This window comes from Cnephaeus nilssonii, assembly GCF_951640355.1.
Source record: "Cnephaeus nilssonii genome assembly, chromosome: 7".
Lineage (NCBI taxonomy): Eukaryota > Metazoa > Chordata > Mammalia > Chiroptera > Vespertilionidae > Cnephaeus > Cnephaeus nilssonii.
The window spans coordinates 35,034,075-35,178,253 of record NC_137078.1 but is presented as its reverse complement, the minus strand read 5'-3'; the positions used below and the strand labels follow the sequence as shown (position 1 = coordinate 35,178,253).

The window sequence follows — 144,179 nt, the reverse complement described above, 5'->3', positions numbered from 1 at the left end:
CATTATGTATTAGGACAGGAGACAAAAGGGGGACAGCCTCTTTGTTTGTCAAGAAATAGATCTAATGATTCAAGAAGTTCAACAACATATGTTGCAAGAATTCTATAAAGGCAAGTGTTAGAAAGACAAGTCCACCCCATCTTTCTTGGGAACTCATAAATTTGCCCAGAATATGCACAGAACATCCTGAACTGTAGGTAAATCTCAACTTTAAAACATCATTCTCTTTCTAACTGGAAATATATGGTTGGACCTAAAGCACTTGATAGTTTCTGATCATCACTGGCAACTACTGTCACTGAAAATTCGGTTGTAGTAAGTTGACCTAGACAATGTTTTAATAATGCACTCTATGAAGCTAAGAGAAAATGCAAAATTCCCTTTGTTACTTTAGGTCAGTGGTCAGCAAACTCATTAGTCAATAGAGCCAAATATCCACTTACAACGATTGAAATTTCTTTTGAGAGCCAAATTTTTTAAACTTAAACTTCTTCTAACGCCACTTCTTCAAAATAGACTCGCCCAGACCGTGGTATTTTGTGGAAGAGCCACACTCAAGGGGCCAAAGAGCCGCATGTGGCTCGCGAGCCGCAGTTTGCCGACCACGGCTTTAGGTAATCACATCTTCATTCAAAAGAATTTTCTCATTAGAGGATCTCAAAATAGTCTCAAAACACAGACTACAGAAGGGGAAATGTGAGTGTAGGTGTTTTCACACACGTGCTAGAAATCCCAACCCCGTTCATGCTGATAGTTGGAAATATACTATGATGATAGTGCCTTTATTTGTGTACTTGGGACTTCAATATGGTATTGTCCTCTGACCCCGCTTCTCTACGAACCAGGAAATAAGATTGCCCTTTGAGAGCCAAACAGTAAGGTCAGCATCAGAGAGAAGCAAAGTCACTTGAAGGAGAGCCCCAACTAGCAGTGTAAAGGCCCGCTAGCAATGCAGGGAAGGTGGGTCATATGTAAAGGAAGAATGTGTCTCCTAGAACAGCAGCTAGTCAGCCCTGGAAGCCTGGAAAAGAAGAGAATCAGTTACATGTGCCGATGGCACAAGCAAAGGACCTTGAAGGCAAAGGGTTTGGGGCTGGATCCCAAAGTGATGAAATGGTGCATTTGACTTCAATGCCCTTCTATTTTCTTCCTTCCTTCCTTCCTTCCTTCCTTCCTTCCTTCCTTCCTTCCTTCCTTCCTTCCTTCCTTCCTTCCTTTCTTTCTTTCTTCCTTTTTACTTATTTAAACTATTTTAGGGCCCCTCTTCCTCTATTTCCTCCCATTAGCTAATACTATATTATCTTGTATCTTCTAAGAAAAACTCCACAACGTTTTCAGAGGCCATAGGAAGCCATGGAAAGGAATCTTGCCCTATAGAGGGCATAGTTCTGGAACATAATCACTGATTCTTAAGTTAATTATAAATGTTCATCATATATGCTCAAACATAAGATGAGGATTTTTCCCTAAAGAAGTTATGCCTTGGTCTCGTGAGGCTGCTCTCTCGATTTCTTTATTGTGAATAGTCAAGTGCTGCTTGGGGAAGATCCATCCAGGTGAAAGGGGATCTAACTCAACAATCAGAGTCACTGGACTCCACTGGCAAATGGGTCTGTAATGTGAAAATAGACTCAGAGGGCGGAGGCCAGTTGAATCCTAAACGTTGAGCTTCATTTGCCAGATGGAATCATCAGTCTATGTTAGTTTGATTTCACTGACCATTCAAGTCATCTAACACTTCTTGCTCTAATTCCATAACCCTCTCTCTGCTCTGCAAGCAATTTTCTGATCACAACTCATGAGTCCGCCTGCAAGAAAATGCTGTGCTCATCATGTAGACTTTTGAGCATTTTGGTCCCTATGATAGTTACTTGTCATTGTCAATGAATACCCTGGCATATTGCTTTTACCCTTCAGTCTCACAACTTGGCTAATGAGTCTCTACTTCCAAAAATGGTTCTGCTCAACATTCAGAGTCTGCAGGGCTACAGGCCAGCCCAGCCCATGGACCGTCTATAGAGGTAGTGATAGCCAGACATCAAGGCTTTCCAGCAGATGGATAGTGGATCTTGCTCATCAAGAAAACTTTTTGACTTGTTGGGTGAGTGAAAGAGAGCTCTTTTTTTTTTCTTTCTATTGTCATATGATGGCTATTTTCCATTTCAAATGGCAAGCTTTCAATCTTCATCTCTGCACAGTTCTAGGTTGCTTCTCTTTTGTGTGCCAAGAATAATTTTGGAGGCAACAAGCTTATTAGTTCTTATTAGCAATTCCTAAACAAGAAATCACAGTACCCTCCACATGAAGTGTGCATAACCGCTGAGCTGATGGAAGCTGTGTCCTCAAATCTGAAAACAAGGACTGGGCCAGTAAGGCTGGCAATGAATATTTCCTCCTTTTTTTGGGATGTAAAGCTTCCTCCTCAAGCTCCTCAGGGCATTTGTGTCTTGGCAGGCTCTCATGTACACATACATACATGCCTACTAGTACATGTATATGCTACTGAAATAGAGCTTTGTCGTTTTCTTTGTTGACAACTCTATTCTAGACATATTAAGTTAGCTTTCTCTAACCAAGGGAGGCTAGGTTAGAATATGAATTTTCAATAAAAACTGAAAACACCAGGAGCACTGCCTACACAAGAGCTTGGGAAATGAGAAAGCCTTCCTGGCAGTTCTCAGGGCAAGAAGGTCTGGCCATCTGTAACAGCAGATTGCGTGGGCAACCCTGAAGGACTGCTTCCGACTCTGCAACATGCTCGTGTGGCGATCGTGAGCCTGTTCTTCTCTTGCATAACTTGTTGCCGTGGTTGCAATTAAGTAATTGTGCAATTACTGGGTTCATGTCTACAAGTTCTTAGAAGGCAGGGACTGTGTCTGGCTTTTTCCCCCTGCAAAAACTCAGCCCCTACTATAGTGTCTTGACATGGAAGATATTTAGTAAATATTAGATGAATGGATAATATACCACCCAAGGGACTATGTCCTTCACCTTTGAACCACTAATGCCTAGCAGAGTGCCTGGCATAGCAGGAAGTTAGGTATCAGCTGAGGAAGGAAAGAAAGAAGGAAGGAAAGGAAAGGAAGGAGGGAAGGAAGGAAGGAAGGAAGGAAGGAAGGAAGGAAGGAAGGAAGGAAGGAAGGAAGGAGGAGTCATCACCATCCTATGAACTTAGTGTGATTGAACTTGAGGTTTTCTGATTGATATCATCAAAGGGAGAATCTCCTTCTGTTGGCAAAGGTATGAAAAAATAAACAGAATGCCATCTAATTTAATTTGAGCTACAAAGGAAGTGACTAACGAGACATTTCTGTATTGGGGTGGGAGGAGGATGCTCCAAGTGCTACCTGGATGTGGTTTTAGTTACTTTAGTGACTGTTACAGTCTCGGGAGAATAATCTCCTCTTAATAAGGACAGTTACTTAGATTTATTACTCCTTTGTGGCCTTGTTAAAGATCTAAGAAGGATCTTATTTAAATGAAAAGAACAATAGGAGCTTTTTAACAGAGAGCAAGGTTTAATTAAAACTTGAGCATCAGATTGGTGCCTCTGTGGTTGGATAGAAAAACTGGGTTAAAAAAAGAAAAAGGAGTAAATAAACAATGGCACCTATTTTACCTACTCTTGGGGGGAAAAGACAATTTTGAATGAAAAGCCTCAAAAGGCTGTGTGTATTCAGGTTACACAAAACATCCTTTTTCTGAGGGTGGCCTTTTGGAATCAGTCCTCCTTCTTGGTTTAATGAAATACGATAATGAGCTCAATTACCTGCCGGGGTGCCCAATCCAAGTGCCAGGCTGGGATGACCGATGGAATCACTGCGATAATACGCAGTGGTATTTACAAAGTACTTTATAATGTTCCCAGCGAGGAACCGGGCCCAGAGCCCTCCCAAAGAAATGCATTGTCCCAGCGAGCCCATCCCACAAGCAGGAGTTCAGGGTTCTTCCTGCTTGAGAAATAGTAGCAAGAGCTGTTTGGAAACTCCAAAAGCTCTGGCCCTGGGGAAATGTCATTAAAAAGAACTCATATTCTATGAACCCCCCAAACAAAAATATAGAATGAAACAAAACAAGTGTGATAGCCCATCAGATGAGGGGCCCTGCGGCAGACAGACGGCTTGTAGGCCGTCTGACACAGCTGATGTTTCCGTGTTGGCTGTGCATATAAATGCAGCTGTCTGCTGGTAGCAGCATTATTCTGCTCTAAATAAATAACCAACAGCAGTCATTTAGATGCATTTTGGGTGACGAAGGCACATGGGATCTCATGTCATCTAAGGCAGAGTATTTCCACATTAAATTATATTATTGAAAACAACGAAGGAGTAAGCACAGGGTGCGGTGGGGGAGGGGTTATTTCTCGGCTTATGGGGTATGTTCTGATTTTATGTCACCCTGGTGGTCAACAAATGTCATACCAAGAACAGATGAGCACTAAATGAATCTCTTCTTGTGATGATTATAACAAGACTGTAAAATGGAAAACAGTAAATATAACTCATCCTTATTAAGACTCTCCGGTATTTGTTTCCAGCCTGAGCTCCTAACAAGAGAGTAAACAATACTTGGTCTCTTGTGATTGCTAATTAAAATGCAATAAATTATGGAATCAATTTAAATTCTGGATCAGCTCTACAGTGGGTTCAACAACCTCCTAAATTTTATTTTCCTCTTGGGGTCTCTTTTCCAGAACCTTCAGGTGGGGGTGTCTCTGTGTACATGGCCTCTCTTTTGTTTGATTTTTAATTGCTCTGGTGGCTTCTTTTGGGAAATACGGTTAATAGCAGGGAAATTCTAAGATCTTGGTGTATGTTTTCTCTGCCTCTGAGTTACCACCCTGCTTTTGGCTTGTTGTTTGGACCAGGATAAGATTTGGGGTTGCTGCCCAAAGACATTCAGTGGGAGGGGCCATGGCAAGGCACCTGGCACAGCCCAATAGCTCGGGTTCCCCACAGTCTTGTCTGGGCCCAGAAAGAACAATGGGGTCTAGGTGGAAAGTATCCTTTATGTCCAGAATGCATAAAGACAAAGTGTTTGTCAGTGAGGCCCAGCAGGAGAGAGACTCTTGCCTCTTGAGAGAGGAATATATAGATATAGGTATAGAGATGTAGATAGAGTTATAGGTATAGTACAGTTATATAGATGTATCCTAACTGAGAAGTATTTCCACATTAAATTATATTATTGAAAATAATGAAGGAGTGGGAGGAACCAAGATGGCGGCAAAGTTAAACAACTAAACTGCCGCCTCGCACAACAATTTCAAAACTACAACTAAAAGACAAAACGTCTACCACCCAGAACCACGGGAAAGCTGGCTGAGTGGAAGATTTACAACTAAGAAGGAAAGAGAAGGGAGCACAAACGCTGAAAAGCTGAGGTACGGAGGCGCGTGAATCAGGCTGGTGGTGGGCGACTGGGCGCACGGCTTTTTTTCAACCCACAGGGAGACAAGCTCCCGATCACTCTGAAATCCAGTTTCTGGGGACACGTGGGGGACCCAGATGCCTACGGGGAGAAGCTGGACTCTCGGCCATCGGGCCGGAAAGTGAGAGTGACTTTTTTGCAGAGGTGCGCCCAGCAATCATTGTTTACTGCGCTGGGGCGCGGGACGCAGGGACTTGGAAATGCGGAAAGGCAGAGACGGCTGACGGCAGCCATCACTGTTTGCCATGCCCTAGCCTAGTGACGCCCTGAGACCCCCGCCCTGCTCTGAGACCCTGTCCCACCCTGAGACACCGCTCCGCACATTCTACAAACCCGCCCAGGCTCCACACAGTGGCTTTTACATATAAATGGCCTGTTCTGTGGAAGCTTAATCAAATAAACTGCAGCTCCAGTCAGACTGCTCCAAAACCGCCAAAGCCCAAGCAAAAAGGAGAAAACTGTAGTTCTTGTGGTAGCTTCTGCTGGGTGGCCTCAGACAGTAGCTGACCTGCACCCCATTGGAGATCCAGACACTAGTGTATCTAGTGGTCGGTGTGAGACGACACCAGATTTCAACCACTCTCATAAGAGACACATTCAAGAGGCAGACTCAGTGAGCACCAAAGCCCTACTGGAACAAGTCCTGCCCCATAAACGTGTCTCCAGCACAGCAATTCTTCCATTATAGACACAGCAGGTCCTCACAGCCAATTGGCCTGGAGGTGAATTCCTCCCAGTGATACCAACAACAATCAAGACTTAACTACAACAAGGCTGTACACACAGTCCACAAAGGGGTGCACCAAGAGTGTCCACCTCAGGTAACTGGGAGGCTGACCTGTTGAACCAATAGGACACCTAGTACACAAAGCTACCCTACCAACTCAGGGAAGCAGCGAAAATGAGGAGACAAGGAAACAGATCACAAATGAAAGAAATGGAGGAGAACAAACAAATGGACATAGAGTTCAAAACCACGGTTATAAGGTTTTTCAAGAATTTCATGGAAAAGGCCGATAAATTTAATGAGACCCTCAAAGATATGAAAAAGGACCAACTAGAAATTAAACATACACTGACTGAAATAAAAAATATTATACAGAGACTCAACAGCAGACTAGAGGAACACAAGAATCAAGTCAAAGATTTGGAATACAAAGAGGCAAAGGACACTCCTCCAGAGAAGCAAGAAGAGAAGAGAATTAAGAAAGTTGAAGATAGTGTAAGAAGCCTCTGGGACAACTTCAAGCGTACCAACATCAGAATTATGGGGGTGCCAGAAGAAGAGAGAATGCAAGACACTGAAAACCTATTTGAAGAAATAATACTGAAAACTTCCCCCAACTAGTGAAAGAAATAGACTTACAAGTCCAGGAAGTGCACAGAACCCCAAACAAAAGGAATCCAAAGAGGACCACACCAAGACACATCATAATTAAAATGCTAAGGGCAAAAGACAAAGAGAGAATATTAATAGCAGCAAGAGAAAAACAATTAGTTACCTACAAGGGAGCACCCATATGATTATCAGCTGATTTCTCAACAGAAACTATGAAGGCCAGATGGGAGTGGCAAGAAATATTCAAAGTGATGAATAGCAAGAACCTACAACCAAGACTACTCTACCCAGCAAAGTTATCATTCAGAATTGAGGGGCAGATAAAGAGCTTCACAGATAAGAAAAAGCTAAAGGAGTTCATCACCACCAAACCAGTATTATATGAAATTCTGAAAGGTATTCTTTAAAAAGAGGAAGAAGAAGAAAAAGGTAAAGATAAAAATTATGAACAACAAATACATATCTATCAACAAGTGAATCTAAAAGTCAAGTAAATTAAAAATCTGAGGAACAGAATAAACTGATGAACATAATAGAATCAGGGGCATAGAATGGGAGTGGAGTGATAATTCTCAGGGGGAAAGGGGTGTCTGTGTGGGGGGTATGGGAAGAGACTGGACAAAAATCATACACCTATGGATGAGGACAGCGCGGGGGAGGTAAGAGCAGAGGGGGGGTGGGAACTGGTTGGAGGGGAGATATGGGGGGAAAAAAGGAGAAACAATTGTAATAATCTGAACAATAAAGATTTATTAAATTAAAAAAAAGAAAATAATGAAGGAGTGAGGATATATAAAGTTATATATATAATATACCTATACCTATATCTATATATTCCTCTCTATATCTATCTATAGTTATATAGATAGTTACATATAATACTAGAGTCCCGGTGCACAAAATTTGTGCACTGGATGGGGGGAGGGGGTTCCTCACCCGGCCTGTGCCCTCTCACAGTCTGAGACCCCTCGGGGGATGTCTGGGACCCCTCGCTCCTTACTGCCTGCCTGTAGTGGAGGTAGGAGAGGCTCCTGCCACCACCGCTGCGCTTGCCAACTGTGAGCCCGGCTTCTGGCTGAGCAGCGCTCCCCCTGTGGGAGTGCACGGACCACCAGGGGACAGCTCCTGCATTGAGCATCTGCCCTCTGGTGGTCAGTGTGCGTCATAGCAACTGGTTGTTCCACCGGTCGTTTCACCATTTGGATGATTTGCATATTAGGGTTTTATTATATAGGATGTAGTTATAACATAATATATAATATGATATATTGTGTTACTATATAGTATATTGTAATTAATAATTATTAGCAATATTTACTAATGTTAACATATATTATCCTACCTAATAAAAGAGTAATATGCAAATTGACCATACCTTCGCTACACCCACAAGCCATGCCCACCAGCCACACCCACCAGCCAATCAGAGCGAGTATGCAAACAAACCCAACCAAGATGGCTACAGCCACAGAGAACAGGAGGGAGGCTTGGGTTTCCCTGGCAACGAGGAAGCCAAGCTTTCTGCAGGCCCTTGGGCCTAAGCCTCCACTCAAGGCTACAAAGTTTCAATTATAGAAGGTAAACAAATCCAAACAGAAATGGCGCCAGGCACGGAGCTGGAGAGAGCAGACTAGGGTTGCCCCCAGCAACTGAGGAAGCCAAGCTTTCCACCTGCCCTGGCCGGCCTAGGCCTCCACTCCAGGCTACAAAGTTTCAATTATAGAAGGTGAATTAACCCCAACAGAAATGGCTGCCCCCACACCATGGAGCAAGCAGAAGGCTTGGCTCCGCTCCAGGCTACAAAGTTTCAATTGTAGAAGGTAAATAAATTCCAGATACCAGGGCCTCCGCTTGGGTCGCCAGGGGGCGTGGCTGGCCTGCAAACCACCACAGGCCCCTTGCTCAGGCCATCCCATGCCCCAAGGGAACCCCAATCCTGATCCAGGACACCCTTCAGGGCAAACCAGCTGGCCCCCACCCCTGCACCAGGCCTCTATTCTATCTAATAAAAGAGTAATATGCAGATTGACCATCACTCCAACACACAATATGGCTGCCCCCATGTGGTCAAAGATCCTGCCCCCATGTGGACACAAGATGGCCACCACAAGATGGCCAGCAGGGGAGGGCAGTTGGGAGGCACCAGGCCTGCAAGGGAGGGCAGTTGAGAGGGACCAGGCCTGCAAGGGAGGGCAGTTGGAGGTGATCAACCCTGCAGGGGAGGGCAGTTAGGGGTGACCAGGCCGGCAGAGGAGGGAAGTTGGGGGCAAACAGGCTGGCAGGGGAGCAGTTAGGCATCAATCAGGCTGGCAACAGAGTGGTTAGGGAGTGATCACGCTGGCAGGCAGAAGCGGTTAGGGGCGATCAGGAAGGCAGGCAGGCGAGCAGTTGGGAGCCAGCAGTCCTGGATTGTGAGTTGGACATCCCTCAAGGGGTCCCAGATTGGAGAGGGTGCAGGCTAGGCTGAGGGACACCCCCCTCCGTGCACGAATTTCATGCACCGGGCCTCTAGTATAATATATAACTATATCTATTTATACCTATATTTATATCTATATATGTAGTTTGGTTTTGAGGGTATTTTAAATCTAGGAGAGTCTGCAAGAAAGAAAATATTCTAAGAAAGATCCCTCTGGGAAAAGCTCATTGCTTAGACCAGTGTGGCAGTGGCTCTTTCAAACTGCCAGAGAGAAGACAGGAACAACTAACCCAGACACTGGGCAGGGTTGCCCTTGGAAGGCTTTGCTGCCTGCTGCTGATTTGCATCGGTGAGGGGCAGGTGAAGTGTGAAGAGGAGTATGTGTGTGTCCCAGCCAGAGTACAGCTTAACTAGCATTGCCCTCTAAGGGGAGCCTGAAATGCAGTTCCGGGTAATAGGACAATTTATATCAGAGCAGATGCACAACCCGTCTGCTCGTTCTTTGTGTAGGATATGCCCAGTTCTTTTCTGCTTCCTTCAGAAAAACATCAGCAGTGCCCTAATCGGTTTGGCTCAGTGGATAGAGTGTCGGCCTGCAGACTCAAGGGTCGCAGGTTCAATTCTGGTCAAGGGCATGTACCTTGGTTGCGGGCACATCCCCAGTAGGGAGTGTACAGGATTGATGTTTCTCTCTCATCAATGTTTCTAACTCTCTATCCCTCTCCCTTCCTCTCTGTAAAAAAATCAATAAAATATATTTTAAAGAAAGAAGAAAAAAAGAAAGAAAAACATCAGCAGTTTCATCTCTTGCTACCTGAGAAACAAGCTTGGCATAGCAACCAACAAGCCACCTTCCCAGCTGTTACTCAGCTGTAACTCAACTGTAACTCAGGAGAATTAACTTCTATCCCATTCAGTACTTAATAATTTCTTGTTGGTTGGTTGAGGGGCAAAGGACATTTTCACCTTATAGATGTGCCATATGATCTCTTTAAAAGTCACCAGGATGTAGGGACATACATATAGACTTTAGAGTAAGATAGAGTTGGGTTTAAACCTCTATTTTGTCTCTTATTAATTGCATATCCTTCAGCAAGTTGTTTCACTTATATATAAAACTAGAGGCCCAGTGCATGAAAATTCATGCACTGGAGGGGGAGTCTCTCAGCCTGGCCTGCCTCCTCTCACAGTCTGGGATCCCTCAGGGGCAGGAGGCGACCCGGTGATCAGGGGAAGGTGACACCCCATCACACCTCTGCTGCTGCCACTGCTGGCAGTGCAAGCCTCGGCTGGCCCTGGTTACCTGAGCCTCGGGCAGCCCTGGGCAGCAGGGCAGCCACCATCCAAGGCTTACCTGTGCCTTGGGCTGGCCCTGGGTTGCCAGGGGGCTGAGGGGGCTGGAGGATTCTGGAGGCAGGCTCACAGAGTGGCCGGGCCCACCCCCAGGCCATGTGCCTGCTGCCCCAGCAGGGCTGAGGGGACTGGGCACCGCCATCTTTGAGGGTGTGGCAGTCAATTAGCATATTCCCTCCTTGTTGGCTGTGGGCACTGCCATCTTTCTGAAGGCATGACAGTCAATTAGCATATTCCATCTTTATTAGATAGGATGGGCTTAATAGTGGCTACCTAATGAGGGCTATTATAGAGATTAAACAAGCTCTTGTATATAAAATGCCTGCAACATTTAGTAGACAATAAATGTTGGTTAAAACAATTTAAACTTTGTTTATCTCTATTTTGTTAACTTTTGTTATATCCATTTTCTTTTTATATATTTAAAAACCTGTAATTTTAACCTGCTCTCATGCCTATTCCTCAGGTTATTTTCTTTATTTTTTAATTTTTTTATTGTTTAAAGTATTACATGTAGTAGTACATATATCTCCTTTTTTTTCTCATTGACCTTCCCCCAGCCTCCCCTACCCCCTGTTGCGTGCCCTCATCCCCCCCCCCCCCCCCCCCCCCCGCCCAGTGTCTTGTGTCCATGTGCTTATATGCCTGCATACAAGTCCTTTGGTTGATCTCTTTCACCCCCTCCCCAATACTCCCCTGCCTTCCCGCTGTAATTTAACAGTCTGTTCGGTGCTTTACTGTCTCTGTATCTATCTTTGGGTTCATCAGGTTATAATGTTCTTTATTTTCCATAAATGAGTGAGATCATGTGGTATTTTTCTTTCATTGCCTGGTTTATTTCACTTAACATAATGGTCTCCAGGTCCATCCATGCTGCTGCAAATGGTAAGAATTAGGTTATTTTCTTAAAGGAACAGCATAATGATTTAAACAGCAAATGATGATTTTTCTTTTCTGGAACACACACACACACACACACACACACACACACCATGTGCATATACACGTAGAGGCAGATAGGTGACTTTTCTTCAACGTGCCTCAAGCGTTGGATTGTCATAGTAATTAAGAAGGGGACCTGGTTCACTTAAGAAAGCACTGATGCAGTTAATGCGCGGTGCATCATGGGAGATGTAGTCCTCCCTGATCTTTAAAAAACACGCTCTGAACTGAAGAGCCCAGAAGAAGCGGGGTGTAGGCCCAATTGCCTGCTGGTGAGGACGACCAAATTCTGTGCGCTTATGTTGGAAGAAAATTTAAAAACCAGAACCCAGCAATTGCTTGCTTTCATCCAACTCGATGGCAGCTGCTAATGAACATTTACTGGCGATTAGTTTCATTCTGCCCTGGAACCTCTGGCAGGAAGACTGTTGGCAGAGCTGCAACCAATAACTAGAAAAGACCGCATCTCTAGAGAGAATAACCAGACCACGACAGGGGTTTCTTCTCTCTGTCCCAATCGCCCTTGTATTTTTATCTCACAGCGCCCTGTGCAATGAGCCTTTCTGTTGGTGCTCATTCGTGGGTGGGGAGTAAATCAAACACCCTTTCCCATTTCTCTCTTCTGTTCGGAGTTTATTTTTGCATTTGGTATTGCTCAAAGACAGGCGGGGTTCTGGAGGGCCAGTGCCAAGCCGGTCAGCAAGAGGAGCCCAGACAAACCCGGGCTGGAGAAAGGCTGGGGAGAGACCACTGTCCCCAGGGAGAAGGTCCCCAGAAAAATTGTGTTGGAAAATAAAAGGCCTAGGAGAGGACAAGAGAACCCTTTTATCACAGAAGGCTACCAATCTTACAGTTAAAGGAGGGATTCTTTTAAAACAGCCTACAAAGAAGAAAGACAGCTGGCAGATTCTCTTTAAAACTTCAAAATAAGGAATGCAAAACCGTGGTTTTAATTTTTTTGAATTTATTACTTTATTTTACTTGGTTTTATTAAATTTATTGGGGTGACACTGCTTAATAAGATTATATGTTTCAAGTGTCAATTCTATACAACATCGTCTGCATATTGCATTGTATACTCACCACCCAAAGTCAAGTCTCCTTCCATCACCAGGTATTTGACCCCCTTTACCCTCTTCAACACCCCCCCCCCTTTCCCCTCTGTGACCACCAAACTAAAACACTGGCTTTTAAAAGTCCGGCTTCAGGTATGACTGGTTAGGGGGTCCATACAAGGGAAAGGAAATAGAAATAAAGACGTCGGGGAAATGTGATGGTTTAGGAAGACGAGCTCCGTCCAGGCACACATTGGGTAGACCCGTAAATCCTAAACGCGTCTCTACTTCCAGGGATTTGAAGAAGGCGGAGCGCAGTGGCTGCGTGAAGAAGGACCCGCCCCACGCGCGGCTGTTTCCAAAGCTGCGCGAGTGAAAGAGGGGCCCCAGCTCAGAACAGAGCCTGTGGGGACCCCCGCTGTCAACCTCACACCGGTCCAGCCGGGAAACAGCCCCGACGGGAGGCTGACGTGGAAGGAAGGAAACCAGCACAGCCTCGCGCCCGAGGCTGAAAAGAAGGAGGAGAGGAGCCCTGGGACCTGGTGGGGGGAGTTCCCTGCCACGACCTCCCATGCGCATGCGCACATTCTCAGCCACGCTGATGCCTGGGGCCTGAGGCTTGGGACTTGGGGACCAACGCATCCAGCCGGTCACCTCGTGCCACTTATCCCTGTTTATGCCTTTTTCTGAACTCAAAGATCTTTCTTCATCCCTGCACACTCCATGCAATTCAGTTCGGTATGTCACATTTCGGACCCCATCTCCCACCTTTCCTTTTCTCCTGAAACGCTTCCTCTGCGCTGTCTGGAATTCATGATCAGCCATCAACAAATCCCTGTCCCCTTCGCCTGTTCTCTGAACGCTCCCTTCTTCTTGTTCACACTTGCTTTTCTGAGGACAGTGCTTCTCCTGTGGCGCTTATAGTAGTGCCCACCCCCTTCCCACCCCAGTCCATTGATCCATTCCCCCTTTCCCTGTCCATCAACCCCTCACATCCTCTTTCCCCAACATAAATTCATGGTCAATTATTATAATTACTTCCAAATTTACATCTCAAGCCCGGACTTCTCTTCTGAGCTAGAGTCAGTTGCCTAGTTGACATCTCCACCTGGATGTCTAATGGGCTTCTCAAACTCTAGCTGGTCCAAAATCAAGCTTATGTTCTTTCCCATCCTGCAGTCTCCTCTGTGTTAGTGAATGGTGGCCCTTTCTTCTATTTGCTCAGGTCAAAACACTTGTTGCATCTTTAGGACTCTCCTCACCCCTCAATATTGCAATTTATTGGAGATATACTAGTAAGTGCAATATAACATTGTGTGTGTTAAGGTTGTGCAGCATGATGATTTGATGCATGTATAGATTGTGAAATGATTGCCACAATAATGTCAGTTAACACATCTATCACCTCACACAGATACCATTTTTCTGTGTGTGATGACAATGTTTAATATTTACTCTCTTAGCAACTTTGAGGTGTAGAATAAATAGTGCTGTTAACATAGCACCATGCTGTACATTAGGTTTCCAGAACTTAATTCATCTTATAACTAGAAGTTTGTATCCTTTGACTGCCTCCCTCCATTTCCCCGCAAGTCTCACACCTGACAACCACCAGCCTAACCAGCCTACTCTGTTTCTATGAGTTTGTTTTTTTTGTGTATGTTTTTTGTTTTGTTTTGTGTGTTTTTTTAAGATTCCACATACAAGTGAGGTCATATAGTATTTGTCTTTGTCTGACTTAACTTCACTTAGCATAACGTCCTCAAGTTCCATCCATGTTGTTGCAAATGGCAGGATTTCTTTCTCTCTCATGGCTGAATAAAATCCTATTGTGTATAAAAACATACCATTTTTAAAAAATCTTCTCATCTGTCCATGGACACTTAGGTTATTTCCATGTCTCGGCTATCTATCTATCTATCTATATATATATATATATATATATATATATATATATATATAAGCCTAAGTGACTGTTTGACTGGTAGCTATGATGCACACTGACCACCAGGAGGCAGATACTCAACGCACAGGCATGGAAACATGAAACAGACTGATGAATCTCAGAGGGAAGGGGAGAGAGGAAAGGGAGGAAAGAGATTAACCAAAGATCTTATACACATACTAGAGGCCTAGTGCATGGATTTGTGCACCGGTGGGGTCCCTCAGTCTGGCCTGTGGGATCGGTCCAAAACTCATAGTCTGACATCCCCCAATGGGTCCCGGATTGCGAGAAGGTGCAGGCCAGGCTGAGGGACCCCACTGGTGCATGAATCCATGCACCAGGCCTCTAGTTGTGAATAATGCTTCAATGAACATGGGAGTACATATATCTCTTCAAAGTAGTGATTTCATTTCCTTCAGATATATACCCAGAAGTGGGATTGCTGGATCATATGGTAGTTCTGTTTTTAATTTCTTAAGGAAACTCCATACTGTTTCTTATAGTGGCTGTACCAAGTTACATACCACCAATAGTGCACAACAGTCCCTTTTTCTCCACATCCTCATCTACACTTCTCTCTTGCTTTCTTGATGATAGTGATTCTAATAGTTGTGAGGTGATATCTCATTGTGGTTTTGATTTTTATTTTCCTGATGATTAGGGATGTTGAGTACATTTTCATGTACCAGTTGTCCATTTGTATGTCTTCTTTGGACAAATATCTAGTGAAGTTCTTTAGGTCTTTTCTTTCTTTCAGATCTCATAAACTGTCAACAATCCTGTTGGTTCTACTTTAAAACTTTATCCTTGGTTTGACCACATTTCACCATCACATCCTGGTCTGGCCACCATCATCTCTTACCTGGATTCCGTAGTAGCCTCCTAATTGTTATTTCTTTCTCTCCTTCAGCCCATTGCCTGCACAGCAGCCAGCGTGACCCTGCTAAAACTAAGACACACCAGGTCACCCCTCAGCTGAAACCCTCCTATGACATCACACAGAGGAAAGCCAAGTCCTATCTAAGCCCTACAAGATCTACCTGGTCTGTGTTCCAGCTCAGTCTCTGACCTCATCTCCTGCTCTTCCTCCTGCACCCTGCTCCAGCCACAGTGGCCTCTGAGCTCTTCCTCAAGGTACCAGGAATGAGCTTCTACCTCAGGGTTTTGCACTTGCCATTCCTTCCTATGTTCAGACCATCTCAAAGGGGCCCTGCCCTGGCCAGCCAGCCCCTCTAAAACCCATTCCAGACTCTCTATTCCCCTTTTCCTATTTTTATCACTGCCCAACATACTAATCCTATATAATAAAGGTAGAATATGCAAATTGACCATCACTCAGTGACAAAGATGGAGGCGCCTACAGCCCATAGGAGGGAATATGCAAATTGACGTGACAAAGATGGTGGCAGCTGAGCCGGGACGCTTGCGTCATCGCCATGGTGACGACACAGGCATTCTGCCCTGCCCTTGCCGCTCCGTGCCTCTGGCAGCATGCCTGTGCAGGCATGGAGCAGTTGGGGCAGGGCGGGACGCCTGCTATGAGGGGGGGGAGGGGGCGGGGGATGGAGGGAGCTACAGGAGGGCAGCAGGGCTGGAGCAAAGGCGAATGGTGGCGGCCAGAATGAAGGGAAGGAAGTGCTGGAGGGAAGCCAGTGCTGGCAGCCAGGGGAAGGAAGGCCTATTCTTGTATGAACCAGGCCTGTAGTCTTTTATATACTGTGATTGCTTTATTTTATCCTATTTCTTGTCTGCTTCCTTCTACTCCAAGAAGGCATAGACTTTTGTCTCTGCTGTTCACTACTGAGTTCCCACTGCCCCACATAGTGCTTGGCACACAGCCGTTTAATAAATAGGTGAATACTGCAGGCTGTGGAAGTGGATCGTTGGTGAGAGCACAGAGGAAGGAAGTGGGATTGGAATGCAGATGTGATGGAACTGGGCTTTGGAGGAAAAGAAGATGTGGGAGGAAAACAGCTCCTTGAGAACAGAGTCTGCCTTATTGTCATCAAACTTCCTCAGCATCAGGCACACAGCCATGCCTCCAGCAGCCACTCAGAAATACACCGAACTAATGAACACACTTTCTTCAGATTGGAGAATCTGAAAAAGGGTTAAGGCAAAACCAATCTGATTTTTTTTTTATTTCAAAATCCTCCTGTCACCTCAGAGCACCCCAAAGTCTGTCAAATGGGCTGTCCACTTGCTCAGTTACCTTTTTCTTTGCTATTTAAATAAAAACACCTCAAGTCTCATGGGTCAAAAACTATGGGATGTCTAGTGACCTCCCCAAAGGATCTCAGTGAATCCCAGGGGCCTGTGTTCTCAGAGTTACCCTCTCACTAACTTCCCAGGCCTGCTAAGTCTCCATTAGATGTGTATCAGAATCATCTTGGGCTGCTCCCCTCTCTCATCTGGGGAGACCACAACCCCCCACACCCTAATAATACAGAGTAGTGTCTGCAGCAGACTCATCCTAAAATTAGGAGCTATACAACTCTACAACACATCAAACAATTAAGCTGAAAATTGTTCTTTGGCTCCCCAGTGCCCCAGACGTCTCACTGCCCCACTTTCCCCTCAGGCTACACACAGGTGGCCCCCAGCAGTCGCTCACCTCCCTGGGCTAGCAGAGAGTTCCCTGAAAACCCTCACCTGCAGTGACAGGGCCATGGAGACTAGGTCTCAGATGCTGCTCTCCATTTCAGTGAACTATGTGTGATTTAGATTTTAGAAACATGGTTTGGGATTATCTCAAATGTTTTATGAACACAAGTTCCGGCTTGCAAATAGTTACAAAAAAATTGCTTCCTTCTCAACCTAAGTGTGTTGTGGGAAATTAAGATCAATTTAAATGAGTCTCACCTTACCCAAGAGCTAATCATTCAGATCACCAGCCCCACTCAAACCCTAAGTTAATCAGCCATTGTGATTTAGGAGAGGAAATAAGAGGCCAGGCATTGGAGTGGGGGAGGTGTGGAGGGGTGCTCCAGCTATTTGCATTTACGAAGCAATGGGGTGTGGGAAGGAATTAAGGCTACAGAAAATCTGCCTTACACCTCACCTTGGGATACTCTTTTCAGGCATCAAGTTGCACATTACCACTTGTTCCTAAAAGCAGGCTTTAGTTGAGTGGAACTAGCTAGCCTCTCAGCCTGCCTCTGGAGGCTCAGGAGCCCACAGAACAGCACACGAGCTGCCTACAAATCCACAACAACCATCCTGCTTTGAATTGCCTGAGGCAGTGGTTCTCAGAGGGTGTTCCTCAGACCCGCAATATCAGCATCAGTGTCAGCGTCACCAGGGAACCCCTCAGACCTGAGAATTGTTCCGTCCCACCCCAAGCCTACTGAATCAAAAACTCTGGGAGTGGGGCTCAGGAACCTGTGTTTTCACAAGACTTTCAGGTGATGCTGATGCAGCCTCAAGTCTGAGAAGCACCTGCTGACTCCCCCTCCCCCCAGGCCTTCCTGAAGTTAACGTTGGGTATTCTGTATGGCTTTACAGTATACAATGTCAGGCCTCCAAATCTGGGGAAATCTGCTCAATCATTTCCATGTAATAAAAAATGAACAATTATATTTATAGAGCTAGATGAACAAAAAAGGCACAGAGAGGATGCTGTTGTCTTAAATCGAGAGGCACAGCAATGGTCTGCCCACATCTTCAGGGGCTAAGTGCTGGCAAGGTCAGCCTGCTAGTAGTCAGAAATAGACACAGTAAAAGAGGCCCCTGAACAGTTCAATTGTTGATGGCAAGTAACATCAGTGGGCTTGATCTGGCATCTAGAAGGGTTCAGGAACCTGGACAAGGCGCTGTGCGTAAATTAATCAAGAGTCCAGAGACGAAACATAATTTTGGAAGGCATTATGGGGAGTCAGAGAAGACTTAGCTAAAGGAACTAAGTTCCCCTTGTCTCAGGACCCCTTGCTTTTTATTAACACAATTTGTCCTAAGGCACATCGAAGGCCAGGGTTTGGTACATAATCCATTGTCAGATTGGGGAAAATTGCCTTCGGCTGTTCAGGTGTTTGGCCAGTAGGAGGCAATAACATATAGATTAAGATGCCCTTAGCTGTCTGGCAGCAAGCAATCATTTTATGCATCCTTTTCAGGTTTGGGGAAATGCCCTCAGCCATTCCCAGATGATTCAGCCCTGCAGACATGCTGGAATTGGCTTCCGGCAGGCAAGGATGGCACCAGGTGTGTATTACTTACTGCTGAGGTCAGACCGGACCTTGGTTCAGCAACCTCAGTACTTGAGTTCTGGCTAAGAAAGAATTCAGAGCCAAGACCCAAACTATATGAGAAAGTCTATTTAGAAAGTCACAGAGGTAGAAGAACTGAGCTGCAGAAGAAATGGGCTCAGGGAACAAGTTACAGAGGCAAAGGAAGGGCCCTTGGAGGTTAGGAGAAAGAGAGAGGTGGGGTCCGCTCCCTAGAGAGAGCTGCACTGGGTCCTCAGTCTTGAGAGTATTTATCTGGAGGTCTCAGGAGAAGATCCCAATAGAATATTCATCAGCTTTCCAGGTGTGTCCTGACCAGGTCCTGGTCTCCACAGATTGGTGCCAGGGCACGGGGCCTTTGGTCAATGCAGCTGGTCCTGAGGTCAGCTGTGGTGTTGCTTGTCTGGTTTAGCTGCATTTCTGGACCTGGAGCTGAAACACCACTAAGGCCTAGTTGTATTTGATGCAGGTCAGAACCTCACTGTCCTGGGCTTAATGCTTAAGGGCTATTCTCTGGCTCCCTTGTTCATTCCCCCTCTGAGGGGGTCGAACCCGCATAACTAGCAGCCTGCCAAGGGAGAAGAGGTCAGGAGAGGGTCCTAACTTTATGACCAGTGATATGCTAGGGAGGAAAGATCACCCTTGGGTCAAGGTCCCATCCTACAATTGTCTATTGTTAGGTACCCAGGGCCACTATCAGCCCTGGTGACCTTCAGTATCTGGCCCATCGTCCTCACTCTGCTCATGTCTATCTATCTAACTGCCTACCACACAATGAGGTGTCACCGAACCCCTTTTAGGTGTGCTCTGCAGGAGCCCAACAAACTGTGCCAGATTCTGCTAGTGTTCCTTCATTTCACAATAACCCGAGAACAGGTATTTCTCCTCCATGTTATCAATGAGAAAACTGTGGACATTCATTGTTCCAGTTCACACAGGTAGTACACGGTGGAGCTAAATTTTACCCCAGATGTTGGACTCCAAAACCCCTGCCCTCACCTGCAAAATCCTGCCCCCTCCAATTAGAAGCGGTGAGTGGGATTTGAAGGGAAGGACACGGTGAGCAGGAGGAAATGCTAAAGCGAGGAGGGGCCCTGAAGCCACAGCCAGAGCCATACGCTGCTCAGTAGCTCCACCAGCCACTACAGGGTGGTAACTGGTAATAAGAATTCATTTCCACAAAGAAAAAGTTAGTATATGTTCACTCAAATCCAAAAGGTAAGGAGGTATGCAAATATTAAAAGGGCTAAAATGCAATATAGTTACATTAAATGGGTAAACACAAAATATCATTTATTTGCTTTTATGGAAAACAATTTATTTGCTGATAACAATTGATTTTATGGAAAACAATCCACTTACCGGTAACAATTGGTTTAGCTAGATAAATGAGGTATTACCGCTGTATACTTTGTTCAAGTGCATGGTGAGTTTTTCGAAGAATGGGTTTAGTGCTAAATTCTGGACAGATGAAGAGTGTAGCCATTCCTTATTCCACCCCATGAACTCTAGCTCTGATGGAGGCAGGCAGCTCAAAGCATGTCTTCTGCAGCCTGGGCAGCCAGCATCCTCCCAGGAATACACTGTCAACTAGAAAATTTACCCAAAGTCAAGCAAATGTTCCCACTTTGTTATTACTCTTATTGTTTTAATAAGCGTCTTCAGCAAACTCACCAATCTCATCATCCTGAAAAAAAAAATCTATTCTTTCCCCTTGGTAATAAGGGAATAACTTATTAAAATAATGCCTTACAACACATATAATGATGCAATGATAGGCAACACGCGGACTGGTGATTAATTAGTCCTGGGCCTCCTGCCTGTTCCTAATAGGTTTATTAGTTTTGCCCTTGCAAGGTGGGGTTCTGGTGCTCCCCACGAAACACCAGGGAAGCCGACAGCATTCCTATTCTGAGGATGGAAGCAACATTAATTATTCCTTTGAATCCGATTGGGTGAAGTGGGACTTTTTTCTTCCCTTCCCCAAACACAACAGGGAGAATTATTTCCTAATAAAATTTCCACTAGGCCAGACAGTGTTGATGGAACATAATTTTTAGTATGCAGTGGGCTGGAATCTGACAGATATTGGCAGAGTGGGTGCCCCTGTTTTAAAAAGCTGGATGTGGCTGACAGTAATCTCACGGCTTCCTTATGTCTATTATAGTCAGTGCAAGGTTAGACAGATCCATTCCCACCAGCACAAAACAGCAACCTTCCAAAATGTATGTCAGCGGCGTATTTACAGCCAAATCCGGAAGGAGCGTGTACTTCTTATGCTGCTCCCATTAATGAGACAAATGTCAGCATCCATGAGCTATTTTTTTGTTCCTGCTTATCAAATCTTTCAAAAAATTGATAACTAGTCTTTATAGATTGTGAAAGTCAGATATAACTCTGAATGTATTGCTTTACTGGACCCCTTGGGGTAAACTTATCACCTGGAAACCATTTTACATGGACGATTTGACTTTCATGTGGAGTGTCATAATGCACCCTAGATGGAAATCGAAAATAAAATATCTGGACTGCAACCTTCCTCTTGGTGGAATTTATGATTCCCTCAGCACAATAATTTTGAAAATTGTATCCCTTAAGCTACAAGACTTGATATATTATTAACTGCTTGAATTGAAGAAGCTTTCCAATAGGCTTACGTGCCATCTAGAGGCACGGATTAATTTCTATGGAACTGCAAGCTTACCGCAAACTGTTTTTTCAGCGATCTAAACTACCGGCTTCATCTTCTTTCTAGGACAGTGTCCGCTTCGTCTCTGGCAGCTCCTGGATGCGCTGCTCTTAGCAAAGCTCTTCCGGAAGGCGATGGCCATTGATCCACTAGAGAATTGGCCGTGTTCAGTCAATCACACCCCGGAGAGACGGGCATCCTCTGGGGGCTCTTATTTTTCCATTTCTTGTGGCATTTTCTGTTTTAATCTTACTCTGGCCGAACTGAACGGGTCTGCAGAGAGAATGCTGGTCGGAGGGAGTCTGGAGGGCATTGTTTTCATGAAGTTAGAGATCAGCTTTTAAAAAAATTTTTTTTTTTAATTTTATTTGAGGGGTTTGTGCTGCCAGAGGGAAACTCTGTTCAACTGTCCTCTGCTGCCTTCACCCTTCTTCCCTCATCACAGACACTGTGCCCTGAAAATCAGCAACAACTCACTGTCCCAAGGCAGAGAGGGCCAGAAATTGTTCCGCAGACCTCATTCCAATAAGACGCTTTCCCCCTTCATCCATGTCAAAATTGAGCTGGGAATACATTTACTTCAATGTTTTGCAGTTGATTCTGTCTATAGTAAAGACATTGCTAACCGTCCTGATATAGGGACAGCTTCCATAGCCCTATTTCCAAGGACACAAGAGTCCAGAGCTTGAGAGCGCAGGCAACAGAATCCAATGCCCCTGGGACCCCGGGTCCTGGGAACGGGTGGGAGTGTTTGCGTTGGGCCACTCCACAAGAACACCTGACAGTCCCTGACATTTCACAGCTCATGTACGAAAGAAATAGAGGTTTTCCTCGAGTTGACAACAACCCTAGAACTTTACGTGACATTACCTGTAGCAAGTTGTGGAGATGAAGTAAATTTCTTAAAGCTATCATTAATAAAAACCACATTTTTATCAACCACAGTAAAGGACAGACTGCAGAGGCAGTCAGTTGTAGAGAAAGCTGTAACAGAGGTGTGGAGCCAGTTAGTCAAACTATGTTAGTTTGGTGTGTTTTTTGAGGGTTTGTAATTGCTGTGATTTAAAAAAAAAAAAATTATAATGTATTGGGATTTTTTTTCTCAATCTAAATAAATGGCCACTTTGTACCCAATTTTGTATTCTTTTTCTTAAAGAGAACCCTCCAAAGTGTATGTGCTTCAGGCCTCACAACACCCGGTGCACCGCTGGGCAGTTCAGTCATCCTTCTCTCATCCTGGGGTTCCAAACTTTGGATAATATAATCCTCTTCTTTGTGTGTAACTTGATCAATTACCAGGACTAAGCTTTTAGAATTTATCGTTTTAAAATCTTTACTAAACCTTACGTATCATATGTATCTCCATAACGTACTGAATATATCAGCAAATAGATTCTTGTTACAAGTTCTCTAAAGGCTCTTAAATTAAACATGTATATTTGTGGTGAATTTCTAAGTTTTCTTTTTTCCTTCTAGCTATTAAGTTATTTACTAGTCATCTTTAATGATCTCTTTCAAAAATATGTTGAGAATTAGATACCTGACTTATTGAAATAACTCAAGGGTCTAATGCTGAGTAAAGTCTGTTACTTAAAGGAACACAAGGTACTCTTTTTGTTCAAGAAAATCTAAAGTGATCACTTAAGTGACCATCACTTACAGGAAAACCTTCCCCCTGAGGGGTCTGAAGGCTGGCTGGGGAGGTGAAGGTAGTGCTATATACTCCTGTGGCCTTCCCGCAGCCAAATACAACAAGCAGTTTCCACTTTGGGGAAGGAACCAACAATACTCTGATGCAGGGCCCAAACTCGGGGCGGGTTTCAGAGGAAGCGCCTAGCCCGCCCTGCAGGCAGGGAGGGGACACCTGCCAGGAGGCAGCGCGGGCTGCCAGGGGCCGTCTCTCGCCAGCTGAGACGTGCATGGTGCTTGCCGCAGGCCAGGGGGTAAGCCGGGCACTTGGCAAACCTGTGAGAATGTCTGAGCTGCGGCAATTTCCGCCTCATCTTTTACCCGGACGGTTAGAAAACTTCTTAGAATATGGAAACCGGAGCTTCCCGGGGCCCTTTAAGAGAAGACGGGCCCTGCAGTGGACAGACTGAAACTGAGGAGGTGCCCGGGCCTTGTCCCCAGGAGGCTCCTGGGGGGACACATCCCCCTTTGTTAGCGGATAGAAAAGCAAGTTTGGCTGTCACAGAGCCTATGCATTTGTAGAGCATTTAGCTTATTGACCTAAATGTTCTCATGTTTAGAGGGGGGAAAAAAGAAACTTAATTAATTCACAATAAAAAAAAAATCCTTCATTTCAGAGGAGATAAAACTTAGATAACCCAAACAGAATTGAATGTGTGATACGATGCAGTCATCAGCAGGCAGCCGCCTTAAAAATTACACTATCTGACCTTAATATGTGTGAATCTATCAGGATTCCATTGTCGACATGTATATTTTTCAATATTCTCCTCCCAGCTGAAATCATGTCATTTATATGCAAATGACCACATCTTCAGCAGCTGCTGCTCCTCCGAGGCAGCCCAGGGACTTATTTGCACTTAATAAAGCCTCATAAATAGGTTTTGCCTCTAAACGGGTGGGGGCAGGAATCCGCCGGTAGCCTTTTGCAGCCACAAGCTGCTTGTTGTTTTGAAAGCGAGCAGCCACCTCTAACAGCACGGTTCTCAGTTGCCGGAGAAACAGGTCCTCACACCCAGCCAGCTCTCCCCGTCCCTCCCGAGAAAACAGACGCTCCCGCCCGTCCCCACGGCGCCTTCCTCCCCTCGCCGCGGGGGGCGCTGTCCAGCCTCCGGCCGGCTCGGACTGCCCCGCCCCGCCCGCCCAGGGCTGCTCTGAGCAGAGCCTCTGGCCACGTGGTAGGAGCAGGCCCGGCTCCGGGAAGACCCTGGGCCCCCTGAGTTGTCCTGGCTGAGGAGAGGAGGGAGAGGGGGACTCCCCGGCGAGTGCAGAAGACTTTCTCCTTTTATGAGTATGAGTTTCCCCTTACACACACTCTCCATAGGGAGAGGACACATTTGGGAGCTGTGCACGTTGATGGCCCAATCAAACAGCATTTAGAGAACATTAAAAACGCACCCTAATTTGTGATAAGTACGTAATACTTCTCCTTTCCCCTACCACACCCATCTTCCTAGCTGGTCGTTCTTTTTCAACATAATTCGATAGAAAGGGACGAGATTATGTGCATTTGATGTGCACACAAGCATGAATTCGACCCATTTTCTATGACTGCTCCTTATATAAAGCCACCCAGACTTTTTGTACTTTGGGGTCAACAGAAACATTCCATTTACTATTTAAGACCATTTAAGACCTGCTTTAAAAAAAAAAAAAGAATATTAAGAGATAATTGTCTCCTGTTGTTGGACACTAAGACAAACCTGAGGCACTTATGAAAAATAATGACAGGCAGCAGGTCGTTTATTTTTAAAGCACCGCGCCGCTGATTTGGCAATAATGACCTATTATCCTTGTCAGAGTAATGACTGTTCCTGGAGCTTCGCTTCTGGTGTGTGAGCAACTGGCGTAGTAGAGATGATTGCCCTGTCTGATAAATGTGTATCATCATCGAAGACACTGGTTGACAATACTATCATTAAATTGTCACCAGCTTGGCAAAGAGACAAACATCCCCACCACATCAACCTACCAGAGATGTTTATAACTGCAAGATATCAAAGCATAATATTAATGTAGATAACTGAAACCACACACACACACACACACACACTCACCTCAAAATACACACACACACACACACACACACACACACACACACCTCAAAATCCAGCCACGAGGCACAAAGTGTGGCCAGGGAGAAGTCCCAGTGGAGCGATACCTGGCCCTTGAGTCAGGAGTCCTGGAATCTAGTCTCATGTCTCTGCGCCTCAGTTTCTTTAATTCTAAAAATTGAGATAATATCTGTACTGTCCATCTCACAATATGAGTATCAAAAATTTAAAACATGCTAAATACAAAGTTATCTAATAATAGATTCCATCTTGTTGTACAAAGTTGCTCTTTTATATTTAAAATTTTACATTGGTTTACTTTAAAAAAATTGTGCTAAAATGCATACAACATAAAATGTACCATTTTAATAATTTTTAAGTGTACAGTCATCCGTCCTTCATCCGTATAACTCTTTCCATCTTGCATTATCCATTAAACAATTATTCCCTACTCCTGTCCCCCACCCCACAACCATCATTCTACCTTCTGTCGCTATGAATTTGACTATTCTTGGTACCTCATATAAGTGGAATCATACAGTATTTGTCTTTTGGTGACTGGCTTATTTCACTTAGCATAATGTCTTCAAGGTTCATCCATGTTGCAGCATGTGTAATAATTTCCTTTCTTTTTAAAGCTGAATAAGTGTGTGTGTGTGTGTATTACTTTTTTTATTCATTCATTCATTGATAGATACCCAGGTTGCTTCTGCCTTTGGGCTATTGTGAATAATACTGTGATGAACATGGGTAAACAAATATCTCTTTGAGATCCTGCTTTGAATTCTTTTGGGTATATACCAAGAAGTGCATTTGCTATACCATATGATAGTTCTATTTTTAATTTTTGAGGAACAACCATACTGGTGGTTTTTTTTTAGTGGCTGCGCCAATCTGTATTCCCCACAACAGTGCATAAGGGTCCTAATTTCAGCACACTCTCACCAACAGTTATTTTCTGTTTCTTTTGGTGGTAGTCATCCTAATGGGTATAAGGTGGTATAATTGATTTACTTTTTGATAAATGATATATAAGAACCACTGTCTAATATTATATGGAAGTGTCCACATCTGGAATGACTTATTTTTTTAAACCCTAGATTAGATACTAATTTGCCAAGTGTATTTACAACTATAGTAAAGAGTGATTTAGAAGCTTCTCTGAAACTTGTCCCCTCAAATAATTTATATGTTTAATTATATATACACATATAATAATTCATACATGACTAGTGATACCTAAGAAGTTTTATAATGTACATATGTATACATCAGTTATAAACCTTCTCAGTTCTATAGGCCCAGATGCCAGTATTTTGGTGATTCCAGGGAGCAACCAGTGTGGTGAACCACTGCTGACCTATCTATATCCACTCCATTGCGATTTAAAATCTGTTACTTCTGCCCTAGCCAGTTTGGCTCAGTGGACAGAGCGTCAGCCCTCAGACAGAAGGGTTTCGGGTTCAATTGCAGTCAAGGGCTCCTATCTTGGTTGCAGGGTTGGCCAAAAAAATCTGTTACTTCCTTGCTTTTCTAACTGTGGGTTTGGGCTCATCATCATCATCATCACCTGAGAGTTTAGAAATGCAGACTCTAGGCTCCACCCCAGACCTACTGAGTCAGACAGAATCCATTTCCACAAGATCCCCAGGTAATGCGGATGCACATTAAAGTTTAAGAAGGGCTCCTCTGTGAGGTGGAGAGTTGTTCACCATCAACCACACACTAAGCCTTTTCAAATGCAGTTCACACTGTGATACGAACCAGTCTCCACTTAAAATAGTCAGCAAAAGAGAAAGTTCATCTCAACCCTATTGCAAGTGGATGGCAGCTCAAGTTGGATGGCAGGTGTCCAGGTAGCCCTGCTTGCTCCTTCCCCCCTGTCATCACTGCTGTTGGTGCTGCATCAGTCTTGCTCAAGCCACACCCCAGGCAGCCGCACTCCACCTGCCTGCCGGCTGCCTGGGGTGTGGCTGTGTCCACTTGCCTAACCTCAGTCCAAGCAGCAGGAGGACGATACCGATACCGGGAGTTGTGGCTGAGCTGTCTGCAGGCGCCACTTCTCCCATTTCTGATCAGCAAAATGGAAGGTCCTGCTTCTAGCCTTTTGGCCTCTGGTATGCAGCCTTTCCCTCACCTTCACCTTAGTGAACTCTGCTGAACCACCTCTCAGATCCTCAGAACGCGTTTTAGTTCTATGACTACACACCAGGCTCTAATGAATGGGGGTCCTAAAATCTTAGTGGCCATCCAGCACAGACGGCCATCCACAGTGGAATCCCTTCAATGACATCCTGTCTAGTGTCTGTCTTCTCTGCTTAAACATCTCCAGGGATGGAAGCAAAGCCACACAATTGAGTTACACTGACCTTGCTCTTGAATAAAACCTTAAAACACACACACACACACACACACACACACACGCTGCTAAGACACACACCTCATACCGTGCTTATAGAGTTTGGTATTGGAATAAGGTAAAAAAAAAAAAAAAGAATAGCATTTTTGTGGATAAATTTTGTGTAGTTTCATTTGGCTTGTTGTTTCAGCCAGATGAAATTTTTTTGGAAACCTGATTTTGTGACTCAGCATTCTTTCATTGATTGCCATGCTATAGATGTTAGCATAAACGTCACTAGTGAAAATGCTGAACAATTTAGGACAGAGAGGCCAACATCTAAATAATTTCTCCTGGAAAACTTCCTCTGGATTTATAATACTTCTTACTAGCACTGTTTGGATTATTCAACAAGTTAACAATCCTCTTATCTGTAAAACCAGCCCACAGTTCTTTCATGGAGATAGCATGAGATTCTCAGTCGTGCTAAAATCACAACACTTGTTGTCTACAAAATTCCTGATCCCCACCCTATAGCTCTCTAGAAAAAGGAGAATGCATTTCGGTTGGCATGACTTATTCTTACTGAAACTGCGCTATTTTTTACAGATCACTATTTACTTTGGAAAGTAGTAAAACTATGTTTAATGTAATTAGTTCTAGTTTTATTGACTATTTACAATATTTATTCTTCACATTCTTAAAGATTTCTGGTGTCATTCAAACTATTTAGTCTATAAAAATAATAAACTGAATAGCTACTGTGCATTATTTATTATGGGCCAGGGGCTGTGTTAAAATGCTTTACTTTGACTTGTCACCCTAACCCTAACAGGTATATACTACTATTCCAATTTTAGAGGGGAAAATGGAAATTTGTAATCTGCTAGGAGACAAAGTAGCGTCTAGGGTCTATCTGACTTCAAAGCTCCTTTTCTCAATCAATATGTTACCTTCCCTTGGATTCAGATGTGGAATCTTAGATGAGTTGGAGGCCCAATTCCTTCTGATCAATATTCATTCCATCCTTTTCAGTCAATTCTGATTAGCAGTCTTCTTACCCAGAAGAAAAAAAAAAAGGTTGTAAAATAGGAGTGGACAAGATCTGCTTCCTCATTGCTGTTCCATGCAACCTAGCATCATTATTTTCAAGCTGGGGGCCTTTCGCTTCTCTGAACTCTTTCTTCCACTCTGAATTTCTTATTTTCTTCAACATTTTCACCAGGTTCTGAGTGTTAGTCTTCCTCAAGACCTTGGGTATGTGTCCTCCTGTTCACCTTTCATCCGTGCTCATCAAAAAGCTTGCTGCCCAACCTAATTGGTCTCCACCAGCTTTTCCTCCTCATTGCGATGGTCAGAATCAACATGTGCACTTCCTCATTTTCATTGTCCGCCTTACTCCTAACAGCGTCACTACCATCAGTTAGGGAGCTTTCCCATCGGACCCGTGAGAACGAGTGCGCTTCACAGAAAGCCGACCTTGGGGTGCACAGTCTGCCCATTCTCTCGCTGCATCTGGCAAGAGGATTTTGCTTGGTATAATATCGAATGTAAACTGTAATTGAAAAATAATTTTTAAATAGTTCATTTAAAAAAAAAAAAAAGATTTTGCTTGGTGTTCGTATGTGATCTATATGTTTCCTCAAGTAGCCCTTCCTACATTCTCAGGACTTTGCTGGGGCACTACAATTGGAACATCCAGAAAATAGCAAACCTGCCAGGACTCTGTCAGACTCTCCGAGTTACAGCGCTATGGGACACAGAGACAGGACATAGGCCGTGGGTAACAGCTCCAGCTTGGAGCGAGTCAAATCTACAGCAAGTCTGATATAGGGGGTGGTGAGGATAGTGCCACTCCTTAAGCCTTAATGTCCTCAATTGAAAATAGGGGTAGTGAGAATGGGATAATAGGATAACGCCTGTGTTCCTTAATGTGATGTAAGTGCTCCTTAGCACAGTGGCTGTTAATATGATCATTATTCAACTCCTTGGCTCCTGTGAGAGTTTGATCCACTGCCCAGAGCTCCTTCTCAGCCTGCCTCATTAGCCCAAAGGCATACCCAGAGCTTGTGGCTCCCTGTGAAGACAATTAACCACTTTCTAAAGTCTTTGTGAACATTCTCCTCATCCTCCAGTTCCCTCTTGTTTAATTTTGAGCACAGGACAGAGGCCAACTTGATGAATAGACTTTGTTTATAATTATAAATATCTTTTAAGAAAATGTCTTTGGATTTTAAAAACCTGGGAGAGGGGAATTCACTCATGAGAGGACTGGTGTCTTCCCATACTTAGGAACCCTAACACTCCATTTCTCAAAAGACCTGAAAAAAAAAATAGCGAAGTGAGCTTCTGACTAATAAAAGGCAAAGCCGGAGCTTCTACTTCAGTGCATCCTGGTTCATGGTCACAGCGTGGTCTTGGATTATAGGTACAGTTTGGGGAACTCATTTCAATCCAACCCAAGTTGTTATTGGTGGGGTGCTCTTTGTGTCCCCACCTGCTGCCGGCAGAGGTGGGCTTCTTGGGATGCCACGGGACCAAGAACTGAGGCCCCCACGGGAGGATGAGGTATTGTGGAAAGCTTTATTTTTGTGGAATTTAATGCCTGAGTTTCCAATGTCCCATCTCCCCCATCTCACCATGGAAAAAGCCCCATTTTGTCTTCAGCAGAGCTAGGATTAAAGCCACTCCATATTTGCACAGTCCAGTCCAACGTCTGGTTAGGTTAGCCTGTGGTCACAGTTGCAGTGCATTGCATGTGGGGTCTGCATGGCCATGGGCAGTGCAGCTTCGAGGGCCATATGGTGGGTCAGCACGGTCACAGGTCAGGGAACAAGCAAGAAACAGTAGCACAAGCGGCAAGAGAGAGGAAATTCCTTTGGGGATTTTTTATTTCCAAATTTGTATAGTCTTGCATTGGCTCCATCCCTCTGGCCAATTATCTTTGTTCCCAGGTTAGACTGACAGGTAAGCATCTTGGCTACATCACCCCGACTTCACTGGGTATGCATCCATTTCTCCCTTTGTTGGACCTCTCCCCCCGGTGATTTGCAGGGAATTATATATCAGTGGTTCCCTGGGGACTGTGAAACTGCAGCTTCCTGGTGAAGCTGCCCAGATGACCATGTTTACAATGTCTGGCCTCCCCTTTATTCCCTTTCCATTATTAATAGTAATAACTAGCTAATGACAATGGTAACAAAAGGACATGAATGTAGCTCTGTGCTGTGAGCCCAAAGATGGTGCATTAGTTTCTATTGCTGCTATAACAAATTACCACAAATTTAGTAGCTTAACCTTTTGCACTCGAATGTCAAGTGTGACTCGACACGGTTAGCATTAGAACAAAGGAATCGAGAAAAAAAGCAAGCGAGTGCAAAGGGTTAAAACAACACAACTTTATTATCTTAGAGTTCTGGAGGTCGTAAGTCTAGAGATCAGTGTCACTGAGCTAAATTCAAGGTTGCTTGATTTTCAAATCCAGGGCTGTAGTCCCTCTAGAGGTCGAGTGGGGAATCTATGGCCTTACTCTTTCTAGCTCCCGTGCCTGCATTCCTTGACTTGTGGCCCCTTCCTCCATATTCAAAGCCAGCAGTGCTGTATCTTCAAACCTGTATCCCTCTCTCTTTCTCTTCCTTTCTCTGATATTTGCTTCTATCCTCACATCTCTTTCTCTGACTTTCCTCCTTCCTTCTTCACTTACAAGGATGTTTGTGAGTATGTGGGGGCCCACCAGGATAATCCAGTATAATCTCTCCCTACTTCAAGATCCCTAACTTTATATCTGCAAAGTCTGTAATATGACATATTCACAAATTTGGGGGTTAACATGTGGACATCTTTGGGGGATCTTATTTTGTCTACCACAGATGTGAAGTATACTTTCTTTCCTTAGTCACAGGGCCTAGATATTATCAGTCCCAGTTTATATTTTGCAGTCAATACTTCAAATGGGACAATTTGGCATTCATAGAAGCTGAAGTTAATAAAATAAAAAGCAGGTATCAGCATGCACTTTATCACATCACCAAGAGAATCAAAACAGTATGATAGTAAATTTGACTTCTTGTCATGTTGAATTCTTCTTTCAGTGCTACGTTATCAGAAAGGCCGTATTTTTATAATGTAATTTATATAGTGCCTTCCCCTGAGTAATGAACAGAATATTCCTCAGTATCCTTGGAGAATTAGTCTATCTCTTTTTATCCCAGCTCAGCCACTCCAGCAATACAATATGCAGCTATATCATATCTGTCTGCAAGAAATAAATCAGATTCGCTAAATTTAAGGATGTTCACTTAAAGAAATTCCTTTTGGAGTTTCTTTATCTTTTTTTCTCATTTGAAAACGTTCTTCTCTGGATCCTATAGAGCTGCTGGCCCACCTTAGATTAATTAGGTCAATTAGCCTTTATAGAGTAATTACTGCTCAGATGGCTTTGAATAAGTCCCTTTTAATAAAGATGTGCCTTGAAAAGAGATTACCAACTTAAATTCCTGCCACATAGTAGCATTAGGAAAACATGCATTTAGCAATTTTTTTCTGCAGTGTGGCCTTGGGTATAGCAATGAAATTGGGTAGAAAAAGCTTAAGGACTTTTCCTTGATGAATTGATTATTCGCATTCACACACTGTTAAAAGCCACAAGGGTATTGTCCATTCAGAGAGGCTGCTGGCAGTCCTGAAGGCTGAGCCTAATTCGGAGCAACTCCCTTTCTTCTTCTGACCTGTCACTATTCCCGCATTTTCAGACTCACACTGGCCCCGGCACCTATGCTCAGACCCTCACCCGCCATCAGGATTATCTGAAATTTTTTGCTCTCTGCTTCTCTCCTTCAACCACAATCCCATATTTTATCTTACTATTGCAATAGCTATCACTTAATGAGTATTTGCTAGGTCGCTGACATTTCGCATTCATTATTTCTAGTTGTTACCTTGATACTGAGAAACAGCCAAGTGGCTATCCTCATTCACCTGTAATAGTTGAGGAAATTGAGATGGAGGAGTTCAGTGACCGGCCCAAAGCTTTGGGTTTAGACGAAGCCCGGGTCTAACTGGCTGCACAGCTCGGCTCTGCTCACCCACCAGAGCTGTGGTATTGGACCTGCTGTCTGATTTGGTAGCCGTGTTTGAAACTCTTTCGACTGTTTGGAGCATAAGGTTGCCAATGAAGTCAGAACCTTCAAGAAAACTTAAAAGGCACTTTAGGAATTAGGTTGAAAAGTAGAAAACTCAAATTACTTAGGACACAGGTCCCACCACTAGTAATTAAAGGCTTTAATTATTTTTTTAACTTCAGGGTTCTAATGCATATACAAGCACAAAAGAAGCTGATATACTATTTAAGTGAATATGTGTAACTGGAAGGAGAGGTGCTGGGTGCCTTCTTTTTTGCTTTCTTTGCTGTAGTTCACTCGGTGCCTGGTACTAAATTGTCAGTTGTGCACTATTGCTGTCACATGTTTGCTAGTCTTCAATCTCCCACCCAATAGAGTGGATTCTGTGAGTAAAGTTACTCTATTGTTGAGATCTGGATACTTGGGTGTCTGAAATTAAAGATACTTTTGTTGGTTGGTTGGTTTTACAAATGTTTTACATTTTAGAACCTTGTAGGAATCAGAAAGTTTCATATGGGAAATGTAAAAATTATATTTCTGGAGGGCAATTGGACAATTTGTTTCAATAATTTAATTTAAATATGTATTTGTAAGATAAGGCATATAGGTAAAGATGTGTGTACAAAAATGCTCATTGTAACATTAGTTATAAACTGGAAATGATTTAAATACACATCATTATGGTAGTCATTAAATAAGTTATGTACATCCATGCATGTGCTACATAAAAATGATTATGTATGTCAACATGTTTATATTGTACTAGAGGCCTGTTGCATGTAGAGATTCATGCAATAGGCCTTCCTTCCCCTGGCTGCCGGTACCTGTTTTCCTCCGGCACCCGGGACCCAGGCCATCCCTCTGTGCCACCTTCACTCTTCGCTTTGGGCAGAGCACCGCTCCTGTAGCTCCCTCTGCCCCCGCCCTCCCTCTCATAGCAGGTTTCCTGCCCCACCTGGCCACTCCATGCCTGCATCCATGCTGCCCAGAGGCCTGGAGCAGTTGGGGGCGGGGCTGCTGCCATCTTAATTTGCATACTCACTCCTGATTGGCTGGTGGACATAGCAAAGTGACGGTCAATTTGCATGTTTCTCTTTTATTAGTGTAGATTGTTAAATTAAAATAAAGATTAAAAACAGATTATAATCCCACTATGTGTGTGTGTGTGTGTATGTGTGTGTGTGTGTGTGTGTGTGTGTGTGTGTGTGTGTGTGTCTGAATGGGTATTTTCCAAAATATGCTAACTGTGAAGCTCCATAACACAGCACTGCCCCACAAATAGCAGGATTCAGGGGGTGATTTTAATCTCTGTACAATTCTGTATTATCTGAAAGTTCTTTTATTCTCTTTTATCCCCATTTCCCACTTAGATTATTCCAATTCTTTCACACACACACACACACACACACACACACACACACAACTATTCTAATGCACTTGATATCAATCTTTCAGTTTGTATGTATTCCTATAAAATGTCTTTTTTTTGTTTTTGTACAGGTATTTTAAATTTACTTAGTATCACATCCTGTTTCTTACATGTTTCACTTGGTATTATGTTTTTTAGATCTATATTGCTATGAGTACTAGTCTATTTCATATAACTGATATTTTTAATCATATAGGAATTATAAATAAACATATGCTATTTGCATAATCAGAAAAAATTTAATAATCATTTTTATGGGGGAAAAAAGAAAACAATATTTCTTCTATCAAAAGAGCATAAAGCCATACATTACTTTACATAATTTTGTCAATGGAAATACTATACAAATGTAGAAATAATTATTACACCTGTACTTTAAAAAAGTGGACACATGAAACTCTTTTCTATAGATACAGAAAATTCAAAGGGAAAAGAGAAATTTCTTTTTATGAAGACTCTAAAATGCTTGACTTATTTTAGGAGGCAAACATTTCAAAAGACAAAGTTATTTTGAAAATGAAAAGTAGTGAAATGAACTTATTACTGTATGTTCTCACTATATATTAAAAATGAAATTAAAATCATTTAAAACAAAAGAAATATGGCATTGTAATGCAAACAGAAATTGAGGAAAATCTCAAAAGGATAGAAAACGGTTGATGGACAGCACAGGAAAATGAAAAGACAATCAGAAGAAGTAATAAAGCCTATTGGGGAAACCTGAAATTTATATATTGAAAGTTAATAATTTTTAACATAAAATCTAATAATAACTGCTAATCCCCTTCCTTTCTTTAAACTTTAATTTAAGATAAAAATAGAATTTCAAGAGTAACTTTGTTCAGTCATATTTTTATAAGATAGATATCAAATACTCTTAGTAATGATTTGTGTTTAACTTTCAAACTTTTCTTCAAAACAATATATTCCTAGATGAGAAGTATGGAGAAGACCACATGTAACTATGTATTAGGACAAAAAGAATGGGAAGATGAGCGTCCTCTGACAGCAGATGTCACTGAAGTATCATGGTCCCAGAAAAGGTCAGAGGGAGCTGTGTTTCCCCTGTCTCTCACTCAGGCCACCTTCACTGACAGCAGCGAAGAAGCTCCGTGACACAGGCTGCCCCACAAAGCCACGTTGCCTTTACTAAGAGTGTTTTGTTGAAAACAACCTCCTTCTCTCTCTTTCTCTCCAAAATATTGAGTTTCAGAATAAAGTAATTGACCTAGGAAAAATAAACAAATAGTCTTCAGAAAATATAAAAGCTTATGCGTGAACACACAAGCAAACAAATAGTGATCAGAGAGTTCATGGCCAAATGGAAAGATGTCTACGAAGGTTATAGGTGAAAGGCCTAGCACAATGAGTAGATAATCTAGGCCAGTGGTCAGCAAACTCATTAGTCAACAGAGCCAAATATCAACAGTACAATGATTGAAATTTCTTTTGAGAGCCAAATTTTTAAAACTTAAACTTCTTCTAACGCCACTTCTTCAAAATAGACTCGCCCAGGCCGTGGTATTTTGTGGAAGAGCCACACTCAAGGGGCCAAAGAGCCGCATGTGGCTCGCGAGCCGCAGTTTGCCGACCACGGATCTAGGGAGAAGGTCACAGCTGTCTTGCTTCTTTGGAAATTAGAGTAAAACTGGAGACCAAGTTGTAGGATGTGTCCTGGCTAAGAATTCTCTTGAATTTGCCTTAAATTCTTCAAGAGAAAAACTCTCAAGATTAAGAAAAGCATGAACGTTGATGATTAGATGTAGTCAGTTTTTCATCCATTTCTAGCCACAATGGCATTCAGGTTATGCAAAGGATTCTCAGATCACACCAAGTTCAAGCTTTGTGCCCTTTGGCAATCTAGTTAGCTTACTCATGTATAAAATATCTCTAGTAATAAAAGGGTAATATGCTAATTAGACCAGACGTCATTCTGGACATCCTTCCGGATGAAGCCAGGGCTGCAAGGGAAGCCTGGGTCCCGGGTGCCTGCTGGTGGCCAGAGGGAAGCCCGGGTCCTGGGTGCCTTTCTTCATTGTAAAAGTAGTGAAATGAACTTATTACAATATGGACAAAGTCTATGAAACATCTGTTTGCAAACATTGGATAACTGGCAATGCAGAATTTTGATCACTGAGAGAAGGGAAACAAAGGGAGAGACCCCTAATATGTATGTCCCTGATTTTCTACCTGGAGAAACTTTCTGGATCATACTGAGTACATGGAAGGGAATTCTAAACAGAGCATGGTGGTCTCACTGAGTTGGGGAAACAGATTGGGGATCAGGGAGGCTGCAGTGGCTGAACTTTGTGGGCCAGTGTATCAGAGAGAAGGGCATTGCCCAGATAAAGAGTCCCAAACATCTGCATGGGGTCTCATTGAGTCTCTAGCTGAATACTGTGCCCTGCATACTTAGAATGAGATTTCAAGTGGTTGGTCAAAGAACAATTACTGAGAACAGAACAAACTAGTAGGAAGCTATAGGTTAAACAAGTTCCAACACTAACAAAGAATTGAGAGATGGTAGAGTTCTGATCCCACACAGTAATGAGACCTTTTTGAACATCTGGTACAATTAATAGAGACCCCAGAAGGGCCATGCCTTGATATTAAGGCTAAATAGCCCTAGATTACAGGCCACCATAAGTCCATACCAACAGAGCTTAAATTCAAGTCTTGAAAGCTGATCTGCTGTCTTCCAAGTAAAGCTGCTCTTTAAAAGAAGAGCAAAAATTTTAGACACTTAGCAATTACTGGGAAGAAGCAGGAAATTGGGAATCAAAATCAGGAAATATAAATAGACTAAAAAAAACCCCAATAATGATTGAAAGCAGACAAGACTTTTAGACAGCTATTATAAATATGTTGAAGAACTTAAAGGAAAGCATGAACATAATGAGGAGATAAATAGAAGATATAGAAAAGAGCAAAATGTGCCCTAGCTGGTTTGGCTCAGTGGATAGAGCGTTGGCCCATGGACTGAAGGGTCCCGGGTTCGATTCCAGTCAAAGGCATATGCCTGGGTTGCTGGCTTGATCCCCAGTGTTGGGGGGGGGGGAGGGGGCATTCAGGAGGCAGCCAATCAATGATTCTCTCATCATTGATGTTTCTATCTCTCTTTCCCTCCCCTTTCTCTCTGAAATAAAAATATATGTAAAATTAAAAAAAAAAGAAAACAGCAATGTGGAACTTCTAGAAATAAAAGATCCTATATAATAAAAGGTTAATATGCAAATCAACTGAATGGCGGAAGAACCGGTCGCTATGACACACACTTACCACCAGGGGGCAGACACTCAACACAGGAGCTGCCCCCTGGTGGTCAGTGAGCTCCCACAGGGGGAGTTCTGCTTAGCCAGAAGCCCTGAGCTGGGCTCATGACTGGTGAGCGCAGCGGCGGTGACGGGATGTCCAACTGATGGCTTAGGCCTTCACGGCAGCTCTAGGGATATCCGACTGACAGCTTAGGCCTGCTCCAGACTACAAGATGGCACAGGCAGGGCTGAGGGACCATCCCCTCTCCCCCCGAGTGCACGAATTTCATGCACTGGGCCTCTAGTATACACAATAAGAGAATTTACCTCATAGAGCTATCAGGATTAAACTAAATATGCCATCTATAGGGCTTAGGACAAGATCCAGCACATAGTATTCACTAATGTTAGCTAGTACTGGTAGCTGTTATGGTAAGACGTTTTTTTGAAAAGGAGTTGTGTTTAGCATTTGAGTATCTACCTGGTCTGCTGATGAGTCACCTTTATGTTGTTCTCTTTTCATTTTGGGGTATTGTTTTATGTTTGTCCTTTTTTTAATGTGGCCTTCACTGAGTTGATATTTTGATAATCTGCAACCTGAATAATTTATACTGCTAAAATTTTAATAAACTTGAAGTGAGAAAAAATACTGAAGTAAAATTCTTTTTTGCTTTAAAACAATTTATTAAAAGTCTAAATGATAAAAGGTTTAAATTTTCAAACTGATCAATATGGAAAAAAAGAAAGAAAAGAATGACTTTATTGTTTGTGTAGTTTCTAAAGGATTAAAGCCATCTACTGTCATAAGGAAGTACTTCAGGCAAAGCTGAATGTTATTTTTTTTAGTAAAAACATTTATAGCTACAATATATAATGTGTGAGTGCTGGTTTATGCACACTTGTCTAAATACTCTGGGGTTTAGCTTTTGTTTTGTTTTATTTTGTTTTGATGAAGTATGTAGGGATTTTTAAGGCATATGTTAGTTTGGGGAATGGATTCCAAATTGAAATGTAAAAAAAAGCAAGACAAAGATGGCTCTTTTGAATCATCTGCTTTTATTATGTTAATTAAAATAAAACTCTATAAATTGTCTAAGTGCCTCTCAAGCTACATAAAAAACAAACAAACACCCAGTTGATGCATGAGAATCATAAAGACAATTTACAGTTGGTGAGGAAAACAACCTCTACTGAAAGGCAATTAAACAAGAGCTATATCACTATGTTACATTTAACATAGGAAATATATGTGCAGAAAATCAAGCAATCATCATTACTCTTATACTTGTCTTCCGGAATGGATTCTCTTAAAATTCTGATATTGCCTCCTTTTGTTTCCACTGTAAACAAGGCTTCTCACACTTGAATGTGCACATAATCACCTGGAATTTTGTTAAAATGTAGGTTCTGACACATAAGGTCCTGAGACCTAACCAGCTCCCATGAGTTTTCCATGTTACTGGTATTTGAATCAGACTTGATTAGCAAGAAGCCAGGAGTTGAAATGCCAAAGGGCAAGAAGTGTCAGGGTTTTCCTGTTTGTTTGTCCCACTAACTAACCAAAACCCACACTGAAATTCTTAGCTTACTTACGTAGCTTAATTCTAATCTTAGCTTAGTTGACTCCTCTTTGCCCTGACTTCTTCACTGGTGCCTTCTCTGTTCCCACAAAAGCGAAGGTTCTTACATACAGATACCAGTTATCTAGGATGCCATGGGTAAATGCTACCCATGTAACCTGTACGCCTGGGGTCCTCAAAGAGTGGTTCCCTACTGTCCCTAATGGGGGTGTATTTTTAGCAATGGGGTCATGATAAAGAGACCCTTTACCTGACACTACTATGGAGTAAATTGTGCCAAAACCTGAGTGAATAATTCAGCAGTCATTTCTATTTGGCTTTAAAATATCTTGTAATAGAATTTGCAGAGGATTTATTTTCTACTTACATTTTATTTAAGGCAATATTGAAATAGATTTGTATGCTCTGACCATAAACCAACTAAGAATGTTGGTGAGGAGGGGACGGGGATGAGGGCATCCATCTGAAAGCAGGAGGAAGTTATATGTAGGAGAGAAGTCTAGGATAAAATTTTTCCCATGGATGATACATCTGTGGAAAGTCAACAGTTCATTTGTTAAGTCCTATGAAACTTAGTGCAACTCAAACATGACAAATAAATATTGTATTATTTCATCACTAATGGCTTATTTAAAGTGCTGTTAAGGACACTTTTTAAAAAATTACAAACAACTACCATTTATTGAGCATCAGCCCCTAAGAGCTTCCTATGCGGTGGCTTATTAAATTCTCACTCCATACCTGTGAGATAGATGCCATTATGTCAACATTACAGGTGAGAAAAATACAGCCTATTAAGGACCTTTAAAAACACACACACAACTTTGTTATTGAGAGTATTACAGATGTCCTCCTTTCCCCCCACCTTGTCCCTTTCCACCCGGTTCTCGCCCAACCCCAGGTCTTCAACATCCTATTGTCTGTGTCCATAGGTAATGCATATATGTTTCGAAGTTCTTTGGTTAATCTCTTCCCAGTCCCTCTCCCCACTTCCCTCTGAGATTTTTCAGTCTGTTCCATGTTTCCATGCCACTGGTTCTATTATATTCACCAGTTTATTTATTTTTATTAGATTCCTTATCCATTTATTTTGATTTTTAGATTCAATTGTTGACAGATATGCATTTATTGCCATTTTATTGTTCATATTTTTTTTATCTTTTTTTCTTCTACTTTCTCTTCTTAAAAAATACCTTCAACATTTCATGTAATACTGGTTTAGTGGTGATGAACTCCTCTAGTTTTTTCTTGTCTGTGAAGCTCTTTATCTGACCTTCAATTCTAAATGATAGCTTTGCTGGGTAATCTTGGTTGTAGGTCTTTGTTATTCATCACTTTGAATGTTTCTTGCCACTCCCTTCTGGCCTGCAGAGTTTCTGTTGAGAAATCAGCTGACAGTTGTATGAACACCCCCTTGTAGGTAACTGCTTTTCTCTTGCTGCTTTTAAGATTCTCTCTTTGTCTTTAATCTTTTGCATTTTAATTATGATGCGTCTTGTGTGGGCCTCTTTGGGTTCCTCTTGTTTGAGTCTCTCTGTGCTTCCTGGACTTGAAGTCTATTTTTTTCATCAGGTAGGGGAAGTTTTCTGTCATTATTTCTTCAAATAGGTTTTCAATATTTTGCTCTCTTCTTCTTCTGGCACTCCCATAATGTGAATGTTGGTATGCTTGAAGTTATCCCAGAGACTCCTTAACACTATTTTCATATTTTTGGATTCTTTTTTCTTTTTTGCTCTTCTGATTAGGTGTTTTTTGCTTCCTCATATTCCAAATCACTGATTTGATTCTTAGCATCCTCTACAGTTGAATCCTTTTAAATTATTCTTTATTTCAGTTAGTACATGCATAATTTCTGACTAGTCCTTTTTTGTGTCTTTGATGTTCTCACTAAGATTCTTGAAATTCTCATTAAACCTCTTGAAGCTCTCATTAAGATCCTAGAGCAGTGGTTGGCAAACTGCCGCTCACAAGCCACATGTGGCTCTTTGACCCCTTGAGTGTGGCTCTTCCACAAAATACCATGTGTGGGCACGCACGTACAGTGCAATTGAAACTTCGTGGCCCATGCGCAGAAGTTGGTTTTCGGCTCTCAAAAGCAATTTCAATCATTGTACTGTTGATATTTGGCTCTGTTGCTAATGAGTTTGCTGACCACTATCCTAGAGCATCCGTATAACCGTTGTTTTGAACTCTGTATCTACTAGTTTGTTTGCTTCCATTTCATTTAGTTTTTTTTTCTGGAGATTTCTTCTGTTCTTTCATTTGTGACATGTTTGTCTCTGCATTTTGCCTGTTTTCCTGTGCTTGCTGCTATGTCTCCTGGATTTGGTAGAGTGGCCTTTTGTAGTAGGTGCCCTTTAGGGCCCAATGGTTCAGCTTCCCCAGTCACCTGAGCTTGGTACTCTAGGTGTGCCCCTGTGTGGGCTGTGTGAACAGTCTTGTAGTTGAGCCTTGATTGCTGTTGACATCACTGGGATGAACTGACCTCCAGGCCAATTGGCTGTGAGGACCAGCTGTGACTACAGTGGAAGAGCTGCAGTCAGGAAATACCCCTATGGAACAGGACTTGCTTCAGTGGGGCTTTGGTAATTACTAAGTCTGCCTCTTGAGCGTATCACTCGTGGATGTGTAGAGCTATAATCTGGCATGGTCTGAAGCTGTCCACTGGGTACACTGCTCTGGGACATCCTGAGATGTGCAAAGTCAGCCACTGCCTGGGGCTACCTGTCAGGAGCTACAGAGCTATCTGTAGATGGCTATTACTTGTGTTAGCCTTGGAAGTGCCCAGGCAAGGCCAAGCTGTGAAGTAAGGCAGGCTGCTGCTAGTGCCAGGCCTTGGGCCTCATATTGAACGGCATGGGACATACTAAAACCAACTGCTGCTTGAGAGATTTTAGGAGAGTCTGAAGCCTAAGCCAGGACAGGCCATTCATATGGAAAAGCTGCTGCAACAGCTTGGGTGGGGCTGAAAACTGGATGGGGCGTGGTCTCAGGGAATCACCAGGGTGGGTCGAACAGTGTGAGCCAGGTTGATGGAGACTCAGATATGGTGCCTGCTAGTCAGCTCTGCAGTGGGGAAGGTCTCAGCACAGGAACAATGAATTCTGTGAGCATACCTATCTGGGAGAAAGCTGCCCCTGAGTTATTGCCTGGGTGCCAGACAATGCAGTTCCTCCCCAAATACCCCTGAATCCCCCCACGCCTCTGCCCAGTGCGGGAGCACAGAGGGAGCCATCTGAGTAAATCTGTGCACTGGCCCTTTAAAAAACTGCTGGGACTCCAGCAGCCTCCGTGTCACTCAGCCACAATCCCCACTGGTTTTTACAGCCTGAAGTAAAAGGGGACTTCTCTTTCCAGCACTGGAACCCTAGGCTGGTGGTCTGGGACCCCTTGCTCCTCACAGGAGGGCTCTACAGCCAAGATATCCCTCCGAATTAAAACTATGCCACACATGGGTGTCAGAGCAACCTGTTCCATACCTCTACCCCTCCTACCAGTTTCAATGTATTTTTTTATTTACTTTTCTAGCTGTAGGACTTCTATTCAGCTAGATTTCAGGTGGTTCTGAATGATGGTTGTTCTGTATTTTAATTGTAATTTTGATATGGTTGTGGGAAGTAGTGAGTACTGTGTTTACCTATGCCACCATCTTGGTTTTTAAGGAAAAGCTCTCTTGTATGGTTTGTTTTATATGAATAAGTAAAGCCACTATATTTAAAACTTACTTACAAAATAGGAGACTTTAGGCTTATTATTCACCTCATCAAGAGAATACTCCTTTAAGTCATCAGTATAGGGAGCAGGGTTCTGAGTTACATATATTTAGCATACATATAACTTCCCAGATAGACATGTGCACAAAGTAAGGTATGTCTATTATAACACTGTCAATATTTCATTTATTTTGATTACTTAGGAAGTAAACCTAGTATCTTCCTAAGTGTTTCCAAAATTGGCCTGATCATAATGACCTGGAAGATTATAGAATTGCCAGTCCTCTCCACTTGAAATTTCTGAATCAGTAGCTCTGAGGTGAGGTCTACAAGTTTATATAGTTAATATTTTATCCATATATTTCTTATGATCAGGCAAGTTTGGGAAACATTAGTCTGCCGAGTAAAGCTCAGTTTTTTGTTTTTTTGTTTTTAATCTTAGCATCTAAAGTCCTCCACAGTCTGGCCTTAAAGTACATTTCAAACATCTCCTACAACATTTACCTGTGTTTAAAATGATCTATTTATTCACTCTTGTCAAATAGATACTTTTCTCCCTTAGAGCTTTGCTCAAGCTGTTCCCTCTGCCTAGAAGGTCCTTCTCTCATACTAGAGGCCCGGTGCATGAAAATTCATGCACTGGAGCGGGGGTCCCTCAGCCCGGCCTGCTCCCTCTCACAGTCCGGGAGCCCTCAGGGGTGGGAGGCAACCCAGCGATCAGAGGAAGGCAACGCCCCATCACACTTCTGCTGCTGCCACTGCCAGCAGCGCAAGCCTGGGCCGGCCCTGGTTACCTGAGCCTCAGGCGGCCCTGGGCGGCTGGGCATCCGCCATCAGAGGCTTGCCTGTGCCTTAGGTGTCGGCTGGGCATCCGCCATCCGAGGCTTGCCTGTGCCTCGGGCCGGCCCTGGATGGCTGGGGGACTGAGGGACTGGGGGACTCTGGAGGCAGGCGCGCGGAGCGGCTGGGCCCGCCTGGGGGTGGGCCTTGCCTTGCCGCACGCCTGCTGCCCCGGTGGGGCTGAGGGAACTGGGTGCCGCCATCTTGTGGCTGTGGGCACTGTCATCTTTGAGGACCTGGCAGTCAATTTGCATATTCCCTCCTTATTGGCTGCTGGCGCCACCATCTTTGTGATGTTGTGAGGGCCAATTAGCATATTTCCTCTTTATTAGATAGGATATTTGTCCATCAGATCTTTCTTATTCATCTTTCAAGGCTCAACTCAAATTTGAACTTCTCTATAAAGGCTTTCCTGACCACATGGTCAGGACTATGTTCTCTTTCCTATGAACTCCCACAGCTCTTCAAACCTTTATTGCAGTGATTTCCAAAATGTAATCCCTGAATCAGCAGTATCAGTATCAGTATCAGCTGGGGACTTGTTAGAAAGCCAAATTTTGGGTCCCTCTCCAGACCTACTGAATCAGAAGCTCTGGGTATGGTGCCCAGCAATCTGTTTTCAAACAAGCCCTCTACAATTCCAACGCACCCTGCAGCCTGAAAACCACTTCTCTAATTCTATATAATAAAGAGGTAATATGCAAATTAACCCTCACGCCCTCACAAGATGGCTGCCTACGACCAGGCTGGCAGGGGGGTTAGTGAGGGACGACCAAACAACTGAACAAGCAGGCTGCGTGGGGCGACCAGGTTGGCAGGGGGGCTAGTGATGGATGACCAAATGACTGAACAAGCAGGCTGTGTGGGGCAACCAGGTCAGCAGGGGGGTTAGTGAGGGATGACCAAGCGACTGAACAAGCAGGCTGTGTGGGGTGATCAGGCCGGCAGGGGGGCTATGGAGGGACAACCAAATGACTGAACAGCAGGCTACGTGGGGCGACCAGGCCGGCAGGGGGCAGTTGGGGGCAACCAGGTCGGCAGGGGGGGCAGTTAGGGATGACCAGGCTAGCAGAGGGGTCAGTCGGGGGTGATTAGGCTGGCAGGGGGGGGCAATGAGGGGTGACTTGGCCAGCAGGAGGGCAGTTGGGGGGTGACCAGGTCGGCAGGGGGGGCAGTTAGGGATGACCAGGCTAGCAGAGGAGTCAGTCGGGGGTGATTAGGCTGGCAGGGGGGGGGGCAATGAGGGGTGACTTGGCCAGCAGGAGGGCAGTTGGGGGGTGACCAGGTGGGCAGGGGGGCAGTTGGAGGGCTACCAGGTGGGCAGGGGGCCAGTTGGGGGTGACCAGGCTGGCAGCGCGGCAGTTGGGGGGTGACCAGGCCAGCAGGGGGGGCAGTTGGGGGGCAACCAGGCAGACTGGCAGGGGGGAGTTGGGGGCAACTGGGGAGGCCAGCAGGGGGGCAGTTGGGGGGCAACCAGGTAGGTTGGCAGGGGGGAAGTTGGGGGGCGACTGGGCAGGCTGGCAGGGGGGCAGTTGGGGGGCAACCAGGCAGGTAGGAAGGCGAGTGGTTAGGAGCCAGTGGTCCCAGATTGCGAGAGGGATGTCTGACTGCCACAGGATCAGGCCTAAACCAGCAGTCGACTTCCCTGAGGGGTCCCTGATTGGAGAGGGTGCAGGCCGGGCTGAGGGACCCCCCCATGCATGAATTTTATGCACAGGGCCTCTAGTCCTAATATATAAAAAGCCAGGGGCCATCACAACCGAAACAACTGGACAGACGACCAAACAGCAGGCTGCGTGGGGTGGCCAGGCCGGTGGAGGGGGCAGTCGGGGGAGACCAGGCCAGCAGGGGGGACAGTGAGGGGTGACCAGGCTGGCAGGCAGAGGTGGTTAGGGGTGATCAGGTTGGCAGAAGGGGAAGTTGGGGGCGACCAGGCCGGCAGGGGGGGCAATTGGGGATGACCAGGCTGGTGGGGGGGGCAGTTAGGGGCAATCAAGCAGGCAGGCAGGAGAGCAGTTAGTAGCCAGTGGTCCCGGATTGTGAGAGTGATGTCCCGGATTGGAGAGGGTGCAGGCTGGGCTGAGGGGAACCCCCCCACCCCCATGCACAAATTTCGTGCACCAGGCTTCTAGTATATAATCTGGCCACTCAGTATATGCATGAATTCGTGCATGGGTGGGATCCAGCCATCCTGGCCAGGGGGAGGGAACATGGGCAGTTGGCCGGCCTGCCTGCTGGTCGAACTCTTGGTCGAGGGGACAATTTGCATATTAGCCTCTTATTATATAGGATATACACTGAGTGTAGATTATTATGCGTTCAGAGATCATAATAATCTGGCCACTCAGTGTATATAAAAGCCAAGCAACTGGAACAATGGAACGACTAGAATGACTGGTCGCTATGATGTGCGTGACGGCAGCCAACTGGCCCAATTGGGGCCCCGATCAGCGCCTCCTAACCTCCCTTGGCCCCTCCCCCAAGCCGGCCCCACCTCCAATTGCCCCCCCATCGGGGGCAGGGCCGGCCGGCCAACTTCCTACAGTGCCTCCCCGCCGGCCTGGCCCCAATCGGCCCCCATTGGGTCAGGCCATCTGGACCGCACCCGTGCACGAATTTGTGTACTGGGCCTCTAGTCATTACATAAAATTGAGATATAATTCATTGGAAAATAATGTGAAATACCTTTTGTTATAGTAAAAGCCAACATAAAGTTTTATGAGTTCACTAACTGAAAAGCTAAAAGGAGACAATAATCTATGTTGACTAATGTTTCATTTATTGCTTGAAGTTAAATAACAACAGGTTCAGATAGCTACTGGATTCTTTAAAATCTTTAGCAAGACAAAACAACATTGGTGAATAATTTATAAGATTCACTAACTAGCATTATTTTGCTTTAACAGAATACCTTTCTTCTTAAAAAATATAAAACTAAAATTTTAAACTGGTTCTTGTTATAATTCAAAATACCTAATTAATAACATAATTATTTCTAAGTAAAATTTAATTATCAGCTTACTGAAACAAAGCCACTGTAAAAGTACTTTTCCTAAAGTTACAATACAATAGGAAAATAAATAAGTCCAGATATTTTGTTGTGAAATTTCAACAAAACTGATCAAATACAAGAGAAATAAACCTGAACAATTATTATCTACTTTTAAAAATAAAAAAGCATGCTTCATAATTAGGTATCTTTGAAATTTGTCTTATTAATATAAAGAGCACTTTCTTGTTTTTGTTTTTAGAAAATACCATCAAATATTCCCAGAAAAGACTTCATTTCGTCAGCTTCATCATCAGGATGGTACCTACTGGGGGGGAAAAAGCAAATGTAAATGTAACTATTATTGTAACACAATTTATTTTAAAATATATAATAAATAATGTAATAAATACAAAATGGATAAACTTGAAGAATGCTGAAAGCTTAATATGTCAAGTGAACTTCAATATGCATAACCTTGTGGGAAGTCTTGTGGTGGAAAATTAAATTCATACGCTGTCAGGTAAGTTTCTTAGATATATCTTTAAACATATTAGAAAATAATGTCATTTAATCAATATATCTAAGAATTTGACTATTCAAGAGGTGGAGGAAACTGCTACAGAGTTACTCATAAAAATGAGCAGCAGTGAGTCATTTACTAGACTTAATGTAGCTTTTTTCCCCATTGAACATTTAGAATTATGAAAGAACTGGTTGGCTAAAATATAACTTGAACTTTTGAAATATTAGCTGATCTCATTTAGATTTCTTATTTATTTATTTATTTTAGTTACTACAATATTATTGACTATATTCCCTAAGGTGTACTTTACATCCCCATGAGGAAGTTAGCTCACCCGGGATCTAAAATTTCAATGTCTTTAAGTAAATAAAATAACCAAGGAAAAAGAATGCTGAATTTCTCTGTAAAAAATTGTTGTTGGTATTTCTTGATATGTCTTTAAAGGGCTCTTACCTGCAATCAATTTTGTTTTTACATTCACTGTTTCTAACAAAGAAATCCACTTTCTTGACAAAATTTGAAGAATTTGATCTTTTTTCAGAGTGAGGAAAGCATAGCCTTTCAATCACTGGTGACAGACTTTGTTGTTTTCCTTTTTGTAAATGGACCTATATTTTGAGTTTTAAATAAAACAGCCATCATTGAAAGTTTAACTATTCAAACAGAGTTTAAAAGAAAAACAATGTAATACTTTAAAGAATATTTGCCCCAAATAAAAATAAAATAAAATAAAATAAATAAAAGAAAAAAAATGCTTCTTACAATATTTGTATTTTCATCTTGTTGAGGAAATGTTGTCATGGAGGATGCACCAAACTTGGATGTAGCAGAATTTAATAAATAAATATCTGGCTTCTCATGTGATGAAACAAAACTAAAAATCAAAGTTAATTATCTATAAAATATGTCAAGTAAGATAAACCATTCTAATTAAGATCAGTGATTCTTTGGGGAATATGATTGAAGTTTACCATATTTGTCACCATAAAGATTGATGCCCTATTTCTTAGACTCATGGAGACTTGGTGTATCTCCTTTCCTTTGGACAAAACAACAACTTACATATTCCAAATTAGGTAAGAATACTATTTTAAAGAGCGACAGACATAATCACTCAACTGTTTTCTTTAAAAAATTGGGTCTCATGCTTTATTGTTATCATCTAGCAGTCTATAAATCTTTGCTAGATCTCCCTTTTAATCTCCTTTCCTTATTCTGGTCTCAGTGTGGACAGGCATTTCTAATTATCTTCCTCTGTATAACTTTATACTAGAATTCACCTTTAATCTTCTGTATTAAATTCATTCATTAAAAAACACTTGTTATTTGCTTCCATATGTCAGATATTGTACTAGGATCTGAGAATAAAGTGGTAAAGAAATCCTCAGGGAGTTACAGTTTAGTAGAGGAACAGACAGACAATAAGTAAATACATATCATTCTACAAATCCCTAGAATGATTTTTTTTGTGATCAAACTGTTTATCCTGTGCTTAACAATCTTAGATGACACCTTATTGCCTACTATGAAGGTAAAAAACTAGAGGCCCCTAGGCTACATCCAAACTACAGACATTAGAATTATTACTTTTGGAGGAGGGTGCTAGAGATTATCACATTTTTTAAAATTAGTTGTCAAAATTACAAGTCAGGAGATGTCACATAACATTTTAGATGCCAAGCATTTTATTTTTTTAAACTAGAATATTTGACAACACTAGACACTCATTTCCTGCATAGCAACAACTCATTGGAGCTGAGTAGTGGTTTCTCTCTTTAGATGGGACACTCCACAGTTGGCTTTGACTCACCAAGTCGTGAAGTCAGGTTGAGTCTGTAACCTACCAGATACAGTACAGGTGCCTAATATGGCATTTAAGGTTCTTCACAATCAGACCTCAGCAATTTCAGCCTTAATACTGTGGCCACACAGACCAACTTCATTGACCCTTAAGCACAGGATGCCTTTTAAAACCTTAACCTTTTAAAACCTTCTTCTACTTGCAATGCCTTATTGAACTCCTATTCAGCTTTCAAGTCTTGTGAAAAATGAAGATTCCTGGGCTCCAGTCCCAGAGACCATGATTCAGTAAGTTTAGTGTGGGGCCCAGGAGTGTGCATTTTAAACATCACCCCCTAGGTGATTCTGATGCAAGTGGTCTGACAACAGCACTTTGAAAAACTCAGCTCTAAGATTAAGAGGATTTAGTTTGGCTAATACTTTACAGCTTCTCTGACATCTTAAGACTTGATGCCCATCTCCAATTACATGTCAGGAGAATATCAAATTGTAAAATGTTGTACAAACTTGTATCCCAAACCCAAGTTCTAAAACTTGCCTGTTTGACATTTCTCTATGGAATTTGCTCTCTGACTCTTGGAGGCATAGTTCACTTTCCCTGGTAGTTGAACTCAAAGTATTTCCAAATCCTATATAAAGAGATAACATTTTGAAATAAAATGCCAGGAAACAGCTGAATGGTGCTTTTCACAAGATCTACAAGGGCTCACTTTATGCAACAGATATAACCTGGCTAAGGAAGGAATGCATAATTCTTCTCAATAATAAAATTCCATTTGCATAGCAAAATAAGGGAACAAAGCTAAGAGAGTAAAACCACAAAATATGTAGAGTAGCTTATTAGTCACTATATTAAAAGGTCTCTAAATCACTATTATTTACTTTCTAGAGGGCTGATGCACAAAATTCGTGCAAGGGGCTTGGCCCTCGCAGCCCCAGCTTCATCTGGAAGGTTGTCTGGAAGGATGTCAGGTTGTCCAGTCTAATTAGCATATTATGCTTTTATTATTATAGATTTTTAATTCATGTAAATGATCAAATTAAAGTTCATTCAATATTTTCAATGGTCTACATATAATTAAGTTAAATAAAATGTTTCTATACACAGGGAAACATATATTGTAATTGATTTTCTCAGTGTCAAAGCTATGCCCTCATAGGATTAGGCTGCCTCGAATGATCAGTATAAATTGCTTCTTAACTTGCAGTACACAGTGACTTTTAATTTTGAGGTAGGGACCAATAGTTGTCTTGTAATATAGGAAATTGTGCCTACTGACCCCATGTTGGAGATTTTTCTGGTCTATGTTGTGAAGGTGGTCAAATCCTATTCTTTTTGAAAGCAGTATTAGCTCTTTAGGTAATTCTTAGAACCCTGAAACAATATTTCAACTTCTATTTGCTCCCTTAAGAAAGCCTTTTTAAAAATAGGACTGGGGTGGATACATTAAGAGTCAACTATAATTCTGAGGGAATGATTTCCCTTATTGCAGCCATCATGGGAGAGAGCATCTCCATCTCACTGTCACGTCATACACTTACCAAGATTTTCACTTCACTGTTTTAGTGAACAGGAGTAAATCTGCCAGTAACTCAAGGAACTAAATCCCATTATTTTTGGATTGAATATGATTTAAATACAATATTCAATGCAGGAGAAACAAATCCTTTTCCTATTTATTTATACCTGATAAAGTTAATAGTTCTCCTAGAAATAAAAGTTATCTTTTATTTTCTTTGCTAGCAGATAAATACTTTTAGAAAGAAAATATTTTTGTCCCAAATATTAGCAGACCATGTGTGATCTTAGAATGGAGAGCTGGATAGTCTGTTTTATGAGAAAAAATTGAATAAGCAATCTGAATTTGAATAGGGTCTTTAACTAAATAGGGGAACAACAGAATAGAAAAAGCTCATTTGCATACTATCCTCATGGAATGACCTTGACCCCTGTCCTCAGGAGGAGGAAATGTTATCTGTGGAAGGGTCAAATTTTCAGTTCTGCTAAAAATTATAATCTTAACAAACCAAAGCTAATTAAGCAAGCAAATAAAAAAAGACAAAAACATTAGTCCCAGAAGCTGAACTGAAAAACATTCAAAGAATTTCTCAAGAAATTATTTCATACTAACATACAATTTTACCTGATGTTTTTGTGTTCTTATCAGCTGAAAAGCTAGTAACTTCTATGAAGTTTTCATCATCAAAATCATCCCAAACTTCATTTTCCAATTCGAAGTTCACATTCAAAACTTCTGAAAATGGAGAGTTGTTTTTATCCAAATCTATCAAATTCTGGTTTTTAGATGCAATAAGATTTCTGTTAAACAGCACTGCTTGAGGGGCTTTCTCATTTGAAGTTGTAGAATAGATCCAGCTAGAAAAATCTGCCATGTGTATGTATAAAAGAGTGGAGGTACTTTTTTTTTTTAATATATTTTATTGATTTTTTACAGACAGGAAGGGAGAGGAATAGAGAGCTAGAAACATCGATGAGAGAGAAACATCGACCAGCTGCCTTCTGCACACCCCCCACCGGGGATGTGCCTGCAACCAATGTACATGCCCTTGATCGGAATCAAACCTGGGACCCTTCAGTCCGCAGACCGACGTTCTATCCACTGAGCCAAACCGGTTTTGGCTGGAGGTACTTTTTAAACCATATTATCTACTGATCTGTCAAACATATCAAGTATGAAACAGAGGTCTTGAATAGTAGTTTTCTAAAGTATTGGGTCAAGCATTATTGAATACTGTATTTAACCAATTCTATTCACTCAATTATACACACTGATAGTTGAACTAACTTTAATTTTTAATGAACTCTTGTAGATTGAATAAATTTTCCATCTTAATTCTTATATTAGAATAACCCCACTCCAAGCTAGGGTTATTATTGGAAAACTAGAGGCCCGGTGCACGAAATTCGTGCATGGAGGGGGATTGTCCCTCAGCCCAGCCTGTACCCTCTCCAATATGGGACCCCTCAAGGGATGTCTGACTGCCCGTTTAGGCCCGGTGCAGATTGTCCCTCAGCCCAGCCTGTACCCTCTCCAATATGGGACCCCTCAAGGGATGTCCGACTGCCCGTTTAGGCCCGGGATCGGGCCTAAACAGGCAGTCGGACATCCCTCTCACAATCCAGGACTGCTGGCTCCCAATTGCTTGCCTGCCTGCCTTCCTGATTGCCCCTAACCGCTTCTGCCTGCCAGCCTGATCACCCCCTAACCACTCTGCTGCCAGCCTGTTTGCCCCCAACTTCCCTCCTCTGCTGGCCTGGTCACCCCTAACTGACCTCTCCTGCAGGGTTGATCACCTCCAACTGCCCTCCCTTTCAGGCCTGGTCCTTCTCAACTGCCCTCCCTTGCAGGCTGGGTGCCTCCCAACTGCCCTCCCCTGCTGGCCGTCTTGTGGTGGCCATCTTGTGTCCACATGGGGGCAGGATCTTTGACCACATGGGGGCAGCTATATTGTGTGTTGCAGTGATGATCAATCTGTATATTACTCTTTTATTAGATAGGATAGAGGCCTGGTACAGGGTGGGGGCCAGCTGGTTTGCCCTGAAGGGTGTCCTGGATCAGGTGGGGGTTCCCTTGGGGGCATGGGGCGGCCTGAGCGAGGGGCCTGTGGTGGTTTGCAGGCCAGCCACGCCCCCTGGCAACCCAAGCGGAGGCCCTGGTATCTGGAATTTATTTTCCTTCTACAACTGAAACTTTGTAGCCTGGAGCGGAGCCAAGCCTGGGGCTCCCTCCGAGGCCGGCCGGCAGCCATTTGTGTTGGGGTTATAATTGAAACTTTGTTGCCTTAAGCGGGTGGGCCCGGCCAGAGTGTGCGGAAAGCTTTGCTTCCCCTGTTGCCAGCGGCAACCCTGGCCTGCTCTCTCAAGCTCCATCCTGCCGCCATTTGTTTGAATTTGTTTACCTTCTATAATTGAAACTTTGTAGCTTGAGTGGAGGCTTAGGCCTGGCCAGGGCAGGCAGAAAGCTTGGCTTCCTCTGTTACCTAGGAAACCTTGCTCTCTGTGGCTGTAGCCATCTTGGTTTGGGTTAATTTGCATGCTCGTTCTGCTTGGATGGTGGGCGTGGCTTGTGAGTGTGTTGGAGGTATGGTCAATTTGCATACTTGTCTATTATTAGGTAGGATGGTCTTCCTCCCTCCAGCTCTTCTCTCTACAAGTTAATTTTGAGTATTTTTATGAAATATATTTTTCCAAATTATATCCTAATTTTTCTCCTGCTAAAAAATCTTGAGTTTATATATTGTTTGAAGGCTGAGCTTAGAGCCAGACTACCTGGGTGAAAATCCCACCTTCCTCATTTACTAGTTGTATGCTCTTAGACAAGAAATTTAAGCCCGCTAAGCCTAGTTTTCTCCTCTGTGGAATGGTAACAGTATCTACAAGACAAGATTGTTATGGGGACTAACCGCCTTCTCTTGTGCAGTTTTCCATGCCAGTGTGTTAATAATTGTTTAATGACTGCTTCTCCAAAAAGTATGAATATACTAGTACATACATATATGTTTGTTTTATGTATTATATATATTTATTATAAGCAAAGGATATGCAGCACACAATTTGCAAATAATAAAATATACAGCATGCTTTATTATAAGTTCCACATATCTAATTGAGTCTCACTGAATGTTTTCATTGAATTTTGCCAAACTCTTACATCTGTGGTTGCAACTGACAAGTGAATGTAGTTCTCACATGAATGTTGTTTGATATTTTTGTTGACGTTAACAAATAGGATAAAAGTTAAATAACAAAGACATATGTTGGGACTCTACCCATTCATCCACTGACTCAAGCAACTTCTTTGCTGAATTGGATTATATTTTCAAATGCTAGATGAATACTCCCTCAGTTTTTTTGTGCAATTCACAATGCAATGGCTATAGACACAATACAATTCTAAATTTAATTTGTACTATTAACATTTTCTTCATCACTTTCTTAAGTCTAAACAACAAACAAAACAATAAACCAAGCCTTGATTTGTAGTGTTTGCTGATTTCCCTGGTATAAATACTTCCACTATGGTTGATTTTAAGATATCAACATAACATCATTGAATGCAAAGTTGAAAAAAAAGGCTAACAGCACCCTATTGTATAATATTTTCACTATATAGATACAAATATAGATGCAAAGAATCTCAAGAACACAGATAGTAAAACGTAGTGGAATAAATAGGATGTGATTAGTTTTGAGTATTTATAACCTTTGCTTTAATATTGTATTTAATTGAAAGTTTATATACAACTAAACTTTTAATAATAGTTGAAAGATTCCCAAAATTTTAATAATAATCTCTCACTAGCCAGTACAAGCTTGCTCCAATCACTAAGTTTCCTTCATTTTAAAGATCCTCTATCTTCTTCTTCACCTTTCCAAATCCTATTTTGTCCTTCAACTGCACCTACAACTACAGTTCACATTTTTCTACTTTGTCCTTAAACTTCACCTACAAATATAGTTCCCATTATTTTGCACATTGGTATACATTCACAATATAATATGTCCTAAAAATAGAAGTAGGTACTAAGTGCATAGGGAATAGAACCTAAACCTACAACGGCAGTCAGAGTAAACACCTTTCAGATAGTAACATAGTAAGAAGGTAACATTGGAATTTGAACTTGATAGAATTTTGTGACTATGGATCAGGGCAAGAAAGAAAGTCAAGATATTCCATGAAGGGAGAACATCATGTGAAAAGCATAGCAGTATGAGAGACAAGAGAATGCTTGGAGAACTGTATGTTTTCAGATTTTATGGAACACAAAGTAGAAGGAGAAGGCAGGGCCCACTGAGATTGCACAGACAGTTAAGTGTGAGATTGTGTTGAAGCTTGTTTGACATGTTAAGAAATTCACTTTATTTTTCTTATAGGCAATAAATATTAAAAATATTTTAGCAAGAGGCTTACATGATCAGGTATGCCTGTTAGATCACTTGGAATAGTTATGAATTAGAGGTTGAGATTGGAAGCAAAGGAAAAAAGTTAAGAAAGCCACTGCAATAAGTGAGAAACATTGAATATTTTAGCTCGAGTATCAGCAGAAGAAACAGAGAGGAAAAAAATAGATATAGAGATGTTTAGTCCTAATATACATAGGACTTGGTGATTAATTACATGTGAGGTAAGATATTTAGGTTGACTCTTTTCTGTCTTTTAACAGTTTGGAAAATAAGAGAGTTCTTTCATTCAGCTAAGGAAAAATGAAAAGGAGCAGAGTGAGGTATAGAGAAAACAGAAAGAAAGAGTTCAGACGCTGACATGTTAACTTTCAGGTGGATATGTCTAGAAAGGCGATGCATAGATGGGTCAGGGGCTAGACAGAAAGATCTAGATGGGAATATAGACTTAGAAATCATCCAATTATAGTTAGTAATTGAAGACATGGACTTAGGTGACATTGCCTAAGAAAGGTTTATAAAGTGAGAACAAACAAACAAACAAACAAAAAGAATCCTTTTGCAGCATCAACAGAAAGAAAAGCCCAAGCAGTTGCAGAAGTAGCAGGAGGCCCAATTTTGAGAGGTTTAACCGAAACGAAGGAGAGACTTCCAAAAGGAAGGACAAGACAAAGTGTCAAATACTACAAAGCTCAAAGAAAGGAAAGTTGAAAGGAGTTCATTGAATTCAGCACGTAGGAGGTCACTAAATGGTCTGAGAAAAAGCAGTTTCAAAGGAGTGATGGAGAACTCAAATTTTAGTGAATGAAGAGTGATAAGGAGGTAAGGAAGTGAGCACAGTGAGTATAAATTGCTCTTTTAAGAATTTTTGTTTCAATGGGAAAGAAAGAGATAGAGAGTATAAAGACTAGTGATTCTGTTTTTTGTTTGCCTAGCAAGCTTTTCTTTCTTTTAGTAGGAGTATCTTTCTTGTCCTTTGAGGAAACTGCCTCCAACATTCCATGTGATGCTGGTGAGGATGTCATTTATTGCACCCTGGCTTCCCCAGGGCCACGGGGGTGGAACACATGACCCAGTCTCCAGGGTACAGGGAATGCTTAAAGCAGGAATGGGGAACGTCCAGCCCGAGGACCATATAAGGCCCAAGAAATGATTTGGTCTGGCCCTGCCAAGGGATTAGGGGTGAGTTAATTAAACGTTTGACCAAATATAGTAGGCTAATTTTTAAGTTGATAATTTTGTATGGCCCGGGAATGATGTTATAAATATCCCAACGGCCCTTGGCAAAAAAAAAGGTTTCCCACTCCTGGCTTAAATAATGAACACAACACTCAAATGAGGCCAGTTGGGATGAACTCTGGTCTGCCAAAGCTAATAGGGAACACTGCATTTTTTCTACTGAAGCTGTTAAACTGGGAAAATGTGAGTTGGGGGCATATTACCATGTGAGAAATCCCATTTAAAAAATAAAGCCAATTAGTAACCAGGATATCTAAATAAATGAGTGAAAATCAGAGGCATGATGAGATCATTTGAATGCCTGGATCTAGCAAGACTAAAGCCAGATACCTGTCCAGACTTAGCTTACATGAGATAATTGGTCTCCTTTTTTTGAATAGAATTTCTAGAAGTCACTTGCAATAAAAAAGGCCATAACTAGTTGGATGGGACATGGAGCTGAAGAGGAAAGAGACTTGAGCATATTTATATACTAAAGAGAAAGAGACAATAGGGAAGAGAGCTTGTAAAAATGTGGGGAAAAGGAGAAGGATAAATGGTCTCTAAGTCCCAAGTAAGATAGGATTGGAAAGATTAAGATTGCCAGTGGAGAGATAAACCTTGAATAGAAGAAAAGATCATCCTTTTCTTTTAAGACAAATAGAAAGTTAATGATGGGTGCAGAGACAAAGAAATACAGAGTTGTGGGGTGGAAAGTTGAAAAAGTTCATATATATATATTTTTATTTTTAAAATAAAAAAATTTTTATTTTAAAAAATATATATTTTATTGATTTTTCACAGAGAGGAAGGAAGAGGGATAGAGAGTTAGAAACATCGATGAGAGAGAAACACTGATCAGCCGCCCTCTGCACACCTCCCACTGGGGATGTGCTCACAGCCAAGGTACATGCCCTTGACCAGAATCGAACCCAGGACCCCTCAGTCTGCAGGCCGATGCTCTATCCACTGAGCCAAACTGGTTTCGGCAGAGTTCCTATATTATTGGCTCAATTTTTAATTCTTCACTGATAACTAAAAGTCAATTTCAATTTATAGAAATGGCATTGGACTGGGAATCAAAAGATATGGATTCTATTTCTGGTTCTGCCATTAATTAGATGTGATTTTAGACAAGTCATTTAAACTCTCAAAGTCTTGGCTTCCTTCATGGTAAAATGAAGAATTAAAATTTTATGATTCAACACTAGAGGCCCAGTGCATGATTGAATCATGCATGTGTAGGGTCCCCTACATGCTTTTGCTTTTCACGGTGGAGCTGGGTGCCTGTCCGCTGGTGCCAGAGCAGACAGGCACCCAGCTCCCCCACTTTTGATGGTCCGCGGCCGCTGAGGGGAGCTACCCTGCTGTTGAGAGGCACGGATCCGCTGCCACTGAGGGGGGCTACCCTGCTGTTGAGAGGCGCAGGGGGCGGGACTTCCGCCCCCTGCGCCTCTCAACGGCCGCTGAGGGGAGCTGCTGCGGACAGCTGGCTACCCTGCCGTTGAGAGGCGCAGCTGGGTGTCCGTGGCAGGCCCCCTCAGTGGCCGCGGATCTGGCCGTTGAGAGGCACAGGGGGCGGGAGTCCCACCCCCTGTGCCTCTCAACAGCAGGGTAGCCCCCCTCAGTGGCAGCGGATCCATGCCTCTCAATGGCCAGATAGGCCACCCCGAGTCCCGCCCCCCAGCCTCCCGCCGCCCAATCGTAGGCATAGCGGAGTGATGGTAATCTACATGTTACTCTATTATTAGGTAGGATGCTTTCTCATAAAATTTCTGGCATTTTTCTTTTTCCCTTTTTGAAATTGAAATACAGATAGTAAAACTTGCTTTGTTTTTCTAAAAACATTCTTACGAGCAGTATTTGAATAGATTTATAGTATGTTTTGTCACCAAAGGCTAATGTGTGAAAAGTATAATTTACACAATTACTAGTAATAATAGTACCAAATACTATAAGAGTTTTACATACATTATCTCATTTAATGCTAAAATATAACCAGATGAGGGTATCAAGAAAAATGGGTAAGTGTACTATGAAAGGTTACACAACTACTAAATGGCAGAGCTAGAATATATTATATAGATCTTTCTTTCAAAAGAGGGGGTAGTTGCTGCGGGGGAGGGGCAGATAGATGGTGGATGTGGTCATGGGCAGAGACAAGTGCCAGGAGCAGTGCCTCCTGTCGCTGCCCCTGTCCTGCATCTGGGTCATCATGAAGAGCTCGCCCCGCCCGAGGTGTCCAGAATCAACCAGGAAGCGCTCTTGCTCATGGCTAAGGCTATGGAACTCTTTGTTCAATATCTAGCCACCTATTCCTACAGACCTGGCAGTGGAAAAGAAAAGAAAGTACTTACAATGTTGTATCAAATACTGCAGAGGAATCAGAAACTTTCCAGTTTCTTGCAGACATACTACCAAAGAAGAAGAAGAGGAGAAGGAGGGGAATAACAATGATGATAAAGTGATGATGAAGCAGAATCCTAAACCCAAAATGAAAAGCTTTTCAAATCCACCTAGTGAGGAGGATCCTGGATTAGCCCAGCCTTCAGTCTCCCCACCTTTCAGAGGTTTCGAAGATACTGTGCTCCTTTCTGGGATGCAGGGCCTGATGCACCTACACCATAAATGTCCAGAAGGAAAGTTGTCAGGCCCACAATGCAGTTGGAGGGCATGAAGAGAGAGCTGTCTGTACAGCCAAAGACAATTCTGTTTAACTTTCATTTAGGGATAGAATTCGAAGAGCTTCTAAATACCAGTTATGTAAAAACAACTACATTCAGTTTTAGCTCAATGTAATTTATGTTACATTTTGCTACATTGTATGTAGTATGTTACATTTACATTTTTGTATTTCAAGAAAATTTGAATATTTGTCTAAATACAGCATTTTGAACTGTAAAGAAAGTTTTTTTATTTAAAGTTGTATGTATTTTTGCAGTAAATGCTCTATAGATCTAAGTTTAGAACCCTCTATTATTCTAATGCCTTCCTTATTACCTGTGACACCTTAAATTATGAAATTTAAAAATAAGTATTTCTAGCGTTTTTATTCCCAGAGAAAAATTTCAAGTCAAATCATAAATCTAAAAAGAAATATTACCTCTGAATAAGCATATTCTTCTTAAACATTTTAGAACCTTTTGTATATTGAAGATATCTCATTTACTGTTTCTTTCTTTACACCCATGGTAACTTTTTACTATCCACAAGAGAAAACCATAAGCTCCATATTGGGTAAATTTCTGGCTCTTATCCTTTTAATCTTTTTTTTTTAATCGTGTCATTTACATCCAGTAAAAGCATCCTTAATGTTCAATCTCTTGGTTGTGTAAGCAAGCAGTCAGTTCTATCACCCCAAATATTCCCACATACCCTTCCCCCTATTCCCAGGCAACCACTGATGTTTTTTGTCTCTCTTGTTTTTAAAGTTTATTTTTTTTTAATCAAAAAAGGGGGGGGTAGCATTAAGCAACACAGTTATCATTGGAGGTTAAAGTATCATGATGAGACTTTTATATCATATATAAATTGAATTTGGAATAGTGGGTAGAAAAGAAATAAAAGTAGAAAAGCTCTGTGAAAACAACATAAAAGTAAGTACAGGGAAGGATAAACTCTGCTATGCAGTACAAGGAGTAAGTTAGAGGGCTATACGTTGAAGGGAGATAAAAATAAGAGGGTTGAAAATCTTATGCCTTCTAAGCATGTTGTAATGATGTTCAGGCTTTGAACAAGTTGGATAAATGCTCTAGGTGAGGTCAGGGGATTCTTCTTAATCTTATATTGGGCCTAATGGTTATCATAGTGTCATAAGAAGTGGTGGGCACTCCAGCCCTTGCTTACTTAAGATCTTAAATTAGGGCTAGAAGAAGCACAATGACAGCTTAAAGAAAAGTGTGGCAATAGATACCAAGTCCACACACATGAAATTATTTTCAGAAAACCCTATACTTATCATTTCTACATATAGCTACTGAAAAAACAACTCTATGGCCAGGATTATTTCTCACACATTTTAACAGACTGGTTATTAAATATGACCCAGAGAAATTATGCTCTTAATGGCAGGATCCAGACTAATGATGAACCAGTCACAATATTGAAAAATGTATATGCATTATCTCATTAATTAAATGACAAACACAGATAAAAGGCAAACTTAGATTACACACCAGCTATATCCTACAAATTAGATTATATTCTTACTAGAGGCCTGGTGCACAAATTCGTGCACCTGTGGGTCCCTTGGCCTGGCCTGCAGGGATCAGGCCGAAACCGGCTCTGCAACATCCCCCGAGGGGTCCCAGGTTGCGAGAGGGCAGTTTTCGGGTGACGCACCCCAGAATCGGGCTCCCTCCTCTCTGGTTCTGGGTGTGTCACCCAAGAACTGCAGCTGCCAAGTCACCGCAGCTTGGCAGCTCCTGTGTTGAGTGTCTTCCCCCTGGTGGCCAGTGCATGTCATAGCTACCGGTTGGCTCTTCGCTTAGGCTTTTATATATATACATATATCACAGAAATTGTAAGAATCACAGGTTTTAGAGATATTAAAGGTCACCAATTTAATCTCTTAATTTTAAAGCCAAGGCCCAAAGAAATTAAATCATTTTTCCAAGGTCACACAGTCATTTTATAAAATTGGACTAATTTTAGAAACACAAAATTATTTTAAATAATTCCAAAGATATATAAAAGTAATAGTTCAGCATTTTAATATATTCTGTACCCAGAGACCCCTTTTTCCTCAGCTTTTCCTCATATTATCTTTAAATAAAAATAGTCAACACTATATAGGGAAGATTTTCTTTTAAACTCTAAGACAGATATAGTAAGACCATTTGAAGTAACAGACCCAAAGAATTTAAAATTGGTTCAATTACCCAAGAGAAGAATGTTGCCAAATTTATAATCATAATGATTTCAGATGTTGACTTTTCAATAACATTATTTGTTAATCCAAAATAATGATAAATCATATTCTCTCTCAAGTCAATATCAATAGTAATTTACCTTTGTCTTGATAATCAGATGGTTCTCGTTGAACATTTGAATAGATTTCATGCTGATCCCTCTGCTCCAGTATAGATAATTCAGGTGTATTTAAATATTCTGACCTTTATAAAGATAAATAAAACTGTAAAAATTCTAAAGAAAATAATGAAATTAATCTGACTCTGAAAAATACTTATTCATATAAATAAATAAAAAGGGGTGGTTCATTCACTCAACATTTCTATGATAAACTGTACCAGCCTGGATAGTAAAGGGTAAAAACAGGTTTTAATGGAATCAAGAGATACTTAGTCATCTTTATATGCCCCAAATATGTAGATTATCTGCTATCTATGTATAGCCTTAAAAATCTGTTGCTAATGCTATTTTCTGTTAGAAAAAAAAAATCTAGGATCTTTTGAAATAGTGTTGGTACCTGTTCTACATTAGTTAAGTATATTAAATATCATCCCTGCATATAAAATTCCCTTATCTGAATGGGAAATGACATATACTATTGCCATCTAGGCATCAAAACACAGGTAAAGAATGCTGACTTATTAACTAGGAATATGAGCTTCAGTTATTTCATCTATAAAATGGAATAAAAATACCTCATGTTAAGGGCAAAAGACAAAAAAGTAAAATATTTTAATTATAAAGTATTTTATAAATCTGAGGTATTATTAATATACAGTGGACTACTAAATGAAAAGATTAGACTTTGTACACAAACATCAATTCTCTTTTTAAACTATACTCTTGTCTACGGTTAAATTTAGAAGGCAGAGAGAGCCTGATAGAATGACATATAGAATGGATAGTTTCCCAGGGAAGAGATTATTCAATGAATGTTAAAGTATTCTTTAACTGTAGAGTTCTAAGTAGTTTAGGGTCTGAAAGATAATGTAACTCTTATGATGTCATTACCTTATGTAACCAAATTATTACCATGATTTGAAAGTAGTAGTGACTACCCTTCTCTGGGTAAATGACTACTTGCAGGAACAGATAGTTTATTATGAATATTTTACAAATATATTTGTACCTTGATATACTAGGAAGAGAAGCTTTTGGAGTAAAACCAAACTCCTTAAGGTCCACACTTTGAAATTTATTCATTTGCATCTATTAATGAAAAAAAAAAAAAAGGTTTGGCTACCAATTTCACATCAATACCTTTTAACAAATGAGCCAAATAGTAAAATTTCTGCTGGCACATAAAGACCAAAAACCAATGAATTATGAAACTCAGGCTAGTTCTCAAATCATATTTCCTTCTTAGGCCCTTCTTAAATGTAGATATTCTTCAAGGTTCTTTACTAGGCATTATTCTCACTCTACAAATTCTCAAAAATTTCATCTACTCCCATAGCTTCAGTGATTATCTACATGTGAATGACTCTCAAATCTATATTTCTAGCTTAGCTCTTTCTCCTAATTTTCAAACAGTTTTGTCTGGTTGTCTGTAAAAAAACTTTAGTTAGACATATTGCAGGCCTCTAAATTCACTATTTCCCAAATTGAACTGATAGTGTCTCTACACCTCCAAGCTTGCTTTTCCTTTAGAGTTCCTACCCCAATGAGGCCCTAGATTTTTTCCCAGATGCTTGAGCCAGAAAGTTGGGCATTATCTTTAACTACTCCGTTGTCCCCCTCATAACCATTTAAGTACCAAGCTAGTTGATTCTATCTATGGAAAATATTTTATACTTCTCTCCGTTACTACTTGCCACTACACTAGACTAGGCTGTCATCTTGCTTGCATTATTGTAAAACCCACCTAATGAATCCTTATGTTCCTTTTGTATCATTCTCTAATCCATTCTCTACATTGTATACATAATAAACTTTATCAAATGCAATTCTGATCATATCACTGATTAAAGTCCTTCAGTGACTTCCCCATACTTTCAGGATAAAGTCCAAAGCCTTAAAATAGCAAACAGATGTTTATGATCTAGCTTCTACGTACTTTTCCAGCTTCATCTCTCTCCACTTCCCCCATCACTTATAATTGAAGTCCAGACATATTGTATTACTTCAATTTTCTAACTGAAGAGATCTCTATCTCTTTCTCAACTCTGAAACACTGCATATTCTCTACGTCTAGAATACTTTTCTATCCCTCTCTACCACCACCCTAGTGCCCAGCTCTTCATACTTGCCTTATGCCAATACATCCTTTAGGTCTCACTCATGTTTATTAGGAATATTTTCCTGACCTATCACGTATGAAGTGAATACACTTTTTATCTAAGTGCAAGTTATCTTACACTTCTGCCACAGAATCACCTGTCATACTATACTGGAAAAGCCTATTTACTTAGCTATCTCCTTCACTCAACTGCAAGCTCTATGAGAACTAGGGTTAAAACTGTCTTATTCACCACTGTATCTTAGCACCTATTATAGTGCTTGGCATATTTTTGGTGCTCAACGACTATGGAAAGGGGAAAAAAAGAATATGAAATAAATATGAAAGAAAAGAAGGAAAAACTTGAGCAGCTAAAAAATTCTCTCAGATGGTAGTCATTTCAAACTGCATGCCTCTCCCTGTTTCCCAATATTCCTCTTGATTTAGCCTCATATTTAGGATCTTCATTCTTATACAAGCCCTAGAAAAGAAATAGCCACTCTGCCATTTTCTTGACTTGGCTATTTTGCGGCCTGACCCATTATTTTGCCCTGGCTATGATGACTTAGGCTTAGAATAAGTCTGCTAGTGACTAGCCTATCCAGCAGTAGGAACTCCCATTTATTCATTATTTGGAAGGGAGGCTCTTGCTCAGTTCTCATCTAGGTGCATGAATCAAAATCAACACAGACTTCCCAGCCCAGTACAGCATAGACCGAGCCAGGAAAGGGCAAGAGTGTCTAGTTGTAATTACTGAACCAAGCCAAGCTACAAATTCCTCCTTTCTGAAAACAAAACAAAACAAAAAAAAACTAATGAGGGAAGAGTCTGTAAATATGTCCCAAATGTGTACTTACAGATTGATTATTAAGAACTACAATACCTTTTCCTTTAAAAACAGTGTTATGAATAATGGTCATATTCCTAGTCAAGCCCTCAAGTACACTGTGGCTACCTACTTAATTTATACTCAGTAAAGGAATATTCATATACATTTAATTACAGAACAAGGGATAAATGATATTAAAACTAACCTTAAGACGTTTAACTGGAGGAAGAGATGAAAAAGCATTTCTGTTTCTTAAATCAGATAAATATGAAGAAATTGCTGACTCTTTCATTTCTGACTTCTGTGCAACTCCAGTTTTACCTATGAAAAGAAATATATATAAGCATAACCAATGGACGCAAGACACTGGGAGAGGGGGCGGTGAGGGCATATGCCAGGGGGTAGGGAGGCCAGGGAAAGGTCAATGGGGGAAAAAAGGAGATATATGTACTACTTTTTGTAATACTTTAAACAATAAAATAAAATAAAAAATTAAAAATAAAGAGCATTCATACTAAAAAAAATAAATTATAGATTCTTTAGATTAAACTTTAGGTATTGTTCATAGAAAGCCATATTTCTTTAAAATTTCTAATCTAATATTTACTTTTTTCATGTTGCCCACAAGAGAAAGAAAATTATTTGTTACAAAATGCATAGTTTAAATATCACACATAATTAGGATGTAATTACTATTTATCAAAAACCTTTCAATTTTTAAAACCTGAAATAAACTTGTGTTATAGAACTCACAGCAGTCATGTCCACAAGTCTGTTTATTTTTACAGTGATGATTACATTCTCGGTTCCCAGGTTTTTTGTAGGTAGTCATTCCTAAATTAATATAAGATAAACAAACCCATTTTTACTACATCTATTATAATGAATTTAATATAATTAAGTTATAACCAGTCTCTCCTTTCAAACAATACAAAAAGACTATGACTTTTTACATTTCCTAAAATATTAACCCATTTAATATGTAATTTTTAAAAAGATAGTTCTGATAATAGTCCTGTCCCACTATTAGTGGCAACTCAGCTTTACACAAGCAGCACTGAGCCATCTTTAAGCTTTTGTTAATTTCCCTGAAATAAATAGAGTAAATCAGCACTTCTTGTCCTGAATGAGGTAAGAATAAGGGTGGAGTTTTGAAACTTGTGCTGCTTTGTATGTAAGCCTGAAGAACTAGGAAAGAAGCAAACCTCGTGGCCTTTTGATGCCATCACTGATAGCTGCTAGGAGATAGGACACCACACATATTTAATAGATGTTAGAAATAAGTGCTTTAGGGGTACGAGAAATTTTATATAAATTCATAGAAAGGAGAGATTGCTTCCAACCTGATCCCCCAAACTAGAATTAATACATGTGAATATGTAATTTATTTACTTACTATATTTTAATATAGGCTTTTTCTTGATCTTAGCACTCACTCGTAACAAGGAGGGAGGGAAAAACATTTGAACGGGTCCTTAAAGGACAGAAAGGATCTGGACTTGAGAAGGGGAACAAAGGGAGATGTCCCAGAGGAAAAACATGTTATCCAAAGGCAGCAAACTACAAATGGTAGAAACAAAATCAGTTTACTTTTGCTAGAGCATAGATTTTAAGTGAACTAAAAATGTAGATAGTAAAGAGCTTTGAAACCTTTACAACCTTTCTTGACCTTTTACTCTTCATTTTTAGTGTCTTTGCTCCATCAGCCTTTTTCAATGATAATACTGTGTACGTATAGTGCCCTAGAGTAAATGAATAACCTGCTCACCACCATATGAGGCAAATGGCCAGACACCTTGAGGGCTAAGCAGATCAATGTATTGGGTACCGATTAAGTAATAAAACATCCCTGGCAACTGGAAGCTAATAGCTGAACAATATTGTTCCCAACTGAACATAAACAACTTTGGAAGAATATAAACAATACTCAGATAAGGCCACACTGACTATAGAAGACAGAGATAAAACTACAGTGCCATTATTTCTAAAACTGGAGATACTAGTAAGGACCCTCAAGAACCACAAAAATAACTAAACATCCCCCTCTTCTGGTTGACACAAATGACTACTATTTCTTTAATCCTTCCATCTCCAAGATAAAAAATACCCAGATATTCAACACTCCACTTTCTGAGAGCACCCAATACAGAACTGACCCCTGCTTTCTCTAAACCCTTCTAAGAATCACCCAGCACAAGTGGAAATCCTCAAACTCCTCAACTCCCCGAGATGACTCACAGTTCTGCCACTGCTGTGCTCTTCAACACCAAATTTCCTCAAATACAGGTGTGCTTCCAGCAATCTTTGGTTCAAAGGTTTTGACATTATACTCTACAAGGAAGGCTATGGCTTGCAAAGTTTTGCCCTACTTCTTGATCTCATCTCTCACAAGGCCAATTTAAACCACAACTATATCATGGAGCTCTATCCTAATCACACCATCTGATTTCCTTTTCCTTTGAGTACCTATAGCATTTTCTTTGTCCCTCTCTGCTTATTATACGCTGCCTTATATTTAATGTATTTACATAAAAAACACGGTGGAAAAGTATAGGTCACCCTAAACTAGAGTAAGAGAACATGAGTTCTAATATGGGCTATTATCTGTAAAAAATAGAGATTAAAAATAATACCTGTTCTGTTTACCTCACAGAGATGAAAAGATAAAATCAAATATGTGAAAGCACTTTACAAATCAAGGGATAAATACATTAGTGTATATGTTATCACTACTATTACATTAATTAAAGATTATATAGTAATTATAAAATTAAAATTGTTCTGAAGGTTCTAAAGGAGAGGGGTACAATGCTATTCGTTAACAGGGGGATCTGTCCTGGTCAGTTCCTTAAGGAAGTGACAACTGGGCTAAGGAGTAAAAGTGGGAGTTAACAAGGCAAAAGATAGGAGAAAGAGTGTTTCAGGCAGAGGGAATAACAGGTGCAAAAGCTCTATGACAAGGAAAGCACTGAGAAACTGAAAGAAGGTCAATGTGTCTGAGCTCAGGTAAGAGAGTGAGTGTAAGAGATGAAACTGTAGTAGAAAGGTCAACCTGTGTTTGTAGGGAAACAGCTCCACCATGGCATCCTGGCAATTGCACATAGGCCATACAGGCAAGGCTCAACTACTTACAGAACGCCCTCTGATTCTATTTGGGCCACATCAAGATAGGCAGTCTTGTGAGAAGTTAAAGGTCATTTTTCATCTGCCTCCTTAGCTTGAAGGAGGCTATCTTGCAGTTTTCATCTACCTTCTGGTTCCAGTAAGACATAAGGACTTTTCACCTTACCCCTTTCAGGTACAGCTGCAGGCTATAAAACCACTTAACTGCAACCTAGGGTTGACTCTTTAAAAACAAAGCAGCCTAACATTCTCATCACATGGCCACTCCCAGCAAGCAGTTGATACCTTGCTGATCTTGTTTTACTGGCTAAGTAATAAACTGTCTAAATCTATTTGGGTCTCTTGTGTCCTTAAATAGCCAATTCTATGGAGGTGAGGCAAGTCTACATAGCAGCTGTCAACACACTGCTACTTAGGGACTGATTGACCACCTGACAGTATGGAACCTGTTAATGTTTTGAATCTTCTATTCTAAAAGCTATGGGGAGCCACTGAAGTGTTTTAACCAAAGAAGGGACATGATTGAATTTGCATTTTGAAAAAAAAACCAATCTATGGAGTACAATAAGGAGAATGGATTTGAGAGATGACAGAGTGGATGCAAGAAAACTAGTTAACTTACATGTGGAATCTAAAAAACAAACAAAATTGAAACAGACTCATAGATATAGAGAAGAGGCTGATGGTTGACAGAGGGGAGGAGGGTTTGGGGCTGGGTGAAAAAGGTGAAGGAACTAAGAAGTACAAATTGGTAGTCACAAAATAGTCACAGAGATGTGAATTACAGAATAGGAAATATAGCCAATAATATTGTAATAACTATGTATATAGTCAGGTGAGTACTTGAAATATCGGAGGGACCACTCTATAAAGTATATAATTATCTAACCACTATACTGTACATCTGAAACTAATACAGAATAATACTGAATGTAAACTGTAATTAAAAATATAATAAATACATAAGTAGTTAAGAAGTTACTGCAGTCATTTAAGCAACAACCAAAAAATGAAAGTGACTCAGTCTAGGTGGTGGGAGAAATACAGAGAATGAACTGATTTGAGAGATATATAGAAGGTAAAAATATATTTTATGGAGAATTAAGTGGAGTGCTTTTCTTCCTTGAGCAGCATATTGCTGTCCCTTAAGTTTTATTGCCTTCCTTTTAGTCCAGCAATATCTACCTTAAGTTTAAGTTCACTTAATATTTCAAAGATAAAGACAAATACATGGAAACACTTCACCATTTATTCTCCCTTCATAGATACTTCCTTTCTAGAGGCCTCCACCTTCCTCCTAATGCAATCTAGGCCAGTCCTAAAGTTGTCATCCTTTAATGAAACGTCCTTTCATTAAACTCCTGCACTGACTCTACTATTCCTAGATTCTTTGACTTTTCCTTTCTTGGTTAACTGCTTTGTTTTCTTGTGCTCATCCCCAAACTGCCCGAGAAAGGATGTGTGACAGTTAAACTTTCTGAATCCTTGAATATATTAAAAAGTATCTTTATTTTTCTTTCAAACTTAATTAAAAGTTTGGCTGGGTATAGGACACAGGGTTCAAAATCATTTCCCCTTGCATTTTTAAGTCTATTGTCTTCCAGCATCCAGTGTTCCTAATAAAAAGACTAACACAACTTTAATTTTTGTTCCTTGGAAGCATTTATGATTTTCTCGTTATTCATGATGTTCTGAAATGTTACAATTAAGCCTCCTTTGTATATCTTCCTTCATTCACCCTAACTAGCACTAAGTCTTTTTGATGTGCAGATTTGTTTCATTTCAAGTCTACAAATTTTTCATAAATTATGACTTCTGATTTGTTTCCTCTCTTTATGGTAAACTTGTTAGTCAGCCATCAGACTCCTAGGTTGCCCCCTTTGTCTTTTATTTTTTGTCTCCTTGTCTTTTTGCTTTTATTTAGTTTGTACTGACATTTATCTTTTGGCCCTCCAGCTAGGCTATTTTTTTTAAATCATAGTTTTTATTTCCTTGTACTCACTCTTATTAATAGCTTTTTTCATGGCATCCTATTCTGTTTTATGATTGCAATTTAATATTTAATTTCTCTGAGGTTATTAATTAGTTTATATTACATTTTATTACATCCCTGAAATATCCTGTTGCTCTTTCATCCAATTTCTGTTTTATTTTGGGCTTTCTTTCATATGTTCCAGATTTTCCTCAAGTGTCTCTTCATCCTTGGCTGTCTGTCTATAAGGCAGTCCTATTATAGCTCCATTTTACATATGATAAAATTAATTCATACAGAGGTTAAGTAACATATTCAGGACTATGCAGATAATAAATAGCCAATTTGAGACTCTAATTCTGGCAGTCTAATTCCAGAGCCTGATCACTCAACCACCCTGCCTTCCTAGTTATACGGCTGCCTTAGTTCTCCATAGAAAATGCATTTACTTTATTTAGGAAAAGAATCTACTGTTTTTGGGGGTGGGAAGACTAGGAGGAAATAGCTGTTTCACAATAAGGGATAGAGAATGCTTCATCCCTTAACCCAATGCATCTAATAGATGCATTTCTAAACATTACCACAAGATGGTGCACAATGACTATACACATTTGTTCCCCGTGGTGAAAACTAAGTAGGACCCGAGAGTCTAATTAGAGATTCTGGGACTCCCCAAAATTTCAAGCCAGTGTTAGCAAGTCTTGTCTGGAATTAAGACTGTATACAAGTGTTTTTATAGAATTATAGTATATGGACATCACCTAAGTGACAAAAACTTTTTACTATATTTCTGTTAGAAATGGCACTTAGGAAATATAAGTGCTCCCCTGCTTCCACTCCACTCCCTATAGCCTGCAAATTGTCTGAATTTGTCTTAACAAATAGAAGCTTACAGAGATTGATAACTCAAAAAATAAGGTTCAAAGAGATAACTGACCTAAGTTAAGCTGTACTTTCAGGTATACTGTAAAGAGATTGCAATTTCATCACAATCATAATCTGAAATTCATATTTTTATAGTTTTGTAACATATTATGTTAAATTACATATAATTAATGTATGTTTTTAAAGCCCCCAGTTCCAAGTACTTAAAGTAAAATAAATTTATTTTTTATTTTGTCATTATTTTATTTTATTATTTTTTAAATAAATCTTTATTGTTCAGATTATTATAGTTGTTCCTTTTTTCCCCCCATAGCTCCCCTCCATCCCGTTCCCACCCCACCCTATGCCCTTACCCCCCTCCCGCTGTCCTCATCCATAGGTGTATGATTTTTGTCCAGTCTCTTCCCGCACCCCCCACACCCCTTGCCCCCCAAGGATTGTCAGTCCACTCCCTTTCTATGCCCCTGATTCTATTCTATTCACCAGTTTATTCTGTTCATCAGATTTTTTATTCACTTGATTTTTAGATTCACTTATTGATAGATATGTATTAGTTGTTCATAATTTTTATCTTTACATTTTTCTTCTTCTTCCTCTTCTTAAAGAATACCTTTCAGCATTTCATATAATACTGGTTTGGTGGTGATGAATTCCTTTAGCTTTTTCTTATCTGTGAAGCTCTTTATCTAACCTTCAATTCTGAATGATAACTTTGCTTGGTAGAGTAATCTTGGTTGTAGGTTCTTGCTATTCATCACTTTGAATATTTCTTGCCACTCCCTTCTGGACTGCATAGTTTCTGTTGAGAAATCAGCTGATAATCGTATGGGTGCTCCCTTGTAGGTAATTAACTGTTTTTCTCTTGCTGCTTTTAATATTCTCTCTTTGTCTTTTGGTCTTGGCATTTTAATTATGATGTGTCTTGGTGTGGTCCTCTTTGGATTCCTTTTGTTTGGGGTTCTCTGCACTTCCTGGACTTGTAAGTCTGTTTCTTTCACCAAGTGGGGAAGTTTTCAGTCATTATTTCTTCAAATACGTTTTCAGTATCTTGCTCTCTCCCTTCTTCTGGCACCCCCATAATTCAGATGTTGGTACACTTGAAATTGTCACAGAGGCTCCTTACACTATCTTCATATTTTTGGATACTTTTTTCTTTTTGCTTTTCCGGTTGGGTGTTTTTTGCTTCTTTGTATTTCAAATCTTTTGAGTTGATTCTTGCATTCCTTTATTCTGCTGTTGGATCTCTGTATATTATTCTTTATTTCAGTCAGTGTATATTTAATTTCTAGTTGGTCCTTTTTCATATCCTTGAGGGTCTCACTAAATTTATTGGCCTTTTCTAGAAAATTCTTGAAAAACCTTGTAACCATGGTTTTGAACTCTATATCCTCCATTTCTTTCATTTGTGACCTGTTTCTTTGTCTCCGCATTTTGGCTGCTTCCCTGTGTTGATAGTGTGGCTTTGTGTGCTAGGTGTCCTACAGGGCCCAGTGGCTCGGCCTCCCCAGTTACCTGAGGTGGACACTCTTGGTGCACCCCTTTGTGGGCTGTGTGCACAGTCTTGTTGTAGATAAGCCTTGATTGTTGTTGGTATCACTGGGAGGAATTGACCTCCAGGCTAATTGGCTGTGAGGATCAGCTTTGTCTATGATGGGAGAACTTCTGTGCTGGAGACAAGACTTGCTTCAGTGGGGCTTTGGTGCTCACTAAGTCTGCCCCTTGAGTGCGTCCCTTAAGGCTCTGAGGAGTTGTAATCTGGATGGTCCCACTCTGACCCCTGGGTACACTGGCTCTTGGGTCTCCAAGGAGGTGCTAATTTAGCCTCTGCCTGAGGCCACCCAGCAGGAGCTACAAAGAGATCTGCAGATTCCTCTTTTTTGTTTGGGTTTTGGAGGTGCCCAGATGAGGCCCAGCAGTGAAGCAATGCAAGCTGCTGTGGGGCCTTGGGCCTTCTTTTGGATGTTCTGGGTCTCACTGACTCAGCTACAGTTTGTTAGGTAAGTTTAGATTTCAAAGGACCAGGCCATTCATATGCAAAAGCCTCTGCGCACAGCGTGAGTGAGGCGGGGTCTCAGGGTGGAGCAAACAGCAATGGCTGACTGTCAGCCCTGCCCTAAGAGGCCCCCAGGTCTCAGTGTCCCTCGGTAATCACTCCAAGCACCTCTGAGAGAAAGCCGCCCTTGAGTTCTGCCTGATGCCAAACAGTCCAGTTTCTCCCCGTATGAGTCTGGGTCCCCAGAGTCTCACCTGGAACTGGAGTTCAGAGCAGTCGGGAGCTTGTGTCTCCCTGAGGATTGAAAAAGACAGCCGTGTACTCAGTTGACAGCCCTTTTCGCGCGCGCCTCCGTACCTCTGCACTTTACTTCCACAGCTCCTGTGAGTCTCAGTGTGCTTTTCTCTTTCCTTCTAGTTGTAGAATTTCCACTCAGCCACCCTTCCTGTGGTTCTGGATGATGTCCGTTTTGTCTTTTAGTTGTAGTTTTGAAGTGGTTGTGTGAGGCAGCAAGTTCAGGTGTTTACCTATGCCGCCATCTTGGTTTCTCCGTAAAATAAATTTATTAATGTCAACTAGAAATGTATTTAAGCAAAATATTTAAAATTATTTTAACAGGGCTAATTATGGTTGCTGGAACAAGGGTCAGTTGCTTAAAAAAAAACACAGAGAAAGAAATAGAAATAGTGGCACCCATGACAAACTTAGCCTCACATCCTAATTTTAAATTCAAATAATTTGGTCTGTACATAAGCTACTGGAGTTAATATTGTTGAAAGTATTACTTAAGACTTTTGCCGTTTCTGACTTAAGTTAATCATAGATTTATGCACAGAGTGATTTTATTTATAAACTAGAGGCCCGGTGCACGAGATTCATGCACTGGGGGGGCGTCCCTCATCCTGGCCTGCACCCTCTCGCAGTCTGGGAGCCCTCAGGGGATGTCCGACTGCCGTGGAGGTGGGAGAGGCTTCCACCACTGCAGCTGCACTCTCCAGCCATGAGCCTGGCTTCTGGCTGAGCGGTGCTCCCCTGTGGGATTACACTGACCACCAGGGGTCAGCTCCTGTGTTGAGCGTCTGCCCCCTGGTGGTCAGTACATGTCATAGATATTTGCATATTAGCTTTTTATTATATAGGATGAGAACATCTTTTCATTTTTTGGTCATATATTATACTATAATTTTGTTATCTATTTATTAAGGAAAGGAGTATACTGCTGAATTGAAGTTCTTGATTTTGCTCATATACACCAAAGAGTATAAAAAGAAGTAGCCCAGGCTGGTGAGCTCAGTGGTTAGAGCATCGGATCTCGGACCTAAGGGTTGTAGATTTGATTCCTCGTCAAGGGCAAGTATCTGGATTGCAGGTTCGATCCCCAGTCCTGGTTGGGCACATGCAGGAGGCAATCTATCAATGTGTCCCTCTCACATTGATGTTTCTTTCTCTAGTTCTCCCCCTCCCTCCCTCCCTCATTTTCACTCTCTTTAAAAATCAATGGGAAAAATATCTGTGGATGAGGATTAACAACAACAAAAAGGGTTTAGTATTTGTTAGCCCTAGCAGAGTGCACCAACCATTTAAAAACCATGTCTTCACATGGTCTTCCCTCTGTGTGTGTTTGTATCCTAATTTCCTCTTCTTAAAGGAAACCAGTCATATTGGATTAGGGCCCAACTAATTACCTCATTTTAACTTACTTACTTCTTAACATCCATATTCAAATAAAGACAAATTCTGAGGTACTGGAGATTAGAATTTCAACATACAAATTTTTGGAGGACACAATTCAGCCCATAACAACAAGATATCTGTAGTGCAATTTATTCTGACACTCTATGGTTGCCTTTCCCTCTCTTGATGGTGTCTTGTTCTTAATTTTAGCATGGTCAAATTCATCAAATGTTTTTATAATTAGCACTTTTTGTGTCCTATTTAAGAAATCAACCTACTCCAAGGTCTTGAAGATCTATTTTTATTTCTAAAGGTTTTATAGTTTTCCTTTCACTTTAAATCAACTATATATTAGAAAATAATTTTTGTGTAGAGTCTGAGGTCAGGGTCAAGACACTGATTTTGTCATAAATTAGTAACTGTACATCTGTAGGTCCATTTCTGGACTCTAATATATTCCACTGATTAATGTATCTACCCTATGCCTATGTCACTTTCAATACCTACTGTTTAATAACAGGTCCTGCTATCTAGTAAATTAAATTGTGCAGTTATATTTTCTTCTTCAAGTTTATCTTGATTATTCCTATTCTTTTGAATTTTTGCATGAATTTTATAATCAGTGTGTTCTTTCAGGAAAAAAACCCTTCTGGTATTGGGATTGCATTGAATCTAAAAATTAATTTGGAGACAATTGACATCTTAATAATATTGAACCTTTAATCCTTAAAGTGGTGGTATATCCCTCAATTAATTATGTTTTCCTTAATTTTCTTATAGTAATGATTTTTAGTTTTCATGTAGTGGTCTTAAATATCTTTGCTACTGTATTATTAGGTATTTGAGATTTCTGATGTAATTTTTAATGGTAGTTTTATTTTGTTTTTTTTAATGGTAGTTTTTAAATTATTATTTGTCTCTCTTTTATTCAACTGGTATATAATAATGCAATTGATTTTTAAATTAAAATATAATTCATACCATAAAATCCATTCCTTTAAGTATACAATTCTATCTGTTTTAATATATTCCCAAGGTTGTGCAACTACCACCATACTTTAATTCCAAAACATTGTCATAACCACAAAAATAAATCACATGCTATTAGTAGTGGCTCCTCATTTTTTCCTATTCATGGTTCATGTCAACCACTAATCTACACCTATATTCTTCTGCAGCCATATCTTTGCTTTAATGCAAACCAGGAATATATATAGCTACTTACCTTTATTGGGTTCTGCTACAGTAGACCTATCTGAATGTTTAGAATGGGAAATCTCTGTTACTGATTTTTTTCGTATAATTATTTGATTTCCAAGCCTCTTGGGTCCTAAGTAAAAGACTGTAAATTTTCGCTGAATATCAAGTCCAACTGGAAAAAGGAAAAAAGCATATAAGTGATTATCCTATATAATAAAAGCCTAATATGCTAAGTGTCTGGTCGTCCATTCAACCAATCAAAAAGTAATATGCTAATGATATGCTAAGGCCGCTCAACCACTCACTATGATGTGCACTGACCACCAGGGGGCAGACAGTTAACCAGTTGACCAGTCGTTATGATGTGCACTGACCACCATGGGGCAGATGCCCCGACTGGTAGGTTAGCTTGCTGCTGGGGTCCGGCCGATCAGGACTGAGTGAGACAGGCTGGACAGGCTCTGGAGCCCTCCCGCGATCCCTCCCCGGATGGGTAACCTCCTGCATCCCTCCTCAGCCCTGTTCATGCACTGGTGGGGTCCCTCAACCTGGCCTGTGCCCTCTCGCAATCCGGGATCCCTCTGGGGATGTCAGAGAGCCAGTTTCGGTCCAACAGCAGAACTGCCAGTCGCTATGATGCGCACCGACCACCAGGGGGCAGATGCGCAATGCAGGAGCTGCCCCTGGTGGTGCCAGAAGCCAGGCTCATGGCTGGTGAGCACAGAACAGAGGCAGTGGCAGGAGCCTCTCTCACTTCCGAAGAAGTGCTAAGGATGTCTGACTGATGGCTTAGGCCCGCTCTCCCCCCTGGGAGAGCGGGCCTAAGCCATCAGTTAGACATCCCCCGAGGGCTCCCGGACTAGGAGAGGGCACAGGCCAGGCTGAGGGACCCCCCTACCCCGAGTGCACAAATTTAGTGCACGGGGCCTCTAGTTTCAGTAATATAAATCTATACATGAGATCACTTATTTGTTTTTATATCTCTTATACTTTTATACCTTTTGAACTAAAAGGTCTAATAAACCCAGGAATGAGAAATGCAATGAAAAAAAAGTTTAAAAATGAAAATTTATGCATGAGCATAAAAATAAAAACAATGTTCCCACAATAATTGATATTTACCTATCTTGGAAAATAAAATATGTATAAATGAACAGATAAAAATTTAATTTTGTTATCCTAGTCCATGCTATCTTTTACATATCTAAATACATAAAATTTCCCTTTAAAATGATTCATGTTACTTAAATCAATTCTTTTTATATAATATCATTGACATATATTGTTTTGTTACAGCATAAAGGCAATAATTTTTAAATATCATATTCTTTACATTCATGTCTTCATTCCTTCAATGAACTTACCATAGTCAGAACTAATTAGATTTATGCTAAGTTCTTCAGATTTAAGAGCTCTCTTCACATCAATCTTTTTAGTCCAATTTCCAGCTTTTAGCAAAACAGAATCCCTGAAAAAGAGTACTTTAATTAATATATCATTTAATTAATAATCTGAACACTAAATAAAATAATATGTTAATCTTCAAGAGCTGATTGATCCTAAGATATATCCTATCTGGTAGTAAACTGAAGTCAGTATTGAAAGTTACTTTCCCCAGATTCTTGGAAGAGGAACTGGAATGTCAGTGGAACTACCATTACCATAATTTTCTTAACTATACATTGACCCACCAGCTGATTCCAAGTTGAATGACTCACTTCAGGCCACCTGGATATATTGTTGCTATCAATAACCCATGAGCTTATCCCTTAATCACTAACACTGTAAAGATAGCTATACATAAATTACATGACTTTATGAGAATTTCAATAGTATAAGATTGATCTAAAATAGTTTGTGTTTAATAATACCACAAACAAATCAACAACCAATTTTGTGACTGAACTTATTTTAGTCTCATATAATTAAGGTTGTCATTAGATTTTGTTGACAGAGAGAATAAAGATTTGTATAATGATACTAGAGGCCTGGTGCACAAAATTCGTGCACTCGGGAGGCGGGGGGTTTCCTTCAGCCCGGTCTGCATTCTCTCACAGTCCAGGAGTCCTCGGGGGATGTCTGACTGATGGCTTACGTGGGGAGCGGGCCTAAGCCATCAGTCGGACATCCTTAGTGCTGCCGTGGAGGCAGGAGAGGCTCCTGCCACCATTGCTGCTGTGAGCCCAGCTTCTGACTGAATGGCACTCCCCCTGTGGGAGTGCACTGACCACCAGTGGGCAGCTCCTGCATTGAGCATCTGGCCCCTGGTGGTCAGTGCGCATCATAGTGACCAGTCGTTCTGCTGTTCGGTCGATTTGCATATTAGCCTTTTATTATATAGGATAGGATATTCTCTATAAGTGTGCCATGGTTAGTTGCAGGAACATAATTATCAGTGAAAGGGATATCCTATCAGTCACTGCAGTTTCTTTAGGAACCTTGCATGGGACATTTTAGGAAGGTATTCTCTATACACTAGCCACTGCCATTCCTGAATTTACAAGTACATACAATAATATGATTAGGAGCATAGGCTCTGGAGTCAGAATGCCTGGGTTCAAATCTAGACTTTAAAGTACCTATATGTTTTTGAACAAACTGATTAAATTCTCTTGGTCTCAATTTCTTCTACAAAATGTAAATAATAGTAGAATTTGTCCCCTACAAAGATTAAACAATTAAATACCTGGAACCTACTAATTGCTCAAAAAATATTAGCTATAGCTATAATTGATATCCTTAGAGTTTGTTTATGACATCTTAGAAAAAAGAGCAATATTAGAAAAAACAACTCAAATGAAAATTACAGAATGGCATGCTAAAGAACTAGGTATAAGGGAAGTACCTCCTTTATATATATGATCTGGTTGGCTGGATCCTATAATGGAGCTATAGTAGTTTGTTAGATTTAAATGTTGAAATAAAAGATATATTTTGAAGTGAGTAGTAAGATCATGAATGACTGAAGAAAAGCAACAAATAAGAAAGTTCAGCAACAGTGGACTATAGATACTCCTAAAGGTTATCTATTCACTTGTTTCCAACTTTGTTCATTATAGTACCAAATATAATAATCTAAAACAACAGGCTCAATGTTAATATCTTCTTTAAAAGACAAACAGAAAAACTACCCCATTATAGCATCAGAAAAATCTAATTTAATTAATCCTACAGTGATTGTATTGCTTTTTCTACTCAGTGGATTTTTTTCTTTTATACTATAGACTTAGAAATAAAATGAAGTAGAAATTTTTACACTTACATAATTTTGTGCTTAAAAACCAGTTGATTATCTGCATCACCTATGAGTAAGGTAACATAGTGAAAATCTGGTGCTGTTCTTTTAGTTTGTAGCTGTTCAAAGTTTCTTAATGTAATGGTCACTAATATTTCCGCCATCATGTCACTATATCTTGCAATCTTTAAAAAAGGATAGGCATAAAAAATATTAAAAATAGCCTTACTACTCATACTCAGCTCCAACTCAGCTATGAGGAGCATTATTCCTGATAAGACAATCAAAATATCTAGAAAGCAAAATATTTACCTGTTCAACTGAGAGTTCATATTTTGGAAGATACATCACTGTTTCTTTTATCTGAGTTCCAAAAGGGGGATGCCTATTTAAAATCTAAAAACACTTATATCATTATATTCTGACCACACACTAAAAATTCTTTTAGTAAAATACTTTATATAACAAATAGGTTTTTGTTGTTATTGTTGTTAATCCTCACCCGAGGATATTTTTCCCATTGATTTTGGAGACAGTGACAGTGAGGGAGGAAGGAGACAAGGGAGAGAGAGAGAGGAAAAGAGAGAAAGAAACATCAATGTGAGAGAGATTGGAATCAAACCTGCAACCCAGGCACATTGCCCTTGACTGGGAATCAAACCATCAACCCTTTGGTGCCCCGGCCAACACTCTAACCACTGATCACACCGGCCAGGGCTAGCCAATAGTTTGAGTAATGCTTATTACTTAAAACATTAAGTTAAAATACTTATGACTATGAGGAGAAAAATCATTTTACTAGAAATAAATATATAAAAGTTAGCTTTAGAATGTACATTAAGAATAGAGGTAATATTAGGAATAAGTGAATGTTAAATACCAGTTCAAGTTCCCTTGCATCTGTTTCTTCTATTTTTTTAAAGGAAGTCAAACCTGCATTAACCATTGCATTTGACAATGTTATACCTGTGGAAAATTAATCAAATAGCAGTTTTTAAACAATCTATTAAAAAATGTATATTTAAATATTTAGCTACATTAGTAAAAAAGTTAGATTCAGACTAATAACTGACTTATATTTTTATTGATTTCAGAGAGGAAGGGAGAGAGAGAGAGAATCATTGATCAGCTGCATCCTGCACACCGCCTACTGGGGATCAAGCCTGCAAGCAGGGCATGTGCCCTTGACTGGTGTCGAATTTGGAACCCTTCAGTCTGCAGGTCAATGTTCTACCAATGAGCCAAACTGGCTAGGGCTCATTTTTTAAAGTTTTAAAAAATATTTTCAGTTAAATGAGTTGGGCAGTAACATTATTCAGTTGTTTATATCTTTTTTCAAACTGAAATAAAACATGCATTTGCTTACTATACAAAAGAAAGAGGAACTCTTTGGTTCACATGATGGCTCAGCCCTTAGTTTTATCATATGTCATCCGTAAAGCAAGTACCAAGAGACACCCATTATTATACTCGTGTTTGAAAAAAGCAACATGATTCAGGGATGAGAATATTGCTTTATGAAACTATGGTATTCTGAGCATCTCTGTCTTAGAGTTCTCTCTTGTCTGTACCTAAATAAGATAATTTTACTCTTCTGCTTAAAATTTCCAATACCTTTCCATTGCATTTAGAATAAAATGGCAATTTCCTTACTATGGCCAAACTCCCTTACCTATATGCCTTGACCACAGCCTACCTCTCCCATCTAATTTTCTACCCTTCTCCTCTTGCTGAATATTGTCCAGCCACAATATATATTTTGTTCCTTAAATATATCAAGTTCACTTCCATCTTTGGACCTTTTCTTTTTCTTTATGCTTTAAGAAACTAAAATTTTAAATTATTACACTCATGAATGAATTTAATCAAGTCCCCAAATAGAAGATATTGTCAGAAGTATAAAATTTCAAAATATTACCACTCTATCTACACACATATGTTATTGATGATGATATGACACTCCTATTTCCTTACTCACATCTTTATTCTTTCATGGGAATTTTTCTTATTCTTAAGACACAACTACTATTCATAATTCCTTAATGTTCATTTTCATTTTCCCTCAAAACTTCTCCTGAATTTTCATTTTTTAGTTTATAAACATTGTTGAAAATCAATGTGTATTCTTTATTTCTTTCCTGATGCTCTTTATAAGAGCTTAGATTTGCTTTTTTGCTTGATTCTCTCACTTTTCTATGATTAAATGTAGAAAAATGTTAGTGTTCGACAATTTGGGAGGTACAGAATTCAACCAACACCCAGACTGACAATATTCTAATGTCAGAAAGACTGGCTTTTTTAAGTTCAATGAAACTTTTATTAGTAACCATTTAATCTAATTTCAATTTTTTCTGTAAATTGCTATTTCCTAAATCTTATATGGAACCTCCTTCACAATTCAGAACTCTTGTCTTTGTGGGATGAGTATGGCACTTAGTTTGCCAGAACTTCTGTAGGAAGGTGACCCTTTTCATCAGGAATCTCTCCTCGAACTGGATCTTACTTTCACCAGCCAATCCCCACCTTCACCCCAGCTCCCAGAACTAGTCAGCTCTCTGCTACCAACTGATTTCAAATTTCAAGGAAATAAAAAAGTAGGAGATCTTTGTTCTAAGGAATAATAAGAGAATCCCTAATGATCCCTTACATGATTTTTTTCATGTCCCAAGATGCATATCCTATATAATAAAAGTGTAATCTGCTAAGTGTCCGACCAATTGGTCAACTGTTCAGTCGACCGCTCGACCAGTCACTATGATGTGCACTGATCACCAGGGGGCAGACACTCTGACCAGTAGGTTAGCTTGCTGCTGGGGTCCAGCTGATCGGGACTGGGTAAGAGGGCTGGACACACCCTGGAGCCCTCCTGCAGTCCCTCCCCAACAGGCCGGCCCCCATCAGCCCTGATTGGGACTGGGCGAGATGGTCTTAATTGGCCCCAATCGCTGGCCAGGGCTAGACTGTTAGTCATGGGCTAACAACTCTCTTTTTAGAGTTCTATCTAAGAAGGAGGAGGGTCACAAAGCCAAAGGCAGCAAACTGGAAAACTCCAGAGTGCTTTAGTCATATCCCAGTCTTTGTAAAAGTTCCCCTCTAGAGTTTTTCAGTTCACACCCTGAACTAGATCCCAATAAACAGGAAATAATCAGGCATAATATTTTGTCTTCAGAATCTTCATGAAGATTAGTACTAATATAATGCTGTTATTGAAAAAAATAAAGTTGAAATATAAATAAGTGGTATAATTTTCTATAATGAATTAGGAATGGCCAAGACTGCTAGCTCTGTACCTTGTCACTGAGATCAAAACAAAATAGTCGAAAACTACAACTAAAAGACAAAACGAACATCATCCAGAACCACAGGAAAGCTAGCTGAGTGGAAATTCTACAACTAGAAGGAAAGAGGAAAGCACACAGAGAATCAGAGGAGCTACAAAAGGCTGAGGTACGGAGATACGCACGTGGGCGGCTGAGTGCCTGGCTGGCTTTCTCTAGCGGGAAGGAGACAAAAGCTCCCGACTGCGCTGAACCTCAGTTCCGACTGCACTGAACCCCAGTTCCGGGCAAGACCCTGGGGACCCAGGCTCATACGGGGGGAATCTGTACTGTCAGGTGGAAACTCAGGGGAGCAGTTAAAAGCAAAGGTCTGGAGGCGCGCGCATGAGTGCGCGAAGAGAGGACTGACTGCTGAGTGCGCCGCTGGCTTTCTCTAGCGGGTGGGAAACGGAAGCTCCCCACTGTGCTGAACTCCAGTTCCGGGCGAGAATCTGGGAATCCAGATTCATTGGGGGAGAAACTGGACTGTCTGGTAGTGGGCGAAACTCGAGAGCGGCTTACTCTTAGAGGTGCTTGCAGCAATTACTGAGGGACACTGAGACCCAGGGGCCTCGTATGGCAGGGCTGATGGGAAGCCAAGACTGTCTGCTCAGCCCTGAGACTCCACCCCATCCAAGCTGAGCACAGAGGCTTTTGCAATTTTGCAAGTCTTGTCTCATAAGGCTGTCTCCAGCACAAAAGTTCTCCTGGCATAGACACAGCTGATCCTCTCAGCCAGTTGGCCTGGAGGTCAATTCCTTCCAATGATACCAACAACGATCAAGACTTAACTATAACAAGGCTGTACACACAGTCCACAAAGGGGTGCACCAAGAGTGTCCACCTCAGGTAACTGGGGAGGCCGAGCCACTGGGTCATATAGGACACCTAGCACACAAAGCTACCCTACCAACTCAGGGAAGCAGCGAAAATGCAGAGACAAAGAAACAGATCACAAACGAAAGAAATGAAGGAAAACAAATGACTAAATATAGAGTTCAAAACCATGGTTATAAGGTTTTTCAAGAATTTCCTAGAAAAGGCTGATAAATTTAGCGAGAACCTTGAGGATATGAAAAAGGACCAACTAGAAATTAAACATACACTGACTGAAATAAAAAATATTATACAGAGACCCAACAGCAGACTAGAGGAATGCAAGAATCAAGTCTAAGATTTGAAATACAAAGAAGCAAAAAACACTCAACCGGAAAAGCAAAAAGAAAAAAGAATCCAAAAATTTGAAGATAGTGTAAGAAGCCTTTGGGACAACTTCAAGCGTACCAACATCAGAATAATGGGTGGTGCCAGAAGAAGAGAGAGAGCAAGATACTGAAAATCTATTTAAAGAAATAATGACAGAAAACTTCCCCCACCTGGTGAAAGAAATAGACTTACAAGTCCAAGAAGTGCAGAGAACCCCAAACAAAAGGAATCCAAAGAGGACCACACCAAGACACAGCATAATTAAAATGCCAAGACCAAAAGACAAAGAGAGAATATTAAAAGCAACAAGAGAAAAACAGTTAATTACCTACAAAGGAGCACCCATACGATTGTCAGCTGATTTCTCAACAGAAACTATGCAGTCCAGAAGGGAGTGGCAAGAAATATTCTAAGTGATGAATAGCAAGAACCTACAACCAAGATTACTCTACCCAGCAAAGCTATCATTCAGAATTGAAGGTCAGATAAAGAGCTTCACAGATAAGAAAAAGCTGAAGGAGTTCATCACCACCAAACCAGTATTATATGAAATGCTGAAAGGTATTCTTTAAGAAGAGGAAGAAGAAGAAAAAGGTAAAGATAAAAATTATGAACAACAAATACATATCTATCAACAAGTGAATCTAAAAATCAAGTGAATTAAAAATCTGATGAACAGAAAAAAACACACACAAAAACCCAAAAAAACAAAATAGTCATAAAAATGGAAAAGAGAGCAATTCATAGTTACCTAGTCACTAAAACAAAATTTCACTTTTCATTTGAAAACAAATTTAAAAATAAGAGCAATAGTTTTTATTGGGTTTCCTAATTAATTTAAAATGGAATCCTTTAAGCCAGAGTAAATAAAAATCAGACTTTCAAGACGAGTAAAGTATAGTACCTCATTTAGGCCTATAAACATAGTTTTCCTTTACAGGTCTATAATCATCATAGAATAATTTTCCTAACAGCAAAATACAAAATAAATAGCAAACATCGACAAACTGCCTACCTGTATTCAGTACCTACCAATTTTTTCCAGCTGTTTGGATACATGCAGAGAATTTTCCCAAAGTTTACATCGAAAACATTTAGCTAAAATCAAACTGTTCAATAGTACGGCAAACTTCTTTTCTTGAAGAGCCACAAACTCTGACAACCCTAAAAAAAAAGTTTCTAATATTAAATTTAGTACACTAGTTAACTGAAAAAATATTGAAAATACAAGAATCCTGTAACATACATCTTGTAATTCGTGAGCCACTTCTGAAAATCTTTGAGGTATCTTGTGTCAAAGAAAAGTCTTGTATGGGAATGCATCCTAACTGAGCCTGAATAAGACTGGGGAGGAAAAAAAATCATTATTTACTTTTAAAAATTATTATCTCACAGTATTTGACATCATTGACTGAAGTATCCCTTTTTAAAATTCCTCTTTGCCTTTATTTCTGTAACACTACATGATCTATATTTTATATCATTATTGTTGCAAGTATTTTTTACTTCTTTTCCCCAATATCCAAAAGTTCAGTTCTCACTTCCCTTCTCTTCTTTATTCACCTTTCTTTCAAAAATCTCTTTTCTTCTCAAGACTTTCATTATCTCTAGATTGATAAATTTCTAATGCTTATAGGGCACTATCACTTAGGCTTTTTCTTTAACCTCAACACATCTAAACTATTTGTCATATTCTCCTTCAATACAGTTCTGTCTTTGGGGGCTATTATAAGTATTATATAAAAACAAATACAAACTGTATAATCAACAAATATTTATTAAATGCCTATGAGTAATAAGCAAAATGTTAGGTGCTGATGATTCTGTTCAAAATATGAAGGTCAGTATCATATTAGTTCATTATTATAAATCAGCAGCTGCTTGGCTACAAAATTTGAGAGCTGTTTAGTAAAAGGGGGAAAAAGGAGCTACCATCCACTGTGCCTATGTCCCAGGTTTTTTGCTACTTGTTTCTACTGTTTACTTATCTAACCAGACATTGATACACAATTAACTCTATGGATATAATTAAAATTATTAGACTCTCTAGTATTACTCTCTTGGGGGGTATTTTCTAGAAAATTTGTAGTCTTAAATATTTTATAGAAAATAAGAAAAACAAAACAAATGGAGCAAATGTACAATTAAAAAGAAGGTAGAAGGAAGAAAATAAAGACAAAATCAGAAATTAGTGAAATAGAAAATAATAGAAAGCAAAAGATAAAAAAATCAATCAAAGTGAATAGAACTATTAAACATAGTCAATTGCAAACATCAACAAACTGCCTGCCTGTATTCAGAAAATAAATGGCTTAAAAAGATTACAATATAGCCCGGCTGCAGTGGCTCAGTAATTGAGCATTGACCTATGAACCAGGAGGTCATGGTCCGATTCCAGGTCAGGGCACAAGCCTGGGTTGCAGGTTCGATCCCCAGTGTGGGATGTGTAAGAGGCAGCCAATCAATGATTCTCTCTCATCATTGATGTTTCTATTTCTTTCTCCCTCTCCGTTCCTCATAAGCATACAAATGAAAATGCCTAGATATTTCAGTACTATGATGACAAATTTAAAAATAAAAAACTGTATGAAGCAGAATTAAAACACCGAGGCTAAGAATTTAAATACAAGAAGATTATAATATAGAAACCTCTTGCAAATCTGATTATGAAGAAGAGAAGGACACAAACTAGTTTTTAGAAACTAGAAAGGAGACATTATATATTTAGAGGAACATTTAAACTTATTAGAGAACAAAACTTTATGGCATAAAACTAGCAAGGTAGATGAAATGAATGATAATCTCAGGAACATATAAATTAACAAAAATTGACTCAATAAAAGTTAGAAACACTGTAAAAAACGAAGAACATAAAAGAAATTTTAGAGAAACCCAACTTTCAGATCCAGTAACTGTGGTGAACTAAAAGGGGTTGCTGCTTCTCTACCCTGAACCCAAACCTGTTTTTACAAATAAGTGAGGAGGAGGTTGATGGATCCCAGAACCTAATCCAAAAAGTGTGAGAAATCCCTTTGTGGTGAAACATTGGAAACTTGACCACTAAAAACAGTAATAAGACAAGTTTTCATCTACAAGTTAAGGAAAACAGAGTAAAAAAAAAACAAACTAGAAATCAAGAAAATAAAAGTAACTATTAGAAATCACTCTTTATATAGATACAATGATTGTCTATCTAGGAACTTCCAGCAAACCAACTTAAGAACTATTAGTACTGTTGACAGTTTAGCGAGATAGCCAAATAAAACAATCAAAATTCAAAAAACAGTAGCCTTCCTATATATCATCAATGAATGATTTATAAAATGCAACGTTATATGTTATTCAATTTAAAAAAGGATGCTGGCCTGGCCAGTGTTCTCAGTGGTTGAGCGTTGACCCATGAACCAGGAGGTCATGGTTTGATTCCTGGTCAGGGCACATGCCTGGGTTGCAGGCTTAATCGCCAGTGGGGGGCATGAGGAGACAGCCAATCAATGATTCTCTCTCATCATTGGTGTTTCTTTTTTTTTTTTAAGTCCTCACCCAAAGAGTGAGGATATTTTTTTCCATTGATTTCTAGAGAGAATGGAAGGGAGGGGGAGAGAGAGAAAAAAAAACATCAATGTGAGAGAGACACGTTTATTGGTTGCCTCCTGAACACACCCCAACCCGGGTTAGGGATCGAACCTGCAACTTAGGCATGTGCCCTTGACCGGGAATCAAATCTGTAGGTAAATGCTCTAACCACTGAGTGTGCTGGCCAGGGCTTATCACTGATGTTTCTATCCCTCTCTCCCTCTTCCTTCTTCTCTCTGAAATCAATTAAAGAATACATATTTTAAAAAAGGACTCTGTTCACACTATCAAACTACATAAAATGCCAAGAAATAAACCTAACAAGAGATATAAATCCTAAATAATTAAATATAAAATACCACAGGAAGACATAAAAATCTGAATGGATAAAGAGAGATCATATACCTAAATAGAAAGATTTCAAAACTGTAAGAAGAATTCTTCCCCAAACTAATCTATAAAGCCAATTTCAACAGGACTTTTTATAAACCTTGATGAACTGACTCTAAAGTTCATAGGGATCTAGCTCTGGCAAGTGTGGCTCAGTTGGTTGGAGCATCATCCCATGCAGTGAAGGATAGTGGGTTCAATTCTCAATCAGGGCACATACCTAGGTTGCAGGTTCAATCCCCAGTAAGGGCTAGGGTGCAGGAGGTAGGCAATAGATGATGTCTCTATCTCTCCTTCTCCCTTTTTTTCTCTCCAGAATCAATGAAAAACATATCCTCCAGTGAGGATTAAAATAATAATAATAAAAATAAAGTCCATAGGGATCTAAAGTTCATAATGATCATAGGGAGAAAACTACAGTAATAGACCAAAACATCTTTTACAGAACAATAAGGAAGGACTTGCCTTTCCAGATAACAAAACATGCAATAAAAGAAGGGTAAATAAAACAATGTGGTATTGTCACAGCAACAAAATAAATAGACTAACAGTAAATATGTATCAAATACTCCTGACTATCTTTGGGAGACAAGATATAATTAATTCTTAACTCATACCATACATAAAAATTAACTCCAGATGCCTTATGAAAAGCCTACAAGTAAAAATAAAAATAAAATGATTTTAAAGTATTAGAATAAATGATAGGAAAAGTCCTATGATTTTAGAATGCAAGGTAGAGACTGCTTTCCTACCAACATTTATTCTCACTTTCCTTCTTACAAGCAGAATCGCAGTTTTAATCTAGGCACATACCACTAAGACATTTTCCATTCTCCTTTGCATGTAGGCATAGCCAAGGAACTTGGTGCAAAAGTGAGTTTGGGACTTCCAAGAAGTCTATTGAATCGAGAGAGGATACTCAAATGTAATGGCTATAGCTCTAGCAGTCTTTTTGGACAATGAGGTGACCTTGAAATAAAAGTCAGTTGTGGAATGGTTGGACAGAAGATAGGAACCCAAGTACTGATAACACCATGAAGCCACCGTTTCTTCCTCAGACTCTCTACTTTGAGTTATCTATTCTGTGATAAAAAAGTAGTCTATCTTGTTTAAGCTATTGCTATTCATTTTATTGCTGTTTGATGTAGTTGAAGCTATTCTAAGAAATACAAGATATAAAAGACCTTCCTAAGATGATTTTATAGCAATTTAATAACATGTATATTCCCTCCTAGTAATTATTCCCTCCTAATAATAACATTCCCTTCTATATCCTAAACCAAGCACTTGGCATAGCATATCATTGCATTTGTGATTGCAAACTGAATAAAAATCATATTCCCTTTTGCATAAAACCAATTATGTATATTCCCTCCTAATTTTAAAATATAACTTTTTACTCATTAATTGGCAAAAGGTCAAAGATGCAAAACCAGTATTGGGAAAATGTATGAAAATAGTCACTCTTTTTACATTGTGGATGGGAACTGTCAGAAAAGCCTTTTTAAAGGCAATTTGGCATTATACATTAACTCTTTTCATGTATAAACCCTTTACCCAGAAATCCTTGAAAAATATGGTATAAGTTCATTTCAGCACCAATTTACTAGCAAATATTTATAAACTATCTATTCATCAAATAAGAAGTGGTTAAAAATTATAATATATTCATACTATAGAATACATTGCTATTAAAATATATATTGCTATTATAATAAATGAAGTTGATATGTGTACATACTGATATAGAAAGAATCTTTATGACATTACTAGGTCAATAATTATAGTATGAGCTTGCTTATATATAGATATTACAAATGTTTATTAGCACACTAATATGTATGAAATAAATAGAAAGGAAATAAACAGAAAAAATTTACATCATACTACTTCTGGGGAAGAGAGATAGGGGGTAGTCAAGGGCGATCTTAGTCTTTGCTTTATAAATTTGATTTTTGACTCTTTAAAAATGAATCCATGTCTTACTTTCAAAATATAGTAACAAGAAACAAATTAATAAGAAATCACTGATTTGGAAATATATACTGAGTTCACTGGAAAATGTCAGTTAAAGAAAACAGCTAGGGCTGAAAGCGAAAGACCTGGAAATTAAAGTTATGAAAAATAAAAAACAGCCTTAAAATAAAGGGCAGAAACTTGAATGATAAAAATTTTAAGTTAAGATGATTAACATCTGAAATTCAACAAAGTAACAGGGAAGAGAGGGAGACATAAAAGTGGTAACTATTAGCCATCATCACCCACCAAAAGACTGTACATTCTGGATTAAGAAAGGTCCTACACACATTCTCTCTCCCTGGCCAAACTCAAGTAGATGCATAAAGGTGGGAAACAATAATGGGAAACAAAATTGTTAAATTCATAAAAACAATTATAAAGTCATCAAGTTTAAGTTTTAAATCAATCAAAATAATGTTTGACCCAATTTAAGGCAAGATAAAATTAAAATTGCAAATAGGGAGTTCTCAAGAAGATACTTGTGGAAAAACACCTTGATTTGACTCAACAGTTAGTTGATGCTACAGAAAAAAACAAAACAAGAGATCTAGGTTCTAGTTCTAGTTCAGTCCCAAGTATAGCAACATAACCTTGGGCAAGTCACAACTTCTCGAAGCATCACTTACTTCATTTGTAAAATGGGAGGATTGGGAGATAATGATCTCTAAGGAACTAGAATTTCTAGAGAAATACAGCTAAGAAGCAGAACAATAACTTCTGTTGTCCAAGCTATAGGTCAGCCTGATTAATTGTTTACAATGGGGAGAAGTTTGTTTCTGAGACATCAAGGTATTTGGGAGATAAAATTCAATGAGATATCATGAAATATCCCATAGAAGGAGTGACCTCCTCTAGCTAGGGAGGGGAAAAATTTCTTTAGCTAACTGGTTTAATTGAGTACATACAAAAATCATTTTTACCTGAAACTGTATACTTGAAATAAAAAGTTTTAACACTAAGATCTAAATATTCAGAAAACCAAGCAGTTGGCATAGCACATCATTGCATTTATGATTGTAAACTGGGTAAAAGTCACTACAATTTACAATGTAATTTGTCTACTCTTCCAATTAAACTTCTCATTATAAACTTCCTATTCTTGGCAGACTATTCATCTCATTGTCATATATGCATTTCTTTACCCATGCTTTTGCTCTCTCAGAATGCCACTGTCATTCAACAGACATTTATTACATGTGTTTTCATACTGTCCATTATTTTTATACGTATGGTTCTCATTCAAGCTAACTTAAACGCTCCTGATGATAAGCATATCTTCTTTCTATCAAATATCTTGCCTGAACAGAACACACCCTCAATAAATATTTCTTGATTAAAATTTTTCACAAATCATCTGTTTAAATTGAAGTCTGCAGATGTGGGAAAAAGATGGCGACCGGCAGGAAGGTAGGGAAAGAGTGTGAGTGAGGAACCCATAGAGGAGAGTGTAGATGTGTGTGGTGTGTGTGTGTGTATGAGCTAAGGTCAGTTAGATTCTGCACGTCTTCCAAGGGGCTCCCTAACTGGGCAGTCTAGACGGCGCAGCCCCGCGCACAAAGCGGACACTTCTCAGCGGCTGGTGCGGACGCGGAGACCACGCCATCTTGGGAAACAGAGCTGCCTGAGACTCGGATCCTGGCTTCTGACACAAACCAGGACCCTGCAGCCACTGGGCACAGAGAACTGCTATCACAGCTTCAGACCAACAAACAACAAGAATCCAGACTTCTCAGCAGAATTCCGTGAGTCAAAGAGCCTACCCCACTCCCAGCAGGCGCGCGGAGAGCGCCATAGTAACTGATAGACCCGCCCCTCCCCCAAGCTGCTGAGCGCTCACAGGCGCGCGGAGAACGCCATAGTAACTGATAGACCCGCCCCTCGCCCAAGCTGCCGAGCTTTGCGCAGGGACGCGCTCCCCCCTAGGGAATTTGGTACGCGCGGGACAGAAGCAGCTCCCCGTCGGGGAAATCTGTCAGTGCGCACAGAGGGCTCCCCTTCGGGGAATTTGGCTTGCGGGTCACAGCTCCCCCTTCTGGGAATCTTAGAGCGTGCACAGAAGGGCTTCCCTTTGGGGAAGTTGGCGCGCAGGACGGACTCCGCCCCCCTTCCGGGACTCTGGGAGAGTGCACCACGGAACCAGCTCACCTTCAGGATTTTAAGAATGTGCGCTCTAGCCGGTTTGGCTCAGTAGAGAGAGCACACACAGGACGCAACTCCACTTCAGGGAATTTGGCACGCCGGACACAGCTGCCTGGGATCCCTGACTCACAGCACATTCACACTAAGAGCCAGCGACCCCAATTGTTGGTGCATGCACACACAGGGACCCTGATTCTCAACGAGAAACCACACAAGGCAACAGAGACTTTGACACTCGAGTCTTGGTGCAGACACAGGGAAACTCTGACTCCTGGCACATGCTAAGGATCTCATTTTCGGCACATACCAACAGTGTGGTGCAGACAGGGCCCCTGATTCTAAGTGTGCACACGAGACCACATGGAACACTGGGGACACTGACCCTGGGCAAGTCTGGTTCCCACCAACCAAAGGCAGCCACACGTCCTAGTGTCAGAGCACTTCAGTGAAACTCGGGTGGAGCGAAGTCCCCACAGCACACGGCCCAGGTCTACGCAAATGGAAGCTTGAGCTTTCTGGTAATAGCCAGAATGGGGAAACGAAATAACTCACAGAGGAAAGCAAATGTGGAGTCGCCAAGAAAGGAAATTAGTGAAACTGAAGCTTGCAACATGACCGAAAAGGAGTTCAGAGTAATGGTCGTGGAATTTATACATCGGATGGATGAGAAAATCAACAACTTATGCAAGAATCAGGAAGAAATGAAAAGTGATATAGCTACAATCAAAAACACCATGGAAAGTTTCAACAGTAGACTACAAGAAGCAGAGGACCGAATTAGTGAGTTAGAAGATCAGATACAGAAACAAGCTCAAACTGAACAGCAATTGGAGAAAAAAATTAAAAAGCAGGAGGAAAGCCTAAGGGAGCTTCGGGACAACATGAAACGAAGTAACATGCGTATAATAGGGCTGCCAGAAGGACAAGAAGAGCAGCAGGGATTAGAAAATCTATTTGAAGAAATAATGACAGAAAACTTCCCGGATATGGGAAAGATAAAAGTTACACAAGTAAAGAGAGTCCCAAGCAGGATCAACCCCAAAAGACCCACACCAAGACATGTCATAATTTCAATGGCAAATATAAATGATAAAGAAAGAATCCTAAAGGCGGCAAGAGAGAGACAGAGAGTTACCTACAAAGGAACACCCATCAGATTGTCAAATGATTACTCAACAGAAACACAACAAGCTAGAAGTGAATGGAAGGAGGTATACAAAGTGTTGCAAAGCAAAGGACTGAATCCAAGAATACTATATCCAGCAAGACTATCAATCAAAATTGAAGGGGAAATCAGGAGCTTTGCAGACAAAAAAAGCCTCAGGGAGTTTATCACCACCAAACCAGCAATGCAAGAATTGCTAAAGGGAATACTGTAAAAAGAAGAAATAAACAGGTAAGAAGGAATACAGACACAAAAATAGATATGACTGCAAACAAATACCTTTCAGTAATAACTTTAAATGTAAACGGACTAAATGCTCCAATCAAAAGACATCGAGTAGCTGAATGGATAAAAAAACACGACCCATGTATATGCTGTCTACAAGAGACCCACCTCAGAACAAGAGACTCACACAGATTGAAAGTGAAGGGATGGAAAAATATCTTTCAGGCAAATGGAAATGAAAAAAAAGCTGGGGTAGCAATACTTATATCTGACAAAATAGACCTCAAAGTAAATGCCATAACAAGAGATAAGGAAGGCCACTTCATAATACTAAAGGGAGAAATCCAACAAGAAGAAATAATTCTGGTAAACATATACGCTCCCAATATAGGAGCACCCAAATACATAAAAAAAACTCCTGGAGGATATCAAGGGAGAGATTAATAGCAATACAATCATAGTAGGAGACTTTAATACCCCACTATCACCACTGGACAAATCCTCTAAACAAAAAATCAGCAAAGAAACAGCAATCCTAAATGACTCACTAGACCAGATGGAATTAATTGACATCTTCAGAACATTTCACCCCAAAGCCACAGAATATACATTCTTCTCAAGTGCACATGGGTCATTTTCAAAGATAGACCATATGCTGGGTCACAGGCAAAGTCTCTTCAAATTCAAGAAGATAGAAATTATATCAAGCATCTTCTCAGATCACAGTGGCATAAAACTGGAAATCAACTACAATAAATACAATCCAAAGAAATCAAACACATGGAGACTAAATAGCATGCTATTAAACAAGGACTGGGTCACCAGAGAGATCAAGGAAGAAATAAAAAACATCATGGCAGAAGGGACAGTCAGTCGCCCACCGCGCTGGGTTGCCGCCGCCGCTGCCGCCATCGTGCCAGCCCCTCGGGTTTCAACGAGGCTGGGTGACGCTCCAGAATCGGAGACAAGCCTTTTTGGGAGCAGATTGGATCCAGCTTCATTCAACATTACTACCAGTTATTTGATAACGACCGAACCCAACTAGGCGCAATTTACATTGACGCATCATGCCTTACGTGGGAAGGACAGCAATTCCAGGGGAAAGCTGCCATTGTGGAGAAGTTGTCTAGCCTTCCGTTCCAGAAAATCCAGCACAGCATCACGGCACAGGACCACCAGCCCACGCCAGATAGCTGCATCCTCAGCATGGTTGTGGGCCAGCTTACGGCCGATGAAGACCCCATCATGGGGTTCCACCAGATGTTCCTATTGAAGAACATCAATGATGCTTGGGTTTGCACCAAAGACATGTTCAGGCTTGCCCTGCACAACTTCGGCTGACCTCCTCCCAGCCAGGCACTCATGCTGTTTCCTCCTCCCTCCTCTTCCAGATACTATTCACACTCCTCCAGATGCTCCAAATATCATACACAAATGAGCAGGACCAAGGTGGGAGCGGGCGCAGTGCGCTGCTGCTACCTAGGTATTGTGCATGATGTTTGGACGCTAGACTAGTTACATCTGACAGGAGAAGTTTGTGTTGTACCAGCGCATGCCTTGGAAAGACTTAAGTAATGCAAAAGGTTGTCTTTTTTTTTTTTTAATCTACTGACAAGTTGCTCTAGTAACCCAAAGAAGTGAAGGAGAAAGCAGCTGCCTCACCGTCCAGATATTGATTTGTTCAGATGTTTCAATGCCTCATGATACAATAAAACCACAAAAATTTTCTTAACAACAAAAAAAAAACAAAACAAAACAAAAAAACATCATGGCAACAAATGACAATGAAAACACAACAATCCAAAATCTATGGGACACAGCGAAAGCAGTCTTGAGAGGGAAGTTCATAGCTCTACAAGCCTATTGCAAAAAACAAGAAACAATGGTAATAAATTACCTAACCCTACAACTCAAAGAGCTAGAAAAAGCGCAGCAAGAAAAGCCCAGTGTAACCAGAAGGAAGGAAATAACAAAGATCAGAGCGGAGATAAATGACATAGAGACCAAAGAAACAATACATAAGATCAACAAAACCAAGAGCTGGTTCTTTGAAAGGATAAACAAGATTGATGGACCTCTAGCCAGGCTCACCAAGAAGCAAAGAGAGAGGACCCAAATAAACAAAATCAGAAATGAAAGAGGTGAAATAACAACAGACCCTGCTGAGATACAAAGGATTGTTACAAAATACTACGAACAACTCTATTCCAACAAACTGGACAACCTGGAGGAAATGGACATATTCCTAGAAAAATATAACCTTCCAAAAATCAATCAAGAAGAATCTAAACAGCTCAATAGGCCAATAACTATGGACGAAATTGAAGCAGTCATCAAAAAGCTTCCGGCAAACAAAAGCCCGGGGCCTGATGGCTTCACAGGAGAGTTTTACCAAACATTCAAGGAAGAACTAAAACCTATCCTCCTCAGACTATTCCAAAAAATTCAAGTGGAAGGAACACTTCCAAGCTCCTTCTATGAAGCCAGCATCACCCTAATACCAAAACCAGATAAAGACAACACAATGAAAGAGAATTACAGACCAATATCCCTCATGAACATAGATGCCAAAATCCTCAACAAAATTCTAGCAAATCGGCTCCAGCAGTACATCAGAAAGATCATACACCATGACCAAGTAGGATTTATCCCAGGAATGCAAGGATGGTACAATATCCGCAAATCAATAAACGTGATACATCACATAAACAAATTGAAAGATAAAAATCACATAGTCATATCAATTGATGCAGAAAAAGCATTTGACAAAATCCAACACCCTTTCTTGATAAAAACTCTCAACAAGATGGGAATAGAAGGCTCAGACCTCAACATAATACAAGCTATATATGATAAACCCACAGCAAACATCATACTCAATGGACAAAAACTAAAAACATTTCCCCTAAGAACAGGAACAAGACAGGGATGCCCACTCTCACCACTCCTGTTTGACATAGTACTGGAAGTATTAGCCATTGCAATTAGACAAGAAGAAATAAAAGGCATCCAAATTGGAAAAGAACAAGTAAAGCTGTCTTTATTTGCAGACGACATGATATTGTACATAAAAAATCCAAAAGACTCCGTCAAAAAACTAATAGAGTTAATAAAGGAATTCGGCAATGTAGCAGGATACAAAATTAACGCCAAGAAATCTATGGCCTTTCTATACACCAATAGTGAACTTACAGACAGAGAGACTAAAAAGGCAATCCCATTTACCATCGCGCCAAAAAAATTAAGATACCTAGGAGTAAACTTAACTAAGGAGGTAAAAGACCTATACACGGAAAACTACAGGACACTGAAAAAAGAGATAGAGGAAGACGTAAACAGATGGAAGAACATACCATGTTCATGGATTGGTAGAATCAACATCATTAAAATGTCCATACTACCCAAAGCAATCTATAGATTCAATGCACTCCCCATTAAAATACCAACGGCATATTTCACAGACCTTGAAAGAACTCTCCAAAAATTCATCTGGAATAAAAAAAGAACCCGAATAGCCACAGCAATCCTGAGAAAGAAGAATAAAGTAGGAGGGATCTCAATACCAGATTTCAAGCTGTACTACAAAGCCACTGTTCTCAAAACAGCCTGGTACTGGCACAAGAACAGACATATAAATCAATGGAACAGAATAGAGAATCCAGATATTGACCCAAACCACTATGCTCAATTAATATTTGACAAAGGAGGCATGAACATACAATGGAATAAAGACAGTCTCTTCAATAAATGGTGTTGGGAAAATTGGACAGATACATGCAAAAAAATGAAGCTTGATCACCAACTTACGCCATACACAAAAATAAACTCAAAATGGATACAGGACTTAAACATAAGACGGGAAACCATAAAAATACTAGAGCAATCCACAGGCAGCAAAATCTCAGACATATGCCAAAAGAAATTCTTCACTGACACTGCTCCTAGGGCAATGGAAGCTAAAGAGAAAATTAACAAATGGGACTACATAAAAATAAAAAGCTTTTTCACAGCAAAAGAAACCATCAACAAAACAACAAGAAGGCCCACTACATGGGAGAACATATTTGCAAATGGCATCACTGATAAAGGTTTAATCTCCAACATCTACAGGCAGCTTATGCAACTTAATAAAAGGAAGATAAATGATCCAATAAAAAAATGGGCAACAGACCTAAATAGAATCTTTTCAAAAGAAGACAGAAGGAAGGCCAAGAGACACATGAAAACATGCTCAACGTCACTAATTATCCGAGAGATGCAAATCAAAACAACAATGCGGTACCATCTTACACCTGTCAGAATGGCTATCATCAACAAATCAACAAACGACAAGTGTTGGCGAGGATGCGGAGAAAAAGGAACCCTCGTGCACTGCTGGTGGGAATGCAGATTGGTGCAGCCACTGTGGAGAACAGTATGGAGTTTCCTCAAAAAACTGAAAATGGAACTCCCATTTGACCCAGTAATCCCACTCCTGGGAATATATCCGAAGAAACTAGAAACACCAATCAGAAAGGATATATGCACCCCTATGTTCATAGCAGCACAATTCACCATAGCTAAGATTTGGAAACAGCCTAGGTGCCCGTCAGCAGATGACTGGATCAGAAAACTGTGGTACATCTACACAATGGAATACTATGCTGCCATAAAAAAGAAGGAATTCTCATCATTTGCAGCAACCTGGATGGAATTGGAGAACATTATGTTAAGTGAAATAAGTCAGTCAATGAAAGAAAAATACCACATGATCTCACTCATTTATGGATAATAAAGAACATTATAAAATTGAACAAAAAGATAGATACAGAGACAGTAAAGCATCAAACAGACTGTCAAATTACAGGGGGAAGGTTAGGGAGAGATGGGGGAGATAAGAGATCAATCAAAGGACTTGTATGCATGCATATAAACATAACCAATGGACGCAAAACTCTGGGGGGTGAGGGCATAAGTGGGAGTGGGGTGGGGGGGGCAATGGCAAGATATGTACACATATAATACCTTAATAAAAAAAATTGGAAAGAAAGATAAAAAAATAATAATAATAAAAAAATAATAAAATAAAATAAAATGTCCATACTACCCAAAGCAATCTATAGATTCAATGCACTCCCCATTAAAATACCAACGGCATATTTCACAGACCTTGAAAGAACTCTCCAAAAATTCATCTGGAATAAAAAAAGAACCCGAATAGCCACAGCAATCCTGAGAAAGAAGAATAAAGTAGGAGGGATCTCAATACCAGATTTCAAGCTGTACTACAAAGCCACTGTTCTCAAAACAGCTTGGTACTGGCACAAGAACAGACATATAGATCAATGGAATAGAACAGAGAATCCAGATATTGACCCAAACCACTATGCTCAATTAATATTTGACAAAGGAGGCATGAACATACAATGGAATAAAGACAGTCTCTTCAATAAATGGTGTTGGGAAAATTGGACAGATACATGCAAAAAAATGAAGCTTGATCACCAACTTACGCCATACACAAAAATAAACTCAAAATGGATACAGGACTTAAACATAAGACGGGAAACCATAAAAATACTAGAGCAATCCACAGGCAGCAAAATCTCAGACATATGCCAAAAGAAATTCTTCACTGACACTGCTCCTAGGGCAATGGAAGCTAAAGAGAAAATTAACAAATGGGACTACATAAAAATAAAAAGCTTTTTCACAGCAAAAGAAACCATCAACAAAACAACAAGAAGGCCCACTACATGGGAGAACATATTTGCAAATGGCATCACTGATAAAGGTTTAATCTCCAACATCTACAGGCAGCTTATACAACTTAATAAAAGGAAGATAAATGATCCAATAAAAAAATGGGCAACAGACCTAAATAGAATCTTTTCAAAAGAAGACAGAAGGAAGGCCAAGAGACACATGAAAACATGCTCAACGTCACTAATTATCCGAGAGATGCAAATCAAAACAACAATGCGGTACCATCTCACACCTGTCAGAATGGCTATCATCAACAAATCAACAAACGACAAGTGTTGGCGAGGATGCGGAGAAAAAGGAACCATCGTGCACTGCTGGTGGGAATGCAGATTGGTGCAGCCACTGTGGAGAACAGTATGGAGTTTCCTCAAAAAACTGAAAATGGAACTCCCATTTGACCCAGTAATCCCACTCCTGGGAATATATCCGAAGAAACTAGAAACACCAATCAGAAAGGATATATGCACCCCTATGTTCATAGCAGCACAATTCACCATAGCTAAGATTTGGAAACAGCCTAGGTGCCCGTCAGCAGATGACTGGATCAGAAAACTGTGGCACATCTACACAATGGATTACTATGCTGCCATAAAAAAGAAGGAATTCTCATCATTTGCAGCAACCTGGATGGAATTGGAGAACATTATGTTAAGTGAAATAAGTCAGTCAATGAAAGAAAAATACCACATGATCTCACTCATTTATGGATAATAAAGAACATTATAAACTTGAACAAAAAGATAGATACAGAGACAGTAAAGCATCAAACAGACTGTCAAATTTCAGGGGGAAGGTTAGGGAGAGGTGGGGGAGATAAGAGATCAATCAAAGGACTTGTTTGCATGCATATAAGCATAACCAATTGATGCAAAACTCTGGGGGGTGAGGGCATATATGGGAGTGGGGTGGGGGGGGCAATGGTAAGATATGTACACATATAATACCTTAATAAAAAAATTGGAAAAAAAATAAAATAAATTGAAGTCTGAATTTTTAGAAATTAATTTCACACCTACATTCTGACTCATTTTTATGTAAATCTGTTCTTTTTTTGTACTGAGAAAAATGTGAAATAAATTTTAAAACTATAAAAAATGTATAAATATGAATAATGAACAGGTAGTCAGTATTTTAAGACATTCAATAATGAATTATCTTTACCAATTTACTTTCATTTCTCTTGTTTTAATTTTTCCTTCCATTGGAAATCTGTAAATAAAAACACAAGGCAAAATTTTTATTTTTACTTATTTTAACAAAATAAAACTTTTAAAAATTATTTAAAATATATTTAATTTCTGTACCTGATAGTTATTCGATTTGAACATTTGTTCAAAGTATTCAAAGTTTTCTTTTCATTTATCCTTAATTGTACATCTAGAAATTCCGTGCAGCTGGCTATCATTTTGACCTATAAAATTTCAGCATTTGTCCATTTAATTATGTCCATTCTTTCCTGTCATCCACTTTCTCTATACTTATTTCTCATGTTGCCTTGGGACATCACAGTTTTATCATTTGGCATAATAGAGTTAAAAATTTGCTTTATACATTTTGCTTCTTTCAGGATTCACTCACTCATTCATTTATTAACAAAAGTTTACAAACACTTGTTATATGTCAGACATTGTGCTAGACACTGGGACTAAGACTGTAAAGATTAACAAAATAAAATTTTAAATATTCACCCAGTACCAACCACATAGTAAGCCTTCAGTAAATGTTGCTCTTAATACTACTTTTATTACTACTATTATATTATTACTAGGAGCCCAGTGTGCGAATTTGCACGGCACCGCCCACCCACCTGCAGCCCTGCCTTGACACCCGAACTTGTCCACGCAGAGCTCCAGTGCACCTGGCCCAGGCCCCAAACCCTCTGGCCTTCTCTGGCCGCTTCAAGCTCCGCCCTCAGTGCCCCGAGTCACCTCAGGCTGGTCCTGCCTTTTCGGGGCGCTTCCCTGCTTCTGCCCCATCTCTGGAGCAACGTGGCACCAGAGGAGAGCGTGAAATCCTCCCATCTGCTGTGCTGTGCTCCTTCCCCTGGCAGGTGGGCTGTGGGGCACTCAGAGTGCCAGCAATGGGTGGTAAAGGACTGGTGAGGGGGGTGCTATGGGCTCTCACCCCTGCCCTCTCTGGCATGGGATGTTCCCGCCTCCTCAGGGCCGCCCTGTCTCGGGAGCAACGCCCCAGGTAATATGCTAATGACCTGGCCATTACTCATTATGGCGTATCGATCATTAGCATATTAGCTCTTTATTAGTATACATAGTTTCACCCTTCTGTAGTTTGCAAACCATTATCTCTATTGAGGCTAACTTTGCAATAGAAAGAATGCTTTAGATATCATAGTTCTGCCAGATGACTTTTTAGCAAAGCACTCTCTCTGCTTTGGTTTCTTGCATCTGTAAAATGAAACTAATACCTATTCTAATTCTCTTCCACATGTACTGAACTCAAAATCAGATGAAATAATGTTAACATGAAGATTTTTCTACTCTTGATTTCTTCTTAAAAATAATTTTACATGTAAATAAAGCCTACTTTTCACCAATCTTTGTGCTATTTTTAGTAAAATAATCCCATTAAAATAGTCAACTTAGATATTTTAAATTAAAATAAATGGCTTAAATTTAAGAATAAATATAAATACCTTGTTTTATAGTCATGTGCCCAGTAAAGGGAGAAAGCACCAATACAGTTACCAGGTACCAACAACATGACTATGGTTCTCTTCACTGCTATAGCTGCAAAGTTGCCACCACTGTTGATATCTTAGTATAACCTGTTTTTACTCCCATTTCCCTACAATCAATTCTTTTTTTCTGGTCCATCATCAATACTATTCTATTTCTACTGTTACTGTTATTCTGTTGCAAAAGGTTTAGGGAAGAGTTGCATGTATGCAGCACATGTGTCCCTTATTGTCCCTCACTCAGAGCAGACTTTCCTAATATGACATGCCAGATCATTTGGGGTCTTTCTCAACATATTGCACTTAGAAGCCACTACCAATGCAATTGCCATTCTCGTGTAAGTTGAAGGGTTACTGCCAGCCCTACTTTGAGTATGTATATAAATTTTCTTAGCCCTGATACACAGATACAACTGAAAATACATTCTAAGACGTAATATTGAATATCTCATGATTAAGTGTACATAAGGATGGAGGAGACATAAGCACTATTAGAATGCTTTCTTTTCTGCTCATTCATTCTTAAATTAGATGATATACTAATTAGTTGCTTCCCCAATATTATTTTATACTGTATTAGTCTGTATTTATTTTCTAATGAAAATCTATTTACCAGATCCAGTAAAGTTTCTTTTCCACTAATTGTACAAAATTTCTTCACTGTTTCAAATGTAATATAATACCAAGCCATCAACCTTCCGGTCTCTGTGGTAAAAGATGGAAAAATAAACATTTACTCCATCAGCTGAAACAACTTGCTTTTTCATGAGTTTAATAAACATTTCTTTAACATCTATTCTGTGCCTGTAATTACATCAAGAACAAAAGACACACCAACAAATCTAGAATATGCACTCTCTGAACTTATAGGTTGGCTAGGTAGACAACCAGATAAAAATAACTGGACTAGAGAACAAAGTCCAATTAATGATAACATTTACATATACAAACTTAAATACAGACGAAATTAAACTTAAGAGAATGGTCAATGTAGGATGGCCTAATTAGAGATAATGGGTCTAGAGCAGGACTTAAAAGTAACTAATACGCCTTGGCAGAAAGGATATGAAGCCATTATGACCTCAGGAAAGATCAAGATTTGCTAATAAAAAAAAGTTAAAAAGATTATCATTAGAATACTGTTATGAGAGATGTATGGCTTGATAAACATATGGCTTGGTCATATGCAGGTTATTTTACATAATGTGGGAATAATAGAATATCTCAAATGTTTATTGTAAAGATTAAATGCAATAATACATGTAGAGAATTTAGCATAGGGTCTAACATTAAATGTTGCCCACTTTCATTATCAAAACATGATGAATGATAGACTTACAGAGGCCCTGAAAGAGCTCTGAAATGCTATTAAAGGAGTTTAGATTTTGGATTTGATTTGTAAAATAAGAGTACCACTTAAAATTTTTTAGCAAAATTTAATTAAATTGGAGTTAGAATATAAATTGTTTTAGAAATACAACATTGGATTGACTGGAGTAGGGGGTTTAAGTGAGGGTAAATAATTGATGAAATAGAATTTGTTTAAAAGACTACTGGTTTCAATTCTAAGTTGTCAAAAACATTACAAATAATTTCAAACCATGTGAAACAGAAAATGGCTGGGAACAGGAAAATGGCATACTGCTTTTCAAGAAAAGGATTAATATGTATGTATGTACTACAGGTTTTGCTGAAGAAGGGAAAAAACTGACATTCCTTTAGACTTAGATACTCATGGTATAGAAGATAAAACAGGAACAGAAAAATAACAAGGGCAGCTTAAAAGCCACTTTCTCCATTAGGAGCCTAGTGAATATATTCAGCAAAAATGTGAGTAATTCAATGGTTCATAAAATGATGCTTCTGAGAGCAGTGTGTGAGATATCAACAATATGGTTATCAAGGAAACTAAATATAACTAGGACATATTTAAAGATGCTGCTCTTATCTTAAGTGTTTACAAATTAATATAGGCTATCCCTGTTTGAGAAAATTAAAGGTTTTGGTAAAAGACTTGATACTTGCTGGCTTTTTAGTAAGGATGAAGGCTTCCTACGTAAAATATAAAAACAACATAGAAAGATTCCAGAAGTGGCTCTCTGAAGGAGCGTGTGGCTTAGTGTAGTCTTTGTTAGCTTCCACCATGGCGTACCATGGCCAGGTTCAAAAGTGTAGAAAGGGGTTGGTGCAGCCAATCAACCCCATCTTCAGATATTTGTAAAATAGATTTCAGATTTAGATGTGGTTTTATGAGCAATTGAATATGTGTATAGAAGCCTGTATCTTTGGTTTTGATGAGTATATGAACCTCATAGTAGAAGATGCATAAGAGATTCAATCTAAAACAAAGTCAAGAAAACAACTAGAGCGGATCATGCTAAAAGGAGATAATATTACTCTGCATCAAAGTGTCTCCACCTAGAAATGACTTAATGAAGTGAGAAATTATTGAGAAACAATACAGTTGTTTTTTTAGGTGTCCTTTATTGGGAGACTAGTTCTTACACATTTATTCATATTGGCTTACAATACCCTTATGTTACCACCAGATGACAATAAATGACATTGAATTAAAAAAAAATAACATAGAAAGGAAGCCATGAAGAAAGTGACTCAAGGTAGAAGAAACAGAAAGAATTAAAAAAGATATGCAAGTGAAGAAAACAAATAAGGAGGCAACTTTGCTATCAATATAGCTAAGTGATTAATATTCTCATAGTAGCAAATCCAGGATAATTCAAAATAAAATTTATACAGTTGGGGGTTGGGGTGGAGGTAGAGGCCATGAGACTGCACCTCTCACATCTCCTACTGGAGATGACCCCAGCTACCATGTTCTGAATCCATCACCATGTTCATACTGAGATCACACTTCTCAAAGATGCTCCAAACCAATGACTGAGCATGGCAGGAATGTTAAGGTAGGTCCATAAGACAAGGGACTCCTCTGATGGGCAATTTTGACTTAAAGATTCCCCATCAGCTTTGCCAAATAGTTTTAGGAATGCAAAATTTCCATCTTTCTTTCCTTTCTTCTCACCCTCCCTCCTACAGAGGTTCAAGATGCAACCCAGTTCATTAACTTTTCAAGCCTCTTGCAGTTACATACCATTTTAAGAAGGTTAACCCTAACTAAGACTTGGCCTTTTGAGCCCTTCTCTTTTACACATTACCAGGTAGAATAACTAAAAAGCTCAACAAGAACATAAGCATACAAATGAAAATGCCTAGATATTTCAGTACTATGATGACAAATTTAAAAATAAAAAACTGTATGAAGAAGAATTAAAACACCGAGGCTAAGAATTTAAATACAAAAAGTAAATACTGCCCTAGCTGGTTTGACTCAGTGGACAGAGCACCAGACTGTGGACTGAAGGGTCCCAGGTTCAATTCTGGTCAAGGGCACATGCCAGGGTTGTGGGCTCGATCCCCAGGAAGCAGCTGATCAATGATTCTCTCTCATCATTGATGTTTCTATCTCTATCTCCCTTCCTTTCTCTCTGAAATCAATAAAAATATATTTTTAAAAAGTAAATACTGAAAAAGGTAAAAGAAAATATTAGTAATATGTAGGAACAAGAAATCACAAAAAAGAATTTATTATAAATATTATATAAGAATGTCCATCTACATTAATGGCAGGCTAAGTATGAATCAACCCTCCTGCTAAAGTCAACTAAAATAGCTAAATGAAATACAAGAAGTATCTTTTATAAAGCATCAAAGAACTAATAAGATATTTATCTAGAAGAGGGCTTAAAACCAAAAGGATAAGTACACAAAATATTTACAAAAACTGATCACATACTAGGCCATAAACCAAGTCACAACAAATTTCAAAAGATCATAATCATACAAAAAATGTTATCTGATTACAAAGTACCGTAATAAAAAAAAAAGCTTTTTAGAAAAAAAAGACAACTAAAAAAAGCAAGTACAGAAATTAGGAACTATAGCTGCAAATAATCCATAGGTCAAAAAGGAAATCATAATGGAAATACAAAAATATAACAAACTGATTAATAATAAAAATACTACAAATCAAAGCTAATAAAAATTATTAGCCTTAAATAAATATATAGTATTCTTGAATACTTACATACATATTTAACTCCTAAAATATACTATATATGCATTCCTATAAATTCTTGCATTCTGTAGAACAGCATACTAAATAGAACAGGGTTTATGAAATAAGTACTGATGCAAACAACTAAAGAATCCATGCAACCTTGTAACAAGAACATTAACCTAAATAATAATCCTAATAAAAATGCTACCACAGTTAAAAAGACATGTTAAATTCCTCATAAAACTGTACATACATACATATAACACTTTGCGTGTTTTTTTTTTAAGTAGCTTGATGACAGAGGGTGTAACAAGAGGTTGCTGAGTTATAAACACAAAGGACAAAATGTCCAAAGATTGGGCATTGCATAATAGATATTTTTAAGGCAAAATACATGGCTAACCTGGGCCCAGAGGAGGATCAGATAAATGGGCATCATGTACAGTAATGTATTCCTCTTAAAATTCATAAAATATGCAAATAAGCTAGATTTGCATATTTTATGTTAAAATGCTGGAATAATGAAGTCAATATTACATCCCAAGAAACTTCTAATCATGAGTGCTAAAACTATAAAACATTCTTTCTCTTTTCTATTATACTCTAAATAGAATGAAAGTGAGAGCATAAGTAATCAATGTTTGAATAATTTAGAACTGGGAAAAGATTATCTACAAGTTATAGCAAGTTTGAAACAACCCAAAGATTTGAGCATTTCATTCCTCTGCTAAAAGTTACCAGACTCAGTGAAGACAAATTCTATGCCGGTCAAAAAGAAGCTCTGTAATTTTATAAATAGGATTCTTGTATAAATTTATCATATTAATGATGATACCCTGTTGAGAATTGATATCACAATTTAATTTTACCATCACCTAAGTTTAGTAGAACAAATTTCGTATTTAGTCTTAAGTAAGCAATTGTGTTTTTCTTGTGTGTTTGTGTGTGTGTGTGTGTGTGTGTTTGTTGTTAATCCTCACCTGAGGACCTTTATCCATTGATTTTTTATTTTTTGGGGGGGTGCGGGGGTGGGGGGGAGAGTAGAAGGGAGGGGGAGAGACAGAGAGAAAGAGAAACATCCATGTGAGAGAGATGTATTGATGTGGTTGCCTCCCACACACAACTGGGGTGAGATTGAGCCTGAAACCAAGGCACATGCCTTTGACAGGAATTAAACCCGAGAACATCAGTCTGCGGGCCAGTGCTCTATCCACTGAGCGAAACTGGCTAGGGCAAGCAATTGTTAAATTTATTAGCAATGATGGAAAAGTTACCAGTTGGTTTGAAATTAACACCTTCATCCATCGTTATTAAGTCCAGAGATGATAAATCATTCAGATTCTTCAAACATAAATCTGTTAAATTGTAGAAAACATTTTTATTTTAGCAAAATAAGGAAGCAGCACAAAATAAAATTTATTATTAAATATGCTAAAGTTATGTTTCTGTGTAATTGTTCTGGGAAGAACTGTAATCCCTACTTAAGTGGTAATAAAAAGCTCATTTTAATAAAAGAGTTGATAATATGCTAAAAAGATTTTCTAATAGTAACAATAATACAAATAACAAGTGATAAAATAGCATTTACAACTTGGAGCTTTTAAAATAATATATATGTATTATTTCATTTAATCCTCAAAATAACACAATAAGGTAGGTGTATTAATATTATTTCCTGTACAAGTTAGGAAACTGAAAAATAGGCTAAGTAACTTGCTGTAGGTCTAAGTAACCACTTTGTTATATGACTTTAAATAAGGCAGTGGTTTCCTTTTTTAACTTTTATCAAAGATATATACACACAAAGTATAGAGTCAAACAGTTCTAAAAGATTGTTCCAAAAAACACCAGTCTTTCCCCTCCTCTGAGTTTGCCACTCTTAAGGCAACCACTTATGATTATTTTAACTGATGCTTTTGGTATTTATCTGAATATGGCACTATCACTACTTGGAAGGAACCTCTGATAGGAAGCAATGCAAGTCACTCGCACTGATGGATGGGGATCAGAGTAGTAGGCTCTGTCTCATTGCTATAAAGGCCCAGGAGACTGGAAACAGTTCAGAGCAGAGACCGGGATTGCCACAACCTGTTCAAGCTTAGGCAGCTTGATCATTTTAATTGTTCTGTTAAGTAAGGCTTTTGAAGGTTTTGCTAATTTTCTTAATTACCCACTATTAATTTAACCTTCAGAAAATTAATCAGCTAAAGAAGAATGCTTGCTAATGCTGAGCACTATTCTAAAGTTCAGATTTATAGCAGTGGGCAAGACAAGGTTCCTTCTCTATAGAAATTTTTAATGAAGAAAGCAATCAATACACAAATAATAAATAATACAGTTTCAGGTATTGAAAGGTACTATGAAGGAAAATAAAGCTGAGAAAGGACCTAGCGAATTATAGATTTTAGCTTTTAACTAAAGCTTATGTGTATTTCTGATATAAAGCTACATAATTTCCGATATAAAGTAAGGATATAGTCATCCTAATTTTCAACATACATAAACACATCAGCTTTCCTAAGAACACAAAAATAGCAATAACAACATGGAAATCATTTTGCCTTCCCCTCTTAAGGGTAGGTTTAACTAAAGTACTAGTAGTCCAGGAGAAACACTTTGAGCAGCAGATTATTTGGACAAAGACCTAATGAAAGGAAGGTGCAGGCCATGTAAAATATGTGAGAAGTATTCCAAGAATAAGGAACAGATAGTAAAAAACCTAAAGTGGAAACAAGTTTGGCATGTTTAAGGAACAGCAAAGGAGCCAACTGGGAAAGAGAGTAGAATAAAAGAGAGGAAATAACAAGAGATGAAGTCAGAGAAATAGGCAGCAAGATATCAACTAGGACTTTGTGGGCTCTGGTGAAAGTATGTATTTTATTCTAAGAGTGATGGGGAGCTACTGGAAGAAATTGAGCAAGAAAGTATAACCAAATTTAGAAACAGCACATTATATGCTAAGGACCCTTCTTAAGAGAATTAAGGCAGACTTCCAAAACATTATATTCAGTTCAAATATAGACAAAACTTAGCTACCCTATAATGACTGAAGATAAGGCAAATATAAATTGTGATTCTGCCAATTTAACAAAAGTTAAATCATTACAGGTATCAGAATATAGCAAGATATTTCTTGGGCTCTATGATTTCTTGTGTGTATTTCATCACTATGATTACGATATATGCTTTAAAAACTCCATTACAAAATTGGTCAACAAATAAAGGATAATATAACTACTTTATAGATCTGTTTCTCAACAGTGTTATAAGTATATGTTAATGCTTATCACCATCTTTCAACAATATATTTATTCCTTAAGCAATACAATTTTACTGTTTCCTTTTTATCTCTTCTCTGTATTTTTATTTGCCATATATGTACACCCAAGTAGAGGATAAATTAAAATTGGCTAAATATTTTTAGTGAATCTAACATTTTTTTCCTTTCATTGAAAAAGTTACAATACAATGAAGAGGTAGGCATTTTTTAGATTTCTAATCCTAATAAATGCTCAATAATCTTCTGATATTTTAAAAGATAGTTAATGAAATACTAAGTGACTAAAAAATAAAGCTGGGGTTTGATAGGAACACATCGTTAGCACAAATTAGAATAAGAAGCCCATAATCAAGCTAGGCTTATATTTTCAATCAAAATTAAACAAGAAAAGAAAAATAAAGAGTTGTGTCTATATGCAACATTTTCAAAGACCAGAGTCATTTAAAAAAATAACCAGGTTAACATATTATAGAAAGGAAGATATTCTGATGGAATTAATACATAGATTAATTAAGAAAAAGGTGTATGTGCTGAACTTTATTTTGGTGTGAAAAGAAATAACTCATGTTTTTTTTTCTTCAAACAATAGGTTACTTTAAAAAAATAATTCCCAAAGAGTATTCTTACTTTCACAATAACTGACCTTTTTCATTAAAGTTTATAGAATATAATTTTTTAGAGGAAATACATCTAACCTTGTAATTTTGCTTCAATTCCATCTTTGTTCAAACCAGATGCAAAACCTGTATAAGTTATGAAAATGTGTGAAAAATAAAATAGAATGGACTGAATTCATCTTTATAGGCTCAGTTTATACCCTAGTTAACTAGAAAAGTGTAGTCCAATTAAATATTAAATTAAAAAATAGCTTATGATTTTAAACAAAGCTTACATCTATACACAATAACCAGTGTTGAAATTCTTATAATATCAAATGGCTTATCTTTTACTTATTTGATTGTATAACAGTGACTTGGAATACTCTACATAATATTTTTCCTTAGAGATCTAAATGTTTTGAACCTGTATCCCTTAGAATGGTATTTCAACAAGTCAGGTTTTAATTTGATATTTAACAATCTCAAGTATTTTTATTTTCTAACCCGTACCACATGAAAGAACCCTCTAGAAGCAACATAACCAGATGTGTGTTACTGTTAGAAGCAGAATGAAAATTCCAGCAGCAACGGTAGTACTATATACTTTGATATGAATGCTGGTTCAAATAAAATTCAAGACATTTTTTACTTTATTTTAAATAATTTTAGGCATTTTTGTTATTTTTACTTGAGTTATTTTTTTTCCTAAAATGTCTGATTTCAAACCTTATGGAAAGACTAGAGGTGAAATAATAAAGATTTTTCACATTTGTCTATTCTTGCCTCTAAATGTATTTATGACTCTTGTTACTTCTGTTTCTGCTACCTATCAGTTTCTATAATCTACTTTGTGACCTATTAAAATAAATATAGTTCCAACTGGTTTGAAAAAATTACTACTTTTCCAAGTAAAAGTAACAAACCATAATGAGATGGATTTTTCAAGGCTCTGATATAAAGCAAAGTTGATCGTATCCATTCCAAAGCAATATTTACATCTGTGATGGTATGCAATACTATCTCTGCATTCAAATGTTCAATAAGATGTCTGTGCAAACTAATTGGAAAAAGAATTTTTGCATTAATAATACGTATTTCAAAGCCATAGCTCTTGCTGTTTTAAACTTCAATAATATTTTGAACAATTAAATAATATAACTGAATAATATACTTATTACTACTTTAGTAATTCATTAAGATAGCTTAATTTTCAAAAATATAAGAGAAAACCATTATGTCAGTTAAACCTTTAGAAATATTATAGATTTCTCTCTATTCCATAGTTCTAGAAGACATTATTGTTTTAAAAAGAAGTGGGGAATTACAGCAAATAACAAGTGTTAGTAAGGACCTGGAGAAAAGTGAACCTTTTGTGCACTGTTGGTGGGACTGTAAACTAGTACAGCCACTATGGAAGCAGTATGGAGAGTCCTCAAAAAAATAAAAATAGAACTACCATATGACTTAGCAATTCCACTTCTGAGTATTTATCTAAAGAAAGCAAAAAACACTAATTTGAAAAGATATATGCACTCTTATGTTTACAATAGCCAAGATATGGAAGCAACCTAGATGTCCATTGATAGGTAAATGGATAAAGAAAATGTGGTACACATATACAATGGAACATTACTCAGCCAGAAAAAAAGAATGAAATCTTGCCGTTTATGACAACATAGATAGACCTAGACAGTCTTACATTAAGTAAAATAAGTCAGACAGAGAAAAACAAATATATTATTTCACTTATACCTGTATGTGGAATCTATAAAACAAAATGAAACCAAAACAAACTCATAGATACAGAGAATAAACTGATGGTTGCCAGAGGGGAGGAGGCCAGGGAGTTGAGCAGAAAAGGGAAGGGGATTAAGAAGTACAAACTGCCAGTTATAAAATAAGTCACAGAGATGTAATGTACAGCATAGGGAATAGAGTTGAAAATATGGCAGTAAGTATGTATGGTGACAGATAGTTATTAAACGTACTGTGTTGATCACTTTGTAAGGTATATAAATAAGTAAATAAATAAGTAAAAGCTCCTTAATAAATGTTGAATCACTGTTGTACACCTGAAACTAATATAATATTGTATGTTGCATGGCAACTATAATTAAAAAATGAATAAAATCTCTTCTGGCTGGATAGGTCAGTTGCTTAGAGCATCATTCTGATACCCCAAGATTTTGGGTTCAATTGCGCAGGGCACATACAAGAATCAACCAATTAATGCATAAATAAGTGGAAAAGCAAATAGATGTTTCTCTCTCTCAACCCTCTCTCTTCCTCTTGAATCAATAAATTAAAATAAATAAATAAAATGTCAAAAAAAGCTAGGGTGTGGCCCTGACCGGTTTGGCTCAGTGGATAGAGCGTCGGCCTGCGGACTGAAAGGTCCCGGGTTCGATTCCAGTCAAGGGCATGTACCTTGGTTGTGGGCACATCCCCAGTAGGAGGTGTGCAGGAGGCAGCTGATCAATGTTTCTAACTCTCTATCCCTCTCCCTTCCTCTCTGTAAAAAAAATCAATAAAATATATATTTTTTAAAAAAGCAAGGGTGTGAATTATATCCTATTCCCTCCAAGAGGATTATAATCAAACTAGAAGCCCGCTGCACGAAATTCGTGCACGGTGGGGGGTTGTCCCCAGCCTGTACCTTCTCCAATCTGGGACTCCTGGAGGGATGTCCAACTGCCCGTTTAGGCCCGATCCTGGTGGGATTGGGCCTAAACGGGCAGTCGGACATCCCTCTCACAATCCAGGACTGCTGGCTCCCAACTGCTTGCCTGCCTGCCTTCCTGATTGCCCCTAACCGCTTCTGCCTGCCAGCCTGATCACCCCTAACCACTCCGCTGCCAGCCTGGTTGATGCTTAACTGCTCCCCTGCCAGCCTGTTTGCCCCCAACTTCCCTCCTCTGCCAGCCTGGTCACCCCTAACTGCCCTCTCCTGCAGGGTTGATCACCTCCAACTGCCCTCCCTTGCAAACCTGGTCCCTCTCAACTGCCCTCCCTTGCAGGCCTGGTCCCTCACAACTGCCCTCCCTTGCAGGCCGGGTGCCTCCCAACTGCCCTCTCCTGCTGGCCATCTTGTAGTGGCCATCTTGTGTCCACATGGGGGCAGGATCTTTGACCACATGGGGGCAGCTATATTGTGTGTTGCAGTGATGATCAATCTGTATATTACTCTTTTATTAGATAGGATAGAGGCCTGGCACAGGGGTGGGGGCCAGCTGGTTTGCCCTGAAGGATGTCCTGGATCAGGGTGGGGTTCCCTTGGGGCGTGGGGCGGCCTGAGCGAGGGGCCTGTGGTGGTTTGCAGGCCAGCCACGCACCCTGGCGACCCAAGAGGAGGCCCTGGTATCTGGAATTTATTTTCCTTCTACAATTGAAACTTTGTAGCCCGGAGCGGAGCCAAGCCTGCTGTTTCCTCTGGGGCGGCAGCCATTTCTGTGGCAGTTAATTCACCTTCTACAATTGAAACTTTGTAGCCTTAAGCGGGTGGGCCCAGCCAGGGTGTGTGGAAAGCTTTGCTTCCCCTGTTGCCGTCGGCAACCCTGGCCTGCTCTCTCAAGCTCCATTCTGCCGCCATTTGTTTCAATTTGTTTACCTTCTATAATTGAAACTTTGTAGCTTGAGTGGAGGCTTAGGCCTGCAACGGCTATGGAAAGCTTGGCTTGCTCTGTTACCTGGGAAACCTTGCTCTCTGTGGCTGTAGCCATCTTGGATTGGGGTTAATTTGCATACTCGCCCTGATTGGCTGGTGGGCGTGGCTTGGCTGGTGGGCGTGGCTTATGTAGCAGAGTGATGGTTAATTTGCATATTACCATTTTATTAGAGAGGATACTTTACTGAAAGGACTCAGCTTGCTTATCTCTCTATCATTAAACAAATTTTAAATATGTAAAGAGAAGTAAAAATTATATTCCTCTTCATATGACTAATTTGGACTTTTATAACAAGGACACATGATACTGCATGCTAAGAAACACTGATGAATAAAAATATTGTATTATTTTTTAACTATTAAATTTCTTAAAAGGACATACATTTTCTAGTTAAGATACTGAAAAGTTTCAAGCAAATGGCCTAATCAAATTTCCCTTTAATATATTTTAAAAATATTGGCTATAGTAACAATATCTTGTTGGAATATTTTATTACCTGCTTTCTACAGTGTCACTACAAGCTAACATCTGAATATACTTCTCTTTTGTACTTAACCGAGTCATAATAACTGCAGTAGCTGTAGTGTCAAACTGGGGGAGAAAAACACACACACACACACACGTACACACACACACAAAGAGAGAGAGAAATTTAATAAACATGAGCACATATTGATACCAGTCCTTTTCAATAACTCAAGACTTTGATTCCATATTAAACAGTCCCTTGTATTAAATAACAGGTCAAAATGACCTTAAAAATACTTCTGAATTTGAATGTTAACTGAAATTTTAATTCAAAATCTCCTAAGAATATAAATATAAAAATACCACTTTGGTTTCAATATAACATAATTTCGGTAGTGGTGAAATTAAAACAATCTTAGGTAACTTTATAAAAGTTGTAATATTTGGTGTTCATACATAATCTAATTTATCCTATAAAATTATAGATTTGTTTAACACAGTATTTTAATATCCTTTGAAAATATATTCTTCCTAAATATTCCCTTAGTACCTATATGAATGACTTCTTTATTCAAGTATTTGTCAGAGGCATGTTTTGTAATATGTATGAGCTGATTTTTAATTGTCACAATACCTGAAGACCATTACTGGCATTGTGTGCTAGGATCCAGGGATGCTACATGTTCTGCAATGCATGACAGTCCTACACAATGAAAAACTGTCCCATACAAAATGTCAATAGCATCTCCATTTAGAGTAAAAAACCAAACAAAGAAACTTTAACAACATACACATTCATAAACCCAACCATTTACCAACCAATGCTAGATGGAGTGGAGGGAGTATGTCTTTTTTAGTGAGACTTATTTTACTTCTATTCCTCCATTAAAGTAGATTGTCTAAGTTACATTTATTTTTAAACCTAATCCAAAATCCAAATATGAAATCTTAATCTTTTGTTTAACAAAAAATACACAAAAAGAATTTTGCCATTTACTTTGTCTTTAAACTAAGTTACAAAAAGTAAAATACTGTCACTTACTTGAGGTCGACCAGCTCTTCCAATCATCTGTAGAATATCTGTTTCACTGTACTCTTCAAACATTCCTCCAACATAATGCATTGTAGATTTTACAACTACTAGGTGAGCAGGCAAATTTACTCCCATAGCTAAAGTACTGGTAGTAACTGCATCAGATTAAGGAATATTACTTTCAAGCCAGATAATTTTAATGCTCAGATAGGTATTTTCTTATAAAAGATGTATTTTTAAAATGTAACAGACTCATATATATGGAATTTATTTAAAAATGAAGAAAACACTATAATGTAAAATAATACATCTTTTAAAATTATTAAATTCTCATATTGCAATTTCCAAATTGCACTATGTGCAGTAACATGATAAAGAACTAAAACTGGCAACAAGTTTAGCTATAACATGTACAGTACATGAATAGTTACATAATTTTGGACTCAAGAAAAAAAGCATAAATAAGTCAGAATACTTGAGCTTTTTATTTTATTGTCTTAAAAATAATTTTCCAAAATATTTAATAATACTCACAAGAATATATACTTTACTTACAAAGAGCTGGCAGATCTCCAACAGTAAAAGCTCCTTCAACTACTTTTCTATCTGACAGCTCCATACCAGCATGGTGATAAGCAACACCATGTATTAAGATATCTATAATAGAAATATATCACCTGTTATGTACTGTTAATACTTAATCAGTAATTGACTCTTTTTAACTACAGCTGAAATACTATTCAAAAATTACCTCTAAACCTACCTCTCAGTTTTGAATCTCTTATGGAATACGCATGCTTCTGTAACCTATTTTAAAATACCATGAAATTATTGTGAGTTAGTTCCAGGAGTATAGAAAACCTCTTAAATAGTTTATTTTGAGGCTTACAGATATAAAAATATTTTCACAATATCATTATTTGAAAACCATTTTTAAGAAGTAGAGAACATCTAACTTTCACAGTCAAAAATCCCTAATTTTACAACTCAGCAAAAAAAAAAAAATTAAAAAATCAAATAACCTAATTTAAAAATGGGCAAAGGACCTAAATAGAAATTTTTCCAAAGAAGACATACAAAATGGCCAACAGTAGATGAAAGGGTGGTTCATATCACTAATCATCAGGGAAATGCAAATCAAAATTACAATTAGATTGCACCTCATACCTGTTAGAATCTCTATTACCAAAAAGACAAGATAAGTGGTGGAGAGGATATGGAGACATGGGAGCCCTGTGCATTGTTGGTGGGAATATAAACTGGTACAGCCACTATGGAATATAGTAGGGAGATTACTAAAAACTTAAAATAGACCCAGCAGTTGCACTTCTGGATTATATCCAAAGGATACAAAATCAGTATCTCAAAGAAATATCTGTATTCCCATGTTCATTACAGCATTATTTCACAATAGTCAAGTATGGAAACAACTTTTAAGTGTCCATTGACAGATGAAGGATAAAGAAGATATAGATATAGATATAAATATAGATATAGATATATAGATATAGATATCACATGCAATATTATCCAGCCTTAGAAAAGAAGGAAATTCTACCTTTTTCAACAACATGGATGAACCTGGAGGGTTCAAATGTGTTAGAGACTCCCGAGAGATTAATCTTTTGGTGAGAGATTACAACAGATGTGGGATTGAATGTGGATTTTTAAAAAATGAAAACAGCAATATAAATAATGTTTCAAGAAGTCTGGCTATGAAATAAAGACAGAATCATAGCTGCACAAAGATTCATCATTTCACTTAATCCTCTAAATTAGTATTATCTTTATTTTACAGATGAGGAAACTGAAGCTTAGAGAGATCAAGTCACTTGAAAAGTTTACAAAATGAACCCAATTTTCTTATCTCTTCTAGATAATCCCTAAAAGTCTTTCTACCTCCAAGAAAAAAAAAAAAGAGAAAATATACCTCTGTTTCTGTTCCAAAGTCATAATAAACTTAGCATTTTTCACAAGAACAGAAGCAGCCTGTTGCACACCTTTCCTTGTGGCACAAAACTAAAAATGAATGAATAATTTTTGTATTAATCGTATTAAAAGCTGAGCATTACACTAAAATATAAGCAAACAACAATCCATACCACAAGTGTAGGTTTTTGATCAGAGTACTCTTGTATAACACTGGCAATTTTGTAGTTGAGGGTTAAATCAAACTTAAATTCAGTTTGGTTACTACAACAGGGAAATCCAAGGACCACTTTCCGAAGTTTCACTGGTCTATGTCTCTCATCCATTTTCAGACATATAGCAGGTCTTTCACCATTTGAAAGCCATTCTGCAATCTTGAAATAATAGAAATATATGCAGTAAGAGTTTTTTTCTAATGAAGTTTTATGGCTAAATATAACCCAAATTATAGACTACTTTAAAGTTAAAGTATAAAAATATTTAATCAAATACAGGCAGTCCTCGGGTTACGTCGTTTCGTGGTTACGTCGCCATCTCCCATTTATTTATTAAAAAAAAAAAGTTCTGTCATTTCAACGTATGTATACATATGTGCTTTATGTTTTTTATTATTTATTTACCATAAGTAAATGTCAGGAATTGTTATCTTTCTTTGAAATTTTTTTTTACTGTTTCACTTCATTACTGCTGTGTATGTGTTCCATGTGAGTGACGTAAGTGCTTATGTAGGTGGGTTCCGACTTTCAATGAAAATCGCGTTACATCACACTATGGGAATGGATCTCTGACGTAACCCGAGGACCTACTGTAGGTAGTCTTTTTCAATATTACATATTTCATTGACACTATCCTATTAATATATTGGTAAATATGATCCATAGCAGTATTTTAAGATTATACCCACTTTTCACCATGGTAAACTTCCAATTAATTATTATTTTGTTTTCCTTCTTATGAGTCCAAAGTAAAATTAAATTGATTTTGGAAGAGAAATTGAATTTCTCACTATCATTGTAATTTCTTTGCTATTTTTTCTGAACTATGTCTAGATACAGCTGACACTTTGGTGTTGTCCTAAGTAACTAGCTAAAGAATAGCAAAGTAATGGTTGGCTTAGATTGGTAAGGGTTGACAAGTTCTAAACAAAGAACAAATAAATACTTGAGAGATGGCAGGGCCAAAAGCATGTCAGACTAAATGCTAGAGTCACTAGCTGGAACTGTGGTGAGCAATGGTGAGCAGTGGTGAGCAATCTTATCTTCATACAGCCTGCTTAGCAATCGGACTTTATGCCCTGTATGAACCTGACCATTGGTTTGACTGAAAGATGGATTAATGAGTTTCTAGTTGCATAGGAAGGAATTATTAAAACATTTTCAAGGCTATCATGGTTAGGGATGAGATCACATAAGAACTTACAGTTTGAAAGTAGCAAAAGGCCAATTATGAAGACCATAATTTAGGGGAAAATTGAGAAAGAGGACTTGTAGGAAGAAACAAGGAAATAGTTTTCACAGAAGTAGTGATTATCACAACAGGGAAGAGTTTCAAGAATCACAGAATAGCCCAGCCATCGTAGCTCAGTGGTTGAGTGTCGACCTATGAACCAGGAGGTCATAGCTTATGTCCTGATCAGAGCATATGTCTGGGTTGCGGGCTCAAGCCCCAGTGTGGGGCATGCAGGAGGCAGCCGATCCATAATTCTCTCATCATTGATGTTTCTTTCTCTCCCTCTCCCTTCCTCTCTGAAATAAATAAAAAATATATTTTTAAAAAAGGAATCACATGATATTGGGAGAATTTATGATCTTGCTCCCTGCCATGTGTCATCAGTTTATCTCAAATTAACTCATAGAAACTTTCTTTAAAAATTACAGGATTTTGATATTTAATAATAGCTTACAAATCAATAAGAAAAATTTAGTATCTCACTGTGAAAAAAGGGTAAAGGACATAATCTAGGAAATTGCAAAAAAAAAAAAGAACTTAAAGTAGTAGAGAATATATTAAAAATATTTATTAAAGTAGAAATGAAATCAAAATTTTCAAATAAAGTACCATTTTAAACAAGAAATTTGACAACTATTCAAAAGTAATAATAATTTCATTATTATACTGTCCAGTGTTAGAACACAGAGAAATGGCAGAAGGTAGAAGTATAAATGAGTATAACATTTATTGAAAGCACTGTGTCCTTACAGTTTTATATACCCTTGGACTTAGTTATTCTACTTATGATGTTTTTAAAGATATATTAATTTCAGCACTATTTATAATAGCAAAAAGTGAAAACAATCTTCCAACATTAAAACATTGGATAAATTATAATAAAACTGCAAAAATTGTATTAAAGAAAATTAATGACATGGAAACATTTGTATGTGACATGCAAATCAAAATGAGTATGTATATTATGATTCCATCTATACATGTAAATCTGGAAAAACACTGGATTTTTGTTGTTTATATATACTTTATAATTTTCTCTATATGAACAGCTTATTTTGTTCATATTCTCTTGAACAAAAATGATTGTGTCCAGTTAAAGATAAAAACAAAATTTTCTATTGGATTAGACACTAACACAGCTATTTGTGAAAACAATTCTAAGAAGTAGCAAGAGGAAAAAGTCACATTATAGTGGGCTGAGAAGTAAATAGGAATAAGAAAGCAGTGAGACTATACTATTTTTAAAATATATTTTATTGATTTTTTACAGAGAGGAAGGGAAAGAGATAGAGAGTTAGAAACATCGATGAGAGAGAAACATTGATCAGCTGCCTCCTGCACACTCCCTATTGGGTATGTGCCCGCAACCAAGGTACATGCCCTTGACCAGAATGGAATCTGGGACTCTTGAGTCCGCAGGCCAATGCTCTATCCACTGAGCCAAACCGGTTAGGGTGAGACTGTACTATTTTTCAAGTTTCCAAAAAAATCAAGAAAGAAATAGGCCACATATACATTATAGAAAGTATAAAAAATGCATATAATTATTATTTTCATGTCCATAAACTTCAGTAACCGTAAGATTATCCTCAAGGACAGGGTCTATATGTTTTCACTTTTGCATCTTTCATTAGTGCTTATCTTACCACAATGCTAGGCACACAGAATTGGGGGAGGGGGATGGTAATCATCTAACCAATTATTTTTATTCCCCACCATACTTTGTTATAAAATTGAATTCAACTGGTTACAACAACCATACATATTATTAGCAAAGTTATTACAAGGTATTTGAAACTCATAAAACTAAGACTTTTAGATACTAGTAAACAACAGACTTGTACCAAAAATGCTGTATTAAAAAGAATCATCCAAATTTTATGGCTTTAATTCTGCCTTCCCTATGAAATTTAATCATTACTTTCTACAACATACTTTCCTATTTAATTGGTTAGGTGATGAACAAACAAAAAACCCTCACTTTTTTCTAAGATTAAAATGTCTAACTATTTCACTAGTTATGAAAAATATTATAAACTAAAATTCTAACTCACATCCTCAGCATTTGGAATTGTTGCAGACACAGCTACAAATCTCATTGGAATAATAGTGCTGGTATTTTCTAAAGTATGAGATAAAGACTGCACAGTTTTCATTCTGCTGACTACAACTTCAAGAGTTGGTCCACGAATTTCATCTTTTACAACATGTACCTAAGAAAGAAATCAAGGAAAAAAATCATTAGCAACAAAAATAGAAATCTAATCAATTAAAATGTGAAAGAATATTAACACTCCTCTTTAAGAAAATAAGCATTTTTCAATTGAAGGAATAAAACAAACATATAGTTTGGTTGAAATATCTTGCTTCTGTCTATTCATTCTAGTCATCTTTTTATGTTTATCTCTGAAAATGAATAATGTGTTCACTACCTCATCAATGAGAAATAGTCGAACCAGTTGGACCAAAGAGTTGTCTCTCCATTTTCTAGTCATGCTATCCCATTTCTCCTAGAGAAAAGATGCAAGTGGTTTAATGTAAGGGATTATAATGAATGTTATTAAGATATATCAATAAAATTTTTAACCTAACATGTGACAAATAATTGGTAGTGTTTTAGTTAACATCTTATAAGTATCCTGAAAAATATTTTTAAAATTTGTAAGGATTATGACAGTCATACAAGTATTTAAAAAATGGACCCCATTTATTTTTAAGTTTAACCAAAATACTTAAAATTATAGTCTAATTACCTCTTTTAAGCTCTAGCAAGATCCTCCCTCTGCAATACATAATACTTGGATAGAAGAATATGAGCAATAAATATGATTACAAATTATCTACAATAACAAATTGCCTATTCATATCTTTTGTCTATTTTTCCTATTTGATTGGTTGTCTTCTGCTTATTAATTTGTAAATATCCCTTATATACCCTGAATACTATTACCTTTTGTTTGTTTTTATAATGCAAATATGTTCATTCTTCTACTTTGTATTTTTCTTTTAACTTTTTTCTTAATGAATATAAATAGATATTTTCTAATAAACCAAGGAAACAATAAAGTATAAATAACACCTACTGGAGTTGTCATAATAATATGGGCATGCTGAATCTCAAATAGGTCATCCATTAGTGTATCACCAGTGAGTTCTTTACAATTCAATCCTATTGGTCCAAACTTTTCTTTCCAGTCATCAAAACGCTGACTACACAGGGCTTTTATTGGTGCCACTATAACAATATAATATATTTATTTTGAATGTCAGTAAAATTTTAAAATTTTCACAAAAATTGTTGGTTAATAAAGTTATGATAAAAATAACATATCTAGGTGCTACCTAATACTTATAAATTAAAAGTTAACAATAGAAGCATATCATTTAGCGTTATAAACATAATCAAATAAAACTAAAAATAGAAAAAGAAGTGACTGCTTAAGAAATTGTAACTAAGAGTAAAGAGAGGTAGGACAAGAGATTATTGTTTTTCATTATAAATCCCTTTGGTAATAATTTGATTTTTTTTAACCATGTGCATAAATTACTTTGATGAAAAATTTACAATCTATATATATATACTTAAGAAAGAAGAGTTCATGTGGAAATTTCTAGAATTACAAAATGTTTAATTTTATTTGTTCATCTTGCCTGCCTTTTTAAAAATAAACATGTAGCCCAGCTGTGGTGATTCAGTGGTTGAGCGTCATTGACCTATGAACCAAGAGGTCACACTTCAATTCCTAGCCTGGGCAGATGCCCAGGTTGCAGGCTAGATCCTTAGTAGGGGGTGTGCAAGAGGCAGTCGACCAATGATTCTCTCTCATCATTGATGTTTCTATCTCTCTCTCCCTCTCACTTCCCCTCTGAAATAATAAAACATATATTTAAAAAATAAATTTGTAAAGGCCAAATTCTTAATTCAAATATTTGTATGTGTAACTGAGAAAATGTATTTTGAATTTAATGTAACAGATGACAGAAAATGTGGTATGTTTTTATGAAAAAGAATGGAAAACCAAATACTAAGGCCTATGGGTTGAATTTGAATTTATTTCTTACTTTATCCTCACTGGTTTTTCATTATTATAATTATTACTCTTAAAATTATAAATACTTACTGTAAACAATTTTAATGTTTGACCATGGCAATGGTACTTCCATTAACAATCTTGTTATCGCAAGTTCAAACACTACCGTTTTCCCAGAACCAGTTGGAGCACAAATCACAAAATTCCTATCTGTGTAAAGAAGCTAAAATATAAAATTTGATCAATCATGGGATATATAGAATTTTTCACTCCCATTCTCAATTTATTAGAAACTATGCCATAGGAAGACTCAAAGGAATAATAAATAGCTCAAACATTTTCATCTTTAAATTTATTAAAATTATTACCACCCTCATAAAATAACTATTAAAATTTACCATCTTGTTTTATTTGTCAGAGTAATATGCCAGACCTAGAAGGAAATAATTTCTTTAGCTTCCAGAGAAAGTTTCATAAATCTAATAAATACAAACCAACCCCCCTATAAAAATCACATGCATTCATTTAACAAACATTTTTTGAGCTCCTATAATGTCACTGAGTATGGCACTGGGATCATAAAGATGAATGTGATCTAGTCCCTGCCCTTAGAGGGCAAACAATCTAGTAAGAATAAGCAGATAAGTAAATAATTATAATAAAATACTTACATCATCAAAGGCTTTGGACTGTATATAGTTGAAATATGGGAATTCTTTGAAAATACTTCTAAATTTTGCCGCTTAGAATAACATTAAGGAAATATTTGGGAATTTTAAAAATTGGTTACTTTTAATTTAAAAATTAAGTTGAATTAATATTGACTGACAATATTTAGTGATGCGCCATTAATACTTGCTATTTTGATATCATAAGAAAGGAATTAACATATATAGAGGAAGGGACCAAGATGGCAACATAGTATGCTCCTAAACTTTCTCCTCCCAGAGACCCACCAAATACACACCTACAAGCAATAAGTATGATTGCACCTACACACAGAACATTTCCCTCTGAGAGAGATCCTGAAATTTCAAGTTAAGTGATTCCTATGCATTGGAAGAATGAGAAAACATGAATTAAAATAGACAGGAAAGGCCGAGACAACTCTCACCAATCCTACCCCTAGCACAGCACCATACAAGTGGGAAAGAACCCTCAACTCCCACCTTTTCCCTGAAGAGCAAGGGGTTGAAAACATACATCTAGTGACCAACTTTTAAGACTCCCACCTAAAGGACAGTCCCCCAAAACACCCATCGCTGTGAGCCAATAGAGCTTGCATTCACCAGTTCCACAGGACCATAGCAAAGAAGTACTTTTTAAATGGGCACAGGAACACTGTCCCCTCCCCACACACTCACACACATGGAGGTACACATCCAAGCTCAATACAGAAGGGACAGGCTCATCTTCAGTTTCTCCCTGGAAGGAATATAACTGCATACTTTCTCAGCTGCTGCCTGAGATTCTAGCTTCTAATCATAACACAAATACATAGTTATTTAAGCAATTGTATTTTTATGAAGACATACAAAAACTGCTGGATTGTGATGTGTCCCTGTTAAAAGTTAAATAAAAGCATATTACTTCTCTGCTCAAATTCCCCCCTTTCTCTCAAAGTGTATGGCTAAAAAGCCCTACATAATCTTGCCTCCTCACCTCCACCTTTGTGTTTCTGACCTTATGTCCTGCCTGATTAATCTCCTCTATGTATATTGAATTCTTTTCTGGTCTTCAAAAGCATCACCCAGACTATTGTCCAGACTGTTCTTCCTTTCATATTTCCTTGGCTCTTTCACTTCCTTCTATTGCTTACATCTCACCTTCTCAAAAAGACCTACCCTAATTACTCTGTCTATCCTCCTATATAATAAAAGCCTAATATGCTAAGTGTCTGGTTGACCAGTCAGCAGTTCAACCAATCAAAGTGTAATATGCTAATGATATGATAAGGCCTCTCAACCACTTGCTATGATGTGCACTGACCACCAGGGGGCAGACAGTTGACCAGTCAACCAGTCACTATGACATGCACTGACCACCAGGGGGCAGTCGACTGGTCGATCAGTTGCTATGACTTGCACTGAACACCAGGGGGCAGATGCTCCAACCGGTAGGTTAGCTTGCTGCTGGGGTCCGGCATATCGGGACTGAGCGAGACAGGCAGACACACCCTGGAGCCCTCCCATGGTCCCTTCCCGGCTGAACCTCCCGCGTCCCTCCCCAACCCCGATTATACACCGGTGGGGTCCCTCGGCCTGGCCTGCTCCCTCTTGCAATCTGGAACCCCTTTGGGGATGTCAGAGGGCCAGTTTCGGCCCAACAGCAGAAGGACCAGTCACTATGACGTGCACTGACCACCAGGGGGCAGACGCTCAATGCAGGAGCTGCCCCCTGGTGGTCAGTGTGCTCCCACAGGGAGAGCGCCGCTCAGCCAGAAACCGGGCTCACGGCTGGTGAGCGCAGCAGTGGTGGCGGGAGCCTCTCCAACCTCCACAGCAGCGCTAAGGATGTCTGACTGATGGCTTAGGCCCGCTCTCCCCTGAGAGCTCCCGGACTGCGAGAGGGCACAGGCCCGGCTGAGTGACCCCACTTCCCTGAGTGTATGAATTTCGTGCACAGGGCCCTAGTTTAAGTAACATAAATCCATACATGATATCACTTATTTGTTCTTATATCTCTTATACTTTTATGCCTTTTGAACTAAAAGGTCTAATAAGCCCAGGAATGAAAAATGCAAAGAAAAAAAGTTTAAAAGTGAAAATTTATGCATGAGCATAAAAATAAAAACAATGTTCCCACAATAATTGATATTTACCTATCTTGGAAAATAAAATATGTATAAATGAACAGATAAAAATTTAATTTTGTTATCCTAGCCCATGCTATCTTTTACATATCTAAATACCTAAAATTTCCCTTTAAAATGACTCATGTTACTTAAATCAATTATTTTTATATAATATCATTGACATATATTGTTTTGTTACAGCATAAAGGCAATAATTTTTAAATGATATCATATTCTTTACATTCATGTCTTCATTCCTTCAATGAACTTACCATATTCAGAACTAATTAGATTCATGCTAAGTTCTTCAGATTCCCTCCCCAGCCCCAATTGTGCACCGGTGGGGTCCCTCGGCCTGGTCTGCACCCTCTCGCAACCCGGGCCCCCTCGGGGGATATCAGAGAGCCGGTTTCGGCCCAATCCCACGGGGGGGGGGGGGTTGCTGCTCAGGCAGAAGCCGGGCTCACGGCTGGTGAGCGCAGTGGCAGTGGCAGGAGTCCCTCATGGCTGGCAGTGCTAAGGATGTCTGACTGCTGGCTGAGGCCCGCTCCCCCTAGGGCTCCCAGACTGCGAGAGGGCACAGGCCTGGCTGAGGGACCCCCTGAGTGCACGAATTTCATACACCGAATTTCTAGTCTATATATATAAAAGCCTAAGTGACTGGTCAACAGCAGAATGACCAGTCGTTATGACATGCACTGACCACCAGGAGGCAGATGCTCAACACAGGAGCTACCCCCTGGTGGTCAGTGCGCTCCCATAGCGGGAGCACTGCTCAGCTGACCAATGGGCACTAGACACCAGGCTCATGGCTGGCGAGTGCAGCTGTGGCAGCATGATCCTCTCCCTCGGACACTCCCCCTGTGCGCCCCTCCCCCATCCAGACTGGGACCAGGATGGGGAATGCCATTGGGACTGACTGGGCACAAGTCCATGGCTACTTCTTGGTCATGGGTGCACTGGTACCGCCCTAGGATGGGCGCATGAAGACCACAGTGGAGTGGCAGCGAGCCTACCAAGCAGTGGCAGAGGCAGGAGCAGGGGGGCTGGGATGAGCGGGTGTGGCGCACCTGGCCCAGGCTCAGGCTCCTCCCACTTTGGGCACTACTACATCCTTTGGGGGATGTAGGACTGCTAGTTTGAGCCGATCCCCACAGGCCAGGCTGAGGGACTCCACCGGTGCACGAATCCATGCCCCGGGCTTCTAGTATAATTATAATCCTGAATCCCTGATCCCAGCATTCCCAAGTTAATCATCTTTACTCTGCTCCACTTTTTCCTTTCTCCCTTTTACTCATCACCTTCTAAAATACTATATGACTTATTTATACATTTATAATTGTTCAAATCTATCCTCTTTCCAAAGAAAGTTAAGTCCTCAAGGACAATGATTCATTGTCTGTTTTCTTAACTGACATATCCCAAATACCTGAACAGTGCCTGGCACATAGTAAGCAGCCAATTAATATCAATTTGCATTTATTAGGTCAAGCAAATAGTTTACAAATTTTCATTTTACTTTCAGTTTTGCAGAGTGTCAGAATATTTGTGCCAAAACAAAATGTAATTTTGAATTTGTTAATCCAGCAGCTTTTGCAGGAATCTCATTTTTCCTCAAAAGACGTCTCTTCCTATAAAATATTTATTTGTAACAAGCCCACATGTGGGCCATCATGCTGGTTTTTCTCTCATTAGGTAGTTCCACATTCACAAAAATGAATCTCTAATTCCAAGTAGATATAGAATCAGTTTTCTACTCATGGGAAAACTCAGCTACTAACATTGTTTATCATCACTATCTATCAACACTTGATATAAAATTTTTCCTTTTATTCAACAAACTCTCAGCAGTGTCACTGCCATTATGTTATTACATGTAGGAAAAAGTCTGCAGAACTGAAAATGACAAGATTACTGTGGCAACATCAATCTGACCAAACTTCTATTGTCCTGAGGATTCAAATACAGTAAAATATTGGAAAAGAAGCAGATCATAAGTTGTATCCCCAAACTCTAAAATTATCAATAGTATTCAGTATTCAACTTTTTTTAAATATGTTTTTGTTATGATTTCAGAGAGAAGGGAGAGTGAGAGATAGAAACATCAATGATGAGAATCAATTGGCTGCCTCCTGCATGCCCTCTCTCCTCCCCCCTCCCCCCAAACTGGGGATCGAGCCCACAACCTGGGTGTGTGCCCTGACTGGGAATTGAACCGTGACCTCCTGGTTCATGGGTCCATGCTCAACTATTGAGCCACACCAGCTGGACTCAACTGTAATTTAAATACTATAGGCCTGGTGCACAAATTCGTGCATGGGTGGGGTCCCTCAGTCTGGAGAGCGATTGAGGCCTATGGGAGGGGGGGACGGCCAGCTGGGGGGAGGGACCACAGGAGGTTGGCTCTGGGAGCACACTGACCACCAGGGGGCAGCTCCTTCATTGAGCGTCTGCCCCCTGGTGGTCAGTGAGCGTTAGAGTGACTGGTCAAGCAGTCATTCTGGTCGTTCCAGTCATTAGGTCATATGATCTCTTAGGCTTTTATATATAGAGATATGTTTGGAAACAATAAAGTGTAGCAACTCAGTGAGCTTGACAGCAAATGAACTTTTTGAACAATACAATGGACACAATAGTAGCTAGTAGTCTTAATCAACAAAGAGACCTAAACAATAGAATCACTTCAGCTATACTAATATAACATGAAAAAAAAGAGGAAGGAAAAGAATACTATATTTAATAGAAAAAATAAGGGCAACAAAACAATTAAATGTCAAAATTTTAACACTGACTATTAATATTAAATTAGTTCTCCCCCCCAAAAAAAATCTCTAAAATTCTCCAAAAGTTATTGTCATATTATGGCAAGTTCCAGTAAGGGATAGGAAGAATTTCCCATCATACAGATAATAAAACTAACTTCAAGTGTTTACTGCTAACCTATCTCCTATGTTCCCACCCTATTTAGATCACCTTAGAAAAGGAAGCACAGCAGGAATGAGACCACACACTGAACAGAAGCACTAAAAGCTGGCTATGTTTAAAGTTATTACATCATCATATGTAATCCTCTTATTGTTCCCTCCCCCATTCTAACACAGTTCAGTTATCTGCATTGGATGCAACTTTTCACAAGGGATCAGGCAAGTATTTTCTTTTTTTTATTTTGGTTAATCCTCACCAGAGGATATTTTTTCCATTCATTTTTAGAGAGTGGAAGGGACAGGGAGAGACACAGAGAGAGAAACATCACTGTGAGAGACATATGGATTGGTTGCCTCCTGTATGCGCCCTGACAGAGTAGAGATGAAGCCTATAACCAAGGTATGCTCTTGACTGGAATCAAACTGAGAACCTTCAGTCCATGGGCCTATGTTCTATTCACTGAGCCAAACTGGCTAGGGCCAGGCAAGTATTTTCTAACCATAGTTCAGAATTATCTCAATGTTCAGAGTACCCAGGATTAGAATCACTCTCCCCTAGATTTCTCTAGCTCAACCGCCCAATATCTGAAATTTACTTTCTGTTTTGACAATTAGATCATAACTTTTTGTGGATTTTAAGTGCCTTTCCCCAGCTTTTGAGTCACTAATTCTGTACTCCTAAAGCACCATTTTGATGATATAACTTAACCTGCTCAAAAATTCTGCATGGTTTCTCCTCATTGCTTAATAAATTTATTAAAAATAAAAAACAACAACTTTTGACCTTGGTATTCATGGCAGTAAATGTTCTGATCCTAAGATACTTATCCAACATTACTTCCTACTACTGACTTAATCATAACTTTCATTTCAGCCAAACTGGAATGCTTGTTCTTTCCAAACACATTCTACACTTTTACCCTCACCCATCCTTGCTCATGGATACACTTTTGCAAGAACATCTTTGTTACTTAATCGGCCTTTCAATGTATAGGGTGTCCCCCCAAAAAATTCATACATACTTTAACAGCTGATAACTCAATTTTGAAAATAAAATGTATTTTAATAAACACTGCCTTTATATTTATTCAATGTATGTATACATTTATTCAAAGTATGTATACATTTGGAGATAGGAAGATAAATAAGGTCCTTGCCTTCATAGAGTCCATAGATCATAGGGAAATAGTCATAAAAACAGCTAATAAATTATAATGAAATAGAATAAGTACACTCTTATAGACATAACACAGGGTATCAAAGAAGCAAAAAAAGATGTTATCTCCAGAACATACATATGCACTCTAAATATGTAAATCAGATTATAAGTATAAACCACTAATTAGGTTCTTTCAAAAAATACTAGATTTTTTAAAATGTCCCCAATCCACTGTATGCCCCATTCTCATTCATTTTTCTCCTTCCCATGTTGATCCCAATATGTTTTCCTTCCCAAAGTATAAGAAATTGTATCAATTTGTAAGTAAATATGCTCAGAGTTTATCCAATAATACAAACTCATTTCTGTACTTATCTTGTCCCAGACTGGTAACAAGCAGTTTACAAACTGGCACCAGACTGCAGACCACACTTTAAATAGCACTATCACGCACACGGGGTCTCTTACATGACCCAAAATATTCACTTTTCCCTCTTTTTCTTTATCAACCAAAATAAACAGAGACACAATGAAACAAAGTGTTTAAAAATTATGATTTCAAATAAAAGCTACTATACTACAATAAGTTAAAGGATACGAATTTCTGTGACAGCCTTCAAGGAATCTAAATCATTTTCTGTTACCCCTAAAAAGAAAATCCTACATGTGTATATAGATATTTTTTATCCTTTCAGCAGTGCTAAGGGTGTCTGACTGTCAGCTTAGGCCTGCTCCCCACAGTTCAGAATATAATGCAATATAATTAGAAAATGCAGCAATTGCACATAGAGTGTTACCTATTCAAATTTACTGTATTTTTGTATTCTATCCTATGCTAAGAAATGCAGACTAGTTTGTACTTTTATAAACCAAGTGAAAAAGCAAGGAATTACCTTGAGCTTCATGAGGTTGGGGTGCAACTGAAAAAGATGGTGCTTTGAATATGCCTTCTCTGATTTCAGAAGCAGAAAAAGCATCACTTGCTGTAAACAGGTTAACATCTGAATATTGAGGTTTCTGCTTACTATTGCTACATTTCCAGGATTTCCCTTTGTTCATTTCTGTTTGGGCCATTTTCCCTGAGCCAACATGAGAATCCAAGTTTGCACTGTCACTAGAACAAGCACTCCCATGTATATTGTCAGATATTTTAAATAATCTGGAAAAAAAAAAAGAAAAAAACGTGTGCATGTGAAAAACTACCATAAAATTGGTCCCTTTTAAAATACCTGTAAATTGTGGTTTATTCAAACACAAAAATTAATCATTCTCCTAAAACATAATTTGTTAAGTTTACCTCTGAATTATGTATTTTCACTTTCCTAAAACTCAGATAAATCTATTTGTGGTAGCCAGTCTCTGAGATAGCCCCAATGATCCTTGTCTCCTGGTATTCACACCTTTCTATAGTTTCCTACTTCAAATCAGGACTAGCTGTGTGCCTAGTAAAGTACTATGGAATCCAAATTTATAAAAGCATAAAAAACAATAAATACTTGGGAATAAATTTAACAAAATAAGTATAAGACTTGTCCATAAAACATCATTGAAAAAAAATTTAAAAACTTAAATAAATGGAAAGATATCCCGTGTTCATAGATGGAAGACTTACTGTTATTAAGATAGCAATACTCCTCAAGTTGATCTTCAGATTCAATACAATACCTATCAAAATCCCAACTGGCTTCTTTGCAGAAATTTACTCTAAAATTCATATGAAAATGCAAAGAACCAAGAATAGCCAAAAACAATCTTGAAAAAAGGAACAAAGTTGGAGGACTCACCACTTACTTATTTAAGCCCTTACTACAAAGCTACAGCAATTTAGACATTTGGGATATGCCAGTATGGGATATATCCTTATGCCAGGCATAAGTACAGAAATATTGATCAATGGTATAGAATTGAGAGTTTAGAAATAAACCTTTATGTGGTATAATAGGAAATATAAATTTGGTCTTTTTTTTCCAGCTCCTGGCACAGAGGAACCCTTGGAATTTCCTGTGTGATAGAAGCGATAGAAGCATCTTTCATTATTTATAAGAAGCCCCTTTCCATCATATTTTAGTTTATGCTAATGAAGTGACTCTTCTAGGGCCCCTTCTAGGATGGGGATGATGCCAGAAAGACAAAACCTTGATTACCGGTTTGAAACTTTTAGCCCCACTTCTGACATCCTTTATTTGCACTTAGTTTTATTCTACTCCTCCTTAAAGTTAAACTTAAATACCATTTCTTCAGGAAAGCCTTCCCTGACCGTCCAGAGTAGATTAGGTCCCCATGCTATATGCTCTAACAGCAGTTCTCAAAGGATGGTGGAGACTATTTTAAGGAGTTCATAAAATCAAAACTATTTTCATAATACTACTAAGGCATTATTTGCCCTTTTCTCTCTTATTCTCGCTAGTTAACATGGAGTTTTCCAGAGGTTCCAAGTCATGTGATATTACAACAAACTGAATGCAAAAGCATATATGAGGACCCAAGTATCTTTTATGAGTTAGAAATTTAAAACATTTGCAAAATCATAAAACAATATCACTCTTCTTCACCGAATTATTTTTTATTTCAGAAAATAATTATTTTCAATAAAAATATATTATTTAATTTAACAAGTATATTTATTATTTTTAAACTAGAGGCCCGATGCACGAAGATTTGTGCAAGAATGGGCCTTCCTTCCCCTGGCTGCCGGCACTGCCTTCGCTCCAGCTGGAGCCACCTTTCCGCCTTCGCTCCTTGCTCCCGCCCGGAGCTACCATTCCGCCTTCCCTAGCTGCCCAGAGGCCTGGAGCTGCTGGGTTGGTGCGGAATGCCTGCATCGTCACCATGGCGATGACGCAAGCGTCCTGCCCTGCCCCCGGCTGCTCAGCACCTGTGTATGCAAATTAACCCACCATCTTTGTTGGGTTAATTTGCATACTCACTCCTGATTGGCTGGTGGGTGTTGCAAAGGTACGGTCAATTTGTATCTTTCTGTTTTATTAGTATAGATGTATTAGTAAATAAATATTTTTCAAATTTTTTGTTTTAATTTCTAATATGGTTAAACATTAATACTTAAATATTAAAAATAACCCACATAAACGAAAGTTCTTTGAAAATCCTCTATCATTTTTAGTATAAAGGAGTTCTAACAACAAAAAGTTTGAGAACCTCTAATCTAACCATATACTTCAGCAAAAATAACTGTTGTACTATTATATTTAGTTATTTACTATCAGTCTTTTCCCCTATTAAGTTGTAAGTTCTCCTAAGGCAAGAACCTATCACTAGAATCCCAAAGTTAATGGAGTGTCTGGTACATAATAGACTCTATTTGTTGTTGATGTTTTTCTCATTCAAATTCTACCATATTTCATACTTTTGGACATATACATAACTATTCAACTTTATCACTGAATGTTATTTATTTCATTTAATTAATTACCTTTTTCTGAAGGCTGATGTGCTCTCTCCTTTTTCTTCTGAAAAACTGACTAATTTTGTATCATCTGGAATATTTTTCTCAGGTGCTATGTCAGTGCCAATGTGATTTCTGAATTTCTGAGAACCATATGTCAGCTTGCCAGAAACATGCAATAAGCCATTGTTGCCTGTCCCTCCTAAATTTAGATCTTCTTCTTCAGACTTATTAGAGAAAAAGGCAAATTGGAATTTTTGCATTGGAGAAATATAATTTGTGTTTTCATTAGTTATCTTTAAATTTGATGTTAACATTGTTTGCCTCTTTTCCATACCTACAAAAATGGAATGTATTAATTACTACATGTTCTCCATGAAAATAAAATTTCAAAAGCATGATGAAAAATTAAATAAAAAATTTCAGAAGGGTTTACTAGGTAAATATGACAGCAAAAAGAAAAGTATTAGTACAATAATAAGATAATCTGAAATATTATGTGAGGTTTTGAAATATAGGTGACTGTCACTTTACGGTATATCATATCACCGAAGGGCCCTCAGAAATTTGAAATTTATACAAAATCTATAGAGTATTATAAAATAGGTTTAATTCCTGACCCATAGAAATAACCATATTTGTAATATTTAAGTATTTTATCTACTACAAATGATATAATTATACAAGTAATTATAAAGATTTAAAACTTACATAAACAATTTGTACACAGAAATACAATGACCAACCATATAAAATGTTACTGACTATGATTTAGTATTACAATACATGATACAATGCTTTTAACTTTGTAATGTTGCCTCTAAAATTAAGATAAAGGAATGTCTTCATTAGGGTTACAAAATTGTAGGTTTCTTTACAGAGACTTTACAAGCATCTTTGGGAGGTTTGGGAGGAGTTTGGAGGCTTCAGTAGGGTTTGAATTTACTTTACTACATATATATATATACACACACACACACAAATATATATGTCCACATATATATGCACTATGATATATGTTTATATTGTATAATCTGTATATTATTTGGTACATGCAATAGTACATATATGTTTGCATTTATAAATATATATAAATTATGAAGCTTAATTAATAAAATATAAATGCATGAACCTACCACCCAATTTAAAAATGAAAATTTTGCCAACAATATTACATTAGATCACATATACTGTTTGAGTGTGCTTGTTTTTTAGCTTTACAAAATGATAGTATCAAACTACATATGATCATCTGCCTCTTGTTGTTTTCACTCAATAAATCTGTTTCCTTAAACCAGAGGATCCTACTTTTAGTAAAGGGCAAGGCAAAAACTAAATAGCAGTGATAGTTTTGATGGTAAGAGGAAACAAAATTCACAGAACAACAGAATGCGTATATGTGATAGTATATTGTGTGCATGTGATATGTATATGTATGTATATGTATATGTATATAGAGAGAAGGAAAATGTTTTAGATTTTCAGATTTGGTGAACACTAATCTGAATAAGAGCAGTCTCTAACTTTCATTTTATTCCATTAAAAATAAAAGGAATTAAAGTGTTACTAAATTGTTTTTACACTGACATGAGCTGCATGGGTTTGGCTTTATAACAGATGCAGTATGTGATAATTTACCTAACAGTTTATGACTTTCTATTTCTTCTTCCAATGCCTGAGTATCTGGAATTTCCGAAACCAATGGAGCAGGTGGGAGGAAACAATCCAATGATTTTCCACTACCTGGATAGCTGTATAAAATACAAAATGTAAATATACATGTTAATAGGATATAACATCAGAAACTATGTATTTATCAATTAAACATTACTCTATCACAGACTCTTATACATCCTGTAAATTGACTGTCTGTGGTAACTTTGATTTATCCCTATATAGCAGTGTTCTCAATATTTATTTCCTTATAAGTCATAACAATAATGACATTGTTATGTGAGATATGCTACCTGAATTATGGCTATATCTCCATCTCCTTTTCTCCAATTCAAATTCTTGTGACAGGAATCTTAAATATGTTCCAATATTGTTTAAAAAGTAGTAAATCATTCTGAAACTTTAGTACCTTAACTATTACAAGTGACAAGTTACTTTTGACACACCTCATAACTAATCATGGGTCATCAGTGTAAATGACACAATTACTGATATTCTAGAGTCTTCCTAAAGCATTATTACAAATTAATGTCCTAATCCAAATATTCTTGGTCCAGAACCATCAAAAAAACACAGAAAATCCAAGAAGCCAGTTGAAAGTGACAATCATTTTGTAAACCTATAGCAATTGACCAGATTATTGCCATCCTGTTAGCATTGATAACTAACAATCTCCTTATCTTTCAGCTGTGATCCTATTAACAGATAATGCTTTCATGTTTTCTTTCCAAAGTTGACTTGTCCTTCCTTAGAACAAAAAGATAAGTGTTAGGTGACAGGCAATAAAGTTGAGAATAGCACCACATGTATTTCCTATGCCAAGTCCCAAGGATTTTATTGTTTGTTTCTTATCTCTTCATTTAGGATTTCAAACCCTTGGAAGTGAGAGACTCAGTCTTTACTTTTCTGCATCTTACAGCACCTAACACATAGGTATTATGGCTATATTTTCCAAATAAAAAATCTACAACACATTATCTGACATTGTCGATAGACTGTCTGACAAAAGGCCAAAGCATTTGCTGCAAATCAAAACAACAAGATACCACCTCACACTTGTCAGAATGGCTAGCATCAATAAATCAACAAACAAATGTTGGCAAGGATGTGGAGAAAAGAGAACCCTAGTTTGTTCTGGGAACCCTAGTTTGCACTGTTTGTGGTAATGCAGATTGATCCAACTACTAAGGAAAACAGTGTGGAGGGCCCTCAAAAAATTAAAAATGGAACTGCCTTATGACCCAGCAATTCTACTTCTAGGTATATATTCAAAGAAACCCAAAACACTAATTTAAGGGAATATCTGCACCCCATTGCGCATTATTTAAAATAGCCAAGATATGTAAGCAATGTAAGTGGCCACCAATAGACAAGTGGATAAACAACATACTACTACTTGGCCATAAAAAAGAATGAAATTTTACCTTTTGTGACAGCATGGATAGACCTACAGGGTATTATGCTAAGCAAAATAAGTCAGACAAATAAAGGCAAATACCGCAAGATTTCACTTATTTGTGTAATCTAAAGAACAAAATAAACACACAAACAAAATAGAAACAGACTCATAGATACAAAGAACTCATGACTATGGGGTGAAGTTCTGGGGAAACCAGGCACAAGTTTCCAAAGGTGCTCTCCTAGTGAGTAACACAGGATGTGCTTAATTACCCCAGCTATGAGTTGTGACAGCACACACGAAATGATACCAATGAGGGAAATTCATTAGAGACTCAATGCCCAGGGTTTTTATTAGGGACTAATCATGTGGGCATACTTTCTATGGCACATTCCAGATTCCCAGAAACAAAAGCAGATGTTCAGCATAAACGATATTACTTGTAGAAACAATTTATGCGCTGTGAGCCACTCTTATGTTAACTAGAGGCCCGGTGCATGAATTCGTGCATGGGTAGGGTCCTTCAGCCCAGCCAGCCTGGCAGAGCCAGCCAGGGGGAAGGACCGCGGGAGGTTGGCTGACTGGCCCCACCCCTGATTGGGGTCCATCGGGCCAGGACAGGCAGTGGGGGGGGGGGTGCTGAGGGAGGTTGGCTGCCCTGGGGGAGAGACTGCAGGAGGTTGGCTGGCCACCGGCCATGGGAGGTTGGCTGTGGGAGTGCACTGACCACCAGGGGGAAGCTCCTGCATTGAGCATCTGCCCCCTGGTGGTCAGTGCATATCATAGTGACCAGTCGTTTGGTCGTAATGGTCATTTAGGCTTTTATATATATAGATGGTGAGAAACTTCCTAAAATCTAAGTTGTCAGAGTCCAGCTAAAGGCCAACCTTGCAAGCAGTTGGCCTTTAGAACTGATTAGTTCTATACATAGAACTAATATATTAACTCTTTTCTGCACAGAGGCTATTCCAGAAAATCCAAGAAAGATGTTAACAAGATACAAAAAACACACATTTAGCTCTACTGTTCAGCCTTCCCATAAAGTCAAATGTTCCTTATGATTTCCCTATTTTCCAGAGGTGCCATAATTTCCCCAGTCACCCAGAATCTAAACCATAGTATAATCTTTTCCTCAGTATACCTAGACACCTAACCGGTCTTATTGCATCTTATAAATTTTCTTGAATTCATCATTTTCTTTCCTACTGTCATTCTCCTAATCAAGGATCTAATCAACTTATGTTTGGTTGAGAACAATGGTGTCTTAACTGGTCTCACTGGCTCCAGGCTTTCTCTCTCTAATATACTTTATTGACTCCTATCACATTAATTTAGAATTGTTTTCATCATATTATTCCATTCAAAATCCTTTAGTGGTATCCGAATAATGCCAAACTTCCAAGTGTTCAGAGACCACCTTACAGTTTTAACTCTCCTACATGTATCTTATAGTCCAGACCAAAGTGATAGGTAATGCATTTTGTCCCTCCTCATCTTTGTTCAAAAACATTTCCTTTACTCAGCTTTCCCCTATACCTGACCCTAGCACCATTTCTACTATTGTTCAACTGTTTTATTCACTCATCAATCCATTCAACAATTATTTACTAAGAACTGTGTGCCAGGCACTGTTCCAGGTACTAGAGCTTATATCCATTCAAATTCCAGCTCAAGCCCTACCTGGTTTAGCTCAGTGGATATAGTAGGGGCCTGTGGACTGAAGGATCCCAGGTTCAATTCCAGTCAAGGGCACATGCCTGGGTTGCGGGCTTGATCCCCAGTAGGGGATGTGCAGGAGGCAGCCAATCAGTGATTCTCTCTCATCATTGATGTTTCTATCTCTCTCTCCCTCTCCCTTCCTCTCTGAAATCAATAAAAATATATTTAGATAGATCTGCTATCCCCTCTAGTTTAAACACCTAAGGGTTTTGTTTTTACTTCCATTTACACTGATAGTATTGAGCACAGTGCTTTGTATAATTAGGCATATTATACAATAAGCTAGAGGCCCAGTGCATGAATTAGTGCACGGGTGGGGTCCCTCGGCGTGGCCAGCAGAGATTGGGGTGAAACCGGCAGTCCAACACCGCTTGCTGCTCCTGCCTGGAACTACTGCTCATCCTGGCCTGCTGCGCCTGCCGTGGGCTCTCACCCAGTCAGTCCTGATCAGGAGAGGCTAGCACCACAGTGGTGCTTGCCAGCCATGAGCCCTGCGTCTGGTGCCCCTTGCTGGGAACCAAGATCAACAGTAATTAATATAAATGTGAGAAGTCTGGTCAGAAGGCTGAATGGGGCTCTTTGATATTCACAGGGTGAATATCTGCATTTTATTACCTACTGCTGATGACTCAATGGCCTAAAGCAAACTCCCCCAACCTGAGAATCTTACTGTTTACTAAACAATCACCTTTGATATGTCTGTTTGCATTCCTGAAAGGCAATTGTGTATTCTAGTAAATAAAAGCAGATGGGAACAGAGATTCAGTGGAACTTGGTCCCTAGTACCAAGTGCACAATTGGCTTCCCCCATAATTTCCAAATTTATATTTCTTGTCTTGTGTGTTAATTTGCACATCAGCCCTTTCTCCAAGTCTCTGAACCCCGAGGTCACGTAGGCCATGGTTTCACACCCATCCCAAGGAGGGTGTTGTGGGGGGAGCTGGGACACGATCAGCCCTCTGGGCAGGCAGGCAGTGGGACGCCCTTGCCGCCTGGAATCCGGATCCATCCCACTGACGTTCACACTGGTTGTCGGGAGCCACCTGGCAGCAGCTTTTATATCATTTCTTCCTTGCGAAGCATCTAGGAAGGGGAAGCAGCCATGGTGCTCGAGGCTGACTTCCAGGAGGCCGGCAGCGCTGTCGGGATCATGCTGGTGGCGCTGGTCCATTCTCCAGAGATTGGACCTGCAGGACTACTGAGGGAGTGAGTGGCTGCCGCTGGGCTGGTGGGCCACCGAATGGGTCAGTCAGCTGAGTGGCACTCCCACTGTGGGAGTGCACTGACCACCAGGGGGCAGCTCCTGCATTGAGCGTCTGCCCCCTGGTGGTCAGTGCATGTCATAGCGACCGGTCATTCGGTCGCTTAGGCTTTTATATATATAGATGTTTGTTGATGCACTTACATGACTTTTAACACATAAAGAGTCATGTCCAAGATCCTTATTCTGGCATTTAACCTCCACCACAATCTATCCTTAGCTTACTTTTCTAATGTTATATCCCATTGGTTTTTTTTAAATCCTTTTATGAATCTTCTATACTAGAAGCCTGGTGCACAAAATTCATGTACTGGGGGGGGTGGCTCCCTCAGCCCAGCCTGTGCCCTCTTGCAGTCCGGGAGCTGTAGGGGGATGTCCGACTGACGGCTTAGGCTTGCTCTCCACAGGCTTAAGCCGTCAGTCAGACATCCTTAGCACTGCTGCGAAGGCGGGAGAGGTTCCCACCACCGCCGCTGCACTTGCCAGCCATGAGCCCGGCTCTGGCTGAGTAGCTCTCCCGCTGTGGGAGCACACTGACCACCAGGGGGCAGCTCCTGCATTGAGTGTCTGCCCCCTCGTGGTAAGTGCACATCATAGCAACCAGTCATTCCACTGTTCAGTCTATTTGCATATTAGCCTTTTATTATATAGGATATTATATAGGATACTAGCCCCTAAAAATACTGTGAATCATCCCATCTCCATTCTTTTTCGCTTGCTGTTATACTCTGCCTTTAAATGCCCACTTCCTCTCTGTATCAGAATTAGCAAATCCTTCAAAGCCTCCTGAAGTCTCCCACCACTTCTACAAAGCGTGACCTGATCAGTGTAGCCCAAGTGTCCTTCCAAATCTGAAATTTCATTGCGTATATATAAATGCTTATCATTTGCTTTGCACTCTTTGTTTTCACTTTGTATTGTCAGAAGGTCAAACATATTCCAGTTTGCCTAGGCCAGTGCTGATTAATACTGGTTGTCCCAGTTAGTTGGATGCAACTCTTTCACTCTCAAGCTTATCATTTGTTTTGCACTCTTTTTTGACTTTGTATTATTAGAAGGTCAAACATATGTCCCAATTTATCTAAGCCAGTCCTGATTAACACCTGTTGCCCCAGTTGTTTGCAACTCTTTCATCCCAATCTAAATGATGAATTACATGGTCACATTATTTATTAATGAACTTTCCATATTTGTGTTTAATTTCCTCAAGCAAATTTTGGTGTTTTTTTTAAGTAAAAGTCTTTTTTTACCTTTTTATATCCTTTTCAGCATTCAGTCAATAATTGAATTAATATTTGAATGAATGAAAGGATAAATGAAATGCCGGCTGGCATGGCTCAGTGGTTGAGCGTCGACCTATGAACCAGGAGGTCATGGTTCAATTCCTGTTCAGGGCATTTGCCTGAGTTGTGGGCTTGATCCCCAGTGTGGGGTATATAGGAGGCAGGTGATCAATGATTCTCTTTCATCATTGATGTTTCTATCTCTCTCTCCTTCTCCCTTCCTCTCTGAAATCAATAAAAATATATTATAAAAAAGAATAAATGAAGTATGCAATTTATTCAATGTTTCATTTAAAAAGTATAATAGAACAAATGCATAGAAATGTTACAATTGAAGAGCAATAATACATATGTGAAAATCCATAAACTGACTACCTATTCTCCATTCTTATTCCCCCTGTTACCATATCTTTATTTCCCCTTGTACTTCCTGCCTGCACTGAAGTTGCCTATGCCACTTGGTTTTTCGTGCACTGCCCTTTCTGTTTCCAAAAGATATCATCAGTACTTCTTGTAGTGAGCTATTTTTTGACCATTACTTCCAATCTTTACCTTAGCCAAAAACAATTTAAACAGAAATGCAAATAAATAAAAGTCAAATTGGCAAGACATTACTCTATTTTTTAAATTATAATATGTAAGATGTTAAACTTTAGCGACTTCCTTATATCTGAATTCCATGTTTACCAAATATATACCTAAGACATTACTCTTTTTATCCCTTATTTTTATGTACATATTCACCAGAGAGAAAATTATAATTCCTTAAACATCAAAAAAGCCTAAAGCAATATACTGTGCTATCATTCTTAAAGACAGACTTACTTTTCAGCTTCATCTGGTTTTTCAAAAAACAAATTATCCAAAGAAAACAAGGAGTCATTTGATTTCGACATGTCAAAAACTGGATTTTGTCACAAATCTAAAAAATATAGAAAAAGAAGTTTATATTTTACTTACAAAAATGTAGAAAAATATTTCTGGCTACATTAACTATAATCATAAATTTCTCAGAATAACCACAGACTACCTTCCTAGCTGCATCTCCTGCAACTCCCTCCAAAGCACCTCAATATTCAAATACATTATTCTCTGTTCTCCACTCTTTCATGCATTTCACACTTGTACCGCTCTCTTCATACTGCATCAATGTTTAGAATGTGTTTTCTTTCATTCTCCACCTGGCATAGTGTAGGTCAAAGGTCATTTATCCTTCAACAGCTTCTCTAAATTTGTCCTCTTAACCAAGACAGAATTAATCATGCCTTTAGGGCTTTTATAATACTTTATTCATACCATTATTTTCAGTTAGGATAATGCATTTTATTGTGAATGCGTATGTCTCTAACAATAATACTATATACATATGCAGGGACTTGCTTCAAAATATAGGTGGAGAGGTAGAGCGGTATTGATGAAACAAGATTGGCAATTATTTGATAATTGCTAAAGCTATGTAATATGTATGTGGAGTTCATTATAATGCTCTGTTTTGCCTAGGTATGTATGTTTGAACTTTTCCAATATAAAAAAAATTTACAAGTTTAACATATAGATTTAAGTTTACATTCATATTACATAACATATATAAATGTTTACATTCCTTTTTAAAATATAATTTTTACATTCAGAGATGTTATCTAAAGGCTAAAAACATTCAGCATTGGCTCCTGGGAATAGAATAAAAAAATATAGGGCACAAAAATCCTCAAATTTGATAGGAAATAGTAGAACCATTTCTACACACATATGTTGCTCCCTTCACATTGCCATTCTTACCCCTGCACATGAACACTACATCGCACTTTTCTAAATTCTAAACATGATAGAAAATTCTATATAACAAAACATGAATCAGATATACTAATCATAAAACATAAATCACAATTCTATTTATTCTGTGATAATTAATATGTACACTGCAAATCTTTGCTTAGGATAGAAGCTAAAATCAAAAACACTATATGAGTGCCATCTCATGGAGAAATCCACATTACCAAATAATGTCCCTCCAATTTTCAGTCCTCCCTGATGTGGGATAAGACACATGTGGGAGTATGTAGACACATGCACCTTTTGACAACACATTACACAGAAGGCTACATTTGTGTACTGTATGTTGTGAGGTTTTTCACTGTTTCAGTTATTGTGTTTTTCACCCTTCCATCTGTTTAACTTAACTGCCTTCTTCATTTTTCTCAATGTATTAATCATGTAGTCACCAACAAAAAGAAATAGTAAAACAAATTAGCATGGTTCTTTAAGTGTCTAAAACAATTTTTGACTAGATGAACAATAGAAGCCTAGGATAACGAAGTGGGAGGCAGAAGGGAGTCAGAAATATGCTAACAGAGTCTTTAGCATCTTTATTTAAGTAAACAATTTCAGAACTTGAAAATAATTACCTGATAAAGTATAAATAAAAATGCTAATCATATTTCTTTTTTATCCAAAAAGTAACCTAAAAAATGTTCCCTTTCTAGTCTTAGGAGAACTATATAATGTTAAATAACAAAAAAATTTGCAAAATTAAAACTCACCAGACCACTTTTATATGGCTTTGCTACCTCAGAATTTAAGTAGAAATCTTAAGGTTACCATATCTGTATGAATTTATTATTCTAAAAGAAAGTGCAAAACAATGATAAAACTACAAATTAAAAATATTTGTTTCAGAAAAAGTTACTTCATAAAATAATTGAAAACCCCCCTAAATGCACAGCAAATATTAAAAACAAAACAAAACAAAACCCTTCTGATTTGATTTCTAGTTCTGGCATAAAAGAGAATATAACTTGTTTGAGTTCAGAATAAAAACATTATGCATTATTTTAGTTCTGATGTATCCCTATTAAAGAAAACACCCCTGACCTAAAATTCTCCATCCCCATGATGTGCATTATTTTTCTTCATAGCACTAATTGATAACTGGAATGATCTTATATGTTTGTTTATTTTGCTTTCTCTAGATTGAGCAGGGACTTTTTGCTCAATGTATTTCAATAACCCAGAACAGTGCCTGGCACATAGTGGTCCATAAGAATTTAGTGTGGAATAAATGCCTTAGCAATGATGGGTTTATAAAAATAATTGTAAATAAAAATAATTTCCATCAGCTCTGAAACTTAAAATTCTACCCCCAAACCTTTAAGGTTCAGTTTTAAAATGTGAATTTTTTTTCTAGTTCAGTATTTATGTAATCAAATGATGAAGGCTCTAAAAGACCATGAATTTGAAACTTGCATTATGTAAATAAATATTTTTTGAAAACACAGGACCTACAAGGGACCTTAGCACATTTCTAAGAGTTTGTAATTGTAGGAGACCCTAGATTTTGAATTCATTAAAATTTTAGGTTTAGAGTCAGATTTTCTGAGTCAGTTTCCATTTGGATTATTTTTTACAAAGTTTTCATTCCAGCATGTGGTATAAAATTATATTGTAACAATTATTTTATGTTTTTGTGTTTGCTTTGCCTCTAGTCGCTCTTAATATACTTAAACTCTTTCTGTGACTATGTAATTTGTTGTCTGGTGAGATGACCCGCACCTTATCTTAGTGACAATTCAGAACTTTCTTACAGTTTATAATCCTTACTGAATAAAATGTTCAGATCTATTAGTTATCTTTTACAGTTTTTACTCTCAGAAATATACTCTTTATTTCAAGAGTGCAAAAATCCTCTTTTAAAATATCGATTTGCCAGAAATCGGTTAGTCACCGAAGAAGCCAAGACCAACATTCGCTGGAAAAACCAACCATCACAAATGAATTTCATGGCTGGGAATTAGACAACGTAAGAGAATAAACAGGGGAACGAATTACGATCGTCTCTAAGTCTCGGGCAGGGAGAGATCCACACAGTCGGGGCCCCTGGTCCCCAGCACCTCCCCTGGGGCACCCACAAGAACCCAATCAGGGCCTGCAGCAGAAATCCCCCCCGTGGATTTCCCGAGGAACACCTTCCATCCCAGCAGGCCCCTTGCAGACTCGCGGCCGCGAGGCAGGAGCCTTCCGGCCCGGTCCAACACTCGAGCCAGCGTGGCGCGGGCCGCGCCACTCCCGCCGCGGGCCTCGGTTCCCACTGGGTCCAACAAAATGGCTACACCACACACGCAGGCCCCACCAGCTCTCGCTCTGGGGCAACACACCTGGAGGTAAACACTAGGGGCTCCGGGAGCCACCAAAACCGCCGCCCAGCCAGCTCCGTGGGTGCGCCGCGGCCACAGTCCACGCCAAAGCGAGCTGAAGCCCAGGCCTCGTGGACCGCTGACTGGACTGTGGCTGCGGGGCGCCGGGCCAGGGGCCGGAAGTCGGCCGTCTACAACGCCCCTCCGCATCCGCTGCGGCCCAGGAGCCCGCTGCAAAGGGCCAGCCCTGCCAGGAAGGCTGCCCACGGGTCGGGTTGTCCAGTTCTGACCTGCCCACCAGATATCCGGGCCCCAGTTCCCACCTTCCTCAGTTCCCCCCTTCCTCAGTGCCCCCCTCCCGCAGTGCCCCCCTCCCGCAGTGCCCTTCTCACTCCGGGACATCCGGGCTCCTAGGTCTCACTCCCGCGGGAGTTCAGAGAGGAGCACCTGTTCCCCGGCCCACCAGGACCCCCAGCCTGGCTAAGCCCAGTTCCAAACAAAGGATCCTGGGGATTCCCCAAGCCCTCCCCTCTCACCTCTTCTCTTTTACTCCAAAAGTTTATCATTAGTCTTTAATGTGGCGCTGGCAGTATAAGGGTAGTCTGTTAAATAAGGCTACAGCACAAATTAAATAAAGCTTTTAACCCTGGTAACCTCTGTTGGGACAAGAGTCTCAAGGTCTGGGCGGTTCTTATTAAATGCTATTTTTGCTAAATGTTGCAATGTAGCACAGCATTTTGTGGAGCAGCTGTAACGGGATGAGCTTGGCCAGAACCTGAACCCATCAGGGTAACTGTGGCCAACTGCAAAGAAGAAATAAACATGTAATTAACCAAATAGTGTATATACGAGTAAGCAATGGCTAAGCCTCTCTTCCAGGAGATAGAGCTTTGTTTAATGTGGACCCCCCTTCTTTTTTACTTGCTGCAAGTAAATAAAACTATCAGGATTTTCAACCCTTTTCATCTCCTGACACACATAAACTAGTTACTGAAATTCTGCAGCACGCATTTTTTGCCAATCTGACAAAAAGAAAAGTATAATTTTGACTCATTCACACTGGACAGCTATTGTGTTGTCATTTTTTTTTTTTTTGACAATCTAAGGGAAAAGAAGTCAGTGCCTCTGACGAAACAGTCAAGTATTGCATGTTTTAAAAATTCTTGGAGCACACCAGTTGACCATCGCTGCTGTAGACAGCCACATCTAGTTCTTGAATGGAACACCCGGGGGGGCAAACCACTTGAGTTCTGTAATGCCTCTATCCTACTTTCCCTGTCTACAAATTTGCCGATCCTAGGTACCTCATAAGTGGAATCATAAATTTGTCCTTCAGTGTCTGGCTAATTTCAGTTAGTATAATGTTTTCAACGTTCATCCATGTTGTAGCATGTGTGAGAATACCTTTTTAAGGCTGAATATTCCATTATATGTATATACCACATTTTGTTTGTCCAGTCACCTATGGATGGACATTAGAGTTGTTTCTAGTCCTTTGGCTATTGTGACTAATGCT

General features: G+C 39.2%; 2 protein-coding genes across 2 annotated transcripts; one reads left to right on the top strand and one right to left on the bottom strand.

Moving 5' to 3' along the window:
- Positions 1–46,659: 46,659 nt before the first annotated feature.
- Positions 46,660–139,429, bottom strand: HFM1 (helicase for meiosis 1; the record flags this gene model as incomplete). Its single annotated transcript, XM_079777006.1, has 38 exons — positions 46,660–46,729; positions 47,381–47,535; positions 47,690–47,801; positions 49,266–49,356; positions 50,872–50,982; positions 60,879–60,982; positions 61,909–61,988; positions 64,032–64,147; positions 64,580–64,660; positions 74,699–74,845; positions 76,038–76,141; positions 77,936–78,093; positions 78,221–78,304; positions 78,789–78,874; positions 83,464–83,595; positions 83,678–83,775; positions 98,855–98,902; positions 98,998–99,104; positions 101,002–101,093; positions 105,738–105,818; positions 108,439–108,486; positions 109,266–109,399; positions 112,504–112,598; positions 113,518–113,663; positions 114,064–114,165; positions 114,272–114,315; positions 115,439–115,527; positions 115,611–115,811; positions 118,941–119,099; positions 119,319–119,396; positions 119,970–120,121; positions 121,008–121,140; positions 121,589–121,659; positions 128,393–128,440; positions 128,688–128,953; positions 131,225–131,534; positions 132,836–132,948; positions 139,359–139,429. The coding sequence occupies 38 exons, from the start codon at positions 139,427–139,429 to the stop codon at positions 46,660–46,662; spliced, it is 4,317 nt and encodes a 1,438-aa protein (XP_079633132.1).
- On the top strand, positions 92,900–93,673 carry LOC307103703 (nuclear transport factor 2-like; the record flags this gene model as incomplete). Its single annotated transcript, XM_079778212.1, has 1 exon — positions 92,900–93,673. A coding segment is annotated over one exon (390 nt), but the record flags the coding sequence as incomplete, so codon positions are not given.
- Positions 139,430–144,179: the final 4,750 nt, after the last annotated feature.